This window comes from Lithobates pipiens, unplaced genomic scaffold (assembly GCF_037356315.1).
Source record: "Lithobates pipiens isolate NorthernLeopardFrog02 unplaced genomic scaffold, aLitPip1_a1.2 Scaffold_8, whole genome shotgun sequence".
In the NCBI taxonomy this organism is placed as follows: Eukaryota; Metazoa; Chordata; class Amphibia; order Anura; family Ranidae; genus Lithobates; species Lithobates pipiens.
The window spans coordinates 619,373,323-619,517,501 of NW_027507903.1; the positions used below are offsets into that span (position 1 = coordinate 619,373,323).

At 47.2% G+C, this 144,179-nt stretch overlaps 1 protein-coding gene and 1 pseudogene across 1 annotated transcript; one reads left to right on the plus strand and one right to left on the minus strand.

Moving 5' to 3' along the window:
* Positions 1–4,515: 4,515 nt before the first annotated feature.
* LOC143961444 (vitelline membrane outer layer protein 1 homolog) lies at positions 4,516–78,817 on the minus strand. Its single transcript, XM_077470738.1, has 3 exons — positions 78,622–78,817; positions 60,124–60,236; positions 4,516–4,926 (listed from the first exon to the last, which is right to left on the minus strand). The coding sequence occupies exons 1-3, from the start codon at positions 78,784–78,786 to the stop codon at positions 4,638–4,640; spliced, it is 567 nt and encodes a 188-aa protein (XP_077326864.1). The 5' UTR covers positions 78,787–78,817; the 3' UTR covers positions 4,516–4,637.
* A 52,049-nt stretch (positions 78,818–130,866) lies between these two features.
* Positions 130,867–131,513, plus strand: LOC143963862 (dnaJ homolog subfamily C member 24 pseudogene; annotated as a pseudogene).
* Positions 131,514–144,179: the final 12,666 nt, after the last annotated feature.

The window sequence follows — 144,179 nt, forward strand, 5'->3', positions numbered from 1 at the left end:
GTGGAGGGACAGCGGTGGATGAAAGGTGTACTAGTTTTATGTCTAGGTGTGAATAGAGAGAAATAAAGGGAAAGTTATTACGGTATAGGGACAGGTTTATTTTCTATCTGTGAGGTACACACATAAAGAGGGATTTGTTTTTGTTTGTGTAAATATATGCAATTTGATGGTTATGTGTATATGATGTTTTAGGCCTCATTTCCACAAGGCGGAACCGCTCAGCTCTGTCCTCCAGCTCAGCAGGAGATCTCTCCGTTCATCTCCGCTGAGCCGGCGGATGAAAGGTCCGCCTCACAGAGCTGGGAGGGGCCTGTCAGAGCGCCGCTGATTCTTATGGAGGGATCGGACCAAAACGGACAGCATGTCTGTTTTCATCAGATCTCATCCGATCCAATCCGCCAGGACGGATGCGAACGTATCACCATACGTCTGATTTTATCAAATCGGATGTCAGCAGACATGGTAAGCACTGATATCCAGCGCTCCATAGACCTGCATGGAGCGTCCGTTCAGATCCGCCTAAAAAACTGACAGGCGGACCTGAACAGTCCGTTCGTGTGAAAGGGGCCTTATATGAAGATTGTATTTTGTGATGGAAAGAATTTAGACATGAAGAAATGGCTTAAATGTCTTCAACTTTACAGAATACAGTAAGTTCAGTTGAACGTGACCAATAGTTACTAGACATACCATTTCCCTGACAAATAAGAACATTTACAGGCATATTATGGTAAGACTTTTTGTTTTGGGAGTTTTGTTTTAAACCTAAAATGGTTGTAAAGGCAGAAGTTTTTTTTTACCTTTATGTATTCTATGCATGAAGGTAAACAAAGAGGGACCAGAGAATAGGAGGATTCTATGCATGAAGGTAAACAACCTTCTGAGTGCAGCCCCCCCGCCCAGCCCACTCTTATACTCATCTCAGCCCAATCTCGATCCAGCGATGTGCACCAGAGCCAAAGCACTCTGGGCTCTCTCAGTTTTCATTGACAGCAGTGAGAGCTATTGGCTTACTGAGAAAAGATCAATGTGTGAACTGGGTTAAGGATCTCGCTATCAGTTGTTTTTGAAAATATGCGTCTTTTTTTTATACCCTAGATTGCTACATTTAGAATAAAATTGTATGTCGAACTACCCTGAAGAAGGCGTATGAAAAGACTCTGTAACATGTAGGAAATATCGAATGCATGTGTTTCAATGTTTTACATCCTTTTGAGTGCATACATTTCTGTGATTTTCCCGAAATACCACGTACCCAAAAGCCAATTGTACGGTCATTTTTTAATTGTATATGATGTATTGTACGCAATTTTAATTGTTTTCTTTTTGATAATTGTTAAATAAAAATGTTGAACACCATTCAAGGTGCAAGTGACCAATGTGGTTGTCCATAAATGGAAGGGTCTAAATCAGAAGCTGAATATCTACGTTTTTACGTATTTACGCCAATTCCTGGGGAGTTTTCCTATAGGGTAGCTGGGAGAGAGCATAAATACTCTGAGACTTGAAGCAGTCTGGTCTTTTTCCCTGAGGAGGAGATCAGAGCCTGGGGGGGGAGGGGTGTTTGCCCCCTAGGCCATTCTGTCTTGTGCGCAGGCATGTACTGGCCATTGGGACTACAGGGAGTTTCCCGGTGGGCTGATGGCTCAGTGGGCCACTCTGATGCAAGGGGGCTGGTGATGGGACACTCTGATGCAAGGGGCTAGTGATGGGACACTTTGATGTAAGGGCGCTGATGGGGCACTCTGATGTAAGGGCGCTGATGAGACACTCTGGTGTAAGTGGGTGCTGATGGGACACTCTGATGTAAGGGGGTGCTGATGGGACACTCTGATGTAAGGGGGCTGGTGATGGGACACTCTGATGCAAGGGGGCTAGTGATGGGACACTCTGATGTAAAGGGGTGGTGATGGGACACTCTGATGTAAGGGCGCTGAAGGGGCACTCTGATGTAAGTGGGTGCTGATGGGGCACTCTGATGTAAGGGCGCTGATGAGACACTCTGGTGTAAGTGGGTGCTGATGGGACACTCTGATGTAAGGGGGTGCTGATGGGACACTCTGATGTAAGGGGGTGCTGATGAGACACTCTGATGTAAGGGGGCTGGTGATGGGACACTCTGATGTAAGGGGGTGCTGATGAGACCCTCTGGTGTAAGGGGGTGCTTATGAGACCCTCTGATGTAAGGGGGCTGCTCATGGGACACTCTGATGTAATGGGGTGCTGATGGGACACTCAAAATGTAAGTGGGCCGGTCTGGATGAAGTCCAGGGCCAAATTTCTGTCCCAGTCCAGCCCTGCTTGTGCGTGTGGTTTATTGAAGCCTGAGTGGAGCTAGCTGAAGGCCTACTTTGCTAAGAGTTTGCTGAAACTGACTGAAGGAATGTTGTCTGAGGATCTAGTCTGGTGCCATGGGGTGAAATTGTCTGGAGAATATTAAAAAGGGGGAAAACAATTTTTCAAGGACATTAGTTAGTACAGACTGGTGAGAGAGATCCTAGAGACTGTCCAGTGACCAATGTGTGTGCTGGGGGTGGGATCCCATTGAGAAAAGACCAACGCATGTGTGGGGGGGGGGTGAGATCCTACTTTGGAAGGCCAATGTATGTGCAAAAGGTGGTATCTCTTACTGGGGAAAGACCAGTCTGAGTTCAAGGGGTGGTAATGGGATCTAACTTGGAGAAAGACAGATCTGTATGCTGGAGGTGGGATCCCACTGAGAAAAGACCATCACGTGTGTGGAGGGTGAGATCTTACTTTGGAAGACCAAGGTATGTGCAGAAGTTGGCATTTCTCACTGGGGAAAGACCAGTCTGTGTTCAAGGAGTGGTAATGGGATCTAAAGTGGAGAAAGACAGATCTGTGTGCTGTAGGTGGGATCCCACTGAGAAAAGAACAATGTGCTTGTGAGCTGGGGTAGGGATCTCACCAGGGAATGACCATTGTGTGTTGCCTAAAGTGGTTGTAAAGGCTGAAAGTTTTTTTTATATTATTGTTAACTATGCATTAATATAAAAAAACTTTCTGTGTGCAGCACCCCCCTCAGCCCCCCTAATACTTACCTGAGTCCTATCTCAATCCAGTGATGTTGCATGAGAGACTGTCTGGGACTCTGCCTCCTCATTGGCGGAGACAGCAGGGAAGCGCCATTGGCTCGCGCTGCTGTCAATTAAAGTCAGTGAGCCAATAAGGAGAGAGAGGGGGTGGGGCTGGACAGCGGCTCCATGTCTGAATGGACACAGGGAGCTGTGACTCAGCTCAGGTGCCCCCATAGCAAGCTGCTTGCTGTGGGGGCACTGAACAGGAGGGAGGGGCACCAAAGAGGGACCTGAAAAGAGGAGGATCAGGGCTGTTCTGTGCAAAACCACTACACAGAGCAGGTAAATATGACATGTTTGTTATTTAAAAGACAAACAACTGAGACTTTACTATCACTTTAACACCACTCAATATATTGTATAATTGAATAATGTGTGCTGGGGGGTGGGATCTCACTGGGGGAATGATCTATGTTCAAGGAGTGGGATCTCACTGGAGACTAGCACTCAATATGCAATTTTTTTGATGGATTGTGGTTACTGCAACCCATGTGCATAGTGGGAATGGGATCTCACTGGGGGAAAAGACTAATCTGAAGGAATCTCTCTCAGAAAATACAAATCTGTGTGTGGTTGGTTGGCTCTGAATGGGAAAAGACCAATCTTTGTACAGGGTTTGGAATCTCACCTGGGAAAAACCAATGTATATTCTGGGCACTGTTCGATATTAAATTCATGTGGTGGATTGAGGGTGCTGCATGCCATGGACATACTGGGGGAGGCATCTCACTGGGGAAAGACCAGTCTGTGTGCGGGGGATCTCACTGGTCAAATACCAATGTGTATGTGAAGGCGGATCTCACTGGTCAAATACCAATGTGTATGTGAACGGGGATCTCACTGGTCAAATACCAATGTGTATGTGAAGGGGGATCTCACTGGTCAAATACCAATGTGTATGTGAAGGGGGATCTCACTGGTCAAATACCAATGTGTATGTGAAGGGGATCTCACTGGTCAAATACCAATGTGTATGTGAAGGGGGATCTCACTGGTCAAATACCAATGTGTATGTGAAGGGGATCTCACTGGTCAAATACCAATGTGTATGTGAAGGGGGATCTCACTGGTCAAATACCAATGTGTATGTGAAGGGGATCTCACTGGTCAAATACCAATGTGTATGTGAAGGGGGATCTCATTGGGTGAAGGACCAACATGTGTGTTGGAGGTGTGATGTCACTACCGGGGAATGCTCTGCATTCACAACTAGAGGCAAAAGCCACCAGTGACACATGGCAACATAAAATTAGAACTTATGCATTATATCAGTAAGGATATTCCATTCCCAATGTTATATTTGTATTAAACTTTTACTCGTACCCTTGAAGTTCTCTTTATGCTATGTGATACATATTTATCGTAATGTATCACCACACACTTAATACACATATTTAAATACAACACATTCAGCATCTTATCTGATCCGAATCTTTATTAAAGTATTTATTTAAAATGATAGCATGAATCATTTTATTTCAAGCAGATCTTCATATTACTCTTCTGATTTAATTTCTTTTTATAATTCGAATCCTGATTTTAACAGCATCTAAAAACAACATCATTCAGGGCCGTGTCATCTCCTTTTCCTTGGGAAGGCTCCACTTTGGTTCTGATGCCACAGATTCCATATCGGCACATTTTACTCCAATCTCCAAATGTTCCCCAGCTTCCACCATTACCTGTCAGGATATTATTATCAGAGCATTGGAACATGATGTTGTTGGCTGCAGTATCATCACCATCACCAATGGACGGCTCAACTTGCAGAGCAAAACTGATGAGAAACCCTGAGGGACACCACCGAACACCAGTCCAACTTCCCCATCTGTAATAGAAAACCAATATTCTCATTGCTGGTCTATGGAGATCTGCTTATTTTGCACTGCAGCAATACTGGCAATTGGCTTTACATTTGAATTTTGACCATGTACTTAGATGTTCACAGCCACTGGTTATACGCAACTTCCCTTTTACTGTTTACTGCTTTTGTGAAAATGAGAACACCGATGTAAGCTTCAAGTCAATCTAAGGACTGTATTGCATGGGAAAATCACAAGTTCGCTTTTAAAGTGGTTGTAAACCTTTACAGACCACTTTTACTACAGGTAAGCCTATAATAAGGCTTACCTGTAGCTACCCCGGATATCCACCTAAACCTTACATCTCTGTATAAAATACATCACCTATGGGAAAGCAGCTTACTATTATAACATGTCTCATTGTAATCAGTGTAGCTGTGTTTGATAATTATTGTCTGTTCCTTGTTTTAGTGGCTTCAGGATTAACTGCTTCCCCCTAGTTGTCCATACATTTTTTGGAAATTAGTGGACAGGAAGGGTCTAAATCAAGCTGAATATTTACGTGACCTTGGCCAATTCCTGGGGAGTTTTCCTATAGGGTAGCTGGGAGAGAGCATAAATACTCTGAGACTTGAAGCAGTCTGGTCTTTTTCCCTGAGGAGGAGATCAGAACCTGGGGGGGGGGGGGGGGGTTGCCCCCTAGGCCATTCTGTCTTGTGCGTGTGGTTTATTGAAGCCTGAGTGGAGCTAGCTGAAGGCCTACTTTGCTAAGAGTTTGCTGAAGCTGACTGAGGGAATGTTGTCTGAGGATCTAGTCTGGTACCATGGGGTGAAATTGTCTGGAGGATATTGAAGGGGGGGCAAACAATTTTTCAAGGACATTAGTTAGTACATACTGGTGAGAGAGATCCTAGAGACTGTAAGTCTTATGCCAGAGTCAGCATGTTTAAAGTGGACATTGTGTTAAATTCTAAGTGAAAGAACTTTACTTGGATGCCTAAAAAGGAAAAGCAAGTTGCTACTACAAAGCTCAGTCCATCATCTACTTGTGCAAAAACTTGGCTCACAGTTCTACAGGAGAATGTTTGGTGTCCTTAACTAGCTAATGGTTCCTAATGGTTACTGGAGTATCCTACCATTACCTGCTACCTATCCAAGTTCTCATTAAAGTGGTTGTAAACCCTTATAGACCACTTTGTGCTATAGGTAAGCCTATAATTAGGGTTGCCACCTGCTCAGGATTCACCCGGACAGTTCGGGTTTTGAATCATGTGTCCGGATTTCAGTCCACTTGAAACCTGGACACAATATTCAAGCAGTAATGTATCTCAGAACAGTGAGGGTGAGGGGGCACTATGCAAGCCACATTACTATTCTCCTTGGAGCGCCCAAAGGTGTCCTAGGTCTTTTACAATCCTTTACAGAATGCAAAAAAATATATTTTTTGCTTTGTGCCACTAAAGTGTTCGGGTTTGGCTTGAAGAAAAAGTGGCAACCCTACCTATAATAAGGCTTACCTGTAGCTACCCAGGATATCTCCTAAACCTGCACGGTTTAGGAGATATCCCCTGTATTTGCATGTGCCGACTTCATCGGCACATGCGCACAGACACGAACTGAAGCAACAACACATATGTGCCGTTGCTTCAGTGAGTGTGCTATTACCGCGCACATGCGCGGGAGTGATGTCATCGCAGCTCCGGCCAATCACAGCGCCGGAGCCGTGATACCTGGAAGTATCCCCCAGGAGTGATGTCGCCCGCCAAGAGGGGTGTATGGGCACCACAGCAAGGGCTTTGTTCTCAGGTGAGTATTACATAATGAGCTAGTATGCTATGCATACTAGCTTATTATGCCTTTGTCTTGCAGGTGTTCATTTTTTTTTTTAAGTGGGTTTACAACCACTTTAACCACTTCAATACCAGGCACTTTCCCCCTTCCTGCTCAGGACAATTTCCAGATTTCAGTGCTGTCGCACTTCGAATGACAATTGTGCGGTCATGCATCACTGTACCAAAGCTACATTTTTACCATTTTCTTCCCACAAATAGAGCTTTCTTTTGGTGGTATTTAATCACCTCTGGGATTTTTATTGTTTGCTAAACAAACTAAAAAAGACAGAAATTTTGGGAAAAAAAAAGTTTGTCTTCGTTTGTTATAAATTTTTGCTTTCGCCTTCACTGATGGCCACTGATAAGGCTGCACTGATGGGCACTGATGAGGCGTCACAGATGGGCACTGATGAGGGGGCACTGATATGTAGAATTGATGGGCACTGAGAGGTGGCACTGATATGCAGCACTGATGGGCACCAATAGGCTACACTGATATGCAATACTGATGGGCACTGATAGGCGGCACTGATAGATGGCACTGGATAGACAGCACTGATTAGCATCTGAAGGGCAATGACAGGCATTACTGATGGGGCACTGATTGGCACATTTATGGGCACTGACGGGCATTACTGATGGGGCACAGACTAGCAGCTGGTGGGCACTGATTGGAAACGGATGGGCACATTGGTTCCCTTTCAGCGTGAACCGAGGAAAGCCATTTACTGGCACCTCCTGGTTTCCGCTGAGATCAGCTGCGATTGGTCACAGCTGATCACCTGGTAAGGAGCCTCCGTCAGAGGCTCCTTACCACGATCGGAGATGATGTGTTAGAGTGACACACAGCACCACCAATTGCCATGCTGCGTGCCCCTACAGGCACACATCAGCATGTTATCCTGAAAGACATCATATGACCTCCAGTCAGGATAACAGAACCACCTCCCAGATGTCATTCTGCTATAGGCCCGGTTGGAAGTGGTTAAAGCATCAGAAAAAGCATACCCCTAGATTGGTTAATGAGTTTGAAGAATGATCAGAATTGTGTGCTTGGTTGCAAGGAAAAACTGGGAAAAGGGATCCTGGAATCTACTTGGCCGCACCTACGGGGGTAGCGCTACACTGAGGGCTCATCTGGGATTTTCCCCAGAAATAGCAGTGATTGCTACTGGTAACTGACAGGAGAAAGTGGAAGAGACTGTCAGTGTGTGGATTGCAGGAAGGCAATCGGTATAGTGAAATGTTGTGTCACAGCAGAGAATGGCTGCTCTACAGTGAGGATTACTCCCAGTGCAGAAGCATTGCTGAGTGGTGGCAGTAAAAGTGTTAATATGAGGTGCGGGAGTGAGAGCAGCAGTGAAGTGATTACTGGAGCTACAGGTAATAGTTTTGATCATCCAGATGGGCTAATGGAGCTGCAAAGCAGGCTACTAATGGACAATGGAGGACGGTTGATGCTCCAGGGCTATTTGGCATTGTGCAACAAGGACAAGGTGGAATACATTGGACTGGTATGTGACAGATGCCAGATCACAATCAAGTTTTGAACCTGGGGTTGGTGTGGTCACTGTGGCAAGATGCTGCTGAAACTGCCCAGCGATTGACAGCCCCATGTCCTGCTAGTAAACTGATAGACAGGCTAAAGTACAGATTTGCTGGATCCTATCTACAAAGCCCTCAGAGGTAGTGTTGAGCAGCCATTGGGGGCAGGACCAGTGGTATTCACTCAGACAACTTTGAGGAGTGAAACACTCATCTCTACCTTCCAAGGGTCACCACCTGTAAGAGTTGGGTTGGAAGCTGCTACAGTTATCCAGGCAGAGGATGAGCTGACTGTAGTGGAGAAGCCTATGACCAGTGCAGCTATCTGGGCAGAGGACCAGTTGGCTGTGGTAATGACGCCTGTGATTAGCAGAACCCAGAGGCTGGACTCTACCAGGTCATTAGATGAGGGGGGCCCAGAGGGTTTGATCCGGGGTCACCCAAATTTGAGGATGTGTTTTGGTCAGTGGAAGAGAACATCAGGGACTGGTTATAGTTGTGAAGACTGAATGGGCCTGGAGACTCAGAAATGCCACTGATAATGGCTCCTAGGCCTCTGGGATTTTGCAGAAAGGGAACACATTTCCCAACTAATGCAATGTGCTGATGGTCTCCACCTTAGCAGGGAACATAAGAAGAGGAGGATTGATCTGTCCCTACCCTGTACTATTGCTAGAGTTTGGACACAAGATTAGGCCTACAGCCACCTTATAAAAAGGGCAAAAAGCCCCTTCATTCTTCCAGGGAAGGGGAATCCTGACTAGTTGCCAGCTGACATTTCCAACACATCGTACAGAGATGAGTGGCTCTTGAATACCGTTACAACCTCCCTTATGTGCCTAGGCAAGTTGTGGAAGATTTTAAAGTCCAAACAATCTGCCTGGTGTGAAGGGAAAGTTTGGAACTTCATGCATGTGCCTAAGTCCTATCATAACCAGACCTACCCTCACTTGTGGCAGAGGTTCCAGGCCATTAAAAGTTGGCATCTGGGAGGTCAATACACAAGGCCAAAGTCCTTGTGAGGAATCTTATCCGCAGAAGGTGGTCATTTAACATCTGAGGCCCAGAGGGGAGGATGGTACAAATTCCAAATCCCGAGTTTTACTGTTGAGGATCAAGGAAAAAATTGTACCTGTGCCTCTGTTTGTTCTGCTTTAAGGTGGGCTCTATTCTTAACACTAAATTGCAAAATTGGCCACCACCTTTCACCAAGTCAAATTCATGTGAGTTGCTGCTGGGGTGTTGGGAAGCAGTTCTTTACCACAGAATTTCATCCAGTTCGTCAAGTTCTTTTAAGTTCTAATGTGTTGATGAACTGAACTGTTGCTCCTACAAGAAAGGGGCACACACCCTATTCTAAATTCCTTCCCTCATATCCTTGCAACTGAGGGAAAGAGAATTTTGGCTCATATTTGGGTGTGAAGCTGAAGTTAAGTCTGAGTGAATCTTTGTTGTAGCAGTGGAAAATGTCTTTCCATAATAAGAAGCCTACCCAAGGGGAGGAAACTCTTGTGAAGTTTCTTGGTTCTCAAGTTGTTACGTGGACTGAACAATTGCCCAACATGGGGGAAGACTCTTACTATTCCCCCAGGAGAAGACTTCTGCTGCTCAACTACCTGAACTGTTGCCTTAATGGCAGGTAGGGATGTGCTGCTTGTTCGAGTCAAACATGAGTTTAACTCGAACAACGGCCTTTTCGAAGCGTTCGACGAAGATCGAACATTATGGGCCCTTCACACCAAACTCGAGCGGCACGTCACAGCCCATAATGCACTGTGTCATTGCAGTACATTTCTGGCTGATTGGCCAAGCATGCACTATGACCCGCATGCTTTGGCAAATCACAGCGCCGTCAGCAAAGAGAGCCATAATTGGCCAGAGGCAGGGTGCCTTTGGCCAATTATGGCTCAGGGAGTTAAGTCCATGCCCCACAATATATAAGGCCATGTGTAGTGTGTTGGTGGCATTGTTAAGAGAGAGACAGAGATAGACAGAGAGGCAGAGAGAGTGTCATTTCATTTAATTTAAGCAGGCAGTTGATTCAGTTAGCTGCAATGTATTTCATATATATATATATACATACACATATATACACACAGTCAGTCTAGTGTGTGCGTATATATATATATATATATATATATATATAGAAACAGTACAGCAGGAACAGTCTGCCGTGAGATCTAGCTAAACTGTATGCAGTATATATATATATATATATATATATATATATATATACTGCATACAGTTTAGCTAGATCTCACTGCAGACTGTTCCTGCTGTACTGTTTCTAATAGATTTTAGGCAAGCAGTTGATTCAGTTAGCTGCAGTGCATTTCGTATATATATATATATATATATATATATATATATATATATATATATATATATATATACACACAGTCAGTCTAGTGTGTGGGTGTATATATATATATATATATAGATATATATATACAGTGCCTTGCGAAAGTATTCTGCCCCTTTGAACTTTTCAACCTTTTGCCACATTTCAGGCTTCAAACATAAAGATATTAAATTTTTATTTTTTGTGAAGAATCACCAACAAGTAGGACACAATTGTGAAGTGGAACGAAATCTATTGGATTTTTGAAACTTTTTTAACTAATAAAAAAATGAAAAGTGGGGCGTGCAAAATTATTCGGCCCCCTTACGTTAATACTTTGTAGAGCCACCTTTTGCTGCGATTACAGCTGCAAGTCGCTTGGGGTATGTCTCTATCAGTTTTGCACATCGAGAGACTGAAATTCTTGCCCATTCTTCCTTGCAAAACAGCTCGAGCTCAGTGAGGTTGGATGGAGAGCGTTTGTGAACAGCAGTTTTCAGCTCTTTCCACAGATTCTCGATTGGATTCAGGTCTGGACTTTGACTTGGCCATTCTAACACCTGGATACGTTTATTTGTGAACCATTCCTTTTTAGATTTTGCTGTATGTTTGGGATCATTGTCTTGTTGGAAGATAAATCTCCGTCCCAGTTTCAGGTCTTTTGCAGACTCCAACAGGTTTTCATCCAGAATGGTCCTGTATTTGGCTGCATCCATCTTCCCCTCAATTTTAACCATCTTCCCTGTCCCTGCTGAAGAAAAGCAGGCCCAAACCATGATGCTGCCACCACCATGTTTGACAGTGGGAATGGTGTGTTGAGGGTGATGAGCTGTGTTGCTTTTACGCCAAACATATTGTTTTGCATTGTGGGCAAAAAGTTTGATTTTGGTTTCATCTGACCAGAGCACCTTCTTCCACATGTTTGGTGTGTCTCCCAGGTGGCTTGTGGCAAACTTTAGACAAGACTTTTTATGGATTTCTTTGAGAAATGGCTTTCTTCTTGCCACTTTTCCATAAAGGCCAGATTTGTGCAGTGTACAACTGATTGTTGTCCTATGGACAGACTCTACCACCTCAGCTGTAGTTCTCTGCAGTTCATCCAGAGTGATCATGGGCCTCTTGGCTGCATCTCTGATCAGTCTTCTCCTTGTCTGAGCTGAAAGTTTAGAGGGACAGCCAGGTCTTGGTAGATTTGCAGTGGTCTGATACTCCTTCCATTTCAAAATGATCGCTTGCACAGTGCTTCTTGGGGTGTTTAAAGCTTGGGAAATCTTTTTGTATCCAAATCCGGCTTTAAACTTCTCCACAACAGTATTACGGACCTGCCTGGTGTGTTCCTTGGTCTTCATGATGCTCTCTGCGCTTTCAACAGAACCCTGAGACTATCACAGAGCAGGTGCATTTATACAGAGACTTGATTACACACAGGTGGATTCTATTTATCACCATCAGTCATTTAGGACAACATTGGATCATTCAGAGATCCTCGCTGAACTTCTGGAGTGAGTTTGCTGCACTGAAAGTAAAGGGGCTGAATAATTTTGCACGCACCACTTTTCAGTTTTTTATTTGCTAAAAAAGTTTAAAATATCCAATAGATTTCGTTCCACTTCACAATTGTATCCCACTTGTTGGTGATTCTTTACAAAAAATTTAAATTTTATATCTTTATTTTTGAAGCCTGAAATGTGTGCAGTTTAGCTAGATCTCACTGCAGACCGTTCCTGGTGTACTGTTGCTAATATACTTCAGGCAGGCGATACAGTTAGCTGCAGTGTATTTAATATATATATATATATATATATATATATATATATATATACCGGTACATAAACACAGTTTAGCTTCATCTCACTGCAGACCGTTCCTGGTGTACTGTTTATAATATACTTCAGGCAGGCAGTTAGTTGATTCAGCTGGCTGAAGTGCATATATATATATATATATATATATATATATATATATATATATATATATATATATAGTCTAGCCAAGCCTATACCTGACTATAGGCCATTCCTGGAGTGTGTGTTCAAAGACACTTTCAGGCAGGCAGGCAGGTGCTCAGTGAGCTGCAGTTCATAGAATATATATCCACTGCATTTTAGTCCAGCCAAGCCTATCCCTGACTGTCGGCCATTCCTGGAGTTTGTGTTCAAAGAAACTTTCAGGCAGGTGACACAGTGAGCTGCAGTTCATCATATATATATTGTCTAGCCAAGCATATACCTGACTGTAGGCCATTCCTGGAGTGCGTGTTCAAAGGCACTTTCAGGCAGGCAGGCAGGCAGGTGACACAGTGAGCTGCAGTTCAATATATATATATATATATATATATAGGCTTGTATATATATATATATATATATATATATATATAGTCTAACCAAGCCTATACCTGACTGTAGGCCATTCCTTGTGTACTGTTTTTAGCAAACTTCAGGCGTTGTTTTGCTAATCTAATTGTACAATATGTCTGGAAGGCCAGCAAGGAGAGGCAGACGCCTGCAGGCCACTAAAAGAGGGCAAGTAGGCTCTGTGTCTACAGCCAACAGCGCTGGTCATGGACACGGTGTATCCTCAGCACATGGCCGTGGGGCACGATTGACCATTTTTTTGGCAGCTGGCCGTGTTGAGCCACAACATGCAGAAGAATTGGTAGAGTGGATGACCAAAGCATCCTCATCCTCCTCATCCTCTGTCACCCAGGCTCAGGGTACTTTGTCTGCCAATGCAGCTGCCAAAGCGGCCTCTTCCAGCCTCTTCCATCGGCTCAATGTCATCAGTCACCCCTTTCCTAGCCCCACCATCATGCCCTGAGGAGTCCCCCGAACTGTTCGACCACAGTGTAGGGTACATGATACAGGAGGATGTGCAGCATTTTGAAGGCTCTGATGGGGGTGCACAAGAAACTGGCAGTCATGTTCCCCCAGCTGCAGCATACTGCCAGGTTTTCTGCAGTTGGGAGGAGGGAGGAGATGATGAGGTCACTGACTCTACATGGGTGCCAGATAGAAGAGAGGAGGAGGAGGCACATCTCCAATGAGGCAGGATGCCCTCCAAGGGCCAGCTTAACGGCAGACAACCGACTGCATCACACCGCAGAGCTCCACATGTGCAGGGCACTGCATGCTTGACCAGACATATGTAGAGCTCCCATGCAGTCCGTTAGCAACAGTACTTAAAAGGCAGACCTCTCCTTGCTCCCTACACTAGTTGCTAAACCAGCAAAAGAAATTCAGTCCCAGCCATCCACATGCTCAGCAGCTGAATGCTAGTTTGTCTAAATTGCTAGCACTCCAGCTGCTGCCTTTTCAGCTGGTAGACTCTGCCCCCTTTCGAGAATTTGTGGAATGTGTGGTACCTCGGTGGCAGGTTTTTTTCACAGAAGGCCATTCTGGCTCGATACCGACACGTGGAAGGCAATGTATTGACCTCATTGGACAGGGCGGTGATCGGTAAGGTGCATATTACCGCTGACTCATGGTCTAGCAGTCATGGACAGAGATGCTACATTTCTTTCATGACGCACTGGCTAACCCTGCTGGCAGCTGGAAAGGATGCAGGACAGGGTGCAGTATTGTTGGTGCTTGTTCCCCCACCATGCCTCCAAAATGCTGGTAGTGGTGATTCTGCCCCACTTCTCTCCTCCACCCCCTCCTCTTCTTCTTCCTCTATGGCCTCTTCCTGTGCAGATTTGTCCTCTGAACCAGCGGTGCTCTGTAGGTGTTCTAGGGGCCACGCAAGCACTCAGGCAAAAATGTGTCATTCAGTGCTTGAGTTGGTCTGCTTAGGGGACAGGAGCAACACTGGGGCAGATATTCTGGCAACTCTGCAGGGGCAGGGGCAGGCTCAGACGTGATGCCACACCAGCTTCAGCCAGGAATGGTGGTTTGCCACAATGGCACCAACCTCCTCTCCGCCCTCCAACAGGGACATTTCACCCATGTTCCCTGTTTGGCTCACGTCCTTAATTTGGTGGTGCTGCGGTTCTTGTGCAGGTACCCATGCTTTCAGGATCTCCTGAGGCAGGTCAGGACAGTCTGGCGGCATTTCTGCCAGTCATATAATGTCAGTGCTCGACTGGCTGACCTCCAAAAGGAATACAACTTGCACAAGAACTGCCTCATCTGTGACATGCCCACCAGGTGGAACTCAACATTGGCAATGCTGCAGCGGCTGCACTTGCAGCAGAGGGCCATCAATGACTACCTGTGCGAGTATGGCACCAGGACAGGGTCATGGGAGCTTGGCTTTTTTTTGCCATGCCAGTGACTCATGATCAAGGATGCATGCACTGTCCTGTCACCATTTGAGGAGGCCACGAGGATGGTGAGCAGTGACAGTGCATGCATCAGCGATACTGTCCCTCTTGTCTACCTGTTGGAGCACACACTGTGTGGAATAATGGACAGGGCACTTGAGGCAGAACAGAGGGAGGAAGAGGGGGACTTCCTTACCTTTCAAGGCCCCTTTTATCCAGACAGTATTCCTGCAGGCCTGCCTATCACACATGAAGAGGAGGAGGAGGAGTATTGTGTCAGCATGGAGGTGGATCCTGGCACTCAGCATCAGCATCAGTCTTCAAGGGATTGTTTCACATCCCCAGAAACCCATGATTTTGTACGTGGCTGGCAGGAGGTGGCTGCGGATCAGGTCGTCCTGCCTCAGTAAACCTACGCTGCATGGCCTTCCTGATCCTGAAAAGCCTGCGAAAGGACCCTCGGATTCGTGGTATCAAGGAGAGGTATCAGTACTGGCTAGCAACCCTTCTTGATCCACGTTACAAGGGTAAGGTGGTGGAACTTATCCAGCCGTCGCATAGGGAGCAGAGGATGAAACATCTTTGAGAGGCCTTGCAGAAAGGTTTGTGCAATGTGTTTCCAGAGCCTGTGAGGTTACATTTTCCTGGTACTCCTGGACAACGTGTTGAGACTTCAGTCAGTCACATAAGGAGCGGTGGAGAAGGTGGCCGTCTGGCCGATGCATTCAGACAGTTTTTTAGTCCACAGCCCCAAGGTCTGATCGGTTCCAGCAACCATCGTCAGCGTCTGTTGCACATGGTGTAGGAATACCTAGGGGCAAGATCAGACCTTTCCAACCGAAAATCCACTAGGTTACTGGATGGATCACTGGCCAGAGCTTGCACAGTATGCAATTGAGCTACTGGCCTGTCCTGCATCCAGCGTTCTCTTCAGAATGCACATTCAGTGCTGCTGGAGGCTTTGTAACCGATCACAGTGTGTGCCTGTCCACCGACTCGGTTGATCGGCTCACTTTCATAAAAATGAATCAGCCTTGGATCACCAGCTAACAAGCACCTGATGCTGATGTAACCGATTAATTTTTTTATGAATGTGAGATCCCTTCAAGACTGCCTATCCTGATGCTGAGTGACTATCCTGTTATGCTGAGTGACTATCCTATTCCTCCTCATTGTTCATGTTGATAGCTTCTAAGAACATTTTTGGTTCTGGTCACCACCACCAGTGGCTAAGGCCCAATTGTTTATCAGGGGCGTGTAATTCCAATTGTTGTTGTAATATTTTCCAGCAGGGCTCGTTCCTGCGCTTAGCAAGAGTATCTGTGAGGGGTTGCAGTTTTGTGGCACCACCACTGCCTAAGGCCCAATTTTTCTGCCCCTGTTTAACAGGGGCATGTAATTCCAATTTTTGATCCAATATTTCACAGCAGTGCCCACTCAAAAAAAAGTACCTGTGAGGCTTTACAGTGTTGTGCCACCACCACCACCGCCTGAGGCCCAATTTTTCTGCCCTGTCTAACAGGGGCATGTAACTAGAGATGGCCTTGCAGTTCGCTCGGCGGTTGGTTCGCGGCAAATTTTGCTCATTCGCGATTCGCCAAACCGGCGGACTTCTGGCGCTGTTTGCAGCTGCCATATTTGTTTACATTGTGAAGAACTTTGACCCATGACACATACATCATGGGGTACAGGACAGCCAATTGAGACATTTCAGCACATGGACAATTGGACATTCCCCCTACCTTATAAATAGACCTGATCTGGCGGCCATTTTTTTTAATTCTGTCTTTTGTCAGACTTTGTCAGACTGTAGTGACACAAATCGCTAGCTATTAGGACCACAAAAGTCCTTTTAAGGACTGGTATAGGTGTACAGTATAAAGGGTTCTGGTGCACTGCTGCTGACTGCTGTGCTGCTGATTGCTGAGTGCACTGCTGACCGATTCTGCAGCTGTCTTTTATCAGTGTAGGGACTGAGGGACAGTTTGGTGTTCTGAGCAGGGACAGTCTGCAAATCACTAGCTACTAAGTCCACAAAGGTCCTTTTATAGGTGTACAGTATATAGGGTTGTACACATATAATATACTTTCTTTCAAATATAGACAGCATATTATACTTGACTGCTGTGCTGCTGGACTGATTGCTGCCTGATTCTGCAGCTGTCTTTTATCAGTGTAGGGACTGGGAGACAGTTTGGTGTTCTGAGCATGGACAGTCTGAAAATCACTAGCTACTAGGTCCACAAAGGTCCTTTTATAGGTGTACAGTATATAGGGTTGTACACGTATAATATACTTTCTTTCAAATGTAGAAAGCATATTATAGTGCACTGCATGCAGTGCTGCTGTCCGATTCTGCAGCTGTCGTTTCTCGGTGTAGGGAAGGACAGTTTGGTTTTTGGAGCCGGAACAGTCTGCAATTCACTAGCTACTAGCTAGCTACTATTAGGTCCACAAAGGTCATTTTAAGGACTTGTATAGGTGTACTATTTGGTGTGCAGTATATAGTGATGTAATACACGTATAAAATACTTGCACATATAGAAAGCATAGTATAGTGCATTTTCACTGTGCAGCATTGTTGTGACTGCTGAGCAGTTCAGCAGCGATATTACAAAGAGTGACAAACGCAATAAAAAAAAAAAGGGATTTTTATATACAGCTTACCTGTAAAATCATTTTCTTGAGAGTACATCACGGGACACAGGAGCTTCATTACATAGTGGGTTATATAGGCACCTCTGGTGATTGGACACTGGTTAACCCCAATTAAGTAGAATTCCTCCCCTATATAACCCCTCCCATATGGGAGGCACCTCAGTTTTGTAGCAAAGCAATAAGAAACCACGTAAAACCCAAGAGGGGCGGGAGCCCTGTGTCCCGTGATGTACTCTCAAGAAAAGGATTTTACAGGTAAGCTGTATATAAAAATCCAATTTTCTTGATCATACATCACGGGACACAGGAGCTTCATTACATAGTGGGATGTCCCAAAGCAATGCTCAGATTGAGGGGAGGGAGACACAGATCATATTATAGACCGCCAGGGACCTGAGGACCTAAACTGCAGCCTGCAGTACACTGCGCCCAAAGGCGATATCATCTTGCCCTCTGACATCCACCTAATAGAATCTGGTGAATGTGTGGACTGATGACCAAGTTGCAGCCTTACAGATCTGAGCCAGGGAGGCCTGGTGATGCACTGCCCAAGAAGCACTTACAGCCCTAGTAGAGCGTGCTTTCACTTGAAAAGGAGGAATCTTCCCCTTTACACTATAGGCCTGAGAAATAACCTGTCTAATCCACCTTGAGAGAGTGGATTTTGACGCCGCCTGGCCCTTCCTAGGGCCTTCCGGCAAAATAAACAAGCAATCAGTTTTCCTTATCTGAGCAGTTGCCCGAAGATATATACTGATTGCTCTAACCACATTCAAAGTGTGCAAAGATTCTACTCCTGCGGACTGTGGGTCCGCAAAAAAGGATGGTAGGATTACGTCTTGATTCAAATGGAATCCCGAAACCACCTTAGGTAGAAAGGACCTGTTGGGATGCATGACCACCCGGTCCTTATGAATAATTAGATACGGCTCTTTGCTGGAAAGAGCTGCTAGCTCTGATACTCTTCTAGCCGTAGATATGGCTACCAAGAAGACCAATTTTTTAGTCAGGAGAACTAATGAAGCCAGATGCAAAGGTTCAAATGGTTGCCCCTGCAAAGCCAAGAGAACCAAATTCAGATCCCATGGGCATACCGGAGTTTTGACTGGCGGTCTTATCCGCATGGCCCCCTGGATGAAAGCCCGCACCAGGGAATGCGATGCAAGTGGCTTCTGAGAAAATACTGACAGGGCCGAAATCTGCACCTTGATAGTGCTTATGGCCAAATTCATTTCTAGGCCTGACTGGAGAAAGGCCAAGATCCTGCTAATGACATACTTTCTAGGATGCCATTTACTGAGTTCACACCAGGAAACATATGCCCTCCAGATTTTGTAATAAATATGCCTGGAGGCCGGCTTTCTGGCATTGACCAGAGTAGAAAGGACTGGCCCCGAAAGGCCACGGTCTCTCAGAATGTGGGTCTCATCCGCCAAACCATCAAATTCAGACTGCGTAAAGCAGGATGGTAAATTGGACCCTGTGAGAGCAGATCTGGCCGGAGAGGGAGGATCCATGGCCTGCCTACTGCCAACTTCATGATCTCTGCGTACCACGGTCGCCTGGACCAAGCCAGGGCCACCAAAAGGACCGATTTTGTCTCCCTCTTGACTCTTCCCAGGAACCGCGACAGAAGCGGGCTCGGGGGGAAGGCATAGATCAGATTGTACTGATCCCAGGGAACTGTCAGAGCATCTGACCCCTGAGCAAGTGTATCTCTTGTCCTTGACACAAAATTGTCCAGTTTCCTGTTGAACCTGGATGCAAACAGATCTACGTCTGGAGTACCCCACCTGTGAAATATGTTCCGAAACACGTCAGGGTGCAGAGCCCATTCTCCTGGGCACAACTGCTGGTGGCTCAGAAAATCCGCCTGCCAATTTTCCACTCCTGGAATGAAGACTGCAGAAAGACACGGAACATGGTTTTCTGCCCAGACAAGTATGCGATTCACCTCTTTTTGGGCCACCAGACTCCTGGTACCGCCCTGGTGGTTGATATAGGCCACTGCTGTGGCATTGTCGGACTGAACCCGAACAGGGAGACCTCGTAGTCTGTAAGACCACTTTATGAGAGCCATATAAATTGCCCGGATCTGCAGGACATTTATGGGCAATAGCTTCTCGATCGCAGACCATTTCCCCTGCGAGCACATCTCCTCCAACACTGCTCCCCAGCCTGCCAGGCTGGCATCTGTCGTGATAATCTTCCATGGAAGAGGAAGAAAAGTTTTGCCCTTCAGCAAATTCTTGGTTTGTAACCACCAGATGAGACTCCTGCGTGTCCCTGGGGATAGACGCATAGGAAGATCCAAGGATTGGGGCTTCCTGTTCCAAGCAGCAAGGGTGCATCTTTGCAGAGGAGAGGAGTGGAACTGGGATGGGATGGCCTCGATGGAGGCGACCATTTTCCCTAACAGTCTCATGCACAATCGAATGGGGGAAGATCTCCTGCCCAGAATTAGGCGCATCAGATCCCCAATGGCCAAGGCCTTTGGCTTTGGAAGAAACACCTTGCCTTTAGCGGTGTCGATGATCATACCCAGGTATTCCAACCTGGTGGCAGGCTGTAGGGACGACTTTCTAGGTTTATGATCCAACCTAGGCGTTCCAGGTGTTCTAGCGTTCTGTTGACGCTGTGGTTCAGGAACGCTACTGTTTTCTCCATGAGAAGCAAATCGTCTAGATAAGCCATGATGGCTATACCCTGAGCTCTTAGGTTTGCCAAGAGAGGGTCCAGAATCTTTGTGAAGACTCGAGGGGACGTAGCAAGCCCGAACGGCAAGGCCACAAATTGAAAATGGCGCCGCTCTACTGCGAACCTTAGAAATTTTTGGTGTGCGGGAAAAATTGGCACATGGAGATATGCATCCTTAATATCTATTGATGCCATAAACTCTCCCCCTTGCAGGGAGGAGACCACAGTGCGGATTGACTGCATTCGGAAGGACCAGATGCGTAAAAAACGGTTCAGATCCTTCTGATCTAGGATAGGTCTGACACTTCCATTTGGCTTCGAAACAGTGAAGAGATTTGAGTAAAACCCTGAACCCTATTCTTTTGGGTCCACTTCTACTATCACCCCCTGGGATAGTAAGTGATCTAAGGCCAGAAATAGTGTTTTTTGCTTTACTGGATCCCTGGGGATCCTTGACACTAGAAAGCGAGGAGGTGGAATCTCCTGAAACTCTAGCCTGTAGCCCAGAGATACCGAAGAGATCACCCACTTGTCCCGGATCACTTCCCGCCAGGCTCCTGCAAACTGCAGGAGCCTTCCCCCCACTCGGCCGAGCGGGGGCGCCCCTGCACAAGGAAGCTTTTGGGCACTGCTTGGCAGGCTTTTGCCCCCAAGTCTTTTTCTGCCCCTGGGCCCGGCCCTGAGCCTTTCCTGTAGAGGAGGGCTGAGAAGGCCATCGCCACTGCTTAGAGCTTGATGCTCCCCGAGAGACGGAGCACGCCTGAATGAAGGACGCTTGCTCCTTTTGACTGGAACGAGAGTATATTTACCCCCTGAAATTTTTTGGACAAATTTGTCTAATTCTTCTCCAAACAAACGTTCCCCTTTAAACGGAAACCCAATCAAATGCTTCTTGCATGACAGCTCAGCTGCCCAATTCTTTAGCCATAGGGCTTTTCGCATGTGTACCAACATGAGGGACAAACGTGATGCTTGTTGGACAGAATCCAAAATCGCATCAATCATGAAACACAGAATATGAGTCATCTCTGCATACTTCTCTACTTCCTCGCTGGGAAGGAGCCCAAGCATCTGCTTAACCTGTTCCTTGAGGAACTGGCACAACTCCACGGCTGCGACTGTAGGTTGCACTACAGCGCTAGCCATGGAAAAGGAGGCTTTTAATAAGGTTTCCAGCTTCTTATCAGTTGGATCCTTAAATACCTGCGCATTATACAAGGGTTTTTATTCACGCAAGAAACAGCCGCATCAACAGATGGGACTCCCCACTTCTTGGTGAAACTTTCCTCCAGAGGATAATGCATAGAAAACCTTTCAGGAGGAGCAAACAGTTTATCGGGATGTCCCCAATCCTCATACAACAATTCATCCATCAAGGGATGAATTGGAAAGGAATAGGCAGTCTGTGGGGCTTTCCTGACTCCCAGGGAAGAAACAGAGGATGTAGCAACTTCAGCAGCAAGCATTCTGAATGTGGTACGCACCAATTCAGTATAATACTGCACCTGTTTTCTGAGTGCCTGGGAGGAGGGGACTCTCTCCTCTTCCTCTGAATCATGCGACTGCTCCTGATCCCTGTCCCAAGACAGGGATCTCTCCTCATTTTCAGAAGAATCATCTGAGAGAGGAATTTCAGCAGAGGGAGGGGATCTACCCCTTTTCCTGCTATCTTTCAGGGAAGCAGAAATAACATTCATTATTCTCCCTTCAAAACCCTTCAATGTAGCCCTAAGGGAGTCCTCAGTGACATAAACCGGGGCTGGGACATTAGGAGAGGCTGCAAAACCTGACAGGGGCACGGACTCGTCTTGAGAGGCTGGCTCCAGTCTTGCAGGGGGGGATGATAACATACAGGCACCTTTAGAACCCCTGGACCTAGGCGGTGATTTACCAGTGCCTTTGCTACCTCCCCCTGAGACCCTCTTACGGGGAGACATAGTCCTAAGCTACAAAGCAGAGGTACTAGTACAAGTGCAATCACTGTTGTGCTTAAAGTCTCACAATAAATATATATGTTTAAACTGCACAACCTGATGCTGAGTAGGTGTCTAAGGTTTGCCTGGATCCAATCCCCTCGGATGCTTACTGCCCACAGCTCCTGTGTCTCACACTTACAGCCCCCTGACGCTCTGGGCTTTTTAAAACTGCCGCCTGGCGCCTGCGCAGTACAGCGCCGTGCACACTGCCGGGAACGCGTGCATGCACGAGGACCGCACAGGATCCAGGGGGGGGAAAGGAGAATTCCACCGGAGCTGCTTGGGACCCCCAGACTACGTGGGACCCCTGTGTTACCTTGTCGTGGCAGGGACTGCAGTGGAGACGTGAGACAGCTGGAGAACCAGGTTTCACTGAGCATGTGTACTGAAAGGCATGTAAGTATGCATCAGGCTGCTCTTACTCCCTCTAGTGGTGGAAACCAGGTAAGACATACAACTACTCAAAATGAAGAAATCCATCATATAATTACATATATAGGATTAACTTCCCTTACCTGTCCTCGCCGCAGGAATTGCTGAAACAGACAAATTCCAGCCTTCACCCATCACGGCGGGCAGTGTTAGCCATCCTTCAGGTTTATCTGGGGCTCTTTCTCGGAAGAGCCTCCTACCTGGACCATGTAAAAGACTCTGCCAGAAACTTTTGTGCGCTCTTTATAAACAGTACACCAAGTCTGGTTTTCCCAGAGCCCAGTCTTCCAATAGGAGAGGACTTACAGGCCAAAACTCGCTTCTTCGGCTGACGAGGCCTGGGTACCATACCATCTTGGGAGTCAAATATTGGCCCGAGGTATGGATCCGGCTTGTTGCAGCCCTTAGGCCCCCGCAGGGACTTGCACAGAGCTAAAGTTTTACATGACTAACCACCATAGACACTGGCGAAAAAACTGAGGTGCCTCCCATATGGGAGGGGTTATATAGGGGAGGAATTCTCCTTAATTGGGGTTAACCAGTGTCCAATCACCAGAGGTGCCTATATAACCCACTATGTAATGAAGCTCCTGTGTCCCGTGAGGTATGATCAAGAAAAGTATTATAACTGGTGTGATAGGCCAGTGGCCCCCAAAAGCGACAGATTGAAGCAGGGTGTTATATACCTTCTTCCACATACATACTGCACTTCTATAGAGACTTTTGTCACAGGGTCATTTAAAAAATGACAGACAGAGGCAGGCCCTTCCGCAGGGGTGGTAGGGGTAGGGCAGGAGCAACAGACTTGAGCCAAAGTGGCAAACTGCAGAAGGTGCGTGCGATTACGTCAAAGGACACACCAGACTTGGTTGAGTGGCTCACTCAGCCTTACTCTTCTGCACCCTCCTCATCCTCTCGATCTGCACCCTCTTCTTCACTCTCTGCTGTGTGCACCCCCAAAGACACTACCACCAACACCACCACCACCACCACCATATACCCTCCGCTTGAGTCACAGGAATTACTTTCCGATCCATCACAAGACATTGCCGATGCGCAGCCCCTCTTGGCATTGGATCAGAAAGAGGAGGTAGCAACAACCGCCACTCAGCAGTCTGACGACAGTACCCAGTTCAGCCCAAGGTGGAGGTTGGTCCCCGGTGTTGCTGCCTACTCCGAGAACTCTAATTATAGCGGTGGGGAAGGTGACATCGATGATGAAGTGTCTAGTGATGTCACGTGGGTGCCCACAAGAGAGAAAGAGGAGGGAGTTCAGAGGGAGATATGGACCAGCAGATGGGGAGGAGAAGCAGGCAGAACTTAGATTGCACAGGAGGGACAAAAGCAGACTGCTAATGTATCAGGAGGGAAGCATCAACCATGTACGGTCACATTTGGCGCTCCCAGGACGCCACCACATGGCTCCGCAGTGTGGGCTTTTTTTAACGTGTCCGCTGCTGATAATAGTGTTGCCATCTACATGAGCTGCCATCACCGAGCCCAGTGGGAGCAACAGAACCCACAAAGCCACAATCCAGTCTCTCACTGTCCAGCCTCGTCTTCTACTTCTCCTTCTCCTCTCTCCTCACAATTGTCCTCCACTCCCCCTTCCATCATGCCATCCTCACGTTTTTCTGGAAAAAGGCAGGCTTCCGTGGGCCAAATGTTCAAGTGTAAAAAAATGATGACACCGGATAACCCTCTTGCCCAAAGGTTGACGGCTGGCTTGTCAGAACTGATAGCCCGCCCACTACTGCCATATAAACTGGTGGACTCGGAGGCCTTTCGAAAATTTGTGGCCATTGGAACACCACAATGGAAGGTCCCAGGAAGGAAGTATTTCTCACAGAAGGGCATCCCAGAGCTATCTGGCCATGTTCAGCGGCAAGTGAATGTATCTCTGGTACACAGTGTCGGTGCCAAGATACATCTGACCACAGACACGTGGTCTAGCAAACACGGGCAGGGAAGGTATATAACTTTTACTGCCCACTGGGTGAACCTTCTGACAGCCGTCAAGCATGTAACCCGTGGCACCCATGTAGATTTGGTTTTACCGCCACGGATTGCATGCAGGCCTGCCTATTCTTCTCCTCCTCCTACTCCATCCTCCTCCCTCTCCTCCTCAGCTGACTCCTCCTTTTCCGCTGCTAGCGTCTCTGCACTGCGCCGCCCAAGCTCCCCCGAACCTATTCGACATACCAGGTGAGACGTTGCCATGCTGTGCTGCGTCTGTTGTGCCTGGAAGCCAAGAGCCACACTGGCCCTGCACTCCTTTCAGCTTTGCATGCACAGGCAGATCAGTGGCTAACACAACTCAATTTGACAGTTGGTAAAGTGGTGTGTGACAACGGTGCCAATCTGCTTAGCGCAATGAAACGGGGCAAAATTACGCACGTGCCATGCATGGCACACGTCTTAAACTTGGTCGTGCAGCGATTCGTTGTCAAATACCCTGGGGTCCAGGACATCTTGCGGCAGGCATGAAAAATCTCGGCCCATTTCAGAAGATTTTACACGCCCATGGCTGGCCTTGCTGACATTCAGCGGTGACACAATCTGCCGGTCAGACGTCTTATTTGCGATTGGCCGACACGATGGAACTCAAACTTCTATATGCTTGATAGGCTGCTCCAGCAGAAACGTGCAGTTAACGACTACCTGTATGAACTCTGCGGCAGAACAGGTTCTGGGGAGCTTGTTTTTTTTTTCAACGCACCTATGGCTGCTCATGCGCGATGCATGCAGACTTCTGCGGCCATTTGATGAGATTACCAAACTGGTCAGTCGCAGCCATGGCGCCATCAGTTACATAGTACCTTATGCCTTCTTTATGGAGCGTGCATTGCATCGTGTCATTGATCAAGCCGTGGAGGAGCAGGAGCGGGAAGATGAGGAAGTCGCAATGCTGGATGAATTCCCAGGGGGGCTACTCTATCTGAGACAAGTCAACAACAGGAGTCTGAAGAGGAGTCAGAGGAGGATGGTGCCGGGGCGGATGAGGAGGAGCAAGAAGAGCATGTTTTAAACCTTTCTGGGATCCCTGTTGTTGTGCGTGGATGGAGAGAGGAAAACGAGGAGGGCGACATTATCCTGGATGATGAGCAGGAGCCAGGTCACCACGTCGCTTCCAGTTTAGTGCAAATGGGGGCCTTCATGCTCCAGTGTTATAACAGGGACCCCTGTATAAAAAGCATAAAGGTCAAGGACCAGTACTGGGTGGCAACATTACTTAGACACCCAGTTCAAGCACAAAATGGTGGAAATGTTACCACCATCACAGAGGGCTGTCAGAATGGAGCACTTACAGACCTTGCTTCGACAACTGCTGCATTCTGCTTTTGCGTGCGCTGGCAGAGGAGGAATTCCCACTCCCAGAGAAAGAGTTGCGGGTACCAATCCAACTCAGTGCTCCCTATCACAACGCTGGTGTGGTCTCAGTGCTCTATCACGGTGCTGGTGTGGTGTCAGTGCCCTCTATCTCGGTGCTGGTGTTGTCTCAGTGCTCTCTAACACGGTGCTGGTGTCAGTGCTCTCTATAATGGGGCTGGAGTGGTGTCAGTGCTCTCTATCACGCTGCTGGTGTCAGTGCTCTCTATCATGGTGCCGGTGTGATGTCAGTGCTCTCTATCTCGGTGCTGGTGTGGTGTCAGTGCTCTCTATCACGGTGCTGGCGTGGTGTCAGTGCTCTCTATCTAAGTGCTGGCGTGGTCTCAGTGCTCTCTATCTAAGTGCTGGCGTGGTCTCAGTGCTCTCTATCTCGGTTCTGGCGTGGTCTCAGTGCTCTCTATCATGGTGCTGGTGTGGTGTCAGTGCCCTCTATCTTGGTGCTGGTGCGGTCTCAGTGCTCTCTATCATGGTGCTGGTGTCAGTGCTCTCTATCACGGTGCTGGTGTGGTGTCAGTGCTCTTTATCTCGGTGCTGGTGTGGTCTCAGTGCTCTCTATCTAAGTGCTGGCGTGGTCTCAGTGCTCTCTATCTCGGTGCTGGTGTGGTCTCAGTGCTCTCTATCTCAGTGCTGGTGTGGTCTCAGTGCCCTCTATCTCGGTGCTGGTGTGGTCTCAGTGCTCTCTATCACGGTGCTGGTGTCAGTGCTCTCTACCACGGTGCTGGTGTGGTGTCAGTGCCCTCTATCTCGGTGCTTGTGTGGTCTCCATGCTCTCTATCACGCTGCTGGTGTCAGTGCTCTCTATCACGGTGCTGGTGTGGTGTCAGTGCTCTCTATCTCGGTGCTGGTGTGGTCTTAGTGCTCTCTATCTTGGTGCTGGTGTGGTGCCAATGCTCTCTATCTCGGTGCTGTTGTGGTGCCAATTCTCTCTATCTTGGTGCTTTTGTGGTCTCAGTGCTCTCTATCACGGTGCTGGTGTGGTGTCAGTGCCCTCTATCTTGGTCCTGGTGTGGTCTCCATGCTCTCTATCATGGTGCTGGTGTCAGTGCTCTCTATCACTGTGCTGGTGTGGTGTCAGTGCCCTCTGTCTCGGTGCTGGTGAGGTCTCAGTGCTCTCTATCACGCTGCTGGTGTCAGTGCTCCCTATCACGGTGCTGGTGTGGTGTCAGTGCTCTCTATCACGGTGCTGGTGTGGTGTCAGGGCCCTCTATCTCAGTGTTGGTGTGGTCTCAGTGCTCTCTATCACGGTGCTGGTGTGGTGTCAGTGCCCTCTATCTTGGTGCTGGTGTGGTCTCAGTGCTCTCTAACACTGTGCTGGTGTGGTGTCAGTGCCCTCTATCTCGGTGCTGGTGTGGTCTCAGCGCTCTCTATCACGGTGCTGGTGTCAGTGCTCTCTATAACAGGGCTGGTGTGGTGTCAGTGCTCTCTATCTCGGTGCTGGTGTGGTTTTAGTGCTTTCTATCACGGTGCTGGCGTGGTGTCAGTGCCCTCTATCTTGGTGCTGGTGTGGTCTCAGTGTTCCCTATCACAGCGCTGGTGTGGTCTCAGTGCTCTATCACGGTGCTGGTGTTGTCTCAGTGCTCTCTAACACGGTGCTGGTGTCAGTGCTCTCTATAACGGGGCTGGTGTGGTGTCAGTGCTCTCTATCACGCTGCTGGTGTTAGTGCTCTCTATCTCGGTGCTAGTGTGGTCTCAGTGCTCTCTATCACTGTGCTGGTGTGGTGTCAGTGCTCTTTATCTAAGTGCTGGTGTGGTGTCAGTGCCCTCTATCTCGGGGCTGGTGTGGTGTCAGTGCTCTCTAACATGGTGCTGGTGTCAGTGCTCTCTGTCACGGTGCTGGTGTGGTGTCAGTGCTCTCTATCTCGGTGCTGGTGCGGTGTCAGTGCTCTCTATCACGGTGCTGGTGTGGTGTCAGTGCCCTCTATCTCGGTGCTTGTGTGGTCTCCATGCTCTCTATCACGCTGCTGGTGTCAGTGCTCTCTATCACGGTGCTGGTGTGGTGTCAGTGCTCTCTATCTCGGTGCTGGTGTGGTCTTAGTGCTCTCTATCTTGGTGCTGGTGTGGTGTCAGTGCAATCTATCTCGGTGCTGGTGTGGTGCCAATGCTCTCTATCTCGGTGCTGTTGTGATGCCAATTCTCTCTATCTTGGTGCTTTTGTGGTCTCAGTGCTCTCTATCACGGTGCTGGTGTGGTGTCAGTGCCCTCTATCTTGGTCCTGGTGTGTTCTCCATGCTCTCTATCATGGTGCTGGTGTCAGTGCTCTCTATCACTGTGCTGGTGTGGTGTCAGTGCCCTCTGTCTCGGTGCTGGTGAGGTCTCAGTGCTCTCTATCACGCTGCTGGTGTCAGTGCTCCCTATCACGGTGCTGGTGTGGTGTCAGTGCTCTCTATCTCGGTGCTGGTGTGGTCTCAGTGCTCTCTATCTCGGTGCTGGTGTGGTCTCAGTGCTCTCTAACACGGTGCTGGTGTCAGTGCTCTCTATCACGGTGCTGGTGTGGTGTTAGTACTCTCTATCTCGGTGCTGGTGTGGTCTCAGTGCTCTCTATCTCGGTGCTGGTGTGGTCTCAGTGCTCTCTATCTCGGTGCTGGTGTGGTCTCAGTGCTCTCTATCTCGGTGCTGGTGTGGTCTCAGTGCTCTCTATCACGGTGCTGGTGTGGTGTCAGGGCCCTCTATCTTGGTGCTGGTGTGGTCTCAGTGCTCTCTAACACTGTGCTGGTGTGGTGTCAGTGCCCTCTATCTCGGTGCTGGTGTGGTCTCAGCGCTCTCTATCACGGTGCTGGTGTCAGTGCTCTCTATAACAGGGCTGGTGTGGTGTCAGTGCTCTCTATCTCGGTGCTGGTGTGGTTTTAGTGCTTTCTATCACGGTGCTGGCGTGGTGTCAGTGCCCTCTATCTTGGTGCTGGTGTGGTCTCAGTGTTCCCTATCACAGCGCTGGTGTGGTCTCAGTGCTCTATCACGGTGCTGGTGTTGTCTCAGTGCTCTCTAACACGGTGCTGGTGTCAGTGCTCTCTATAACGGGGCTGGTGTGGTGTCAGTGCTCTCTATCACGCTGCTGGTGTTAGTGCTCTCTATCTCGGTGCTAGTGTGGTCTCAGTGCTCTCTATCGCTGTGCTGGTGTGGTGTCAGTGCTCTCTATCTAAGTGCTGGTGTGGTGTCAGTGCCCTCTATCTCGGGGCTGGTGTGGTGTCAGTGCTCTCTAACATGGTGCTGGTGTCAGTGCTCTCTGTCACGGTGCTGGTGTGGTGTCAGTGCTCTCTATCTCGGTGCTGGTGCGGTGTCAGTGCTCTCTATCACGGTGCTGGTGTGGTGTCAGTGCTCTCTATCTAAGTGCTGGCGTGGTCTCAGTGCTCTCTAACACTGTGCTGGTGTGGTGTCAGTGCCCTCTATCTCGGTGCTGGTGTGGTCTCAGCGCTCTCTATCACGGTGCTGGTGTCAGTGCTCTCTATAACAGGGCTGGTGTGGTGTCAGTGCTCTCTATCTCGGTGCTGGTGTGGTTTTAGTGCTTTCTATCACCGTGCTGGCGTGGTGTCAGTGCCCTCTATCTCGGTGCTGGTGTGGTCTCAGTGTTCCCTATCACAGCGCTGGTGTGGTCTCAGTGCTCTATCACGGTGCTAGTGTTGTCTCAGTGCTCTCTAACACGGTGCTGGTGTCAGTGCTCTCTATAACGGGGCTGGTGTGGTGTCAGTGCTCTCTATCACGCTGCTGGTGTTAGTGCTCTCTATCACGGGGCTGGTGTGGTGTCAGTGCTCTCTATCTCGGTGCTAGTGTGGTCTCAGTGCTCTCTATCACTGTGCTGGTGTGGTGGCATGTGCTCTCTATCTAAGTGCTGGTGTGGTGTCAGTGCCCTCTATCTCGGGGCTGGTGTGGTGTCAGTGCTCTCTAACATGGTGCTGGTGTCAGTGCTCTCTGTCACGGTGCTGGTGTGGTGTCAGTGCTCTCTATCTCGGTGCTGGTGCGGTGTCAGTGCTCTCTATCACGGTGCTGGTGTGGTGTCAGTGCTCTGTATCTAAGTGCTGGCGTGGTGTCAGTGCTCTCTATCTAAGTGCTGGCGTGGTCTCAGTGCTCTCTATCTAAGTGCTGGCGTGGTCTCAGTGCTCTCTATCTAAGTGCTGGCGTGGTCTCAGTGCTCTCTATCTCGGTGCTGGCGTGGTCTCAGTGCTCTCTATCTCGGTGCTGGCGTGGTCTCAGTGCTCTCTATCTCGGTGCTGGCGTGGTCTCAGTGCTCTCTATCAAGGTGCTGGTGTGGTGTCAGTGCCCTCTATCTTGGTGCTGGTGCGGTCTCAGTGCTCTCTATCACGGTGCTGGTGTCAGTGCTCTCTATCACGGTGCTGGTGTGGTGTCAGTGCTCTCTATTTCGGTGCTGGTGTGGTCTCAGTGCTCTCTATCACGGTGTTGGTGTGGTGTCAGTGCTCTCTATCTAAGTGCTGGCATGGTCTCAGTGCTCTCTATCTCGGTGCTGGCGTGGTCTCAGTGCTCTCTATCACCGTGCTGGTGTGGTGTCAGTGCCCTCTATCTTGGTGCTGGTGCAGTCTCAGTGCTCTCTATCACGGTGCTGGTGTCAGTGCTCTCTATCACAGAGCTGGTGTGGTGTCAGTGCCCTCTATCTTGTTGCTGGTGTGGTCTCAGTGCTCCCTATCCCAGTGCTGGTGTGGTTTCAGTGCTCTCTATCACTGTGCTGGTGTGGTCTCAGTGCCCTCTATCCCAGTGCTGGTGTCAGTGCTCTCTATCTCGATGCTGGTGTGGTGTCAGTGCTCTCTACCTCGGTGCTGGTGTGGTCTCAGTGCTCTCTATCACGGTGCTGGTGTCAGTGTTCTCTATCACGGTGCTGGTGTGGTGTCAGTGCTCTCTATCTTGGTGCTGGTGTGGTCTCAGTGTCCTCTATCTCAGTGCTGGTGTGGTCTCAGTGCTCTCTAAGACGGTGCTGGTGTCAGTGCTCTCTATCACAGTGCTGGTGTGGTGTCAGTGCTCTCTATCTCGGTGCTGGTGTGGTTTCAGTGCTTTCTATCATGGTGCTGGTGTGGTGTCAGTGCCCTCTATCTCGGTGCTTGTGTGGCCTCAGTGCTCTCTATCTCGGTGCTGGTGTGGTCTCAGTGTTCTCTATCACAGTGCTGGTTTGGTATCAGTATCCTCTATCTCGGTGCTGGTGTGGCCTCAGAGCTCTCTGTCACGGTGCTGGTGTCAGTGCTGTCTATCACGGTGCTGGTGTGGTGTCAGTGCTCTCTATCACGGTGCTGGTTTGGTGTTGATGCTCTCTATCACGGTGCTGGTGTGGTGTCAGTGCTCTCTATCACGGTGCTGGTGTGGTGTCAGTGCTCTCTATCTCGGTGCTGGTGTGGTCTCAGTGCTCTTTATCTCTGTGTTGGTGTGGTCTCAGTGCTCTCTATCTCGGTGCTGATGTCAGTGCTCTCTATCACGGTGCTGGTGTGGTGTCAGTGCTCTCTATCTCGGTGCTGGTGTGGTCTCAGTACTCTCTATCACGGTGCTGGTGTGGTCTCAGTGCTCTCTATCACGGTGCTGGTGTGGTGTCAGTGCTCTCTATCTCGGTGCTGGTGTGGTCTCAGTGCTCTTTATCTCTGTGTTGGTGTGGTCTCAGTGCTCTCTATCTCGGTGCTGATGTCAGTGCTCTCTATCACGGTGCTGGTGTGGTGTCAGTGCCCTCTATCTTGGTGCTGGTGTGGTCTCAGTGCTAACACGGTGCTGGTGTCATTGCTCTCTATCACAGTGCTGGTGTGGTGTCAGTGCTAACACGGTGCTGGTGTCATTGCTCTCTATCACAGTGCTGGTGTGGTGTCAGTGCTCTCTATCTCGGTGCTGGTGTGGTCTCAGTGCTCTCTATCACGGTGCTGGTGTGGTCTCAGTGCTCTCTATCACGGTTCTGGTGTGGTGTCAATGCTCTCTATCACGGTGCTGGCGTGGTGTCAGTGCTCTCTATCACGGTACTGGTGTGGTGTCAGTGCTCTCTATCTCGGTGCTGGCGTGGTCTCAATGCTCTCTATCTCGGTGCTGGTGTGGTGTCAGTGCTCTCTATCATGGTGCTGGTGTAGTGTCAGTGCTCTCTATCACAGTGCTGGTGTGGTGTCAGTGCCCTCTATCTTGGTTCTGGTGTGGTCCCCGTGCTCTCTATCATGGTGCTGGTGTCAGTGCTCCCTATCACGGTGCTGGTGGGGTGTCAGTGCTCTCTATCTCGGTGCTGGTGTTGTCTCAGTGCTCTCTATCACGGTGCTGGTGTTGTGCCAGTGCCATCTATCTCGGTGCTGGTGTGGTCTCAGTGCTCTCTAACACTGTGCTGGTGTCAGTGCTCTCTATCACGGTGCTGGTGTGGTGTCAGTGCTCTCTATCACGGTGCTGGTGTGGTGTCAGTGCTCTCTATCTCGGTGCTGGCGTGGTCTCAATGCTCTCTATCTCGGTGCTGGTGTGGTGTCAGTGCTCTCTATCATGGTGCTGGTGTAGTGTCAGTGCTCTCTATCACGGTGCTGGTGTGGTGTCAGTGCCCTCTATCTTGGTTCTGGTGTGGTCTCCGTGCTCTCTATCATGGTGCTGGTGTCAGTGCTCCCTATCACGGTGCTGGTGGGGTGTCAGTGCTCTCTATCTCGGTGCTGGTGTTGTCTCAGTGCTCTCTATCACGGTGCTGGTGTTGTGCCAGTGCCATCTATCTCGGTGCTGGTGTGGTCTCAGTGCTCTCTAACACGGTGCTGGTGTCAGTGCTCTCTATCACGGTGCTGGTGTGGTGTCAGTGCTCTCTATCTCGGTGCTGGTGTGGTCTCAGTGCTCTCTATCTCGGTGCTGGTGTGGTCTCAGTGCTCTCTATCACGGTGCTGGTGTGGTGTCAGTGCCCTCTATCTTTGTGCTGGTGTGGTCTCAGTGCTCTCTATCATGGTGCTGGTGTGGTGTCAGTGCCCTCTATCTCGGTGCTTGTGTGGTCTCTGTGCTCTCTATCATGCTGCTGGTGTCAGCGCTCTCTATCTCGATGCTGGTGTGGTCTTAGTGCTCTCTATCTTGGTGCTGGTGTGGTGTCAGTGCCCTCTATCTCAGTGCTGGTGTGGTGTCAGTGCCCTCTATCTCAGTGCTGGTGTGGTGCCAGTGCTCTCTATCTCATGCTGGTGTGGTGCCAATGCTCTCTATCTTGGTGCTGGTGTGGTGCCAATGCTCTCTATCTCGATGCTGGCGTGGTCTCAGTGCTCTCTATCACGATGCTGGTGTCTGCGCTCTCTATCATGGTGCCGGTGTGGGGACAGTGCTCTCTATCTCGGTGCTGGTGTCAGTGCTCAGTCTCTATCACGGTGCTGGTGTGGTCTCAGTGTTCTCTATCACAATGCTGGTGTGGTGTCAGTGCTCTCTATCACGGTGCTGGTGTGGTGTCAGTGCTCTCTATCTCGGTGCTGGTGTGGTGTCAGTGCTCTCTAACACGGTGCTGGTGTCAGTGCTCTCTATCACGGTGCTGGTGTGGTTTCACTGCTCTCTATCACAGTGCTGGTGTGGTTTCACTGCTCTCTATCACAGTGCTGGTGTGGTCTCAGTGCTCTCTATCACAGTGCTGGTGTGGTCTCAGTGCTCTCTATCACAGTGCTGGTGTGGTCTCAGTGCTCTCTAACACGGTGATGGTGTCATTGCTCTCTATCACAGTGCTGGTGTGGTGTCAGTACTCTTTATCTCGGTGCTGGTGTGGTCTCAGAGCTCTCTATCACGCTGCTGGTGTCAGTGCTCTCTATCATGGTGCTGGTGTGGTGTCAGTGCTCTCTATCTCGGTGCTGGTGTGGTCTCAGTGCTCTCTACCTCGGTGCTGGTGTGGTCTCAGTGCTCTCTATCACGGTGCTGGCATTGTCTCAGTGCTCTCTATCATGGTGCTGGTGTGCTGTCAGTGCCCTCTATCTTGGTCCTTGTGTGGTCTCTGTGCTCTCTATCATGGTGCTGGTGTCAGTGCTCTCTATCACTGTGCTGGTGTGGTGTCAGTGCCCTCTGTCTCGGTGCTGGTGTGGTCTCAGTGCTCTCTATCTCGGTGCTGGAGTGGTCTCAGTGCTCTCTATCACGGTGCTAGTGTGGTGTCAGTGCCCTCTATCTTGGTGCTGGTGTGGTCTCAGTGCTCTCTATCATCGTGCTGGTGTCAGTGCTCTCTATCACGGTGCTGGTGTGGTGTCAGTGCCCTCTATCTCGGTGCTTGTGTGGTCTCCGTGCTCTCTATCACGCTGCTGGTGTCAGTGCTCTCTATCACGGTGCTGGTGTGGTGTCAGTGCTCTCTATCTCGGTGCTGGTGTGGTCTTGGTGCTCTCTATCATGGTGCTGGTGTCAGTGCTCTTTTTCACTGTGCTGATGTGGTGTCAGTGCTCTCTATCTCGGTGCTGGTGTGGTCTCAGTGCTCTCTAACACGGTGCTGGTGTGGTCTCAGTGCTCTTTATCACAGTGCCGGTGTGGTGTCAGTGCTCTCTATCTCTGTGCTGGTGTGGTCTCAGTGCTCTCTATCTCGGTGCCGGTGTGGTCTCAGTGCTCTCTATCACGGTGCTGGTGTGGTCTCAGTGCCCTCTATCTTGGTGCTGGTGTGGTCTCAGTGCTCTCTATCACGGTGCTGGTGTCAGTGCTCTCTATCACGGTGCTGGTGTGGTGTCAGTGCCCTCTATCTTTGTGCTGGTGTGGTCTCAGTGCTCTCTAACATGTTGCTGGTGTCATTGCTCTCTATCACAGTGCTGGTGTGGTGTCAGTGCTCTCTATCTCGGTGCTGGTGTGGTCTCAGTGCTCTCTATCACGGTGCTGGTGTGGTGTCATTGTCCTCTATCGCGGTGCTGGTGTGCTCTTAGAGCTCTCTGTCATGGTGCTGGTGTCAGTGCTCTCTATCATGATGCTGGAGTGGTGTCAGTGCTCTCTATCTCCGTGCTGGCGTGGTGTCAATGCTCTCTATCTCTGTGCTGTCGTGGTCTCAGTGCTCTCTATCTCGGTGCTGGGGTTGTCACAGTGCTCTCTATCATGGTGCTGGTGTGGTGTCAGTGCCCTCTATCTTGGTCCTTGTGTGGTCTCCGTGCTCTCTATTATGGTGCTGGTGTCAGTTCTCTCTATCACTGTGCTGGTGTGGTGCCAATGCCCTCTATCTCGGTGCTGGTGTGGTCTCAGTGCTCTCTAACACGGTGCTGGTGTCAGTGCTCTCTATCACGGTGCCGGTGTGGTGTCAGTGCTCTCTATCACGGTGCCGGTGTGGTGTCAGTGCTCTCTATCACGGTGCCGGTGTGGTGTCAGTGCTCTCTATCACGGTGCTGGTGTGGTGTCAGTGCCCTCTATCTCGGTGCTTGTGTGGTCTCCGTGCTCTCTATCACGCTGCTGGTGTCAGTGCTCTCTATCACGGTGCTGGTGTGGTGTCAGTGCTCTCTATCTCGGTGCTGGTGTGGTCTTGGTGCTCTCTATCATGGTGCTGGTGTCAGTGCTCTTTTTCACTGTGCTGATGTGGTGTCAGTGCTCTCTATCTCGGTGCTGGTGTGGTCTCAGTGCTCTCTAACACGGTGCTGGTGTGGTCTCAGTGCTCTTTATCACGGTGCCGGTGTGGTGTCAGTGCTCTCTATCTCTGTGCTGGTGTGGTCTCAGTGCTCTCTATCTCGGTGCCGGTGTGGTCTCAGTGCTCTCTATCACGGTGCTGGTGTGGTCTCAGTGCCCTCTATCTTGGTGCTGGTGTGGTCTCAGTGCTCTCTATCACGGTGCTGGTGTCAGTGCTCTCTATCACGGTGCTGGTGTGGTGTCAGTGCCCTCTATCTTTGTGCTGGTGTGGTCTCAGTGCTCTCTAACATGTTGCTGGTGTCATTGCTCTCTATCACAGTGCTGGTGTGGTGTCAGTGCTCTCTATCTCGGTGCTGGTGTGGTCTCAGTGCTCTCTATCACGGTGCTGGTGTGGTGTCATTGTCCTCTATCGCGGTGCTGGTGTGCTCTCAGAGCTCTCTGTCATGGTGCTGGTGTCAGTGCTCTCTATCATGATGCTGGAGTGGTGTCAGTGCTCTCTATCTCCGTGCTGGCGTGGTGTCAATGCTCTCTATCTCTGTGCTGTCGTGGTCTCAGTGCTCTCTATCTCGGTGCTGGGGTTGTCACAGTGCTCTCTATCATGGTGCTGGTGTGGTGTCAGTGCCCTCTATCTTGGTCCTTGTGTGGTCTCCGTGCTCTCTATTATGGTGCTGGTGTCAGTTCTCTCTATCACTGTGCTGGTGTGGTGCCAATGCCCTCTATCTCGGTGCTGGTGTGGTCTCAGTGCTCTCTAACACGGTGCTGGTGTCAGTGCTCTCTATCACGGTGCCGGTGTGGTGTCAGTGCTCTCTATCACGGTGCCGGTGTGGTGTCAGTGCTCTCTATCACGGTGCCGGTGTGGTGTCAGTGCTCTCTATCTCTGTGCTGGTGTGGTCTCAGTGCTCTCTATTATGGTGCTGGTGTGGTGTCAGTGCCCTCTATCTTGGTCCTTGTGTGGTGTCATTGCTCTCTATCATGGTGCATGTGTCAGTTCTCTCTATCACTGTGCTGGTGTGGTGTCAGTGCCCTCTGTCTCGGTGCTGGTGAGGTCTCAGTGCTCTCTATCATGGTGCTGGTGTGGTGTCAGTGCTCTCTATCTAGGTGCTGGTGTTGTCTCAGTGCTCTCTATCTCGGTGCCGGTGTGGTGTCAGTGCTCTCTATCACGGTGCCGGTGTGGTGTCAGTGCTCTCTATCACGGTGCCGGTGTGGTGTCAGTGCTCTCTATCTCGGTGCTGGTGTGGTCTCAGTGCTCTCTATCTCGGTGCTGGTGTGGTGTCAGTGCCCTCTGTCTCGGTGCTGGTGAGGTCTCAGTGCTCTCTATCATGGTGCTGGTGTGGTGTCAGTGCTCTCTATCTAGGTGCTGGTGTTGTCTCAGTGCTCTCTATCATGGTGCTGGTGTGGTGTCAGTGCCCTCTATCTTGGTGCTGGTGTGGTCTCAGTGCTCTCTATCATGGTGCTGGTGTCAGTGCTCTCTATCACGGTGCTGGTGTGGTGTCAGTGCCCTCTATCTCGGTGCTTGTGTGGTCTCCGTGCTCTCCATCGCGCTGCTGGTGTCAGTGCTCTCTATCACCGTGCTGGTGTGGTGTCAGTGCTCTCTATCTCGGTGCTGGTGTGGTGTTAGTGCCCTCTATCTCAGTGCTGGTGTGGTGTCAGTGCTCTCTATCTCGGTGCTGGTGTGGTGCCAATGCTCTCTATCTCAGCACATGTGTGGTCTCAGTGCTCTCTATCATGGGGCTGGTGTCTGCGCTCTCCATCATGGTGCCGGTGTGGGGTCAGTGCTCTCTATCTCGGTGCTGTTGTCAGTGCTCAGTCTCTATCGCTGTGCTGGTGTCAGTGTGGGAGATAGCAGTGGAGAAGTCAATCAGCAGGCAGTGCCAGCACCATGGCTGAGGATTAGCACTGGACTGGCACCTCTGGACCACCGCAGTGGAGCCCCGCATAGGTGGGGATAAGGGCCGGGCAGAGGGAGTGGTCAGGGGCTCAAGCACAGGTGGGCACACTGGGACACTGGCACAGGACTGCGCTGACCTGACTGTGGCATCTCCTGCACCCCCTTCATAGCCTGCCCTGACCTTGCCTCTCCTCCATGGCCTTCCTGCACTCCTGAATTGTCAAAATATCACAGATAAAAAAGAAGCTTGTGTGGTCTCTGTGCTCTCTATCATGCTGCTGGTGTCAGCGCTCTCTATCTCGATGCTGGTGTGGTCTTAGTGCTCTCTATCTTGGTGCTGGTGTGGTGTCAGTGCCCTCTATCTCAGTGCTGGTGTGGTGTCAGTGCCCTCTATCTCAGTGCTGGTGTGGTGCCAGTGCTCTCTATCTCATGCTGGTGTGGTGCCAATGCTCTCTATCTTGGTGCTGGTGTGGTGCCAATGCTCTCTATCTCGATGCTGGCGTGGTCTCAGTGCTCTCTATCACGATGCTGGTGTCTGCGCTCTCTATCATGGTGCCGGTGTGGGGACAGTGCTCTCTATCTCGGTGCTGGTGTCAGTGCTCAGTCTCTATCACGGTGCTGGTGTGGTCTCAGTGTTCTCTATCACAATGCTGGTGTGGTGTCAGTGCTCTCTATCACGGTGCTGGTGTGGTGTCAGTGCTCTCTATCTCGGTGCTGGTGTGGTGTCAGTGCTCTCTAACACGGTGCTGGTGTCAGTGCTCTCTATCACGGTGCTGGTGTGGTTTCACTGCTCTCTATCACAGTGCTGGTGTGGTTTCACTGCTCTCTATCACAGTGCTGGTGTGGTCTCAGTGCTCTCTATCACAGTGCTGGTGTGGTCTCAGTGCTCTCTATCACAGTGCTGGTGTGGTCTCAGTGCTCTCTAACACGGTGATGGTGTCATTGCTCTCTATCACAGTGCTGGTGTGGTGTCAGTACTCTTTATCTCGGTGCTGGTGTGGTCTCAGAGCTCTCTATCACGCTGCTGGTGTCAGTGCTCTCTATCATGGTGCTGGTGTGGTGTCAGTGCTCTCTATCTCGGTGCTGGTGTGGTCTCAGTGCTCTCTACCTCGGTGCTGGTGTGGTCTCAGTGCTCTCTATCACGGTGCTGGCATTGTCTCAGTGCTCTCTATCATGGTGCTGGTGTGCTGTCAGTGCCCTCTATCTTGGTCCTTGTGTGGTGTCAGTGCTCTCTATCACGGTGCCGGTGTGGTGTCAGTGCTCTCTATCTCTGTGCTGGTGTGGTCTCAGTGCTCTCTATTATGGTGCTGGTGTGGTGTCAGTGCCCTCTATCTTGGTCCTTGTGTGGTGTCATTGCTCTCTATCATGGTGCATGTGTCAGTTCTCTCTATCACTGTGCTGGTGTGGTGTCAGTGCCCTCTGTCTCGGTGCTGGTGAGGTCTCAGTGCTCTCTATCATGGTGCTGGTGTGGTGTCAGTGCTCTCTATCTAGGTGCTGGTGTTGTCTCAGTGCTCTCTATCTCGGTGCCGGTGTGGTGTCAGTGCTCTCTATCACGGTGCCGGTGTGGTGTCAGTGCTCTCTATCACGGTGCCGGTGTGGTGTCAGTGCTCTCTATCTCGGTGCTGGTGTGGTCTCAGTGCTCTCTATCTCGGTGCTGGTGTGGTGTCAGTGCCCTCTGTCTCGGTGCTGGTGAGGTCTCAGTGCTCTCTATCATGGTGCTGGTGTGGTGTCAGTGCTCTCTATCTAGGTGCTGGTGTTGTCTCAGTGCTCTCTATCATGGTGCTGGTGTGGTGTCAGTGCCCTCTATCTTGGTGCTGGTGTGGTCTCAGTGCTCTCTATCACGGTGCTGGTGTCAGTGCTCTCTATCACGGTGCTGGTGTGGTGTCAGTGCCCTCTATCTCGGTGCTTGTGTGGTCTCCGTGCTCTCCATCGCGCTGCTGGTGTCAGTGCTCTCTATCACCGTGCTGGTGTGGTGTCAGTGCTCTCTATCTCGGTGCTGGTGTGGTGTTAGTGCCCTCTATCTCAGTGCTGGTGTGGTGTCAGTGCTCTCTATCTCGGTGCTGGTGTGGTGCCAATGCTCTCTATCTCAGCACATGTGTGGTCTCAGTGCTCTCTATCATGGGGCTGGTGTCTGCGCTCTCCATCATGGTGCCGGTGTGGGGTCAGTGCTCTCTATCTCGGTGCTGTTGTCAGTGCTCAGTCTCTATCGCTGTGCTGGTGTCAGTGTGGGAGATAGCAGTGGAGAAGTCAATCAGCAGGCAGTGCCAGCACCATGGCTGAGGATTAGCACTGGACTGGCACCTCTGGACCACCGCAGTGGAGCCCCGCATAGGTGGGGATAAGGGCCGGGCAGAGGGAGTGGTCAGGGGCTCAAGCACAGGTGGGCACACTGGGACACTGGCACAGGACTGCGCTGACCTGACTGTGGCATCTCCTGCACCCCCTTCATAGCCTGCCCTGACCTTGCCTCTCCTCCATGGCCTTCCTGCACTCCTGAATTGTCAAAATATCACAGATAAAAAAGAATGCTTGTCGTTGTTGATCCCAGATTCACTTAATACTTTTGTTATGTCAGTGTCCATGTTGTGGGACTATGTCTGCACAGCTAGTAAGTATTTTGTGGCTGAAAATATGACCTGTAGGTTTTTAAAGTCAATGGGGTCCGCCGCGAACTTTGCAGTTTGCAAACTTTTGGCCACGTTCGCGGTTCTCGTTCATGAAACGCCCCTTTCCGCAGAATCTACGCTCCTTTCCGAAGGTCCCCGCTGCCTGCTGGGAAACACACGGATCCCAGCGACAGCGGGGACAATCCTTATTGCGCAGCACGACTCACGCATGCACAGTAGGGAACCGGGAAATGAAGCCGAAAGGCTCCACTTCCTGATTCCCATACTCAAGATGCCGGCGGCAGCACCCGAGAGACGATCAAGAGATCGGCTTCGGGTGCCGACATTGCGGGTGCGCTGGGCGGGTAAGTGTCATTATTTTAAAATAATGCTGCTGGCTTTAAAAAAAAAAAAAACGGCGGACTCCCGGCGGACTCCCGCTTTAATGTGCATAACGAAGCCAAGGAAAGATGGAAAGATCTCCAAATGGCATCAAATTACAGATTAGACATTCTTATAATATGTAAAAAAAAAAGTTAGATTTTATTTCCATCATTTACACTTTCAAAATTACAGAAAACAAAAAAATGGTGTCTGCAAAAGTTTGTGCACCCTGCAGAGTTAATATCTTGTACTGCCCCCTTTGGCAAGTATCACAGCTTTTAAACACTTTTTGTAGCCAGCCAAGAGTCTTTTAATTCTTGTTTGAGGTATCTTTGCCCATTCTTCCTTACAAAAGTGTTCCAGTTCTTTGAGATTTCTGGGCTGTCTGTCACGTACTGCTCTTTTAAGGTCTATCCATAGATTTTCAATAATGTTGAGATCAGGAGATTGTGAAGGCCATGGCAAAACCTTCAGTTTACGCCTCTTGATGTAATCCCCCATGGATTTTGAGGTGTGTTTAGGATCATTATCCATTTGTAGAAGCCATCTTCTTTTAACTTAAGCTTTTTCACAGATGGCATCAAGTTACCATCCAAAATTTGCTGAAATTTTATTGAATCCATTTTTCCTTCTACTCGGGAAATGTTCCCTGTGCCACTGGCTGCAATACAACCCCAAAGCATGATTGATCCACCCCCATGCTTAACAGTTGGACAGAGGTTCTTTTCATTAAATTCTGTGCCCTTTCTCCAAACATACCTTTGCTCATTCCAGCCAAAAAGTTATATTTTAACCTCATCGGTCCACAGAACTTGTTTCCAAAATGCCTCAGGCTTGTCTATATGTTCATTTGCAAAGTTCAAACGCTGATTTTTGTGGTGAGGACGTAGAAGAGGTTTTCTTCTGATGACTCTTCCATGAAGACCATATTCGTACAAGTATCTCTTTATAGTGGAATAGTGTACCACAACTCCAGTGTCTGCCAGATCTTTCTGAAGGGATCGTGCAGTCAAAGTGGGTTTTGAATTGCTTTTCTCACAATCATGCGAGCTGTTCTGTCTAATATTTTTCTTGGTCTTCCAGATCTTGCTTTAACTTCCACTGTTCCTGATGACTGCCATATTTTTCTTGGTCTTCCAGATCTTGCTTTAACTTCCACTGTTCCTGATGACTGCCATTTCTTAATTACATTCCGAACAGAGGATTTTGACATCTGAAAACGCTTTGCTATCTTCTTATAGCCTTCTCCAGCTTTGTGAGCGTCAACTATTTTCAGTTTCAGTTTTCTAGACAACTGCTTGGAAGAACCCATGGTGCTGATTGTTGGGGCAAGGTCAGATGAGTCTGGCCATTTAAAACCTTTGATATTGACATCAACTGGTCTTCCCAGATGATGATTGAGAACAATCCATGACACTGGCAGGTCTCAGCTTTGCAAAGGGGGCAGTGCATGCTATAAATTTTGCAGGGTGCCCAAACTTTTGCAGACACCATTTTTTTGTTTTCTGTAATGAAAGTGTAAATGATGGAAATAAAATCTTAATTTTTTTTGACATATTATAAGAATATCTAATCTGTAATTTGATGCCATTTGGAGATTTTTCCATCTTTCCTTGGCTTCGTTATGCACATTAATACACATTTTTACCTGGGGTGTCCAAACTTTCGATCCCCACAGTATGTATATCTATCTTTCTATCTATCTATCTACCTATCTGTATATCTATCTGTATATCTATCTGCATAACTATCTATCTGCTTATCTGTATCTCTCTGTCTGTCTGTAGGTCCTACCAGATGAGTGACGTGGGGGGGGGGGGGGGGGGGGGCTGGGGTTGGGGCTTTGTTTATGCCCCCCAAAAAAATGGAGCACCAGCCGCCACTGCTTATGACACATCACAGGAAGCACCTCCATAGTTAACAGAGGATAGAATTAAAATTAGACTTGGAAAACTTAACAATAATAAATCAACTAGGTAATTAGGGAACACAGTCAAGTAATTGCCAGAAGATTGTTGCAAATTTTTACTGACAGTCGACTGACTGGAATGGTACCAGGTGATTGGAGAAAAGCCAATGTAGCACCAATATTTAATAAAAGGGTCCAAAATGCATCCCTGGGAAACCAAACATCAATAGTATGCAAGCTTTTGGAAGGGATGATAAGGGACTATATACAAGATTTTAGTAACGAGAATCGTGGTGTATCTGGATTTTGCAAAAACATTTGACACAGTTCCCCATAAACATTTACTGTACAAAATAAGGTCCATAGAGTGAGTACATTTATTGAAAACGGGCTACAAGGGCAAGTTCAGAGGGCAGTACTCAGAATGGTCAGAAGTGGGTAGTGGGGTCCCCCAGGGTTCTGTGCTGGGACCAATCCTATTTATTTTGCTCATAAATGACCTGGAGGATGGGGTAAACAGTTCAATCTCTGTATTTGCGGATGATACTAAGCTAAGCAGATCAATAACTACTCCTCAGGATGTGGATACCTTGCAAAAAGAGCTGAACAAATGAATGGGTTGAGCAACTACATGGCAAATGAGGTTTAATGTAGAACAATGTAAAATATTCATTTGCATTTGGGTGGTAAAAATATGAATGCAATCTATACACTGGGGGGGACCTCTGGGGGAATCTAGGATGAAAAAAAAAGTACATGGGGGGTTCTATAAGATGATAGACTCAACAATAGCATGCAATGCAAAGCTACTGCTAACAAAGAAAACAGAATATTGCATGCATTAAAAGCTGGATCAACTCCAGAGATAAAATGATAATTCTCCCGCTCTACAAGACTCTGATCCGGCCGCACGTAGCGTATGCTGTCCAGTTCTGGTCACCAGTCCTCAGGAAGGATGTACTGGAAATGGAGCGAGTACTAAGAAGGGCAACTAAGCTAATAGTCTGGAGGATATCAGTTATGAGGAAAGGTTGCAAGCACTGAACTTATTATCTCTGGAGAAGAGACGCTTGAGAGAGGATATGATTTCAATTTATATACCGTGATACCAAATCCAGAGATGAAGTGACAAACAGTGCTGTGTTTATTTGTGTTATATACAAGTCCATATACAGGTGCTGTACAGTGTTCCAGAAAACAAAATAAAGGACAAAATAGTAAAACACAAATCCTAGCCATGTCACGGCTCTAACTGTACAATCTGCAGGCCCTCACTAGCAGGCTGAACAAGCCTAACGCTTGTCAGTCTCTACAAAAACTGTTTAACAGCTTTTACCAACCTTTCTCTCTTCATAGACCAACTGTCTGTATGTCCCAGGCAGAGAGCAAAGGCTGTCTGCTCAGGTGAGCTTAAATTAGCCTGGGGAAGAGGACCAAGATCCGAACTGGATCATGGATCACAGATTTCTGAACGTGTATGAGAGGAGCTTGGGAGAGGTATAAACCCTGAACAGGACTTTTCCTGGCTCTCTCTGGGACACTTTGCTACATATCCTCCCCCCTTGTTTCAACCCCAGGGTTGGAACACCTGTGGCCCAATAGGAGTGAACACGGGACAGGGCATCTACATTCCCCATCTTAACACCTGGCCTGTGTTTTATGGTGAAGGAGTAATCCTGTAGAGCCAAAAACCACCAGTTCACCCGTCTATTAGTCTCCTTCTTTTGGGCAATCCATTTCAGGGGAGCATGGTCAGTTACTAACTCAAACTGGCGCCCTAACAAATAGTATCTGAGTGCATCCACGGCCCACTTTGTGGCTAAACATTCCTTTTCAATGACTGCATACTTTTTCTCATGGTCATTGAGCTTTCTGCTTAGGTACACCACAGGGTGTTCTTCCCCATTGTGTACCTGCGATAGTACTGTCCCAATACCAACACCAACATCAGACGCATCCGTCTGAACCAAAAAATCTTTAGAGAAATCGGGGGAGTACAGAACTGGCTGTGCACAAAGAGCCTTCTTCAGGACTTGGAAAGACTCCTCTGCTATTGAGGACCATTTCACCATTACAGAGTCTTTACCTTTCGTCAGGTCTGTCAGAAGGGCAGCTATAGTTGCAAAATTTGGAATAAATCTTCTATAATACCCCGCAATGCCAAGAAAGGCTCTGACCTGCTTCTTGTTTGCAGGACGTGGCCACTCCTGGATGGCTTCTATTTTACTCACTAGAGGTTTTATGACACCACGGCCAATAGTGTAGCCCAAATACTTGGCTTCCTCTAGACCAATGGCACATTTTTTTGGATTTGCCGTAAAACCGTCTTTGAAAAGGGAATCAAGGACAGCCTGGACACGAGGCAAGTGAGACTCCCAGTCAGCGCTATATACCACTATGTCATCTAAATAGGCTGCTGCATATCGTCGGTGGGGTCTTAGGGTCCTGTCCATGGCCCTCTGAAATGTCGCAGGGGCATTTTGCAACCCAAAAGGCATTTTTTTATATTGAAATGAACCCTTCGGGGTCACAAATGCAGTCTTCTCTTTGGCGCTATCAGTCAGGGGTATTTGCCAATACCCTTTTGTCAAGTCCAAAGTGGTAATATAGCAAGCTTTGCCAAGTTGGTCTATAAGTTCGTCTACTCTGGGCATTGGGTATGTGTCAAACTTTGTCACTGCATTAAGCTTCCTGAAGTCATTACAGAACCTCCAAGTGCCATCCGGTTTTGGGACTAACACGATGGGGCTAGACCAGTCACTATTGGATTCCTCAATAACATCCAGCTCCAACATTCTTTTAACTTCTTTGCTGATATCTTTTCTCCTCGCCTCAGGAATTCTGTATGGTTTGAGCTTGACACGTACCCCAGGTTCAGTAACAATATCATGCTGAACTGCTGAAGTCATGCCAGGTAACTGAAAATTTCTCTCTATTCCTTATCAGGAACTCTCTAGCTTCCTGTTTTTGGGAATGTGACAAGGTATCAGAAATTGTGACCTCAGGGATCAGAGGGGACTCAGTACCCCTAGGCGTTACTGGGAGGGATCTCGCAGTTAATGCCAGTCTATCTTTCCAGGGCTTTAACAGGTTTACATGGTAAACCTACTCGGGCTTCCTTTTTCCTGGTTGATACATCTTGTAGTTGACTTCCCCAACTCTTTCAATTACTTCAAAGGAACCCTGCCACTTAGCCAGGAACTTGCTCTCAACAGTAGGAACCAACACCAGGACCCTGTCACCAGGTGAGAAAACCCGGAGTTGGGCCCCCCTGTTGTATATTCTCCGTTGGGCTGCCTGGGCCTGCAGTAAGTGTTCTTTTACCATCGGCATGATTGCTGCAATCCTCTCCTGCATTTGAGCGATGTGCTAAATGACACTTTTATAGGGTGTCTGCTCCCCCTCCCAAGTTTCTTTGGCTATATCTAAAAGTCCCTGAGGGGGTCTCCCATAAAGCAACTCAAATGGAGAGTACCCCGTAGAGGACTGGGGAACCTCCCTGATGGCAAACATCAAGTATGGTATCAGGAAGTCCCAGTTTTTCCCATCCTTGTCAACAACCTTTTTTAACATGCTCTTTAACGTCTTATTGAAGCGTTCCACCAAGCCATCCGTTTGAGGATGGTACACTGAATTTCGCAACTGTGTCACCTTAAACAACTTGCACAGCTCCCTAGTTATTCATGACATAAATGGGGTGCCCTGGTCTGTAAGGACTTCTTTAGGGATGCCCACCCGACTGAATACCATAAATAGCTCCTTGGCGATGTTTTTAGCAGAAGCGGTGCGTAAGGGAACCGATTCAGGGTAACGGGTAGCATAATCCATGATTACTAGGATATGCCGATGACCCCAGGCAGACTTGGGGAGTGGACCCACAAGGTCCATGGCAATCCTCTCAAAGGGCACTTCAATAATAGGCAATGGCACTAAAGGACTTCGGAAGTGGGGTAGTGGGGCTAACATCTGACACACAGGACAGGATTGACAATAATTCTCAATATCTTTCTGTACCCCAGGCCAGTAAAACCTGCGCAACAACCTTTCAGTCGTTTTTTCAACCCCTAAATGGCCTCCTAGCAAGTGCCCATGGGCAAGTTCCAACACCACCCGTCTGTATGGCTTAGGGACCACCAATTGTTCAACCACTTCATCATTCATTTTACATACATGATATAGTAAATCCTCACTGCTGCTGAAATAAGGAAAACAGGGCCTGTCCCCTGGTTCGACAGGTACCTCATTAATCACTGTTACATTTTCCCAGGCCCGGGCAAGGGTCTGGTCTTTTCTTTGCTCAGTACCAAAATTTTCTTTGTGTACATTAAGGTCAGCAAACTCCAACGTAGGCTCGGATTCAGCAGATGGCTGTCCAGCTCTACTGGTGGTGGGGACTTCCTCAGACTCCTCCAGTTCTCCTGCCATAACTGATAAAGGAAAACACGAGGAGTCCTGAGAGGAATCCCCTGTACCCACCTTGTCAGTAGTGGCCAGGTGTTCTGGCTCTGCCACTGAGTCAGGCACTGCGACCGGGTCAGGACGATCCCACAGTTCCCAAAACTTAGGGAAGTCCCTACCAATGTGCGCCCTGTGCACCAAGTTGGGGACAAGTCCAACCTGATGGGTCACCAGTTTTAAACCGAACAGTGGTTATAGGGTACTCCCTGGTATCCCCATGAATACAGGTCACAGCAATTTTTTTAGCATGACAATTCACAGGTTCCATAATTTCAGCTGTAACCAAAGTCACTAGACTTCCAGAGTCCAGCAAGGCTGTAATATGCTTATCATTAACAGTCATTTGGCACATTGGTTTTCTCACCCACTTCTGCAGGGCAACTGGTAGTGGCCTCAGGAACCGGTCCATGACCACACGCTCCACTATTTGTGGCCCAGACAGGGACTCTGGCTGTAGCCATTTCCTCACCAGGTGAATTAGGTCGAACATCTGCGATCTTGGGGGCTTCTTCCCTTGAAAGAACCAGCTGTGGACCCGCTGTGCTTGAACTGCCAAAGTGACACCAAGTCGTGCCAGGATTTCCCGTTTGACCTTTTCAAAGTCTCCCACTTCTGCTGATTCCAAATCATAGTAGGCCTTCTGCGATTCTCCAGAAAGCAAGGGAGCAACCAGTCCTGCCCACTGGGTTTTAGGCCAACCTTCCTTCTCAGCGGTCCGTTCAAACGTTAGCAGAAAGGCCTCTGGATCATCATCTGTAGTCATCTTAGAAAGAAAGGGACCCACATGGATGGCTGAGGGCTTGTCTCCAATATCAACTTTAGCAGGTGACCGCTGTGCTAGCGTCTCCACAACCTCAGCCAAGGTTTTCCTAACCGCTTTGGCATCAGTGGCTAGCTGTTCAAACAGCCTCTGCGATTGCTCCTGTGCGATAGCATTAGCTTGCTGTAGTGCAGCATTAATTGCAGCATTTGTTTGCTCCTGTACAGCACTAATCTGTTGGAACAGCGCCTTGGTTTGCTCCTGTGTGATAGCAATAGCTTGCTGTAGTGCAGCATTTGTTTCCTGCTGTGCAGCGATTGCTTGTTTTTGTGCAGCGTTGAGTACAGCGTTTGTTTTCTGCTGTGCAGCGCTTGCTTGTTTTTGTGCAGCGTTGAGTACAGCGTTTGTTTTCTGCTGTGCAGCGCTTGCTTGTTGTTGTGCAGCGTTGAATACAGCGTTTGTTTTCTGCTGTGCAGCGTTGGCTTGCCGTAGTTCAGCATTTGTTTGCTGTTGTGTAGCGTTGGATATTATCAATTGTTTTAGGATTTTCTCCATGTTTTAGTCACTCTAGGTACTGGCCTTTTAAGTAGTAACTTACTACAGCTGGTCGCAGCCTCCACCATATGTAACCTGGGGGACAAGTAGCAGGTATAAAGATCCCTAGGATGAGCAATTACTCAGGCACAGATACCAAATCCAGAGATGAAGTGACAAACAGTGCTGTGTTTATTTGTGTTATATACAAGTCCATATACAGGTGCTGTACAGTGTTCCAGAAAACAAAATAAAGGACAAAATAGCAAAACACAAATCCTAGCCGTGTCACGGCTCTAACTGTACAATCTGCAGGACCTCACTACCAGGCTGAACAAGCCTAACGCTTGTCAGTCTCTACAAAAACTGTTTAACAGCTTTTACCAACCTTTCTCTCTTCAAAGACCAACTGTGTGTGTATGTCCCAGGCAGAGAGCAAAGGCTGTCTGCTCAGGTGAGCTTAAATTAGCCTGGGGAAGAGGACCAAGATCCAAACTGGATCATGGATCACAGATTTCTGAATGTGTACGAGAGGAGCCTGGGAGAGGTATAAACCCCGAACAGGACTTTTCCTGGCTCTCTCTGGGACGCTCTGCTACAATATATATATATATATATATATATATATATATATATATATATATATATATATATTTTTTTTTTTTTTTTTTTTAATACCGTACTGGTGACATACTTGGTGGCTATGTTTTGACTACGTTTGTTCTATTTACTTTTATGATTAGACAAGTGTGATTTAACTGTTCTTCTGTCTCTGTCTGATTCATGGTTTCTGACAATAGCTGAGCATACAAGACTAGCCGACAATAGCTTGTATGAGAACTGGAACTGTTTATTGAAAACTCACACAGAATTTATAGTACACGAGGTCAGATGAGCCTAATCACAATATCATATGCAAAGGAAACTGTATACAGGAATATAATTAACATAACTAACAGCAAACAAACTATGCTAATCCACCTTTAGCAACTAATAGCTGACAGTGATATAATTAATATGAGCTTATTAACTAGTCACTTAAATCAGCCTAGGTGGAGTGCACACAATACTAGCAGACAGACAGAAACAATAGGTGTCCCAATTAACCATGGGAGATACACAACATTGTGTATTCTGTCCACTAGATATGTCATCAGAACACATACAATATCCCAGAAGTCTGATAGCGTGAAATTAATTTATCTTCATAGATCTTCTGAGGATTATGGTTGATAAATATTTCTGTCCCAAGTTAAGGAGCCTCTCCAACCCAGTCTGCCAGAGGGCCACCATATTTCCTCTGAACATTAGCATGTACAAGATTAATGTTACATCTTTCCATCTACTTCAGAAGGAAAACTGTATTCCTTATTCAGTAGACATGTGCATTCGTTTTCGTCCGAATGCATTTTCGTCCAAATTGCTGGCATTTTCGAAAGTGGAGAATCCGAAAACCGAAAGATCTGACATAAACAAATGCTTTATTTTCGTTTTTGTTGTGACAACAGTTCAATATAGATAGGAGATTCCACATGATGCTGACAATAGCAATCTGTGTCCATCGAACCTGTGGTCAAATGTGCATAACCATAGCTCTATTAGTCCAAGATTATTCGACATAGAGAGAAAAGATTCGACATAGAGAGAAAAGATTCGACATTATAGAGTCAATAGCAAAAAAGGTCAAATGTGCCTAACCTAACTATTAGTCCAAGATTATACCCATAGGTTATAGAAGAATTCTAATATTGGTTGACTGATTAATAAATATAATTATTACTAGTGTCACACAACATTAGAATTCTACTATAGCTTGTAGGCGGAACATTCAACCGGAAATATATACGATTGCAGCATCGTAACATTCAACCGGAAATATATACAATTGCAGCGTCGTTCAATTTAGTTGCTCCATCAAATCTTCCTCCTACAAGCTATTCCGTCGAATCTTAGAACATTCGACAGACACCATAAGCCTTCAATGGCAGATTTGACCTTAATTATTTGGGATTTTCAGACGAATGCATTTTTTAACAAAACAAAATAAATACAAACGAATTTCGGGAGTAACTAAATAAATACATTTTTCGGACTAAAACGAAATTCCAAAACAAAATATTTCAGTGTGAACATGTCTATTATTCAGAGAAGTAATCCAAGCCTCGCTCTAAGCATCCATTATGTGGCTATCCATTATTAGAGAGTGATCTGCTCTGCGGTGGTGGTGCCACAACACTGCAACCCCTCACAGATACTCTTGTTGAGCGCAGAACCGAGCCTTGCTGTTAAATATTTGATCAAAAATTGTTATTACACGCCCCTGTTAAACAGGGGCAGAAAAATTGGGCCTTAGCCACTTGTGGTGGTCCCCACAACCAAAACTGTTCTTAGAAGCTATCAACATGAATATTGAGGAGGAATAGGATACATAACCGGATAGTTACTCCGCATCAGCATAGGCAGTCTTGAAGGGATCTCACATTCATAGGTTACATCAGCATCAGGTGCTTGGTAGCTGGTGATCCAAGACTGATTCATTTTTATGAAGGTGAGCCGATCAACCGAGTTGGTGGAGAGGCACACTCTGTGATCAGTTACAAAGGCTCCAGCAGCACTGAATGTGCGTTCCGAAATAACGCTGGATGCAGGAAAGACCAGTAGCTCAATTGCATACTGTGCAAGCCAGTGATCCATCCTGAAGACCCAGTAACCCAGTGGATTTTCGGTTGGAAAGGTCTCCAAGTCTGATCTTGCCCGTAGGTATTCCTGCACTATGTACAACAGACACTGGTGATGATTGCTGGAAACGATCAGACCTTGGGGCTGTGGACTAAAAAATTGTCTGAACGCATCAGTCAGACAGCGACCTTCTCCACCGCTCCTTCTGTGACTTACCAAAGTCTCAACAACACGTTCTCCAGGAGTACCAGGAAATTGTAACCGCACAGGCTCTGAAAACGCATTGCACAAACCTTTCTGCAAGGCCTCTCGAAGATGTTTCATCCTCTGCTCCCTCTGCCACGACTGGATAAGTTCCACCACCTTACTCTTGTAACGTGGATAAAGAAGGGTTGCCAGCCAGTACTGATCCCTCTTCTTGATGCCACGAATCCGAGGGTCCTTTCGCAGGCTTTGCAGGATCAGGGAGACCATGTAGCATTGGTTTGCTGAGGCATTCGGTCCGGAGTCCTCTGGGTCACTAAGGATGACCTGATCCGCAGCCACCTCTTGCCAGCCATGTACAAGTCCATGGGTTTCTGGGGATTGGAAACGATTCCTTGAAGACTGCTGCTGATGCTGAGTGCCAGGCTCCCCCTCCATGCTGACACAATCCTCCTCTTCCTGTGTGATAGGCAGGCCTGCAGGAATACTGTCTGGATAAAGGGGGCCTTGAGAGGTAAGGAAGTCCTCCTCTTCCTCCCTCTGTTCTGCCTCAAGTGCCCTGTCCATTATTACACACAGCGTGTGCTCCAATAGATAGACAAGAGGGACAGTATCACTGATGCATGCACTATCACTGCTCACCATCCTCGTGGCCTCCTCAAATGGTGACAGGACAGTGCATGCATCCTTGATGATGAGCCACTGGAATGGTGAAAAAAAGCCAAGCTCCTCTGACCCTGTCCTGGTGCCATACTCACACAGCTAGTCATCGATGGCCCTCTGCTACATTTGCAGCCAATGCAGCATTGCCAATGTTGAGCTCCACCTGGTGGTCATGTCACAGATGAGAAGGATCTTGGGCAGGTTGCATTCCTTTTGGAGGTCAGCCAGCCGAGCACTGCCATTATATGACTGGTGGAAATTACCCCAGACTTTCCTGGCCTACCTTAGGAGATAATGTAAGCCAGATGCCTGCACAAGAACCACTGCACCACCAAATTAAGCATGTTAGCCAAACAGGGAACATGGGTGAAGTGTCCCTGTCGGAGGGCAGAGAGGAGGTTGGTGCCATTGTCGCAAACCACCATTCCTGGCTGAAGCTGGCGTGGTGTCAACCACCTCTGAGCCTGCCTCTACAGAGCTGCCAGAATCTCTGCCCCAGTGTGTCTCCTGTCCCCTAAGAAGACCAACTCAAGCACCACATGGCATCTTTTTGCCTGAGTGCTTATGTAGCCCCTAGAATGCCTACGGAGAGGCATAGAGGAAGAAGAAGAGGGGGGTGGAGGAGAGAGGCATTTTGGAGGCGTGGTGGTGGAACAAGCTCCAACAATACTGCACCCTGTCCTGCATCCTTCCCAACTGCCAGCAGGGTTACCCAGGGCGCCGTGAAAGAAAGGTAACATCCCTGTCCATACCTGCTGGACCATGAGTCAGCGGTTATATGCACCTTATCGTTGACCGCCCCATCCAATGAGATATTGCCTTCCACATGGCGGTAGAGAGCCGGAATGGCCTTCTGAGAAAAAAAATGGCATTTAGGAACCTGCCACTAAGGTACTGCACATTCCACAAATTCTCGAAAGGGGGCAGAGTCTACCAGATGAAAAGGCAGCAGTTGGAGTGCTAGCAATTTAGCCAAACTAGCATTCAGCTGCTGAGCATGTGGATGGCTGGAACAAAATTTATTTCGCCGGTTTAGCAACTGGGGTAGGGAAATTTACCTGCTACAAATGGATGTTGGTGTACCGCTAGCAGATTGCCTGCAAGTTCTTTGGACACCTAATTCTAGACCTTCATTTCTCTCAGTGCAGGTCCGAGAGAGGTCCGTCTTGTTCTTTGGTGTGGGTCTTTTAAGTACTGTTGCCAATGGACTGCATGGGAACTCAACATATGCCTGGTCAAGCATGTGGTGCCCAAGCGGCTGCTGTTTTGGCCATGCTTGATGCACTTCAGACATATGTTGCAAACAGCAATGGTGCGATCTGCTGCAAATATCTCAAAAAAGGTCCACACCAAAGAACTTTTGGAAAAATGTGCGGAGTCAGCAGTGCCCTGCACATGCGGAGCTCTGCGGTGTGATGCAGTCGGTTGCCTGCCCTTAAGCTGGCCCCTGGAGGGCATCCTGCCTCATTGGAGATGTGCCTCCTCCTCCTCTCTGTTATCTGGCACCCACGTAGAGTCAGTGACCTCATCATGCCCTCCCTCCTTGCCACTGGAGCAAACCTGGCAGTATGCTGCAGCTGGGGGAACATGACTGCCAGTTTCTTGGGCACCCCCTCTCTCTGGGCTCACATTACTGCCTGGGTACCATCATCAGAGCCTTCAAAATGCTGTGCATCCTCCTGCAGCATTTACCCTACACTGTGGCCGAACAGTTCGGGGGACTCCTCAGGCCATGATGGCGGGGTTAGGGAAGGAGTGACTGATGACAATTAGCCGATAGAAGAGGCCGCTTTAGCAGCTGCTTTTGCAGACAAAGTACCCTGAGCCTGGGTGACAGAGGATGAGGAGGATGAGGATGCTTTGGTCATCCACTCTACCAAATCTTCTGCATTTTGTGGCTTAGCACGGCCAGCTGACGAAAAAAAAGGACAATCGTGCCCCACGGCCACATGCTGAGGATGCACCGTGTCCACGACCAGCGCTGTTGACTGTAGACACAGCCTGCTTGCCCTCTTTTGGTGGCCTTTGAGCATCTGCCTCTCCTTGGTGGCCTTTCAGACATACTGTACAATTAGATCTGCAGTGAGATGAAGCTAAACTGTATACAGTGTGTGCTGTATATATATATATATATATATATATATATATATATATATATACTAGACTGACTGCATGTGTGTATATATATATATATATATATATATATATATATATATATATATATATATATACATATACAATTTTTTCAGGCTTCAAACATAAAGATATAAAATTTTATTTTTTTGTGAAGAATCACCAACAAGTGGGACACAATTGTGAAGTGGAACGAAATCTATTGGATATTTTAAACTTTTTTAGCAAATAAAAAACTGAAAAGTGGTGCGTGCAAAATTATTCGGCCCCTTTACTTTCAGTGCAGCAAACTCACTCCAGAAGTTCAGCGAGGATCTCTGAATGATCCAATGTTGTCCTAAATGACTGATGGTGATAAATAGAATCCACCTGTGTGTAATCAAGTCTCTGTATAAATGCACCTGCTCTGTGATAGTCTCAGGGTTCTGTTGAAAGCGCAGAGAGCATCATGAAGACCAAGGAACACACCAGGCAGGTCCGTAATACTGTTGTGAAGAAGTTTAAAGCTGGATTTGGATACAAAAAGATTTCCCAAGCTTTAAACATCCCAAGGAGCACTGTGCAAGCGATCATTTTGAAATGGAAGGAGTATCAGACCACTGCAAATCTACCAAGACCTGGCCGTCCTTCTAAACTTTCAGCTCAGACAAGGAGAAGACTGATCAGAGATGCAGCCAAGAGGCCCATGATCACTCTGGATGAACGGCAGAGAACTACAGCTGAGGTGGGAGAGTCTGTCCATAGGACAACAATCAGTCGTACACTGCACAAATCCTTTATGGAAGAGTGGCAAGAAGAAAGCCATTTCTCAAAGATATCCATAAAAAGTCTCATCTAAAGTTTGCCACAAGCCACCTGGGAGACACACCAAACATGTGGAAGAAGGTGCTCTGGTCAGATGAAACCAAAATCAAACTTTTTGCCCACAATGCAAAACGATATGTTTGGCGTAAAAGCAACACAGCTCATCACCCTCAACACACCATCCCCACTGTCAAACATGGTGGGGGCAGCATCATGGTTTGGACCTGCTTTTCTTTAGCAGGGACAGGGAAGATGGTTAAAATTGAGGGGAAGATGGATGCAGCCAAATACAGGACCATTCTGGATGAAAACCTGTTGGAGTCTGCAAAAGACCTAAAACTGGGATGGAGATTTATCTTCCAACAAGACAATGATCCCAAACATACAACAAAATCTACAAAGGAATGGTTCACAAATAAACGTATCCAGGTGTTAGAATGGCCAAGTCAAAGTCCAGACCTGAATCCAATCAAGAATCTGTGGAAAGAGCTGAAAACTGCTGTTCACAAACGCTCTCCATCCAACCTCACTGAGCTCGAGCTGTTTTGCAAGGAAGAATGGGCAAGAATTTCAGTCTCTCAATGTGGAAAACTGATAGAGACATACCCCAAGCGACTTGCAGCTGTAATCGCAGCAAAAGGTGGCTCTACAAAGTATTAACGCAAGGGGCCCCACTTTTCATTTTTTTATTAGTTAAAAAAGTTAAAAAAATCCAATAGATTTCGTTCCACTTCACAATTGTGTCCCACTTGTTGGTGATTCTTCACAAAAAATAAAAATTTTATATCTTTATGTTTAAAGCCTGAAATGTGGCAAAAGGTTGAAAAGTTCAACGGGGCCGAATACTTTCGCAAGGCACTGTATGTACAGTTAGGGCCATAAATATTTGGACAGTGACACAAGTTTTGTTATTTTAGCTGTTTACAAAAACATGTTCAGAAATACAATTATATATATATATGGGCTGAAAGTGCACACTCCCAGCTGCAATATGAGAGTTTCCACATCCAAATCGGAGAAAGGGTTTAGGAATCATAGCTCTGTAATGCATAGCCTCCTCTTTTTCAAGGGACCAAAAGTAATTGGACAATGGACTCTAAGGGCTGCAATTAACTCTGAAGGCGTCTCCCTCGTTAACCTGTAATCAATGAAGTAGTTAAAAGGTCTGGGGTTGATTCCAGGTGTGTGGTTTTGCATTTGGAAGCTGTTGCTGTGACCAGACAACATGCGGTCAAAGGAACTCTCAATTGAGGTGAAGCAGAACATCCTGAGGCTGAAAAAAAAGAAAAAATCCATCAGAGAGATAGCAGACATGCTTGGAGTAGCAAAATCAACAGTCGGGTACATTCTGAGAAAAAAGGAATTGACTGGTGAGCTTGGGAACTCAAAAAGGGCTGGGCGTCCACGGAAGACAACAGTGGTGGATGATCGCCACATACTTTCTTTGGTGAAGAAGAACCCGTTCACAACATCAACTGCGGTCCAGAACACTCTCAGGGAAGTAGGTGTATCTGTCTCTAAGTCAACAGTAAAGAGAAGACTCCATGAAAGTAAATACAAAGGGTTCACATGTAGATGCAAACCATTCATCAATTCCAAAAATAGACAGGCCAGAGTTAAATTTGCCCAAAAACACCTCAAGAAGCAGGCTCAGTTCTGGAAAAGTATTCTATGGACAGATGAGACAAAGATCAACCTGTACCAGAATGATGGGAAGAAAAAAGTTTGGAGAAGAAAGGGAATGGCACATGATCCAAGGCACACCACATCCTCTGTAAAACATGGTGGAGGCAACGTGATGGCATGGGCATGCATGGCTTTCAATGGCACTGGGTCACTTGTGTTTATTGATGACATAACAGCAGACAAGAGTAGCCGGATGAATTCTGAAGTGTACCGGGATATACTTTCAGCCCAGATTCAGCCAAATGGTGCAAAGTTGATCGGACGGCGCTTCATAGTACAGATGGACAATGACCCCAAGCATACAGCCAAAGCTACCCAGGAGTTCATGAGTGCAAAAAAGTGGAACATTCTGCAATGGCCAAGTCAATCACCAGATCTTAACCCAATTGAGCATGCATTTAACTTGCTCAAATCCAGACTTAAGACGGAAAGACCCACAAACAAGCAAGACCTGAAGGCTGCGGCTGGAAAGGCCTGACAAAGCATTAAGAAGGAGGAAACCCAGCGTTTGGTGATGTCCATGGGTTCCAGACTTAAGGCAGTGATTGCCTCCAAAGGATTTGCAACAAAATATTGAATAAATAAATATTTTGTTTGGGTTATGTTTATTTGTCCAATTACTTTTGAGCTCCTAAAATGTGGAGTGTTTGTAAAGAAATGTGTACAATTCCTACATTTTCTATCAGGTATTTTTGTTCAACCCTTCAAATTAAACGTTACAATCTGCACTTGAATTCTGTTGTAGAGGTTTCATTTCAAATCCAATGCGGTGGCATGCAGAGCCCAACTTGCGAAAATTGTGTCACTGTCCAAATATTTATGGCCCTAACTGTATGTGTGTGTGTGTATATATATATATATATATATATCTGCTTCGCGCCCGCCCTATAGCCGAAAGACAGCTTCAGAGCGGACGCCATCCGCTGGGAGGCCGTCCCTGGACGCCCTCCTGTTTACTTCTGCAATGCGCACTCCCAGGAGCGCTCATCGGGGAAGTTCTGTGCTGGCCGTGTCCTTCTGACACAGCCATTCACAGATCACTGTAAACGGCCAATCACAGTGGCCAATTACAGCGCGTTTGGCCTAGCCAATGAGAGATTATCTCATATGTAAACATATGAGATCATCTCTCAGCGCCGCTCTCCCTTCTCACACAGACAGTGTGTGAGAAGGGAGAGATGAACGGCTGCAGTGGCCGTAAATGAAAAAAAAAGTGCCATCCGCCCCAGTGCCATCCTCCCCCAGTGCCATCCACCCCAGTGCCATCCTCGCCCAGTGCCATCCTCCCCAGTGCCATCCTCCCCAGTGCTACCTGCCCCCAGTGCCACCTGTTAGTGCTATCTGTCCCCAGTGCCACCTGTTAGTGCTATCTGTCCCCAGTACTACCTGTTGTCAGTGCCATTTGTCCCCAGTGCCATCTGTCATCAGTGCCACATATAAATGCCATCTGTCATCAGTGCCATGTGTCTTCAGTGCCACATAGTGCCATCAGTCATCAGTGCCACATATTAGTGCCATCTGTCATCAGTGCCACGTATCAGTGCCATTTGTCATCAGTGCCACCTGTCAGTGTCACGTGCCATCTGTTGTCAGTGTCACATGTCATCAATGCCACTTATCAGTGCCATCTGTCATCAGTGTCGCGCGTCATCGGTGCCACGTATTAGTGCCATCTGTCATCGGTGCCACATATTAGTGCCACGTATTAGTGCCATCTGTCATCAGTGGCACGTATTAGTGCAATCTGTCATCAGTGCCACATATTAGTGCGACGTGTCATCAGTGCCACGTATAAGTGCCATTTGTCATCAGTGCCACATATTAGTGCCATCTGTCATCAGTGCCACGTGTCATCAGTGCCACATATAAGTGTCATCATTGCCACATATCAGTGCCATCTGTCATCAGTGTCACTTGTCATTGTCCTGGTGCTTCAGGGCCTTCAAAAGTGTAATAAGTAGTCAACAAGTTAGATGTGTAATTTATGCTCCTAGAACACGTGATGGCGCTCCCTGCATGTTGGGCCTCTCTATGTGGCCAGGCTGTGAAAAAGTCCCACACATGTGGTATTGTAATACTCAGGAGGAGTAGCAGAATTTTTTGGGGGTGTCATTTGTGGTATACACATGCCATGCGTGAAAAATAACCTATTACAATGACAATTTTGTGGGGAAAAAAAGAAAAAATCTTAATTTTGCAAAGAATTGTGGGAAAAAAATGACAACATCAAAAAGCTCACCATGCATCTTACTAAATACCTTGGAATGTCTACTTTCCAAAAAGGGGTCATTTGAGGGGTATTTGTACTTTCCTGACTTGTTTGGGTCACAAGAATTGAGATCGACCACCAGTACATCAGATGTGATCAATTTTGTATGATTCGCACCACAGTTGTAGACTCTCTAACTTTCACAAAGACCAAATAATATCCACTAATTTGGGTTATTTTTACCAGAGATATGTAGCAGTATAAATTGTGGCCAAAATTTATGATGAAAATTTTATAATTTGCATAATTTTGTCACAGAAACAAAGAAATATGCGTTTTTTTTTTTAAATTTTCGGTCTTTTTTCATTTATAGCGCAAAAAATAAAACCCCCAGAGGTGATCAAATACCACCAAAAGAAAGCTCTATTTGTGGGAAAAAAAGGACAAAAAATGAATTTGGGTACAGTAATTGTCATTCAAAGTGAGTGTGAGAGCACTGAAAGCTGAAAATTGGTCTGGACAGGAAGGGTGTTTAAGTGCCCAGTAAGCAAGTGGATATATATATATATATATATATATATATATATATATATATATATATATATATATATATATATGAAATACACTGCAGCTTACTGAATCAACTGCCTGCTCAAACTAAATGAAATGGCACTCTGCCTCTCTCTTTGCCTCTCTCAGTCTCTCTCTTAAAGTGGTTGTATAGTCTTCATTTTTACTTTTACCTACAGGTAAGCCTATAATAAGGCTTACCTGTATGTAAAAAAATATATCTCCTAAACCTGTGAGGTTTAGGAGATATTCCCCTCGCAATGCGCATGTGCACAAGGGATTCTCGGCTGGAAACCCAGCAGAGGGAACATGTCAGCTCCCTCGGTGTGTATCGGGTGAGATGTCGGGGGCTCGTTCTAAGGTAAGTATTTCATAATTAGCTAGTATGCGGTGCATACAAGCTCATTATGCATTTTTCCTTGCAGGTCTGAAAAAAAAACCCACGTCAGCGGGTTTACTTCCACTTTAACAACGCCACCAACACACTACACACGGCCGACGTGCAAGCGGCCTTACATAGTGTGGGGCATGGACTTAACCCCCTGAGCCATAATTTCCCAAAGGCATCAATCATCAGCTAGCAATGCACTGCGAAGATGAAGTGCATTATGGGCTGTGATGCGCTGCTCAAATTTGGCGCAAACGGCCGACAATGTTCGATCTTCATTGAACGATCTAACAGCCGATGTTCGACTCGAACAGACAGCCCACCCCTACTTATAAGACAAAAAACTGTGTACGTAACAAGTGTAAAGTGTGCTGCTTTTACTTTCTGGCCTGGCTGTTTTTTCTCCCTGCTTTCCAGGGAGAAGAAACTTTGCAATTGCACACAGCCTATCCGTTGATTTCAGCCAAAATAATTGGCTGAAAATTGCTGCAAAACTCATACTGTGTTCAATCACAGCATGGGTTGGGAGGGGGTGCACGCATATAGGTACATTGTTTGGCCTGCCTGTGCTGCCCATCAAGCAAGCCCTTTATTATTTGTATAATTCGATCTAGTACTATATATCAGTCTGAGAACTGTGGGAAGTATGTGAGTCTCAGATTGCTCCACTGAGAAAATGTCAGTTTCAGATGGACTTGTTTTATTGTTGGGGTGTGCATAAGGTAATATAAATATATGGACATACCCTCCCTCCTTTGACATTATTTTTGCTTGAATGGTTCTGTCTCCAGGTTTTGTACATAACAGTCTGATCGCATTTAGCGCCGTGTCATCTCCATCTCCTTGAGGTGACTCCACCTTAAACAGACACAAAAGTTTTATGAAAATATATTTTTGTTTAGTTCTTGGAGAATTATTTTTAATGATATAGACTTTGCAATGAAAATAAAAATATGGTGTGTTTACAGCGTGACTTTAGAAATATTATTAAATATAAGGAGAGGGATCAGTACTGGTGGGCCCCCACGATTGCTCCACACAGAACTGAGGTCTGTCAATGTAAATAGACAGATCTCCATTATGTCAGGGGTGAGGAGACTGATCAGTTGTTCCTAATGCTTAGGAACAACGATCAGTCTCCTCCCCCAGGCAGTCCCCTCCCCCCACAGTTAGAATCACTCCCTACACATTTAACCCCTTGATCGCCCCACAGTGTTAACCCCTTCCCTGCCAATGACATTTATACAGTAATCGGTGGCTATTTTTAGCACTAATTACTGCATAAATGTCAATAGTCCAGAAAAAGTGTCAAAAGTGCCCGATCTGTCCGCCACAATGTTGCAGTCCTGATAAAAAATGCAGATCACTGCCATTACTAGTAAAACAAAGAATAATAAAAATGCCATAACTCTATCCCCTATTTTGTAGATGCTATAACTTTTGCGCAAACCAATCAATATACGCTTATTGCAATTTTTTTTACCAAAAAATATATAGAAGAATACATATCGGCCTAAACTGCGGAAGAAATTTGTTTTTTTAAAACATTTTTGGGGATATTTATTACAGAAAAAAGTAAAAAATAGTTTTTTTTCAAAATTGTTACTCTTTTTTTGTTTATAGCGCAAAAAATAAAAATCGCGGAGGTGATCAAATACCACCAAAAGAAATCTCTATTTGTGGAAAAAAAAGACTTCAATTTTGTTTTTGTACATCGGCGCATGACCTTGCAATTGTCAGTTAAAGCGACGCAGTGCCGTATCGCAAAAAATAGCCTGGTCATTAAGGGGCCAAATCTTCCGGGGCTGAAGTGGTTAAAGCATTTTGAATGCCAATCGAATCTCCTGTCACTAAATAAAATGGTTGCCTTACAGTCCTGTTCACACGTTGTGTTTGCTTAAGTTCACTTCAATAATTATACCTCCTTTCTTGGTAGCTTTAAAGCATCTTCAATGCCTTCAGAGACATCTATTACAGCATCTGCAGCTTTTGCGAGACTTTTATTGAGCATTAGATTCACTTTGTTTTGGAGGTATTGCAGGTATAAGATATCCCAGGATGCACTGGGAAATCAACAAGCAAACTGGAAAGACATCATCAGCAGTCTGGACTGTAGTGGAGTAAATAGCAGACTGCACACAAAGTATGCAACATGGGAATGCTATAGTGAAAGGTGGGCTTGGACCGAAGAGAGAGGACAGAGAGTCCCGGAGCTGAAGGACAAAAAGGGATTGGTGCAGGGACAGCATGACTTGTGTGGACTACATAGTCACACTGTGAGGAAGAGGGGTTTTCTCCTTTAATGAAAGGGAAGGGGCAGGAGCAGAGTGGTCACTGCGAAGGTTGGGTTACCATCTCACAGTCTGGGGGCTTGCGACTAGAGGCCTAAAAAGTTAAAACTAAGGTTTGTCGCAGTGACCAGTGGTGTGTGCTCCCCTCCATGACCCCTGGAAAGTACTAAAGGTTATTTAAAAGTTATTTTAAAATGTTATATATTTAATTTATGTTCATTTTATGTTCATTTGTTAATAAAAAGGCTGTCAAGGCCATTTACTCCAGAACCTTGTCACGTCATTTGTTGGGGGTTGTTGGAGGGATTAGATATGGGGTTTATGGGTGGCTTGGCAGACTGGGGGTATAAGTCCTCCATAGGTCATGATCAGCATTCAGCATCGTGGGAGGTGATCGAGGACCAGAGAGAGAGGTGGATCAGCAAACCAGAGGATCAGCAGAGCTGAGGGTTACTACAGAGTGGGGTATTAGCAGAGCTGGGGATTACTACTGAGTGGGGCATTAGCAGAGCTGGGGGTACTTCTGAGCAGGGGTTCTGCTGAACTGAAGTAGTATTAAGCTGGGGATATGCTGAACAAGGGTACTAATGAGCTGGGGATCTGCTGAACAGGGGTACTAATGATCTGGGGATCTGCTGAACAGGGGTACTAATGATCTGGGGATCTGCTGAACAGGGGTACTAATGAGCTGGGGATCTGCTGAATGGAGGTATTACTGAACTTGGTTTCCACAGGGCCTGTTTAAAACAAATCAAAAATCAACACACACACAGGGCGTTTGTCAAGATGTAAAAAAGCATCATCAAACCATCAAAAACACATCAAAAAAGCAGGTTGAAACGGTAGGCGCTTTAATGTGTGTTAAAGTCAAAGCAAGGGTAAATGAGCCCTTAGGGCTTTTGATGTGTTTGAGGCTTTGGCGATGCTTCTGAGATGCTTCAATGATGCTTCGGTGGTGCTTCAATGATGCTTTGGTGATGTTTTTTTGAGTCTTTAAAGCGGAGGTTCACACAAAAATTGAACCTCTGCTTTTCGGAACCTAAGACAGTTATTTGCACCCACTTCCGGGCATAGACTCCCACGGGAGTCTATGCCTCTCCCTGTCCCACCACGCTTTCTGCTGAGACACACACGGGTCCCAGAGACAGCAGGGACCATTCGGATTGCTCTGTGCGACTCGTGCATGTGCAGTAGGGAATCGGAAAGTGAATCGGCAAGGCTTTGTTTCCCGATTTCCTTACCGAAGATGGCGGCGGCAGCATCCGAGGACCAAGGGACGGTTCTGTCTTGGGTGCCGACGTTGCTGGACCCTGGGACAGGTGAGTGTCCTTGTTTTAAAAGTCAGCAGCTGCAGCATTTGTAGCTGCTGACTTTTAAAATAAATAATTTTGTGGGACTCCCGATTTAATGAAGCCTGGCACATGCCCTGTGTGTGTGTGTTGAGTTTTTTTGTTTTAAAGGGGCCCAGTAGAACACCTACTCATCAGATCCCCAGCGCATTATTTCTCTGTTCAGCAGATCCCCAGCTCATTGGTACCCTCATACAGCAGATCCCCAGCTTATTAGTATCCTTGTTCAGCAGACCACCTGCTCAGTAGTAACCAGAGCTCTGCTGATGCCCCACTCAGTAGTAACCCCAGCTTTACTTATCCTTCGCTCAGTAGTAACCCCCAGCTCTGATAATGCCCTGCTTAACAGTAACCCCCAGCTCTGTTAATCCCCCACTCAGTAGTAACCCCCTGCTCTGCTCATCCTCTGGTTTGCTGATCCTCCTCTCTCTCTCTGTTCCCCAATCACCTCCCGCTATATTGCTCCTACGCTGATCACCACATGTGACATCTACTAGTTTCTCCTGCTTCAGTCCCCCAGATTTGCTGATCTTTTGCCACTCAGTCCTCTCTCTTCGGTCCCCACTCACCTTCCGATACAGCATTTCCACATTGCACACCTGTGCTCCAGTCCAGACTAAACTGGTAGTCACTGCTGTTGACATCTTTCTGGTTTACTTGTTGGTTTACCAGTGCATCTGGGTACATCTCATACCTGCTACCCACAATACCTTCAAAACAAAGCAAAGCTAAAGCTGAATAAAAAGCCTCTCAAAAACTGCGGGTGCTGTAAGTGAGCTTTGTCATAGACTTCTATGGAGGCTTTGAAGATGCTTTGAAGCATCAAGAACGCGACATGGGGAATACTTTTTGATGCAAAGCAAACACAAAGTGTAAACAGTACTGTAAGGTAACCATTTTATTTAGCTACAGGCACTTTGATTGGCATTTGGAGTGCTTTAAAAAATTGTGTCCAATGACATATCTTGAAGCAAGTGTAAATAAACCCTAAGTGTCAAGATAATAAGGTCTGAGGCCCCAAACTCATGATAGGGTGTCATAAATTTATATTCAGGATTCAAATCATAAGATTCAATGCACTTTAGCTTTAAACATAAGCAGGTTATATTAAATTCCATTAAACTTTTAGTTTGGGTTCGTTTTGGCTTAAACTTTCTTAGTTTGGGGCGTGCTTTGACCGTACATGTGAGAAGATATGCCTCACATTGGCTCCGGTATGCTGACACCAATCCTCCTGTTGTGAGCGTGATTACCTGCAGAAATTGACCGGACACTTGGCTCCTGGTGTGAAGCCACCCCTACAGCAACCTCCGGTCATAATCCTCCTAAGGCAGAGATGACTAAAAGGCAGGAGGAGAGCTTTCATGCCAAGCGGCAGATCCAACATAGCGCACAGTGAAGGACCGACAACACTCGGTGGCATCCATGCTGGAGAAGTTTGCACACCATGCGGGTGGACAGAAATCTGCGCAGCAGCCACATACCTCCTATGCAGCCAAAGCGGCAAAGAACATCCCCTCTGTGAAATAGCACATGGAGCAGCATGTAGCAGAGAAAATGGCGGCCGTAGCTAATGGGATAACAGTGAGTAATCCCTCAACCCCCCCCACCTGGAATAGCAGACCCCTCTGACTCTGAGCATAGAGAACACTCTCTGCAAGAAATCCTCACTGCAGTACATACCTATGGCTCCTCGCTCACTGAATTGTCAGCAGAAGTTAAAAATATGAAGGAAGGTATACTGCATATTAGACATCACATGCAAAAAATCTGAAAAAAGGGCTACTGCTTTGGAGAGTAGGATGAGCTCAATAAAGGATGAACTGCTTCCACTTCTGCAAGATGTTCAAATGACAGTAGCTAAAACTACAAAAACAGTGGCTAGAGTTGAAGATATGGAGAACAGGATGCAGCGTAGTAATATACGTATTGTTAGCATGCATGAAAAATACGAAGGAAAGAACCTTGTTGACTTTATTTAAACTTGGCTAGCTGACATGTTTGGAAGAAATAACCTTAGTCCATTTTTTTCTGTGGAAAGAGCTCATAGGGTGCCTTCTACTTCTACTAACAAACCATTCTTGTTGAAGCTCTTACACTATAAAGATAGAGATATTTTCCATTGTCTGGCTAGGAAAAAGGCCAACATGGAAGTATAAGACACCAAAGTATCCATATATCCGGATTGCTCAGCTGCAGTCCAAAAGCAGAGGGCAAAATTCACAGAGGTGAAAAAACGTCTGCGTGCAATATCAGTAATTTACTCAGCCAACATACTTTACCCAGCCAAACTATGTGTAGTAGCAGATGGTTCTGTGCACTTATTTAAAAGCTGGCTATGGTTACCAACTGGCTTGATCGCCATGAAGCGACAACCGTGAGCTACTGCTCGTAGTATTGATCCGAGTTAGAAAATTGCATTAACCTCCCTACATATATTTCTGTTGCTCACCTTGCTAACAATAGAGCCCAAAGAGGAACACACCTGGATTTGCTGTTTTACGCCATCTCTTACCAGCAACCCTTGTGCTTGACTTTGAGAACATGAGGTCCTAGCCCTTGCTAATCCCCCCTTACATAGCCTGCGGGGCACATTTGGAAGGCTTTCTAATGGGAACTTCTTTCATTTTTTGTTTTCAGGCCCAGGTTGCTTGGGTAATACCTCTGCAAGACACATTATTGTTCTATTCTACCACAAGATACTGTTCTCCAGACTGAGATGATTCATGGCAGGTAAATGTATGTTTAAATGAGTAACCATACAGATTCGGTCCTCTCCTGGAATGTGAGAGGCTTGGATGATCGTTAAAAGAGGACTACCATTTTTACTTTTCTCTCACACCAAGCTACTGCTATTATTTGCTTGCAGGAGACTCATCTCGCTATTGACACTACAAATTTACTATGTCTCTAGAACTACCTCATTTACTAAATGTGATGCCCAGATAGACTCTGAGGGGAGGTTTATTTTTCTGATGGGTATGTGGGAATCTCATGCTTGTGTAATTGCTAGAGTTTATGTGCCTCCACCTTTTACTTTGGTAGTACTACAATGTTTGTCTAGGTTTCTTGCTAGATATCCTCAGATCCCAGTGTATGCCTTGGGAGATTTTAACAGTGTTCTTGATGTATCACCTGATGTACACAAGAAATACGGCCTTTAGGGCCCCATAACACATTCTGATTTTGCCAAACATATAGCAGAACTTGGATTACTAGACTTCTGAAGATGTAAGGATCTGAAAAAAAGAATTGTTGCTCTACATAAAGATAGCCTAGGCTATAAAAAGATTGCTAAGACTCTGAAACTGAGCTGCAACATGGTGGCCAAGACCATACGATGGTTTAACAGGACAGGTTTCACTCAGAATAGGCCTCGCCATGGTTGACCAAAGAAGTTGAGTGCACGTGCTCAGTGTCATATCCAGAGGTTGTCTTTGGGAAATAGACATATGATTGCTTCCAGCATTGCTGCAGAGGTTAAAGGGGTGGAGGTCAGCCTGTTAGTGCTCAGACCATATGCCGCACACAGCATCAAATTGGTCTGCATTGCTGTTGTCCCAGAAGTAAGCCTCTTCTAAAGATGACATACAACACATACAACGAGCCAAGAAAAATGGAGTTCAATAGCCAGTGCGGCTCTTCTGCTTGATTCCGAGCATGCGTGGAACTTTGTGCATCGGAATTGTGTACACACGCTCGGAATTTACGACAACGGATTTTGTTGTTGGAAAATTTGAAATCCAGCTCTCAAATTTTGTTGTCGGAAATTCCAACAGAAAATGTCCGATGGAGCCTACACATAGTCAGAATTTCTGACAACAAGCTCACATCAAACATTTGTTGTCAGAAATTCTGACCGCTTGTACGCGGCATTAGAAGTAGATCGTAAAATGCCAACAGTATAATAAATTCTTTTGAAACAGCAAAGCAAGGCAGAGGGTCATTGAAATGTCATGGTTTTTCTGATATAAAATTATAAATGAGATAAATATCAATGAAATCCTGAGGTGAATCTTACATAAACTCAGAATCACAGATGTAGCGAGTCTTAAAACTAAAAGACCCTGAGAGATTGCTTTGTAAAAGAAGCTTGTGTACTCTCCAAGCAACCAAGGACACTCAAAACTGAGGAACAATGTATAGATGGCATATTCAAGTAGAAATCAACCAGTTTATGGCTGAGAAAGCATAGAGGGGTTGATTTACTAAATCTAGAGTGCAAAATCTGGTGAAGCTCTGCAAGAAGCTAATCAGCTCCCAGGTTTTTTTGTTGAAGTTAATTGAACATGCAGAAGTTAGAAACCGATTGGCTACCAAGCGGAGCTTCACCAGATTTTTCTCTCTCCAGTTTTACTAAATCAACCCCAAAGTATGTTTCTCCAGCTAGCAGAGACAACACTTTTTACATAGTGTCAGCTATTGTCCAAGCATCAAGCACAAACTACATTTTACACCAATAATTATTAACAAGTGTGAAACTCTCTAGGATTTATTGGCAAATGGAAAAAAAGAAGTCAAATCAAGGGGAACTTAATTTATCCTATCAATCTGATTGACTGCGGACAAATTGTGAACACAATAAAACAATTTTATTGTGCAATCCCGGGACTTCAGTACACTCAGCAATCCCCAATTATGATCATGAAACTGGTTGAAATGTCTGGCCAAGTTGGTATTTTAATTGTTGCTTATGTTAGAAAATGGCCTATCACAAAAAGGCATCTAGTAGTCCTCTGTACATATTGAAAATTGCATATGGTGCATGTTACATATTTTGGTTGGCAGTTGACTAGTTGTGTGATAGTGATTGAAAAGCCATTAGAACATGAGGTGATAGCATGGGAATCACCCAGATGTTTACAGCATGAGTACCTGGTGGCTCCACAACTGCATGTAGCCCCCTCTAGTTTGTGCTAGAAGAAGGTGATAGTGTAGGAAAACTTTGTCTCGGCTGAGAGCAAGCCCTGGTTAGAATCTGTGTCAGCGTTGAGTGACTCAGCGAGGCTTGGAGACTCAGCAAGAAGCATCTTTGGTACCTTCTATGCTTTCTGGAACCTTGGAGAAGCTTCCAAAAGTAGTGGATGGAAGCTAGGGGGAGTTGCTTGAAGTATTGATGAGGTCCCCAGCCAATCTCCAGCATATGGGCTGGCAGGGGGCGGGCCACCTCAAAAATACTCATGGGTCATGCTAGCAGGGGCAGCTGGGTGGAATGTGGAGATGGAGTGCTGAGGAGGCTGTCGGTGGCCCTAGTCTGGTGGGGGGGGTGACCTTGGGCCTGGGGCTTGGGTGCTGAAGGGACCCTCTACAGCACATGGAGGAATCCTTTCCTGGAGGTACAGGAGCAGGTCAGCATGTCCGGGAGATCTCCTGAGGAGTCAGCCGGGTGGGTTGGTGAGTAATCAGTCTGGGAGGACTGTGGAGAGAGTGTCAATTTGGTAGGAATGCCAGGAGGGCTAGTGAAAGTGGCAGCTGCAGCCAGGCGGGTTACCAGTGCCTGAAGAGGTGGTGCTGGGATCGATAGCCACAGGGATGTAAGCTGGACACTGACATTTTGCTACACACCTAAAGGGGCATTGGGTTCTTTCCTATAATAGGCTTTTGCTCTAAATATGACTGAATGCTGTGTCAGATTAACCCTCAGTGTACCAGTGGAGTTCTGCAAGCAAGTGTGCTGGAGAAAATGGAGGAGTGTATATAGACTGTATATAGAAGATGTCCCTGGAATTGTTTGACGTTAAGTGGGCATCTCATATATTCCCAATCCCTATCCAAGTTCTAATCCCTCAATAAAATAACCAAGACAAAGCACTGCACTGTTCTCTGACTTGGAGTGCCTGTGAAAATTCTGTGTGCCTGGCAGTGCAGGGTGAGGGATCCCAGTTCAACTGCAGCCCTTAATGAAGTGCACTTCATGTACATTCCAGTAGCCATGTATGCATGGATGGATAAGAAACATATAGACTGGGAGAGACCATATTACCTATGGTACATGGAAAAAAAGCAAAGTTTCATCAGCGCTCAATTGTGATCATGTGGAGTGGGATCACAGGTATTATAATAATAAATCCAAGGCAGCTAGACAATAACCATACTAGAGGATATGAGTGACAGTAAAACAAAACCAAGGGTGTCAGCGCTCAATGGATTTAGAAAAAAAGGTCTCTGGGAAGCAGCATAAACAATGAAAAGTTTAATAAGACATGCACATAGGAAAGCCAAAATCCAGAGTCAATACAATAATGATATGGATGATGGAAAATCAAATGTATTAAAAGCATCTTACGGTATCAGTGGGGTTCCCATAGCAACTGGGAGCTGATGGCATCCACAGATGGAGTGAGCCTGGCAGTGGGGGAGGGGCCAATCTCCCCGAAGTCCACAGGAGCACTCTGCCATCCTGGGCGGCCGTCATATGATGTCCTTTGCTATTCATCGCTCCTGTGGGGCCCCAGTGCGGCAATCGGGGATGAGGCATATCCCTCGGACACATCCCATCCCAGATCTGTGTCCAATCACAGCCGGTCACATGCACTGTCCTCATGCACGGCGCTCGCGCGTGCCCCTAGGGGCGTGCAGAGTGGCGATCGGGTTTGAGGCTTGTCATCTGACACAACCCATCCCTGATCACGGTAAAGAGCCAACAGAATTAGCTCTTACCACGTGACTGGCTGTGTTCAATCACAACCGTGCACAAAATGTCAACAAGCCGCAGTAACGAGCTGTTACTGGGTTCTCCTCCACCCACCGATCGTGTGTGAGGAGGAGATTGCGGTAACAGCTCCTTACTGCTTACAGTGTACACCCAATCTCACCAATTGCCTCCCCTAACAAAGAGGACCTGTCACTAGCCCATCAAAGTACCTGTCACCAGCCCATCAAAGTACCTGAGTACCTGTCTCCAGCCCATCAGAGTACCTGAATACTTGTCACCAGCCAGAGTAACCAAGTACCTGTCACCAGTCCATCATATTAACCAAATACCTATCTGCAGCCCATGCCTCATAGAATATACCTTGGGGTCTTTGCTTTCCAAAATTGAGTAATTTTATGGGTAATTCCCCTGTCCTGGTGCTCCAGGACCTTCAAAAGTTTGATAGGAAGGAATGAAATTGTGTGTAATTCATGCTGCTAGTATGTCGGAAGGTACTAGTTCAATTTGAGAGGGAAGATCGCCAAAAAGTTAGAGGGGTTTTTAAACAAAATGACGGGGGGGGGGGGGGAGGGTCCAGAGGCAGAGTTTAGCAATGAACATATTCCAGAGGGTAGTATTGGGGGCATTAGTGGTAGGTTGACTAAAGCACATAAACCTGAGTTATAGTAACAAGTCCTATTTGCAATCTCGGAACACCCAATAAGAGGATAGTATGTAACCGGTCTAAACTACGTGGCATGTTCACCAATGCCAGGAGCCTGGATGACAAGATGGGTGAACTAGAGATACTGTTGTACGAGGAGAATTTGGATTTTGTGAGAATTTCAGAGACCTGGTTAAACAACTCTCATGGTTGGCTGACAACCATTCAAGGGTATTCCCTTTATTGCAGGATAGAGAGGGTAAAAAAAGGGGAGGGATATGCCTATATATCAAGAATAATGTACAAGTGAATGTGAGAGATGACATCACTAAGGGAGCTAGGGAGGAGGTGGAATCCTTATGGGTAGAGCTCCAAAGGGATGAAGCTAAGGGGAAAATACTGGTAGTATGCTATAGGCCCCCTAACCAGAGGGAGGAGGGGGAGGCGGACCTCCTATCACAATTTGGATTAGCAGCAATGATGGGAAGTGTTATCATAATGGGGTATTTTAATTATCCAGACATAGACCGAGCAGAGGGAATCACGCATTCGTCTAAGGCTCTCCAGTTCCTATATGTCTTGCAGGACAATTTCATTGGTCAGATGGTAGAACCAACTAGAAATAAAACGTTACTGGATTTACTGATTACCAACAATACAGATCTGATCACAGATGTGGAAATATGGGGGAAATTTAAGAAACAGCGATCACAGGTCAATTGGCTTCAGTATAAATAACACAAATAGGAAACATAAGGGGAACACAAAGACTGAATTTCAAAAGAGCCAACTTCCCTAAACTACAAACCTTGTTAGAAGATATACATTGGGATAAAATCTTAGAAACAAAGAACACAGAGGAGAGATGGGTTTGCCTTAAGAGAATATTAATCGCTTGAGATCCAAGTTATAGCCGAATGACGGCTACAGCGCGGACCTGCTTTGCCGGGACTATGTCTATTGACGTCGTCCCGTGCACGAGTGGCCTGCGCGGCGCGCTCTGTGATCAGCGAGTCTATGAGACTCGCCTGATCATAGATCGGAGCAAGGGGTCGATCCCGACCCCTTACCACGTGATCAGCTGTCAGCCAATGACAGCAGATCATGTGATCACAACAGAGCCAGTAATCGGCTATTTTTCCTCCTCGCGCTGACAGCGCAAGGAGAAAAAAAAAAGCCAGATCACCGGCGGCCGTGAGAGGGACTTCAGTCCCGATCACAGCCAACTCATCAGTGCCCACCTGCCCCCTGCCAGTGCAACCTAATTAAAGTAAAAGTGCCACCCATCAGTACCACCCCTTAGTGCCCATAGTGCCACCCATTAGTGCCCATAGTGCCACCTATCAGTGCCCATAGTGCCACCTATCAGTGCCCACAGTGCCACCTATCAGTGCCCACAATCTGCCTCAACTACAGTGCTTCACCTCATATGCCACATATCCGTGCCCATCAGTGTCATCTACCAGTGTCCATCAGTGCCCATCAGTGCCGCCCACCAGTGCCCAGCAGTGCCACCTATCAGAGCCACCTATCAGTGCCAACTATCAGTGCCCATCAGTCCCATCTATCAGTGGTACCTATCTGTGCCACCCATCCGTGCCACCCATCCGTGCCACCCATCCGTGCCATCTTATCTGTGCCCATCTTTGCCCATCAGTGCCGCCTTATCTGTGCCCATAAGTGCTGCCTTAACTGTGCCCATCAGTACCAACTTATCTGTGCCTATCAGTACCTCCTTATCTGTGCCTATCGGTGCCACCTTAACCGTGCCTATCAGTGCCCACCAGTGCAGCCTATCAGCGCCCACCAGTGCAGCCTATCAGTGCCCACCAGTTCTGCCTCATCAGCGCATATCAATGAAGGAGAAAAATGACCTGTTTGCAACATTTTATAACATACTATTAACCTCCTCAGCGGTAATCCCGAGTCTGGCTCGGGTTGGGAATTTCATTACAATAGCGGTAACCCCGAGCCAGACTCGGGCTTGCACCGCTCGATGCAGGGGAGGACACAGGTAACGTTACTTACCTTGTCCCTGGATCCAGCGATGTCCGCCGCGCTGTGTGATCGAGCCGTCCTGCGCTCGATTCACAGTGCCGAATGCCGCCGAGCTCCGTTCCCTGCGACGTTACGACGCACTGGAGCGGAGAACGGCGGCAAATTCAAAAATGTAAAAAGACACAAAAGACACACAGCACTGTAATCTTACAGATTACAGTGCTGTAGTAAAAAATACACACCCCCTTTGTCCCTAGTGGTTTGTGCAATGCCCTGCATGCACTTTTATATTATAAATACTGTTTTTTACTGCTTGTAATTTGGAGATTGTCCATAGCAACCAAAACATGTCCCTTTTTCATTTTTTTTTGGATTTGATTACATTATTGAATAATTTTTATTATTCTTTATTATATTATAAACTTTATCATACCCGGGATGTCCGCTAGACTCTGGTTTGAAGAGATTTCAGAGCGTTATTCCTAAGAATTACAGGACTACAAAATAAAAGCCAGATTTCCATGCAAAATAATTGTACCGCTTTCAGCACCTTATTCCAGACTGAATCATACCGCCAGGGAGGTTAAACATGATTTTTTATTTATTTTTTTATTTTGCATTTTTTTTGTTTGTTTAGCAAAAAATAAAACTCCCAGCTGTAATTAAATACCTCCAAAAGAAAGCTCTATTTGTGGGAAAAAAATGATAAAAATGTAATTTGGGTACGGTGTTGTATGACCGCGCAATTGTCATTCAAAGTGCATCAGTGCTGAAAGCTGAAAATTGGTCTGGGCAGGAGGAGGGTTTAAGTGCCCAGTAAGCAAGTGGTTAAATAAGGGCATTAGCCAATGCATTCTATTGGGTAATAAATTTAAAAGAGCGAACAAAAGTGCATATGAAAGCAAAGGAGAAAGGCCTTAAAAAAATAGGTTGAGGCATCATCATCAGCATTGAGACTTCACAAAGAATGCAACAAGATATGTAAGGGTGCAATTAGGGCGGCTAAGATAGAACACAAAAGACACAAAGCGGAGGAGAGCATATAATATAATATAACGGTAAGGATGAGCCGAACAACCCCCCCCCCCCCCACCACCCCCGGTTCAGTTCCCACCAGAACTTGCGAACAGGCAAAGAATTTGGACGAATACCATTAGTCTATGGGACACGAACATGAAAAATCAAAAGTGCTGATTTTAAAGGCTTATATGCAAGTTATTATCATAAAAAGTGTTTGGTGACCTGAGTCCTGCCCCAGGGGACATGTATCAATGCAAAAAAAAGTTTTAGAAATGGTAATTTTTTGGGAGCAGTGATTTTAATAGTTCTTAAAGTGAAATAATAAAAATGAAATATTCCTTTAAATATCGTGCCTGGGGGGTGTCTATAGTACGCCTGTAACGTGGTGCATTTTTCCCATGTTTAGAACATTACGACAGCAAAATGAAGTTTCTAAAGGAAAAAAAGTAATTTAAATCTGATCGTAGCTGCAATGAATTGTCAGGTCTCGGCAATATAGATAAAACTACATAAAACTGATAAAATTTGAAAAAACAGCATGGGTTCCCCTCAGTCCATTACCAGGCTCCTTGGGTCTGGTATGAATGTATTTTGGGGTGTAATTTTTGCTATGTACATGCTGTGTGTTAGAAATATCATATAAATTGACAGCTTTGTGTACAAAAAAAAAAGTTTTCATTTTCTTTCCACGTTTTCCAAAGACTTGTGCAAAAAAATGTGACCATTCAAAAGACTCATATTGACTAGAATATACTTTGGGGTGTTTGCTTTCCAAAATGGGGTAATTTTGAGGGTAATTCAATTGTCCTGGTTCTCCAGGGCCTTCAAAAGTATAATAGGTCATTAGGAAATTTTATGTGCAATGTATTCTTCTAGAACGCCTGATGGTGCTCCCTGCATGTTGGGCCTCTCTATGTGGCCGGGCTGTGAAAAAGTCTCACACATGGCATCACCTTACTCGTGAGGAGTAGCAAAAGGTTTTTCCTGACATTTCAGGGCCTTGAGAGATGAGGCCGTCAGTGCATCAGGTTTGATCAATTCTCAATGATTTGCACCATAGCTTGTAGACTCTATGACTTTCACACAGACCAAATAATGTACACTTATTTGGGTTATTTTTACCAAACATATGTGGCAGTATACATTTTGGCCCAAATTTATGAACAAAAATGACTTATTTGCAAATTGTCATAGAAACGAAAAAAAAGTGTTATAAGTGAAAAAAGATGATTTTGAAAATGAAGTCTTAAAAAATAAAAAACCCAGTGGTGATTAACCACTTAAGCCCCGGACCATTTTGCAGGCCAAAGACCAGAGCACTTTTAGCGATTCTGCACTGCGTCGCTTTAACTGACAATTGTGCAGTCGTGCGACAATACACCCAAACAAAATTGAAATAGAGCTTTCTTTTGGTCAGCTCTGCGGTTTTTATTCTTGAGTGTAAGGCCCCTTTCACACTGAGGCACTTTGCAGGTGCTAGAGTGCTAAAAATAACGCCTGCAAAGCACCTTCAAACAGCCGCTTCTGTATCTCCAGTGTCAAAGCCCGAGGGCTTTCACACTGGAGCGGTGCGCTTGCAGGACGCTGAAAAATGTCCTGCATCTTTGGAGCGCTGTAGAAGCGGCGTATTTACCGCTCCTAAACCGCCCCTTCCCATTGAAAACAATGGGGCAGTGCTCCAAAACACAGCAGCGCTTTGCGGGCGGTTTTAACCCTTTTTCGGCTGCTAGCGGGGGTTAAAACTGCCCTGCTAGCGGCCGAAAAGCGCTGCTAAAACGATGGTAAATCGCCGCTAAATATAGCGCCGCTTTACCGTCAGCATGCCCAGCGCCTGTCACGTACCTGGTATAGGAGCCCAGAATGCAGGGAGCGGCCTCTCGTAAGCCTCTGGCTCGAGAACCCCTGGAAGTGGAGACAGGGACTCAAGAGTTCAGGGGGCACAAGTGCCAAGCTCGTGCAGGACTGGTCCGGACCTTTGGGGAAGCGGAGGAACCACAGGAGCGCTGGGTAAGCAGGCACTCGGGAGTCAGGCTGGAACAGCAGGTGGCAGCAGGCACACAGCAGTCAGGCTGGAACAGCAGGTGGCAGCAGGCACTCAGCGGTCAGGCCGGAACAGCAGGTGGCAGAAGGCACTCAGCGGTCCGGCTGGAACAGCAGGTGGCAGAAGGCACTCAGCTGTCAGGCTGGAACAGCAGGTGGCAGAAGGCACACAGCGGTCAGGCTGGAACAGCAGGTGGCAGCAGACACTCCGTGGTCAGGCTGGAACAGCAGGTGGCAGAAGACACTCAGCGGTCAGGCTGGAACAGCAGGTGGCAGCAGAAGGGGGGTCAAAGGCACGAGCCGGGTCGGTAACAGGCGGGCAGCAACGATACCAAGGAAGAGGCAAAAGCGTAGTCAGACAAGCCGAGGGTCGGTGGCAGGCAGCAAACAGACGTCGTCAGGAACAGGCCGGATAAACAGGAATCAAGGACAACCAGATAGCAGGAACACCGGACACGCTGTAGACTGGACAGCAAGGAGGCACAGTGACAGATTCCTTTAAGTAGCCCCTTGGGCGCCAAAAATGGTCGCACAGCATGTCTGCGCGCACCCGCGTGCGCCCGTTCGTGACCTCGCACACCCGCGCGCGCCCGTTCGTATCATCGTGCACCCGCATGCGCCCGTTCGTACCAACGTGCACCCGCGTGCGTCCGTTCGCACCAACGCGCGCCCATGGATACCGGTTAGCTCTCAACATGGGGATTCTGCGGGAAGGTCTCCCATATGCCACTGGATTACCGGGACGACCATGACATTGCCCCCCCCCCCAAGGGGCAGCCTCCGGATGCCCAACTGTGCCATCTTACCTGGATGGGACCTCTCAAAGGCAAGAATCAATCTCCTGACTCTGGCTCCCAGGAATTTTCCTCAGGCCCGTACCCCTTCCACTTCACCAGAAATTGGATTTGGTTGCATTTTCTCCTGCAGTCCAAGATGGATTCTACCTCATATTCAATTTCTCCATCGACAATCACAGGTTCGGGGGGACCGACCTTCCGATTGGCAAAGGAATCTGGAATTGCGGGTTTGAGTAAGGCCATGTGAAAAACCGGATGAATCAGAAATGATTCTGGTAACTTCAGCTCATATGCCACAATATTCAACTTCCTTACAACCGGAAAGGGGCCCACAAATCTTGCACCCAATTTCTTGGATGGGCAAGCCAGTTTCAAGTTCAAGGTGGATAACCAAACCTGATCTCCGACCTTGAGATCAAGTTCCCCCCTTCTTTTCCTGTCGAAACACCTCCTTATTGTAGTTCTGAGTTCTTGTCATGGTCTCCTGCAAAAGCCTATTGTTTGACTTGAAGAAGTTGAGGTTTTCTTGGAAAGCTGGTACCGGACATTATGGGAGATTGTTGGACAGGAACAGAGGATGGAAACCGTAATTCGCAAAAAATGGGGATTGTTTTGTGGCAGAGTGAACAGAATTGTTGTAAGCAAATTCGGCAAGGGGTAGAAGAGGAGCCCAATCATCTTGGGAAAACGAGGAAAAGCAGCGCAAATACTGTTCCAGCGTCTGATTCGTTCTCTCAGTTTGGCCATTGGTTTGGGGGTGATAGGCAGAGGAGAAGCAGAGGTCAATCGACAATTTGGGCGCCAAAAACGGTCGCACGGCATGTCTGCATGCACCCGCGTGTAACCGCGTGCCCGTTCGTGACCTCGCACACCCGTGTGCGTCCGTTTGTATCATTGCGCACCCGCATGCACCCGTTCGTACCAACGCGCACCCGAGTGCGTCCGTTCGCGCCAACGCTCGCCCATGAATGCCGGTTAGCTCTTAGCATGGGGATTCTGCGGGCAGGTCTCCCATATGCCACTGGATTACTGGGACAACCATGACAGCGCCTCAGTGTGAAAGTAGCCTGAGAGTGACAATTTTGGGAAAAAAAACCACAATATTTTTTACTTTTTGCTATAATAAATATCCAAAACAAAAAAAAAAGTAAAAAAAAGACTTTCTTCATCAGTTTAGACCAATATATATATTCTTCTATATATTTTTGGTAAAAAAATTGCAATAAGCTTATATAGATTGGTTTGCGCAAAGGTTATAGCGTCTACAAAATAGGGGATATATTTATAGCATTTTTATTATTATTACTTTTCTTTACTACTAATTTTAGCAGGGCTGCGACATTGCGGCAGACAGATCGGACACTTTTGACACTTTTTTGGGACCAGTGACATTTATACAGCGATCAGTGCTATAAATAGCCACTGATTACTGTATAAATGATCATGGGGTTAAGTGTTCCCTAGGGAGGGGTTTCTAACTATGGGGGGAGGGGACTGACAGGGAGTAGAGAGAGAGATCACTAGGACCAGACGATCTCTCTACTTCCCTGACAGAACGGGGATCTGTGTGGTTACATTGACAGATCCCCATTCTGTCTCTGTGAGGAGTGATCGAGGGTGGCTGGTGGACTTCGCGACCACCGGCCACGCACATTGGCTCTGGCGTCACGCCCCTAGAGTATTAAAGCACCCGACTTACACCTTTGGCGATTTGCCTAGGGGAGCCAACCTGCCACTGGTTGAGAACTGGTTAAAATGACAACTTTGTGAAGAAAACATTTTTTTTATTTAATTTCTTCACTTTCCGAAAAACTATGACAAAGAATTACAAATTAAAAAAAAACTCGCCATGTCTGTTACTAAATACCTTGGACTGTCTACTTTCCAAAAAAAGGCTCTTTTGGGCATATTTGTACTGTCCTGGCATTTTAGGGTCTCAAGAAATTAGGCCGTCAGTACATCAGGACTGGAAGGGGGTCCAGACTTGACGTTGTTAAAGTTTTAGTAAAGGCAAAACTTTTTTTTTCATTTTGGAGAGAGTAGAGAGGGGTTAGAACTCCTGTCAGGTTTTTACTGCTCTCTGTGCCTCCGTTTAGGAGGTTCTCCTTCTCTGTTTGTCCAATTTACTATTAGCATTGATAATACAATCCCACATTTTAGGTTGTCACCAGAACAGGGATACAGGAGAAATCTTCCAATGGGGACACTAGTTCTGGTGACTACTCACATGGGGGGATTTCCTCTCACTTCCTCTTGTGGTTGTATGATAGGAAGTGAAGGGAATTCTCCTCAATGGGACACCAGGTGGCAAAAAAAAAAACCCTGACATGGATTATAACCCTCCCTTACTCTATCCAAAATGAAAATAAATGTTCTACTTTCAGGCTGGACCTTCAGATTCTGGCGTAGGGTTCTCTTTCAGTCAAATCTAAAATTTTGGGAACGCTTACCTTCAATTCAAAGCCCGATGCTACTGTGTTAGATGGGCACACATCCATCCATTCCCACACACCCCATGGACCACCGTTTGTTACATAAATGTCTTCGCCATGGATCAGCGTGGTGTGGAGGAGGGTCAAGGTGACAATCCAGTTCAACAGCATCTTCCTCCCCATGGTTCTTCAGAGTAGACCAGATATTCTGGGACTCGTCTACCTGGCTCCCATATTTATAGCACTCATACCATGTCACCCAAAGGGCATTGGGTGGGGCACTCACTGAATCTGTTAAAGGTTTACTAAAATGTTTAATTTCCAAGAGCCAATACAAACACGAGGATTACCGTTATCTGTAAAAAAATTCTATGAGGACTGTCAGCTGAAGCTTTACTGTCTGGGATTTAAAGTATACGTACGGGTAAATTAAAAAAAATATACATATCTGCAATACCTTTCCCTAAGTCTTTTCCATTGTTCTTTTCCATTGTTCCCTGCAGAGTAAAAGCATAATGGGCTAGTATGCATTGCTAGCCCATTATGTGGCACTTACATGCAATTGAAGCCCGTGCTGTCACCCACGCTGTCACCACTAGGGGAAGCATCCATCTTCTGCCCTCTTCCTCCCCGGGGCCTCGGACTCCGGCTCTGTGACTGGCCAGAACCGCGTGACGCGGGAGCCATCAGTCAGAGCACATACGAGTGGAGAAACGGCATAGAGGTCCGTTTCTTCACAGCACATGCGCCAATGACATCATCGGAGCACTACAAGGTAAATATCTCCAAAATGGTGCACCTTTAGGAGATAGTTCCCCTATAGGTAAGCTTATAGGTAAGCCTTATTCTAGGCTTACCTATAGGTAAAAGTGACACCGGAGGGTTCACAACCACTTTAAAGTATAATTAAAGGTAAAACATTTATTTATTTATTTTTTTACATTTTGGATAGAGTGGAGAGGGATTGAGCTAGTGCGGGAACCTTAGGTAGATCTTGCGTGGAACTGATCTTATCAAAACTCTACTGGTAATATCCCAATGGTGGCAATATGGACAATGTGTGGGCTGCTTCCATACACCGTACATGGAAACCTCACGATGTGAAGGCAATAGTTTGAATGCCACAACAAAATGTTGAAATCCCCCCCCCCCCCCAAAAAAGAGGTTTTATAACAAATTTAAAGAACCAATGTGTTTCGGGGGTTCACACTTTGACCCCCTCCATCAGGGCTGCAATATGATATACAATTATAAAGACATTGAAATAAAAGGATGAATGCATGGTGCAAATCTAAAACATCTGTCATCAGGATATCATTTGAAAATATGCAGAAAAGTGTTGACTATACTATGTCATTTGATATGACTTAAAGCGGTTGTATACCCCCCCAAAAAAAAAAATTTCTACACCTGTAAGGCAAAAGGCATAATGAGCTAGTATGCATACTAGCTCATTATGAAATACTTACCTTAGGACGAGGCATCGGTAACTCACCTGGTCCACGTCGAGGTAGTTGACATGTTGCCTCGGTGTGTCTTCAGAGTATCGCAGCTCCACAGCTCATGCATGTGGAGGACTTCTTTCCGGCAAAGTCTGGCATCTGCCGGGGCTTTCAGCCGAGAATCCCCGATGCGCATGCGCCGCTGAAGTCAGAGGCTCATTGCGAGGGTATGGTTTAGGAGATATTCTTTTTTCCTACAGGTAAGCCTTATTATAGGCTTACCTGTAGGTTAAAGTAAAAAAAAAATAGGGTATACCACCTCTTTAAAGTCACGATAGTCCAAAGTTTTAGATCTAGAAAAAGCCAATTTAAAATAATACAAACTAACAGCAATGAAATAACAAGGGAATGGGAAAATTGTATCAAAAAATGACCACAATTTTCCAGGTGCCAATCCATGGCAGCAGGGATTTTCTTCAGCAGAAATGCAGTTCTGTCACCTCCAGGACTGAATGTATGTAATCGCAAGGGGTACTAGAGTGTGCTGGAGGGTCTTTTGATTCTGGCTGTTGAGGGAATCTATGGTCACTGGGACCTATTGTTGTTGGGGGGGGGGTCTAATGTTGCTGGAGAGGGTTAATTATTGATGGGAGGGATCTACTGTTGAGGGAGGGGTCTTATGTTGCTATTGTATTGTTGCTGGAGTGTTTTTTTTGTGATGCTTCTATTGTTCCTGGGCAGATCTATTGCTGCTGAGGGTCCATTATCGATGGGCCATTGAAGTCTACGTTCAGATAAGGGTATGGTACGGATTTTGTAGGGGACCCAACACCATTTATTTTTAAAATTTTGACGTGGGGTTCCCCTCAAGATTTATACCAGACCAGCAGGGCAAGACTTCAGTGGGGTTCACCATTCAGGTTAGAATTTTTCCCCCGTTTGAGAGTTGCAATTATCTGGAGTATGTAATGTATACGGATGAGCCCACAGTACGAGTCGAACGCAAGTCCATAACAGACCCTTTGGGTCTGATATGGATATTAAGGGGGACCCTGCACAATTATTTTTTTTAATGGTGTGGGCCCCCCCCAAAAAACCCTTCAGGTCTGGTATAAATATTAAGGGGAACCCCGCTCCAAAAAACAAAAAAACTGGCATGCGGGTCCCCCCAAAATCTGTACCAGACCCTTATCCGAGCGCGCAACCTGGCAAGACGCAGGAAAGGGGGGCGAGAGAGCACCCCCCTCTTGAACTATACCTGCCCTCAACATGGGGTGGTGCTTTGGGGTCCCCCCAATGCACCTTGTCACCTGTTAATGGGGACAAAGGCTTCATCCCCACAACCCTTGCCTGGTGGTTGCGGGGGACTGCGGGTGGGGGGGCTTATCAGAATCTAGAAGCCCCCTTTAAGGGGGTCCCCCAGATCCCAGCCCCCCCCCCCCATGTGAATGGATATCGAATACATTGTGCCCCTATTTATTCACCAAAAAGTGTCAAAAAGGTAAAAATGACAAGAAACCGTTTTTGACAATTCCATCCATCTTCAGACACAGTGCCAATGGTCCGGAGAAAAAAAAGAAACTGAAAAATTCTGCCTCTATGTCAGGCGTCCCGCCGACTGTAGCCTTTTCACGTTGACAGCTGTTATATAGCACACGGCCGGGCCACCCGGTGATGTAAATGGGTGATACCGCCCCCTCTGACATCACGTGATATCACATGATGTCAGAAGGGGCAGGGTCACCCGGTTACATCACTGTGTGGCCCCGCCCTTGGCTATGCTAGAGCTGTAAAGGCTGCAGTCGGTGGGGTGCCTCCCATGAAGGCTGTGTATTTCAGTTTTTTTGTTTTGTTTTTTAGACTGCCGGCGCTGTGATTGAAGATGTATGGACATCGCAGGATACTTTTAAAGAAAAAAAATAATTAACAAACGATTTGTCAAAAACTGTCTCCTGTCATTTTTTATTTTTTGACACTTTTTTGAGTGGGGGTACAATGTACCCGATACCCATTCACATGGGGGGTTGTGATCTGGGGGCCCCCTTGTTAAAGGGGTCTTCCAGATTCTGATAAGCCCCCTGCCCACAGACCCACACAACCACCTGGCAAGGATTGTGGGCATGAGGCCCTTGTCTCCATCAACATGGGGACAAGGTGCTTTGGGGGTGACCCCAAAGCACCCTCCCCATGTTGAAGTCATGTGGCCTAATACGGTTCAGGAGGGAGGGCGCTCTCTGGTCCCCCCTTTTCCTGCGGCCTGCCAGGTTGCATGCTCGGATAAGGGGCTGGTATAGATTTTGAACAAAAATATTACAGCGCACACATGCAAAACTAACATTTACCTCCAGCAAGGCTTTTTAAAAACACCTAGTCATTTTCAAAAAACATTATCCAAAAATATGGGGATTTGGTCACACCATATTGCTATATGGTGCTTAAGCCGACTTACTGCGACAAAGTACCCCATGATTAGTGTGTCCTACACTATCCATAGATTGGGAGATCCTGCTTCTCTGAACCATGGGAGCTATACTCCTCTATATGGGAGAACATGAGGTCTTCACCATGACACAAGTGGTCACTAATGAGAGGTACTTACTGAGGGAGTGGGGTTCTCCACCCAACAGGATTTGGTCAGAATCTATACAATAGACAAACAAGATATTTGGGGGCACACCCTAAAAAATGCATAAAGATGGTACTTTCATAAGACCATACAACAGAACAAAAATATTACAGCGCACACATGCAAAACTAACATACAGCCAGAAGCAATTTTAAATGACATTTTTTCCTTTAGTAATGTTATTTTGCTAAGGTACTGTTATGAACACTTTGGAAAGATGCACTACTTTACAGGCAGGCTAAGGTGACCACCCCCCCCTCCCCCCGGCACAATATTTAAAGGAATATTTCATTTTTATTGGTTCAATTTAAGCATTATTAAAATTAGGGATGAGCTCAATGTTCGCGTCGAACATAGGACATAGGTTCAACACGAACATCTGGTGTTTGCCCGTTTGCAGAAGAATGAACATTATGGGGCGTTTAAGGGAAATTCGAGCGCACGCAGAACAAAGCATGAACCTGACCTGCATGCTTTGGCCAATCCCAGCACCTTCTGCTAAGGATGCCTTTGGCCATTCAGGGCACAGGGGGACTAAGTTCACACCCCACACTATATAAGGCTGCCTACCACACAGCCCTGTGTAGTGTTGTTGGCGTGAACAGAGAGATAGTGTGATTTAGATTAAGCACGCAGATTATTCAGTTAGTGGCAGTGTATTTGATATGTATATAGTCAGTCTAATATATATATATATATATATATATATATATATATACTCTGCCTCCAGTGTAGCCTATATCTACAGTTGATTTCATTGTGTACTATTTCTAATATACTTCAGGCAGTGTATTAATGTGTATATACATATATATATATATATATATATATATATATATTGTGAGGGGTTAGCTCGGCAGTGGGTGTGTGTGACCCCCTGGATGGGTTCACAACACAAAGTCAGGCACAGCAGACAGCGGTGTAGGTTCAAAAAACAAAAGATCCGATTTATTTAGGCTACATGCAGTGATACATATAACAGCCAAACAAAATAAAACAAGAAAATAAATCCTGGTCAGCTTGACCTCTAACTACACACGTAGACTCCCTGTCTAACAACTGGGTGCAGCCTTGTGCTGCCCCAGTCCCTGTCCCTATTGTAGGGGTTTGCCACACAGGCGTTAACTCACCGCACAGAACAGATCTCAGACTCCCCAGTCTATACACACAAAACTGGTTCCAGGATGGAGCATCTCCCTAAGCATGCTGGGGTTTTTTGTAGAGGTCTTAATGAGCCCACTTACTTCAGCTGGGCTCATTAACTCTTCCCCTCTAATTGTAAAAGTCTGCATAAAGCCTGAATCTAGGACACACATATTTACCATCCTGGATACAACCAGGTGACTTTACCTGCCTGCTGCCACATACCCCCCCCTCTTGTTTCAACCTTGGGGTTGTAACACCAGCAGTCAGACACGCATGTATCCGAGACAAAGCATCCACATTCCCCATTTTAACACCAGGGCGATGCTTAACTGTAAAGTTAAATTCATGTAGGGCCAGGAACCACCTATTTACCCTTCTATTGGTCTCCTTGTTCTGAGCCATCCACTTTAAAGGAGCGTGATCAGTCACCAGGTCAAAGTGCCTACCTAGCAGATAGTACCGAAGGGAATCTAGAGCCCACTTCACTGCTAAACATTCCTTCTCAATCGTGGAGTAATTTACCTCATGGGACTTTAACTTCCTGCTGAGGTAAATGACTGGGTGCTATTCCCCGTTCCAGACCTGGGATAACACTGCTCCTAACCCAATGTCTGATGCATCAGTTTGTACAACAAAGTCCTTAGAGAAGTCTGGTGAGTACAACACTGGCTGGCTACATAAGGCTGTTTTTAAGGACTGAAATGCTTCTTCAGCCTCTGGGGACCATTTAACCATAACCGACTCTTTCCCTTTTGTCAGGTTGGTGAGGGGCACAGCCTGAGAAGCAAAATGGGGAATGAATCGTCGATAATAGCCAGCGATTCCCAGAAAGGCTCGTACCTGTTTCCTGCTGTTGGGACGTGGCCAACTCTGTATGGCCTCGACTTTGTTGACTTGGGGTTTTATCACCCCCCTCCCAATAGTGTACCCAAGATATTTGGCCTCCTCCTGTCCAATGGTACACTTCTTTGGATTGGCCGTAAACCCAGCTTCCCGGATAGAGTCTAGGACTGCTTGTACTTTTGGCAAATGTGAGACCCAGTCTGTGCTATGGATAATCACATCATCCAGGTAAGCTGCAGCATATTTCTGATGGGGCCTCAGAATCTTATCCATTTTCCGCTGGAATGTTGCCGGTGCATTCTGTAACCCAAACGGCATTCTCTTATATTGGAATGCCCCATCTGGGGTTACAAACGCAGTTTTCTCCTTGGCCGACTCGGCCAGGGGAATTTGCCAATACCCTTTGGTGAGATCAAGAGTTGTCATATATCGGGCTGTTCCCAGCCGGTCAATCAACTCATCTATACGCGGCATGGGGTAGGTGTCAAATTTTGTAACTTTATTTAATTGTCGAAAATCGTTACAAAACCGCCAGCTCCCATCAGGTTTGGGCACTAGTACGATAGGACTGGACCAGTCACTCTGGGACTCCTCTATCACACCCAAATCCAACATCCTTTGAACCTCCCCACGTATTGCCTCCCGTCGGGCCTCTGGTATTCTATAAGGTTTTAGTTTTACCCTTTCTCCTGGCGGGGTGATAATGTCATGCTCTACGCCAGATGTTTGTCCCGGAAGCTCAGAGAAAATCTCTTTGTTACGAAGTACAAACTCTTTAACCTCCTGTTGTTGGGCTTTCGATAAGGTGTCTGCTATTCCAACCTCAGGAACTAAGCAATCAGGCTGTACTTGTGACAAAGTCTCTGCGACTAGGGATTCCCTATCCCTCCAGGCTTTCAGCAGATTGACGTGATAGATCTGCTCCGGCTTTCGCCTTCCTGGCTGTCTAACCCTGTAGTTCACCTCACTAATTTTTTCAATTACTTCATATGGACCTTGCCATTTGGCCAGAAATTTGCTTTCAACCGTAGGGACTAGCACCAAGACCCTATCCCCCGGGGAAAAAGTACGTGTCTTGGCCCCACGGTTGCCCTCACTCTGTGCTAACTGCGCTTGGGTTAAATGTTCCTTTACAATTGGCATTACCTGTGCAATTCTATCTTGCATCAGGGCAACATGCTCAATCACACTCCTGTGAGGAGAACTCTCATTTTCCCAAGTTTCCTTGGCGATATCCAGCAGCCCTCTTGGGTGTCTCCCATAGAGCAACTCGAAGGGTGAGAAACCCGTAGAGGATTGGGGTACCTCCCTAATGGCAAACATCAGATAGGGTATTAGACAATCCCAATTCTTTCCATCTCTATCCACCACCTTCTTTAACATTTGTTTTAGGGTTTTGTTGAATCTTTCAACCAACCCATCTGTTTGGGGGTGATACACAGATGTACGCAATTGCTTCACTTTGTACAACTTGCATAATTCTTTCATAACCCGGGACATAAAGGGTGTACCTTGGTCCGTAAGCCGTTCCTTACAAATACCCACGCGGCTAAAAACAAGAGATAGCTCTTTGGCTATGGTTTTGGCCGAGGTATTTCGAAGAGGAATTGCTTCCGGATAACGGGTGGCATAGTCCAATATAACCAAAATGTACTGATGCCCCCTAGCGGACTTCATTATCGGACCTACCAAATCCATTGCGATCCTTTCAAAGGGGACCTCAATGATAGGAAGAGGTACCAGCGGGTTACGGAAATGTGGCATAGGTGCCAACTTCTGACACACAGGGCAGGAGGAACAATAATTTTCTGTTTCCTTCATGACCCCAGGCCAATAGAATCTCTGCAGTACCCTCTCTCTGTTTTTTTCGGTCCCCAGATGACCTCCCAGAATGTGCCCATGGGCCAATTCTAACACCAACTTCCTGTAAGGTTTGGGCACCACAAGTTGCTCAATGGTTTCTTCTGCCCTTTGAGCCACTCGATACAGCAGGTCCCTTTCCATAGTGAAGTAAGGATAAGTGCAAGTCTTATCTGGGTTCACTAACTCGCCATCTATTTTCACCACATTTTCCCGTGCCTTTATTAGGGTGGGGTCTTTTAACTGTTCTGTGGCAAAATTTTCCCTGTGAACCTCAAGGTCCGAAAACTCCACAGACGGCATGTTTTCAACTGAGGATGTTGGCTCCTCCCCAGTTTCTCGAGTTTCCCCCGCCAATACCGACAAGGGAAATTCAGGAGAGTCCTCACCACTCCCAGAGGAATTCTGGTCATCTTCCTGGTCTATAGGGGCACCAGTGGGGGGCTCAGGACAATCCCAGAGTTCCCAGAATTTTGGAAAATCCCTTCCCACAATAGCATCATGTGGTAAGTGAGACACTAACCCCACCTGATGAGAAAGGTTACCTTTGGGGGGTCTCAAAAAACACTGAAGTTACAGGATACTCTCGGGTGTCCCCATGCACACAAATAACAGCCACCCTGTTCTTCCCAGAGACCTCTGTAGTAACTAATTCAGCTTTTATCAATGTTACCAGGCTACCTGAATCCAGCAACACATCAACATTTCTACCATTAATACACATTTTACATAAATGTTTCTCAGGTCCCCGAATGGCAGTGCATGCAACTGTCGCAAACAGCGACTGACGTCTCTCCCTTATAAAGTCACATTGCATAGGCTCATCCACAACTGGGCAATTGGCTGCAATATGTCCCTCTTGCCGGCAGCGGTAGCAAATAATCTTTTTCGCTGCCTCTTGCAGCATGGGCTTCCTGGGCTGCTCCCGCCAGACCTTAGGTAGAACTCCCACCCTCTCACTCTCTCCACCCTCACCCCTTGGAGTCATCTTACCCATCACTGGGGATGATCTGGTCTTAGGGGGGAAAGTCCGTGAGTCCCTGGAAGAGGTGGTCTGGTTCTCTGTAGCCAAGTACCTCTCAACCAGATCCACAAGTTTATCTGCATTTTCTGGGTCTCCATGGCTTACCCATTTTTGGATGGCAGTAGGAAGAGCTCTCAGGAAACGATCCATAACAACACGTTCCACAATGTTTGGTGCAGTCAAAGTCTCTGGCTGCAGCCACTTCCTGCTCAGGTGAATGAGATCATACATTTGAGACCTGGGAGGTTTTCCAACCTGAAAAGTCCAGTTATGCACACGCTGAGCCCGGACGGCCAGGGTGACACCCAGCCGTGCCAATATTTCTGCTTTTAGCACCACATAGTCTTTTGCTTGGTCAGGCTCTAGGTCATAATAAGCTTTCTGCGATTCCCCAGTTAACAGAGGGGCCACCAGTCCAGCCCATTGCTCCTTAGGCCACTTTTCCCTTTCAGCAGTTCTTTCAAATGTGGTCAAAAACACCTCCGGATCATCCTCTCCAGTCATTTTTGTCAGTAAACGGCTCACACCAAAGGATGCAGTATTATTGTAACCACTTGCTTCATTGGTCTGCGGACGTTGCTGTATTAATGTCTCTATTTTCTGTTGAAAATTCTGCTCTTGCTTCTGCAACAGGTCTATGAAGCGGGCTTCAGATCGCTGCTGGGCTTGTTGCTGAGCTTCCAAACTCTGCTGGTGAGCCTTCTGCTGATTTTCCAAACTCTGCTGCAAACTTGCATTTATCTGCTGCTGGGCTGCAAGGCTCTTTTGTAAACCTGCATTTGTTTGCTGCTGATTTGCATTTGCTTGTTGCTGGTTTGCATTTGCTAGAGCCAGCTGTCTCAGTATCTCCTCCATGCTGGCCTTAACAAAAAAAAAAGTGCCAAAATTCTCCACCAACTGTGAGGGGTTAGCTCGGCAGCGGGTGTGTGTGACCCCCTGGATGGGTTCACAACACAAAGTCAGGCACAGCAGACAGCGGTGTAGGTTCAAAAAACAAAAGATCCGGTTTATTTAGGCTACATGCAGTGATACATATAACAGCCAAACAAAATAAAACAAGAAAATAAATCCTGGTCAGCTTGACCTCTAACTACACACGTAGACTCCCTGTCTAACAACTGGGTGCAGCCTTGTGCTGCCCCAGTCCCTGTCTCTATTGTAGGGGTTTGCCACACAGGCGTTAACTCACCGCACAGAACAGATCTCAGACTCCCCAGTCTATACACACAAAACTGGTTCCAGGATGGAGCATCTCCCTAAGCATGCTGGGGTTTTTTGTAGAGGTCTTAATGAGCCCACTTACTTCAGCTGGGCTCATTAACTCTTCCCCTCTAATTGTAAAAGTCTGCATAAAGCCTGAATCTAGGACACACATATTTACCATCCTGGATACAACCAGGTGACTTTACCTGCCTGCTGCCACAATATATATACATACACTGCTTGTATAGCTTGTGTAAATTTGCTGTCCTTTCAAAATAATTCAACACACAGCCATTAATGTCTAAACTGCTGACAACAAGCGTGAGTACACCCCTAAGTGAAAATGTCCAAATTGGGCCCAAAGTGTCAATATTTTGTGTGGCCACCATTATTTTCCAGCACTGCCTTAACCCTCTTGGGCATGAAGTTCACCAGAGCTTCACAGGTTGCCACTGGAGTCCTCTTCCACTCCTCCATGACAACATCACAGGGCTGGTGGATGTTAGAGACCTTGCACTCCTCCACCTTCCGTTTGAGGATGCCCCACAGATGCTCAATAGGGTTTAGGTCTGGAGACATGCTTGGCCTGTCCATCACTTTTACCCTCAGCTTCTTTAGCAAGGCAGTGGTCATCTTGGAGTTGTATATGGGGTCGTTATTATGTTGGAATACTGCCCTGCGGCCCAGTCCCTGAAGGGAGGGGACCATGCTCTGCTTCACTATGTCACAGTACATTTTGGCATTCATGGTTCCCTCAATGACTGTAGCTCCCCAAGGTCGGCAGCACTCATGCAGCCCCAGACCATGACACTCCCACCACCATGCTTGACTGTAGGCAAGACCCACGTGTCTTTGTACTCTTCACCTGGTTGCCACCACACACGTTTGACACCATCTGAACCAAATAAGTTTATCTTGGTCTCATCAGACCACAAGACACGGTTCCAGTAATCCATGTCCTTAGTCTGCTTGTCTTCAGCAAACTGTTTGCGGGCATTCTTGTTCCTCACTTTAGAAGAAGCTTCCTTCTGGGATGACAGCCATGCAGACCAATTTGACGAAGCGTGCAGCGTATGGTCTGAGCACTGACAGGCTGACCCCCCACCCCTTCAACCTCTGCAGCAATGTTGGCAGCACTCATATGTCTATTTCCCAAAGACAACCTCTGAATATGATGCTGAGAACGTGCACACAACTTCTTTGGTCGACCATGGCGAAGCCTGTTCTGAGTGGAACCTGTACTGTTAAACCGCTGTATGGTCTTGGCCACCATGCTGCAGCTCAGTTTCAGGGTCTTGGCAATCTTCTTATAACCTAGGCCATCTTTATGTAGAGCAACAATTCTTTTTTTCAGATCCTCAGAGAGTTCTTTGCCATGAGGTGCCATGTTGAACTTCCAGTGATCAGTATGAGAGAGTGAGAACAAGAATACCAAATTTAACACACCTGCTCCCCATTCACACCTGAGACCTTGTAACACTAATGAGTGACATGACACTGGGGAGGGAAAATAGCTAATTTGGCCCAATTTGGACATTTTCACTTAGGGGTGTACTCACTTTTGTTGCCGGCGGTTTAGACATTAATGGCTGTATGTTGAGTTATTTTGAGGGGACACCAAATTTACACTGTTATACAAGCTGTACACTCACTACTTTACATTGTAGCAAAGTGTAATTTCTTGTGTCAGTGTTGTCACATGAAAAGATAGAATCAAATATTTACAAAAATGTGAGGGGTGTACTTACTTTTGTGAGATACTGTACAACCTTTCTTTGGCTGAAGCTGGCATGGTGTCAAGTCAACCACCTCTGAGGCTGCCCCTGCAGAGCTGACAGAATCTCTGCCCCAGTGTGGCTCCTGTAGTGCTGCCACGGATCGTGTAAGGCTGCTTTCACACTGGGGCGGGAGCAGCGTCGGCGGTAAAGCGCCACTATTTTTAGCGGCGCTTTACCGTCGTTTTAGCGGCGGTGTGCGGGCGCTAGCGGGGTGGTTTTAATCCCCGCTAGCGGCCGAAAAGGGGTTAAACCCGCCCGCTTTGCCGGCGGTATTGCCGCGGTGTCCCATTGATTTCAATGGGTACGAGCGGTATAGGAGCGGTGAATACACCGCTCCTTCACCGCTGCAAAGATGCGGCTAGCAGGACTTTTTTCACCGTCCTGCCAGCGCATCGCTCCAGTGTGAAAGCCCTCCGGCTTTCACACTGGAGTTAAAGGGGCCGGTTTTTTTCAGGCGTTACACAGGCGCTATTTTTAGCGCTCTAACGCCTGAATACCGCCCCAGTGTGAAAGCAGCCTTATTGAAGTGTAGTAGCAACTACACTACAGCTGCACTGTATTGTTTACTGTGTACACCACCAGAAAAGTAGTTCCAACTGCACTACGGCTGCACTGTATTGTAATTACAATTTTTAATCAAATATTTCACAACAGGGCCCGTTCCTGCGCCCACCAAGAGTAACTGTGAGGGCTTACAGTGTTATGGCACCACCACCACCGCCACCACCAAAGGCCCAATTTTTCTGCCCCTGTTCTACAGGGGCATTTAATTACAATTTTTGATATATTTAACAGCAGGGCCCGTTCCTGCGCCCACCAAGAGTAACTGTGAGGGCTTACAGTGTTGTGGCACCACCACCAAAGGCCCAATTTTTCTGCCCCTGTTTAACAGGGGCATGTAATTACAATTTTTGATATAACATTTAACAGCAGGGCCCATTCCCGTGCCCACCAAGAGTAACTATGAGGGCTTACAGTGTTGTGGCACCACCACCACCAAAGTCCCAATTTTTCTGCCCCTGTTTAACAGGGGCATGTAATTTCAATTCTTGATATAGTATTTAACAGCAGGGCCTGTTCCTGTGCCCAAAAAGAGTAACTGTGAGGGCTTACAGGGTTGTGGCACAACCACCCCCACCACCACCACCAAAAGCCCAATTTGTCTGCCCCTGTTTAACAGGTGCATGTAATTACAATATTTGAAATAATATTTATCAGCAAGGCTTGTTCCTGCGCACAAGCACGACACTACCTGCCAGGAGTTTGCATGTTCTCCCTGTGCCTGTGTGGGTTTCCTCCGGGTACTCCGGTTTCCTCCCACAATCCAAAGACATGCAGGTAGGTTAATTGGCTTCTGTCCAAAATTGGCCCTGGTATATGAATGGGGACCTTGGACTGTGGGCTCCTTGAGGGTAGGGACCGATGTGAGTGTGTAATGTACAGGGATAGGGACAATTATAGACACTCACTCAGGTTGAACTGGATGGACTGGTGTCTTTATTCAACCTTACTAACTATGTAACTATGTAACTATGTAACAAGGGTAGCTGTGAGGGGTTACAGTGTTCTGGCCAACACCTAAGGCCCAATTTTCTGCAGAGTATATAGGGCAGGCCGTATAGTATATATACTTCTGTTAAGAGTATATAGTGCCTGTGGGCCTCCCCCACACCATTGTTTTTTTAAATTTGGGTTCCCCTAAAGCCCCGTACACACGAGAGGACTTATGTCCGACAGACTTCCGAAGGAGTTCCGCCGGAGTTCTGCCGGAGTTCCGACAGAGTTCTGACGGACTTTTCAGCTGAGCGGACTTGGCCACACACAATCACACTAAACTCCGACGGATTCGAATGTGATGACGTACGACTGGACTCGAATAAGGAAGTTCATAGCCAGTAGCCAATAGCTGCCCTAGCGTCGGTTTTAGTCCGTCGGAATAGCATACACACGAGCGAATTTTTCGAAGGGACCGGGTCCGGCGGAGTTCCGTCGGAAAAACCATACCCAAAGAGCCTGGTAATGGGCTGGGGGGGCAAATGTTCATATGAAAATTCTCGGTACGCTCAATGACTTGACAAATATCATTTGAAAGTACTTTTGCTTGCTTTTAACAATTTATTTTGGAATGAATGTAATTTGTGAAAGAGATTAGGGTTTGGTTCGCGCAAAGGAAAAAGAAATAAAAGGGAATATGTATATGTACAAGTATCTATTAGACTGAACTGCAGCCCCTGCAGGTATATTATCACCTAGGTGAAGTGTACTACCATGAAAAAGAAAAGTGAATTGTAGGTTTGGCGCTGTTCCAAGTCTAGTTTTTGGATGGTAATGTGTTATACCCTCCGCAGGTTTTACCACTTTAAAAATTATAATTAAGGGTCTAATAAATGTAATATTTGTATGCAGTATTTAGTGTGTGGGTGTATACTGGTGGGTTTTATATGTGGAATATGTGAACGTGTTTTAGTTTACCCTTCTGACAGATAATAATATCATTAAATTTATGTGTAATCTTTGATACTGTGTTACACCCTCTGGCCGATTTAAAATTAAATAACAAAAATAGTGAAAAATAAAATGATAAAATATGGTGGAATTATGTGTTCGTGAAGGTAACAAGTGACCTTGTAAATTCAATAAGCCCTAATGGTAATGCCACATCCACTAATTAATAGTGACTAAAAATAAATAATAATAATCTCCAAAAAAATATGCTGATGAGAGACAAACAAATACAGCCATTCTCTTCATAAAAGAAAAAACATAAAAAATGCCACATAAATTTAAATATAACATAGTGCATAACAAAAACAACTTTGTTGCAATTTCATAAAATATATAAAGTGACTTTTAAATATATAAAGAGTACTCAATATAGTAAAGTGTCCAGTGCTCAAAATTGTTTGTCAAAATCAAATAAATGGTGTTGCGCTACCTTAAAAATAATAGACTAACCTAAAGTGCCTAGTGTATACAATAAGTTAAATAATGACCCCTAAAAGGTTATTTCCAAAGTGAACAAATTACATACAAATAGAAAATAGTGTAATCCAACTATTGCGGCCACAAATTATATAAGGCAACTAATACAAAAAGTGAATAAAGTGTCAGGTGCTTAAATTACACCAAAAAAACACACAAAAGGTAATAAAGTGTCCAGTGCTTAGAGATTCATACATCCAAAGTCGCATATGCGAAGCTCAAACCAGTGCGATAATAGAGTGCAATCAGACTCCTCACACAACAAAATCAAATACAATAAATAAACACATATATCAATAATGACATGACTAGCGTAGTCTAAAGATCCCTCTTCTTTTACCTGTTACCCATTCCACTCCAACCCCCACCCCTTTTACCACAACCATGAAGGATGAGACCACACCTTGCTTTGGAGTAAAATGGCCATAACAGCCTTTATTACCATTACTCAAACACTCCAATCAAAATATATATATATATCAATATATAAATAGCCAATATATATATATATATAACCATAACAAACATCAGGTATAACGAATAGCATATAAATAACATGCCCGGTCTGGTGATCTCTGACGGTGACCCATAACTTTACCAAACAACCAATTCACTGCGGTACCCACTTCCACTTAACCAGGCTTCCAGCTGTGACCGCTCGGAGACAACTTCCGACAATGATAACCATAACGGTATTCCATCCAACGTTCAGGAATACACCGGAGGGACCCATAATAGCAATGGGCCCCCCACCCCTTATCAGATGACCTCTGATTTACCGCCAACCGTCAAAGACCACCAGACAAACACCGCCAACATCCAGTTCCATCCGCACCGCTGTCATGACATCCGATCCTAGCCACCTGAAAAAGAACAGAAACAACAACCGAAATACCCTAGCAACCTAACAATAGGGAGGGAGGGTGGGAAAACTGCCTCCTCTCTCTGTCCCTTCCTTCGCACTGCCCGTTGCTCCGCCCCTTCCTCCTTTTATAGCGCTCCTCCCCTTCCATTACATTTTCCACTTGCTCCTCCCCCACAGCCTCTCTCTCTGCACCTTAACCCCTTAGACCTTATACAACCCTGTCATGCCCGGCCCTTCCTTACTTCCCTTTCAGTCCATCCACTGCGGGCCTCCCTTACGCGTGAATCACACAGTGCAAATACAGCAAATAAAAAACTGAGTCTCTATATAGAAAGGTAAAGTGACACGTGGTTCATAAGGTGCTTCTCCGGATAGAAAGTGCCAGAGAACAGTGTATGTAGACTCTTGTGCCTCTTCAGTGTTCAACACACATCAGGTGGAGTGGCCCCTTACCTTACTGCTGTAAGGTAAACAGCAGACCAAAAAGATGGAAAACAATCCAGGGCGGTGTATCCCTACTCCTGGAAGATTGGTATTGTCCCCACACCAGTTGTTGGTAAATCAGTATCAATGTCTCATACGGAAAAGGAAAGGTAGGCTCCAATGGTGAAGTACATATCAATTTTTATTAATTAAAAAACTATAGTGAAGCGGTACTCACAAACATAAGACAGACAGTATGCATATCGAAAACAGGCGAGCGTTCCACTCGTATCACGGACGTCACTTTCGGTATCCTAATTCCTCCTAATACTATTCCTCCTGGAATAGGAGGAATTAGGACACCGGCTGCAACCTGCCCCCAGTGTTAATTTAGGTTTTATATGATAGCGCGGGGATACTCGCGAGGTGCTCAAAATTATTTCCCAAAAAATGTCTTCTCATATAGATGATAATTGGTGCTGTGATTCTTAGCCGTGCTCTTATTGTGAATGCACTCACCAAAGAGCCTTACCCCTCCAGGGGTGCTGCGCGTTCACAGTATGTGCCACTGTGTAGCAATCTATGGATCCTGGACCCTTTTATGCTGGCGATATTATACAGGTGTATAATTTATTCACCACATAGGAAGGAAAGGGAATGCCCATAGTGTGAACCCGTATTAAAATTTATTGTAACAGGAAATGTACTCACAGACAATTCAAGCGAAATGGATATAAAAAAAGCTGTGCCGTCAGACCGGAAGTGACGCAATAACGTTCTACACGTTTCGTCATCAGACATCGACTGGAATGTCCATATTGCTACACTCCCTGGGCTAAAATAGTGTGTGGTGACTCCACTGAGCTTGTGTAGTGAAGTTTACGGCGGCCGTTTTGTTGGTGATTCCGAGGACCGAAGCCCATGGTCAGACATGGGCTTTCGGCTACAATTCACTTTTCTTTTTCATGAATGTCATTTGCCAAACAAAAACAACATACACTATTTTTCCATTCTGCATGTTTGAATTCTTTCGTCACTGCAGAAAATCGAATGAACGTTCTCAAAGTGGCACAGCACAAATAATAGGAACAACCACAAAAACTGAAGCGCTATTAGCAGGGCCAACTTTATAATTGATTGGACCCTGGAAAAACATTTGCTTGCCCCTTGTCCCAGTCCCTCTCTGTGGATAGGTGTGTGTGATGCCTAGTACCTACCTCCCACCTGTCATCCTCTTGGCCCCTGGTCAGCCTGTCCTCCTGTTGATGTCAGAGCTAGAAGCTGAGAGGAGATTGAAGAAGTCCAGGCTCTGGGAGGTGCTGGAGATGCTGCAACCTCTGCTGCTCACTTCTTCGGGGTCAGGGAGGCGGTAGAGGTCTTTTCCCTCCGGAACTCTTTGCCCTAGCCTCCCCCGCGCTGCTCGCCTTTCCTGTGGCCCCTGGCTTCTGACTTCGGGGCCGCCCACTTGCTACATGGAGATGATATGTGAGGTGTGGTCATATCAGCCTGCCTGCAACCCGAGGATGCTGCACTGGATTTATCTCTGCTGCCCTGCTTCCCGTCTCCACTGGACCGGTTCTCTCAATCATAAGGGGCTCAAGGGGCAGCTGCTTTAATGAATGGTTCTGGGGCAGCTGCCACTTTTGCTCCACGTAAAAGGTGGCCCTGGCTATTAGGTTATAACACAAAAAAGATCTTGAGCTTAAAAGAATTCAGAATTTGAAAATAAATAAATAAGCTTCCTAGGTCGATCCAATGCTGCATCTATCCCTCACCAGCTCTACACTGAGTACTGAGCAATCAAACACTGCTGATCGCTCAGTTCTCCCCCTCTACTCTGAGCAGAGAGCTGTAACTCAGTGAGCAGCCCTCTGCTCTACCCTCCAGGACTCGCTGGAGCTCTGGGCTTTGAAGGGTCTGGCTCAGGCTCTTGGCGTATAGCTGAGAGGCTGTTCCAGGTGAAGGTCCAGGCATCTGGGGGCGGTTCCCAACCACATGGTCAGGATCTTCTCTGAGCCTAGATCGGCTGAGTGACGTAGGCCGACAGCAAGCTTTAGAACTCATGTGATCCATAGGAGCATATCTCCCAACTTTTTGAGATGGGATTGAGGGACACCTATTAGCAAAAGTATGTAGGCATAGGCCACACCCCTTGTCACGCCCCCTTAAACGAGAATTATATGAACGAAGATCGGTAAATCCATAATGCCTTTTTTTGTTTTTGTTTTTTTAACCACTATTATTCCTTTATATTGGCTTTTGACATTTACAAATGCAGCAACCTAGAATTTGGATGAAAGGTTTAGCACTGGGAAACACTTTTTGAAAGATAAAAAGTGCATTTTATATACAACTATGTAGATCAGACCAAAATGAGGGACAAATTAGAAGGAATGAGGGACAGAGGGACATTGCTCCAAAACAGGGACAGTCCCTCAAACTCAGGGAGAGTTGGGAGCTATGCATAGGAGCAGCATGGCCCAAAAAACTTTGGCCATACTTCTCCTTTAATTGGAGAGTGACTGTAATCAACATGGATTACCAAACAGGAATATATGTATATTTCGCAATGTGATGGTAATTTTTAACATTTAGGCTTAACAATTCCAGGTCATTGTGACAGCAATCAAATGTGTCAGCACTCATACTCCTAAGTAGGAATCATTAGACGGTTCCATATTGTTTACATAAGAAGCTCCTGACAAAGATAAAGCCAATGTTCAGTTCATTTAAAAAAAAAAACAACGCTTTGTTCAGAAGCAGCCCTTTTAGTAATGCTTAAAGTGAAACATTAAGAACAAACAATTCCTTTAAATAACATGGCTGAGAGATGACTTCAATCCACTTGACGTGGCCCTCTCTTCTAGATTGTAAGCTCTAGCGGGCAGGGCACTCTGATCCCTTCTGTATTGATTTGTATTGTAAGTGTATTGTCTGCCCTCATGTTGTAAAGCGCTGCGCAAACTGTTGGTGCTATATAAATCCTGTATAATAATAATAATAATAATATATATTTTCATGTAACAACACTGAAGAAATGACACTTGTCTACAATGTAAAGTAGTGAGTGTACAGCTTGTATAACAGTGTAAATTTGCTGTCCCTTCAAAATAACTCAACACACAGCCATTAATGTCTAAACTGCCGGCAACAAAAGTGAGTACACCCCTAAGTGAAAATGTGAAAGTCCCTAATGACCGTGTGTTGAGTTATTTTGAGGGGACAGCAAATTTACATTGTTATACAAGCTGCACACTCACTACTTTAGATTGTAGCAAAGTGTCATTTCTTCAGTGTTGTCACATGAAAAGATCTAATAAAATATTGGGGGGCATGGCTTGGCGCTGAGAGAAGATGGACGCCTGACTTAGAGCTCCTGGCCCAAGAGGTCCAGCGATCTAACGCTAGGCAGCTATCCCTATACAAACAATGGGGAGCACACCGCCGATTACCTCAGCGACCTGTTCCAGGTGACTGCTGGGCCCGGATCCTCCGCTTAGCCAACACATACCGGACATATTCCGGTCACGGACCCGAGGAGCGCCTCAGGAAGTGCAGGCCGCAGCTCACGAGGCGTTCTCACAGAGCAGATCTGCACCGAGATCCAGAAGCTGCAGCCCACAAACCCCTGCACTAGCCTCGGAAACACATCAAGCCCTGGGCCTGGCTGATCTCCGCGCTGTGGCCGCTGACATAAAGTCTTTTCAAAGCATGGCCATTAGAGTGGAGGAGGTGGAGGAGACACAGGCCCGCCATGATGCGGCCCTGTGTCAGGTCCAACACATTTCGGAATCGCACGCCATACATCTGAGAGACATTAATCGGCACATGGAGGACCTCGATAACCGAGGCAGAAGGCGCAACTTGCAACTTGGGCCTCCCCGAATCGATTGACTCCCCACACCTCTCCCGAGAAATTTAATGGGCTGCTTGAGAGACCCCATGATACTCCAATCCCCATGGAATGCGTTTACAGGGCTTTGCGCCCCAGGGGAAGAGAGACTGATCCACCTAGAGATGTAATTTGCTGCCTCACTGATTTTATACTGAAAGAGGAAATAATGAGAAAAGCTAGGAGTAATGGGAGACTGTTACAAAATGGCACAGAGATTAGGATCTTTCAAGACCTGTCTATTATCACTCCACAGAGGAGGAGAGAGCTCAAGCCATTACTGGATGTTTTGAGAGCCAGAGCAATTCCGTATCGATGGAAGTTTCCATTTTGTTTATCAGCATCAGCAAACAGCCATACCGGCAATCTTAAAGTCCCAGAGGACCTGGAGCATTTTTGCAATACCCTTCACATTCCGCTGGTAGATGTTCCAGACTGGTACAGCGACTTCCGCCTTCCCCCACTGCGCAGGGCAGAATCAATGGATGACATTGCCGAAGCGGGAAACTGCAGCTTGAGCCGCCATTGGAGACAACAACACCCGCCTTCTCCGCCACGATCAGCGGGAGCCCCGAGGAACACGAGCCCCACTGCATCTCCAGACCACAGAAGACAAAGAAGAGTGTAGAGCACAGCCTGGTGCATACCTGCTAATTCTTTGGAACAGCTAAGTGACTCCCTAGATGACATGACTTTCCTATTGCCGCCATTCAGTGACCGTTTCAGACCACTTATTAGTTCCTTTCTCCCTCAGCTATAGTTTTAAGGCTTGACACCTCTGACTTAGGATTGCTTGCTTACGCTGCGAACCATACCTGACACTCACATTTGGAACTCCATCAATTGGATTGATTCTGACAGACATACCATTCCACCAGCTGTTCCTCTCTGGGTTGGCAAAGCTCGGACATGATTAGACAATGTGCCGCTTGCGCCCCACAGACCGTGACAGCCTTTGGACCGACCCATATTTTTCTGTTCTAGTTGGTCATAGTTATTATTTGCTGTAGCAGAATGATAATAACGGCCCAACACAGGTAAACTGAGGATATCATTTCCGTCACTGGTCCCTAACAACTGAGCTAATCGCTCATCTTGTATAGGGGCTGGGTGAGTTTATGGCATGTACGCTTTTGACACACACAGTTCTAGTAGATAACTGCCCTCTCTTTCAAATACCTGAGACTGATTCTTACTATATTTTGATTTCGCCAGACATAGACTCAACTTATGCCTTGTTTATCTGGACTTTTACCTCTACTTATATTTGGTAACTAGCCAATGTAAACCTATGGTTTGGGGATATTACTTTGAGGTGGTCGGTTGTGAAATGCCCGGCATCAAGACTCCCCCTTCCATCATAGCCAACATGTATCTGCAATGGTTAAGTCCCTTATAAGAGACTGCTGTGTTCCTAACCACAACATTGCACTTATACTGTATGTGATGGAACCCCCTCACACAGCAGAAATTGGCCCTCTAATCTGAGGCCGGGCACGAGGAGCTGATCACCTTTTCGGAAATGGACGCTTAGATGTATAAATCGATCAATGGGGTGTTTCAGCTGCGCATGCCACCTTGCGAGAGGAGGGTGTGCCACTGAACTGCCTGGGTTCTTGCAACTCATGCTAAGTTTCCGTTATACAATTGTTTGATGGTTTAATTGCAACTTTTAGTCATTGTCTTAGCAGTTATAAGAATGGTTATGCTAACCGGTGATATTACATGGGAAATAATCCCATCCACACTTTAGGGACACTAACAACATACATAATGTCACTGTCGTCTGCACACAGTTAGTTATATTCTTATCACATTTCTAAACTAAGGGCCAAGGGTTCCCTTGTTTGTTGAACCCAATAATCCTCCTTCCTTGTATCCATAGGAGCATCATCCTGCTCCCTACAGAACAGTCTGGAGACACATCTCCACTGTCTCCCCCTCCCCAATTAAAACATATAGGCCGATAGTCTGTTTTGATCCTTAGCACCATAGACCTCACAGGACTTTGGGTTCACGTACATCTTTGCTTGTCAGCCAAACACTCCCACGCACAGGGGACTCACCTGACCCCCACTGGGCCTAATCGTCGGAATAACCTGATCTTGATTATCGACCCCAGTAGTTCTCATATCCTTCCCAGGGTGTATCCCCTACATCCCTGACGAGATATTCATTGGGTGGGAATATACCTATCCCAAATCCCCCCCACCACCTTTTACTCTCTGAACCACTCTTCACTCCCCCCCCACCCCCTTCACCTACCCCCACCTCCCCTCCCCATTTACCTCAGATATACCCAGCAGACACCTGCTATAGATATCTTGTTGTCTTGCTCTCCTAAATAACACTACATTTATTTAACATGGCTTCCTCGAAAACGAAGGCCACACCCAGTTCTTTGAAACTAATCTCTTTGAATGCAAAAGGTTTGAACCTCCCTGAGAAACGGACGCGTATACTGGCCAGTCTAAAAAGCATGGGGGCTGACGTGGTTTTCCTACAGGAGACTCACTTCAGCTCTCAGGCGATATCGAAACTCTCCAATAGACATTACCCGAACAGCTTCCACGCTGCTACACCAAACTCAAAAACGAAAGGAGTGTCCATCTTATTGTCCAAACATGCGCCTATCCAGATCTCGGACACGTTGAGAGATACCCAAGGTAGATATATTTTCCTAAAGGGAACGTGGCATGATAGACCTATAACGTTGGCTAACATTTATAGTCCAAATTCAGCTCAAGTAACCTTCTTCCGGGAAGTCACTGTCCAGCTCACAACGTTCCAGTCTGGATTGTTACTTATTGGCGGTGATTTTAATGTCCCTTTAGAGCCACTAATCGACACCTCGGCGGGTACTACACATCTGCCATATAGAGCTCTCCGCCAAATAAAGTTATCCCTACAAAAACTCCTGTTACATGATACCTGGCGTACCCTACATCCCAAAGATAAGGATTTCACATTTTTTTCAGCCCCCACAATCGATACTCTCGGCTTGACTATATATTTATTACACAGTCTGACCTCCCCCTCCTCACCGCAACTTACATAGAACCTATGACTATATCAGATCATCATCCAGTATCAATTACATTGACATTCCCCGAAGTACAAGAACGCACACATGTCTGAAAATTGAACCCACATATCCTGACCGACTCACTCCATACCACTGAAATAAAACAATGCCTGACAGAATACTTTACAGACAACGATACACCCGACACATCATCTATGACACAGTGGGCTGCCCACAAATGTGTTGTGAGGGGTAAACTGATTTCCATTGCAGTCAAAATTGCGAAAGACAAAAAAGCACACCTCACTATGGACATGAGTGATGATTTATGGCTAAGCACCTAGAAGGGACCACCTGTATTACCTATACCATCTGATTGCTGGAAGTAATATCTGCTGTTTACCTTACAGCAGTGAGGTAAGGTAGCCATTGCACCTAGTGTGTGGACACCGACTGTTTGAGGATTCACGAGATCACCGGTGGAATTGTATTTTCTGTTCACGGAGTCATTATATTTTTAAGACACAGAGTGGATTCACATATTGCATGTCTAAATACAGACCAATGTTTATAGAAAGAGACACTGCCACTGTTATTGGATATCAATTATACTTTTGCACTTTATTGGACATTAATTATTCATTGTTTTGCCAAATATTTGCTAATATATTTTTCAATTTTTTATATATTTTTTCTATATATTGTTTTTCACTATATGCACTTTATGGATTGAGTCATACTTTGGATCTCATTGCAAACATTTTAGTTTGGTCATCTTTATTGTCACTGGATGCACTTTATTGTTTTAAGAGGATCCAACCGTCATATTGCATGTGATTGGATACTGCTCAGTTGGCACTTATTCACTGTTAAAGGCGGATATATGAAATAGTTAGTTTAATCAGTTACATGTAGCTATTTTATATCACTCTGTGTGCTATTATTTATTGACATATACATTTATTTATTTATTCTTATTAATTGTGGAGCGCAACACCACTCAACATACAAAGATCCAGGACTGCTCAAGGCAACCAACACCTTTTCAATCTCTGTGTACCTCCTCGACACCCCAAACCCATCTTATCTCTCAAACGCATTCACTTCTATTCCTTAAAGCGGGAGTCTGCCGGGACTCCGCGTTTTTTTTTTTTTTTTAAAGCCAGCAGCTACAAATACTGCAGCTGCTGACTTTTAAAATAGTGACACTTACCTGTCCAGCGCGCCCGCGATGTCGGCACCCGAAGCCGATCTGTAGATCGTTTCTCGGGTGCTGCCGCCGCCATCTTGGGTATGGGAATCAGGAAATGGAGCCTTTCGGCTTCATTTCCCGGTTCCCTACTGCGCATGCGCGAGCCGCGCTGCGCAATAAGGACGGTCTCCGCTGCCTCTGGGATCTGTGTGTTTTCCCAGCAGGCAGCGGGGCACTTGCGGAAAGGGGCGGGCACTTGCGGAAAGGGGCGTAATATACGCCCCTTTCCGCAGAGAGCTATCTCGGAAGTGGGTGCAGATACCTGTACTGTACAGGTATCTGCACCCCCCTCCCCCCTGAAAGGTGCCAATTGTGGCGCCGGAGGGGGGGAGGGTTCCGATGAGCGGAAGGTCCACTTTAGGGTGGACCTCCGCTTTAACCAAAATCAAGTACTTCCAAAGCTTGTGCCGCCTGGGAAAAGGAGTTAGGCGTAATACTGACACTTGAAGAATGGGGGAATGTCTTTCTTCACATACATAAAGGTTCCCTCAATGTCTCCACCCAAGAAAATGGGTATAAACTCCAATCACGCTGGTACAGGACACCAGTTCTTTTTCACAAATGGAATCCATGCACCCCTGATTCGTGCTGGAGATGCCTGCATACACGGGGCACTCTGTTACATATCTGGTGGGAATGTCCCAACATTCAAACCTACTGGAGAGACGTTCACAGACTGATACAGAGGATCACGTCTTATGATTTACCTTTTACTCCAGCCCAATTCCTATTGCATCATACCACTGTACACACAGCCTCATACCGAAAATCCCTGATCATTCACCTCATCAACGCAGCAAAACAATGTGTTCCGATCCATTGGAAATCCCAAAACAGTCCTTCCATTAAAGAATGGATTTATAGGGTTCAAAAGATAGCTGAGATGGAAGAATTGATATACATTTCCAAAGACACTCCACAAAAATTTAGCCAGAAATGGGCATGTTGGAAAAACTTTGAGTCCACTTCAGACTTTAATAACATCCTTTAACCACTTGCTTACTGGGCACTTAAACCCCCCTCCTGCCCAGACCAATTTTCAGCTTTCAGCGCTGATGCACTTTGAATGACAATTGCGCAGGCATACAACACTGTACCCAAATGAAATTTTTATCATTTTTTTCCCACAAATAGAGCTTTATTTTGGTGGTATTTAATTACAGCTGGGAGTTTTATTTTTTGCTAAACAAACAAAAAAAGATGCAAAAAAAAAAAATCATGTTTAATAGTTTGTTATAAAATTTTGCAAACAGGTCATTTTTCTCCTTCATTGAAGTGCACTGATGAGGCGGCACTGGTGGGCACTGATAGGCTGCACTGGTGGGCACTGATAGGCTGCACTGGTGGGCACTGATAGGCATAGTTAAGGCGGTACTAATAGGCACAGATAAAGTGGCACTGATAGGCACAGATAAGGCAGTACTGATGGGCACAGATAAGGCGGCACTGATGGGCAAAGATGGGCACAGATAAGATGGCACAGATGGGTGGCACGGATGGGTGGCACTAATAGGTACCACTGATAGGTGGCACTGATAGGTGGCTCTAATAGGTGGCACTGCTGGGCACTGATGGGCACTGGTAGATGACACTGATGGGCACGGATATGTGGCACTGGGGTGCAGCACCGTTGTTGAGGCAGATTGTGGGCACTGATGGGTGGCACTGTGGGCACTGAAGTGTGGCACTGTGGGCACTGATGTGTGGCACTGTGGGCACTGCTGAGTGGCACTGATGGGGGCACTTTTTTATTACAGAGGTGGCACTGGCAGGGGGCAAGTGGGCACTGGTAAGCTGGCCGTGATCGAGACTGATGTCCCGATAACGGCCGCCAGTGATTGGCTCTTTTTTTTTCTCCTCGCGCTATCAGCGCGAGGATGAAAAATAGCCGATTACCGGCTCCGTTGTATCACATGGTCAGCTGTCATTGGCTGACAGCTGATCATGTGGTAAGGGGTCGGGATCGACCCCTTTCCTGGGATCCGTGATCAGGCGAGTCTTGTAGACTCGCCGATCACAGAGCACGCCGCACGCCCCTCAGGGGGTGCGCAGGCCGCTCGTGCATGGGACGACGTCAATAGACGTAGTCCCGGCAAAGGAGGTCCACTCTGTAGCCGTCATTTGGCAATAGCGCGGGTCTCTACTGGTTAAAGACCTGACTGAAAGCTCACCTGTGCCACCCTTTCAAATTAGAGATGTTGACAAGTCATCAATTGCTCATTCAGATCCCCATCCAGTACACATTAGACATGGCCACACGATTAAATGCCCAAGACCGTTGTCTTAACACAAATCGTCTACACCCGATCCTGATATATATCCCTGATGCGGACACCCCACACAATTCCCTAAAATTCACAAAGGAGAGCCATGAATGAATGAAAGTGTGAACAATACCCACGTCCCTTTCTCCTTCCTGTTTCTGCCTACCCCTACTCTCCCCTCTCTTTCTCCCCCATTCTGGTACCCCCACCCCCACCCCCCCTCCCTGATCAATACTTGAGGGTAATTTCAATCTGAAATAATACTACACAACGCTACCTTTGCATTTATTTCTTTTTAGTCCTATCACCGAATTGACCTCCTCTCCGGGACTAAGATGATCTAGCCTTTACAGCCAACGTCCCGCTTAGGTAACGTAATAATGGGTTTATGGGCTGGTGCTTGTTAGATTGCTCAGGTGAAGATCTCACACAATGCTCCAGATTAACGGGGATCCTGAGCCACAGAGATAGTTTTTATATTATAAATGTACATCACCCTGACATATAGCGGGACTATTACTGAAAAACACCTATACGTCATCTGGACAGCAGGAGAATAGTCAATACCGATATCACTCCGGACATCAGGTCATTATAGTTTACAGATTACACCGTTTCATCTGTTTAAGTTAATGTTTACCGTAACACATCATAACCTTCCTATTGTAGATTGTTAAATCTCTGTATCGTGGAACACGATGTTGGTTTATGTTAACGGATTGACATGTATATTAACATGTATGTTACCCTGATTTTCTCAATAAAATCTTTTGAAAAAAAGATTAAAAAAAATAAATAAAATATTTACAAAAATGTGAGGGGTGTACTCACTTTTGTGAGATACTGTATAAATGAAATGCATTACCAATTAAGACTACATGTGAATGTTGCAATGTGGTTTTAATTTTCAACATTTGAGTCACGGTAACATCAATCAAACATGTCAAGCAATTGTACCCCAAAGCAAGAATCATTAGACATTTGCAAAGTATTGTATACATAATAAGCCAATGACATACAGCGCCTTGAAAACGTATTCACACCCCTTGAAATTTTCCATATTTTGTCATGTTGCAACCAAAAACGTAAATGTATTTTATTGGCATTTTATGTGATAGACCAACACAAAGTGGCACATAATTGTGAAGTAGAAGGAAAATGATAAATAGCGTTCAAATTTTTTTTACAAATAAATAATTGAAAAGTGTGGCGTGGATTTGTATTCAGCTCCCTTTACTCTGATGCCCCTAACTAAAATCTAGTGGAACCAATTGCCTTCAAAAGTCACCCAATTAGTAAATAGAGTCCATGTGTGTGTGTGTGATTTAATCTCAGTATAAATACTACTGTTCTGTGAAGCCCGTGGAGGTTTGTTAGAGAACCTTAGTGACCAAACGGGATCATGAAGGCCAAGGAACACACCAGACAGGCCAGGGATAACATTCTGGAGAAGTATAAAGTAGGGCTGGGTGAACGGTTCAGCCTGAGCATAAGTTCGGACTAACCTTTCATTGTTCAGTAGTTCGGCAAACAGCCGAACAAATGGGTTGTTCGACCGTTTGTTTGCCCCCCTGAACAGGCCAGAATGCATTGCGGCACTGTGAAAGCTTCAGCCAATCAGGGCTCAGAGTACTGTTAGCCCTTGTACACACGGTCGGAGAATCCGTCGGAATGTGTCCTATCGGACCGTGTCGTAGGATAATCCGACTGTGTTTGGTATGCATCGGACTGATTCCGTCCGAATATCCGTCGGACCCAATTTTCCAACATGTTGGAAATATTTTCCGACCAACTGGTTTAATCGGACATATTTCGATCATGTGTAGCGAATTTTGATCGGACCAAGTGCCACGCATGCTCAGATAAAATTCCTACATCAAAGCTATTGGCTACTAGCCTGAATGTAGTCCCATCGTAACGAAATTACGTCATCACGTTCTGAAAGATCGGATTTTTTGACAACTTAGTCTGACCGTGTGTATGCAACAGTTTCGGACACAATCCATCGGACTAAATCCGACGGACAAAATCCGACGGATTTGGTTGGCAGAATCTCCGACCGTGTGTACAGGGACTTAGAGTCATGATTGAGCACTGACATCATGACTTTATCCAATCATGGCTAATTCCCACTCCACAGTATAAAATTTCTCTTTCAATGGCAGACATTTTCAGTGTGATTTTGGTGTGGAGAAGATAGAACAGGGCTCTGTTCAGTGCTATCAGTTAGTTAGTGTGCTATACTGTGCTATTTTGCTTCAATTGTCAGTGTACAATATTAGTTTAGTGTCAGTCTAGGTAGGGATAGTGTGAGGCCGCGTACACACGCGCGGACTGTTCGCCCAACTTTGTCCGCTGAACAGTGTTTGGGCGGACAGTCCGCTCGTGTGTGGGCTTTCAGCGGACAGTTTCAGCGGACAGTTTGACGAACAAGGTTTTTCGGAAATTCCGTAAAACTGTCCGCTGAAACCTTGTTTGAGCGAACAGTCCGCCCGTGTGTAGGCTTGTTCGTCAAACTAAGTTCCGCGCATGCTCAGAAAGGATTTACACGCCGAAAGTTATAATGCAGTGTATAGGACGTCGTATTTTTCGTCCCGTCGTACGTGCCGTTCACGTCATCGCGCACGGTTTCAGCAAACTGTTCGTTCATCGTGTGTGGCCATGTCCGTCCATGCTAATTTTGAGCGGACTGTTTGCCGAAACTGTTTAACGGACAAAGTTGGGCGAACAGTCCCCGCGTGTGTACGCGGCCTCAGTGTAGTGAGGAGGACCATCATTCAGCTTTGCATAGTGTGCAGCTAGAGTAGGAACAGCTTAGATAGTTTCAGTGTAGTGTAGTGAGATCGTGTCAGTAATCTTTACATTTGTGTATAGCTAGAGTAGGGACAGTTCAGATAGCGTCAGTGTAGTGACAGTTGAACACTGTCTATTCGATTGCGTTACTGCTAGTTTAACGTCATTTACTTCTGTGTGCATTACTGCCAGTTTAACGCTATATAGTTTTGCATGCGTTACTGACAGTTTAACACCATATAGTTTTGCATGCGTTACTGTCAGTTTAATGCCATATAGTTCTGTGTGCGGTTTTGCCAGTTTAATGCCATTTACTTCTGTGTGCATTACTGGCAGTTTAACGCCATATAGTTCTGTATGTCACTGTACATTTGGCGCATTATATTGTAGTATATTATAGTGTATCCGTGGAGTGTGTCTGTGTAGTGTGAGTACTCAAGTTAAAGTCCACCAAACACCTCTTTACATTGATTAAAGTGCATCTACGTACAGATTTCAACTTCTTCTTTACATTTGCTTATAAGCACTACCCCCTCCCTCCCAATAATGTTTGGGAGGACAAGGAAAGGCAGACATTCCCTTGGCACTCTAAGGGGGCCAGCAACAAATGTGTCCACAGGCAAAGATGGACAAGGTGGTCAGTCCTCAGGCAGGGCATCATTTCCTCTGTTTAGTGAGTTTGCCCATGTTATCCAGCCACAGCATGCAGAGGAGGTAGTGGACTGGCTTGCTAAATCTTCCTCATCCTCTGTCATGCAAGCAGAGACAAATGTACAATCCCCTGCAGTTGCCAGAGTGGATAAACCTGCCTCCTTGTCCACATCTATTCCTGGCATAGCCCCACCATCAGCCAATGGGGAGTCAGCTGAGTTATTTGACCACAGCGTCAGCCACTTGCCCCTTGATGATGCCCAGCCATTACTGGATTCAGATGTTGGTTCAGAGGTTGAGGATGACAGGAACATGAGCAGGGAGAGAGGGAGGAACACTGGTAGACAAATTGGCATTCTTGTTCCCCAAGCTGCAGCGTATTGCCAAATTGTTTCCAGTGGTAATTATGAAGATGGAGGAGATGGAAATGATGATGATGATGAGGTCACTGATGCCACTTAGGTGCCAGATAGAGCAGAGGAGGCAACTGAAGGTGAGGCGGCACAACCCCAAGGAGGCCAACATCAAGAAAGAGTAGAGAGCAGCCACCCTATTCCATCACATTCTGCAGCTGTTATCTCTCGCTCCCCAAAGCTCAGCTGTCTGGGCCTTTTTCAGCACATCTGCAGAAGATCGCACTGTTGCTATCTGCAAACTGTGTCTCAGGCACATCAAACGTGGCAAAAACACCAACCATTTGGGTACCACAAGCCTAACAAGGCATTTAACGTCTACCCACTTAGCATGTTGGCAAGAGCCCCTAAAAGCCGCACAAATGGGGCACAAATCTGTCCCTCCTCCTTACCCACTTCGGTCTGCCCCTGCAATACCAAGTAATTACCTTTCATCAGCCTAACCTGACAGGGATGATCGTATAGCACAGGGTATCCCAGGTCCTAGTAGCACATCTGCTAGCAGCACACCACCAGCTGTAGACTATAGCCCCATCTGCTGCAGTGGAAAAAAAATACAGTCCCTGTCACCCACATGTCCAGTGTCTGAATGCAAGCTTGTCAGAGCTGTTGGCTCTCCAACTTCTGCCTTTCAGCCTGGTTGATTCTGCCCCCTTTTGTGAATTCGCACAATGTGCTGTACCACAAAGGTAGGTTCCCTGTCGCTACTACTTTTCACATAAGGCCGTTCCATCTCTCTACTATCACATAGAAGGGAATGTTCTGGAATCACTGGGCAAGGCAGTCAGACATAAAATCCACCTTACTGCTGACACGTGGTCCAGCAAACATGGGCAGGGACGATATATTTAGTACACAGCACACTGGTTAAGGCTGCTTGCAACTCGAAAGGATGCAGGATATGGGTCGGTGCTGCATCTTGTTGTGCCCCCACATCTCCATACAGCTGGTGGTAATGAGGACAGACCTGTAAGCCCTACCCCCTCCTCCTCCTCCGCCACCTCCATGCCCTGCTCTGCAGAATTGTCCTATGAACATCAGGTACTCCCTAAGCATTCAAAGGGCTATTCCCGGAGTCAGGCTAAAAGGTGCCATGCAGTGCTTCAGCTGGTGCTTTTAGGGGACAGGAACAACACCGGAGCAGAGATTCTTGTAGCTCTGCAGGGACAGGCCCAGAGGTGGTTCACGCCATGCCAGCTGGAGCCAGGAATTGTGGTGTCTGATAATGGCTCAAACCTCCTGTCCGCCCTTAGACATTGTTTCCTAAGTATGTACCCAGGGTTACAAGATGTACAAAAGCAGGCCAGAAGAGTCTGTAGCAATTTCAGGCGGTCATACACAGCCAGTGATCGGTTGGCTAAAATGCAGCGGGAATTCCACCTGCCCGTAAACCGCCTGATTTGTGACATGCCCACCAGGTGGAACTCAACTTTGGAAATGCTTCAGTGGCTATGCATGCAGCAGAGGGCTGTCAACGAGTACCTGTACCAGTACGGCATGATGACAGGCTCAGGCCATCTTGGAATTTTTTGCCCCACGCCAATGACAGATCATTAAGGATGCATGCACTGTATTGTCACCATTTGAGGTGGCCACAAGGATGGTGAGCAGTGACAGTGCATGCATCAATGACATAATCCCTGTTGTGTTCCTGCTGGAGAAGACTCTGCGTGCCATTATGGACAGGGCAGAGGAGGCAGAACAGCAGGAGGAAGAGGAGGACTTCCTTTCCTCGCAAGGCCCACTTTATCCAGACACCATCATTCCTTTGTCACAGAACACATAGGCGAAGGATGCGGAGGAGGATTCTGGCACTTTCATAAGCTTTGAAGAAGAGGAAGACATGTGTCTGTAAGCAATGCCTTTCTAACCCCCGTACCCTTGGGAGTAGTACGTGGCTGGGAGGAGGATGTTCCAGATACTGTCATCCTAAGTGACCCAGAGGAGTCTGCTTCTCAAGCCTCAGCAAATTTGAGGCGCATGGGCAACCTCAGGCTTCAAAGCCTGCGAAAGGACCCACGAATACGTGGCATAATGGAGAAGAATGATTACTGGATGGCAATCCTCCTTGACCACTGTTAAAAAGGGAAGGTCTCAGAGCTCATCCCGTCCCCACAGGGAGTGCAGAAGACAAAATCTCTTGAGCACACATTAAAGAGGATTTTATTGAACATTTTTCCTGACTCCAGTAGGTTATAGTGTGATGGAAAACTTGTTTTGAGTCTTCTGCTGGTCAATAGAGAAGCATTGGAGAAGGTATCCGCCTAAGTGAGGAATTTGGAATTTTTTTTAGCCCTCGCCGCCCAGGGCTGTCAGCTTCCACATCCCATTGGCAGCATCTACATCACATGGTGGACAATTACCTTGGGGCTAAAACATAGATGGAGAGCTGACGATCCACTGACTTACTGGGTCATGAGAATAGACCACTGGCCAGAACTTGCCCAGTATGCTATTGAGTTGTTGGGCTTCCCTGCATCCAGTCTGCTTTCAGAACAGGCATTCAGTGCTGCAGGAGGTTTCGTCACTGATCATAGAAGGCGTCTGTCCACAGACTCCATGGACCGTTTGAATTTTATAAAAATGAATCAGTCCTGGATTACCAGCTATAAAGCACCTGATGCCAATGTCCCTGATTAAGTCTTTTTGGGATGTGGAATCTCTGCAGGACTTCGAGACTGCCTAGCTTTGAGGGTGTTCAATCATTTCACCTGGAAGAATGTTTTTGGTATAGGTTTCATGGGCTCAATTAACACCCAAAGACCAATTTTTCAGCACCTGTTTTACAGGTGCATATCATTGCAAATTTTTACAGCAAGGCCAATTCTTGCTTTCATCAAGAGTATCTCCATAGGGTTACGGTGGTAAGGCACCCCTGAATCTGCAGCAGATTCTAGACATGGTACAGATCTTACAGGTAGACTAAGGGGACTCCACAGGCACTATATTGGAAGTATTTTTTCATTTTTATGCTTTCACTTTAAAAATCAAAAAAATCTTTTTTTTTATTGATACATGCCCCCCAGGGCAGGACTCGGGTGGCTATAACCATTGTATGCCCAATTACTTGCATCTAAGCCTTCAAAATGGGCACTTTGGATTTTTGATCCGTTGACTTTAATGGGGTTTGTTATTCCGGTCCGAACTTTTGCTGTGTTCAAAAGTTCGAATGCGAACCAAACAGGGGTCTGTTCAGCCCATCCCTAGTTTAAAGCACAGTTACGTTATACAAAAATATACCAAGCTTTGAACATCTCACGGAACACTGTTCAATCCATCATCTAAAAATGGAAAGTGTATGGCACAACTGCAAACCTACCAAGACATGGCCGTCCACCTAAACTGACAGGTCAGACAAGGAGAGAATTCATCAGAGAAGCAGCCAAAAGGCCCATGGTAACTCTGAAGGAGCTGCAGAGATTCACAGCTCAAGTGGGAGAATCTGTCCACACTATTAGTTGTGCACTCCACAAATCTGGCCTTTATGGAAGAGTGGCAAGAAGAAAGCCATAAGAAGTCCCGTTTGCAGTTTGCAAGATGCCATGTAGGGGACACAGCAAACATGTGGAAGAAGGTGCTTTGGTCAGATGAGACAAAAATTGAATTTTTTGGCCTAAAAGCAAAACGCAATGTGTGGCTGAAAATGAACACTGCAGATTACCCTGAACACACCATCCCCACTGTGAAACATGGTGGTGGTGGCAGCATCATATTGTGGGAATTCTTTTCATCAGAGTTGATGGGAAGATGGGTGAAGCCAAATACAGGGCAATCTTATGCCGTGTACACACGTAGCAGACTATCCGGCGGACTTAGTCTGGCGGACTGTCCGCCGGACTTTCCGAACTAGCTACCTGCCCACACACGGTACTTTTGCGGCAGACTAAGTACGGCGTACTAAGTCCGCCGTACTTTTGAAATGAACGGACTCGCCCACACACACGGAGGAAAGTTCGCTCATTTTGAGCGCGGCTCCAGGTGGCCGGGACCAGCGAAGTAAGCAAGGGCACGCGGCCTGGTACGGCTCAGGAGGGAGGGGGCGCTCGCTCGTCCCCACCCCCTTTCCTGGCCAGCCGGGTAGCGTGCTCGGATAAGGGTCTGATATGGACCTAGTGGGGGACCCCCACGCCGATTATTCGGCGTAGGGATTCCCCTTTAAGTCCATACCAGGTGTCTGTTCCTGGAGCAGCGCTCAAAATGAGTGGACTTTTCTCCGGGTGGGAAAAGTCAGTTCATTTCAAAAGTACGGCGGACTGGCACATACACGGCCGTACTGTCCGCCAAAATGCGAGTCCGGCGGACAGATTGGTGTGCAAAACTACTTTCTTAGTCCGCCGGACTTTTGGGTAAAAAAAGTCCACCGGAGCCTACACAGGGGCGGATTTTCTGGCGGACTCAAGTCCGCCGGACTTTTCCACCGGATTGTTTGATCGTGGGTATGCGGCATTAGAAGAAAACCTGTTAGACTCTGCAAAAGACTTGAGACTGGAGCGGAGGTTCCCCTTCCAGCATGACAACAACCATAAACCTACAGCCAGTGCTACAATGGAATGGTTTAGATCAAAGCATATTCATGTGTTAGAATGGCCCAGTCAAAGTCCAGACCTAAATCCAATTAAGAATCTGTTGGAAGACTTGAAAATTGCTGTTCACAGACGCTCTCCATGCAATCTGACAGAGATTGTGCTATTTTGAAAAGAAGAATGAGCAAAAATGTCACTCTCCAGTTATGGAAAGCTGGCAGAGACATCCCCAAAAAGACTTGCAGCTGTAATTGCAGAGAAAGGTGGTTCTACAAAGTATTGACCCAGGGGGGCTGAATACAAATGTACCCCACACTTTAAACATGCTCCATGTAAAGGGTGGCCCTGGGTATTAGGTTATAACACAAAAAAAGATCTTGAGCTTAAAAGAGAAGTTCAGAATTTGAAAAAAATATATTTATACTTATCTAGGTGGATGTAGCACCGATCCCATGCTGCATCTATCCCCCACTGGCTCTACACTGAGAACTGAACAATCAAACACTGCTGATCGCTCAGTTCTCCCCTTCCACTCTGAGCAGAGAGCTATAACTGTAATGCCGCGTACACACGACCAGACTTTTCGAGGGACTAAGTCTGACAGACTTTCGACGGAGTTCTGACGGAGTTCTGACAGAGTTCTGATGGACTTTCCGAATGAACGGACTTGGCCACACACAATCACACCAAAGTCCGACGGATTCGAACGTGATGACATACGACTGGACTAGAATAAGGAAGTTCATAGCCAGTAGCCAATAGCTGCACTAGCGTCGGTTTTTGTCCATCGGACTAGCACACACACGAGCAGATTTCTCAGTAGGAAATGGGTCCGGCGGAGTTCTGTCGGAAAAATTTGAAACATGTTCCATTTCTAAAGTCTGTCAGACTTTTGCAAATCAAAAGTCCGCTGCAGCCCACACACGTTCGAATGGTCTGCCGGAATCATTCCGTCAGACTTTTGATGTTGAAAAGTCTGGTCGTGTGTACGGGGCATAAGTCAGCAGTCCTCTGCTCTCCCTTCCAGGACTCGCTGGTAGTGATGGACGAACTTCCGACGGGACGTTTCGCAAACGCGGACCGCGAACGTGGCCGATAGTTCGCGAACCGGAACGTTCGCGACGGGCCCTATTGACTTCAATGGGAGGTGAACTTTGCAAACCTACAGGTCAAATTTGCAGCCACAAAATAATTAATAGCTGTGCAAACATAGTCCCACCACATGGCCAATGACATAACACATGTATGAGATGAATCTGGGATCGACAACTACAAGCATTCTTTTTTTATATGGGAAATTGTTGTGACAATTCAGGACTGTGGAGCGCATGAAGACAATGGAGGAGAGGGAAGGTCAGGTACCAGGGTAGGCAAAGAAGAGGGTGCAGGAGATGATCACCAGCAGCGTGACATACAGCAATGACACCTGCACCGTGATAGAGTCATCTGACAGCAGCATCGTGATAGAGAGCACTGACATCAGCAGCATGACATACAGCAATGACACCTGCACCGTGATAGAGTCATCTGACAACAGCAGCATGATAGAGAGCACTGACATCAGCAGAGTGACATAAAGCGCTCACACCAGCACCATGATATACAGCACTGACAGGAGCACCGTGATAGAGAGCACTGACATCAGCAGCGTGACATTAAGCACTCACACCAGCACCGTCATATACAGCACTGACAGCAGCACAGTGATAGAGAGCACTGACATCAGCAGCGTGACATAAAGCACTCACACCAGCACCATGATATACAGCACTGACAGCAGCACCGTGATAGAGAGCACTGACATCAGCAGCGTGACATAAAGCACTCACACCAGCACCGTGATATACAGCACTGACAGCAGCACCGTGATAGAGAGCACTGACATCAGCAGCGTGACATAAAGCACTGACACCAGCACCGTGATATACAGCACTGACAGCAGCACCGTGACAGAGAGCACTGACATCAGCACCGTGATATACAGCACTGACACCTGCACTGTAAGCAGCCCCAGGAGGAAGTCAGCATAGCACAGGGATGGTGGGAGCCCCTCATAATGAGCATAGCACAGGGATGGTGGGAGCCCCTCATAATAAGCAGCCCCAGGAGGATGTCAGCATAGCTCAGGGATGGTGGGAACCCCTCATAATAAGCAGCCCCAGGAGGATGTCAGCATAGCACAGGGATGGTGGGAGCCCCTCATAATAAGCAGCCCCAGGAGGATGTCAGCATAGCACAGGGATGGTGGGAGCCCCTCATAATAAGCAGCCCCAGGAGTAAGTCAGCACAGCACAGGGATGGTGGGAGCCCCTCATAATGAGCATAGCACAGGGATGGTGGGAGCACCTCAAAATATGCACAGCAGAGGTACAGCCCCAGGAGGAAGTCAGCACAGCACAGGGATGGTGGGATCCCCTCATAATATGCACAGCAGAGGTACAGCCCCAGGAGGATGTCAGCACAGCACAGGGATGGTGGCAGCCCCTCATAATAAGCAGCCCCAGTAGAAATATGACACCGCTCAACCTCTTCAAAGAGGAGGGTACGGGCATATAGTATGGTGTGCTTTTTTTGGACAAGGAAGTGAGCCAAATGAAGAAAGAAGGTCTCTGTGCTCGATTAAAAAATTGTTTATAGACATATACATGGTCTACTGGTCACATGTGTTGAATTCCTCCGAGATCCATGCCTCATTCATTTTTAGAAATGTGAGGTAGTTAACACTGTCATGAGCTAGGCGAGTACGCTTATCGGTCACGATCCCCCCTGCTGCGCTGAACGTCCTTTCGGACAGGACACTGGATGAGGGGCAAGCCAACAGTTCCATTGCAAATTGGGCAAGCTCTGGCCAGAGGTCAAGCCTGCCCACCCAGTAGTCCAGTGGTTCATCACTCCTCAGAGCGTCCACATCGGCCGTTAACCCGATGTAGTCGGACACCTGATGCTGGATCTGGATGACACCTGTCGATGGGTCGGCTGAAAGAATGACCTCATATCCGAAGTCACCAACACATCTTCAAACCGGCCTCTTCTTGCAGGCGCTGTTGGATTGGTACCTGCAACTCCTTCTCTGGGAGTGGGAATTGCTCCTCTGCCAGCGCACGCAAAAGCAGAATGCAGCATTTCTCGAAGCAAGGCCTGGAAGTGCTGCATTCTGACAGCCCTCTGTGACGGCGGTAACATTTCTGCCATTTTGTGTTTGTATCGGGGGTCTAAGTACGTTGCCACCCAGTACTGGTCCTTGACACTTATGCTTTTTATACGGGGGTCCCTATTAAAACACTGGAGCATGAAGGCCCCCATTTGCACTAAAGTGGAAGCGGTGTGGTGGCCTGGCTCCTGCTCATCATCCAGGATAATGTCGTCCTCTTCATTCTCCTCTCCCCATCCACGCACAACAGGGATCCCAGAAAGGTTTAAAGCATGCTCTTCTTGCTCCTCCTCATCCGCCCCGGCACCATCCTCCTCTGACTCCTCTTCAGACTCCTGTTGTTGACTTGTCTCAGATAGAGTAGCCCCCCCTGGGAATTCATCCAGCATTGCGACTTCCTCATCTTCCCGCTCCTGCTCCTCCACAGCTTGATCAATGACACGACGCAATGCACGCTCCATAAAGAAGGCATAAGGTACCATGTCACTGATGGCACCATGGCTGCGACTGACTAGTTTCTCCTCAAATGGGCGCAGAAGTCTGCATGCGTCGCGCATGAGCAGCCACTGGCACGGTGAAAAAAAACCCAGCTCCCCAGAACTGGTTCTGCCGCAGAGTTCATACAGGTAGACGTTAACTGCACGTTTCTGCTGGAGCAGCCTATCAAGCATATAGAAGGTTGAGTTCCATCGCGTCGGGCAATCGCAAATAAGACGTCTGACCGGCAGATTGTGTCGCCGCTGAATGTCAGCAAGGCAAGCCATGACCGTGTAAGATCTTCTGAAATGGGCCGAGATTTTCCTTGCCTGCCGCAAGATGTCCTGGACCCCAGGGTATTTGACAATGAATCGCTGCACGACCAAGTTTAAGACGTGTGCCATGCATGGCATGTGCGTGATTTTGCCCTGTTTCAATGCGCTAAGCAGATTGTCACCGTTGTCACACACCACTTTACCAACTGTCAAATTGAGCGGTGTTAGCCACTGATCTGCCTGTGAACGCAAAGCTGAAAGGAGTGCCGGGCCAGTGTGGCTCTTGGCTTCCAGGCACAACAGACGCAGCACGGCATGGCAACGTCTCACCTGGCATGACGAATAGGTTCTGGGGAGCTTGGGCGGCGCAGCGGAAGAGACGCTAGCAGCGGAAAAGGAGGAGTCAGCTGAGGAGGAGAGGGAGGAGGATGGAGTAGGAGGAGGAGGAGGAGAAGAAGAGTCAGGCCTGCATGCAATCCGTAGCGGTAAAACCAAATCTACACGGGTGCCACGGGTTACATGCTTGACGGCTGTCAGAAGGTTCACACAGTGGGCAGTAAAAGTGATATACCTTCCCTGCCCGTGTTTGCTAGACCACGTGTCTGTGGTCTAATGTATCTTGACACCGTCACTGTGTGCCAGAGATACACTCACTTGCCGCTGAACATGGCCATATAGCTCTGGGATGCCCTTCTCTGAGAAATACTTCCTTCCTGGGACCTTCCATTGTGGTGTTCCAATGGCCACAAATTTGCGAAAGGCCTCCAAGTCCACCAGTTTTTATGGCAGTAGTTGGCGGGCTATCAGTTCGTATAAGCCATCAACCGTTGAGCAAGAGGGTTATCCGGCGTCATAATTTTTTTACGCTCGAACATTAGGCCCATGGAAGCCTGCCTTTTTGCAGAAAAACGTGAGCTTGGCGTGATGGAAGGTGGAGTGGAGGACAATTGTGAGGAGAGAGGAGAAGGAGAAGTAGAAAACGAGGCTGGACGGTGAGAGCCTGCAGTGTGGCTTTGTGTGTTCCGTTGCTCCCACTTGGCTCGGTGATGGCTGCTCATGTGCCTTCTTAAGGCGGTCGTCCCTAGGTGAGTGTTGGGCTTACTGCGACTAATGCGTTGACTGCAAAGATTGCAGATGGCAACGCTATTGTCAGCAGCGGACACGTTAAAAAAAGCCCACACTGCGGAGCCATGTGCCGGTGTCCTGGGAGTGCCAGATGTGACCGTACATGGTCGATGACTCGCTTCTGATACATTTGCAGTCTGCTTTGTCCCTCCTGTGCAATGTAAGTTATTCCTGCTTCTCCTCCCTATCTGCTGGTCCATATCTCCCTCTGAACTCCCCTCCTCTTCCTCTCTTGTGGGCACCCACGTGACATCACTAGACACGTCATCATCAACGTCACCTTCCCCACCGCTATAAGTAGAGATCTCGGAGTAGGCAGCAACACCGGGGACCAACCTCCTCCTTGGGCTGATCTGGGTACTGTCGTCAGACTGCTGAGTAGCAGTTGTTGCTGCTTCCTCTTCCTGATCCAATACCAAGAGTGGCTGCACATCAGAAATGTCTTGATATGGATCGGATAATTCCTGTGACTCAAGTGGAAGGTATGTGGTGGTGGTGGTGTTGTTGGTGGTAGTGTCTTTGGGGGTGCACATAGCAGAGAGTGAAGAAGAGGGTGCAGATCGAGAGGATGAGGAGGGTGCAGAAGGGTAAGGCTGAGCGAGCCACTCAACCAAGTCTGGTGCGTCCTTTAAAGTAATTGAACGCACCTTCTGCAACTTCCCACTTTGGCTCAAGCCTGTTGCTCCTGCCCTACCCCTACCACCCCTGCGGAAGGGCCTGCCTCTTCCTCTGCCTGTCATTTTTTAAATGACCCTGTGACAAAACTCTCAGTCCCTATACCGATGAAGGACTGCTGTCCTTATGGAATAGCAGACTGCACCTCACTCAACCCTATGTACTGTAGCACCCTAGACAGACCAAGTTACCAGTCCTTATAAGGACTTTTGTGGACTAAGTAGGTTGTGTGTGAGTGATTAGCAGACTGTACGTCAGTCCCTATAGCGATGAAGGACTGCTGCAGTATAGGGCAGCGGTCAGCAGTAGTGCACCTCAACCCTATGTATTGTGGACCGATACCAGTCCTTATAGAATAGCAGACTGTACCTCACTCAACCCTATGTACTGTAGCACCCTAGACAGACCAAGTTACCAGTCCTTATAAGGACTTTTGTGGACCAAGTAGGTTGTGTGTGAGTGATTAGCAGACTGTACGTCAGTCCCTATACCGATGAAGGACTGCTGCAGTATAGGGCAGCGGTCAGCAGTAGTGCACCTCAACCCTATGTATTGTGGACCGATACCAGTCCTTATAGAATGGCATACTGTACCTCACTCAACCCTATGTACTGTAGTACCCTATACCTTACCAGTCCTTATAAGGACCTTTGTGGACCAAGCAGGTTGTGTGTGAGTGATTAGCAGACTGTACGTCAGTCCCTATACCGATGAAGGACTGCTGCAGTATAGGGCAGCGGTCAGCAGTAGTGCACCTCAACCCTACGTATTGTGGACCGATACCAGTCCTTATAGAATGGCAGACTGCACCTCACTCAACCCTATGTACTGTAGCACCCTAGACAGACCAAGTTACCAGTCCTTATAAGAACTTTTGTGGACCAAGTAGGTTGTGTGTGAGTGATTAGCAGACTGTAAGTCAGTCCCTATACCGATGAAGGACTGCTTCAGTATAGGGCAGCGGTCAGCAATAGTGCACCTCAACCCTATGTATTGTGGACCGATACCAGTCCTTATAGAATAGCAGACTGTACCTCACTCAACCCTATGTACTGTAGTACCCTAGACAGACTAAGTTACCAGTCCTTATAAGGACTTTTGTGGACCCAGTAGGTTGTGTGTGAGTGATTAGTAGACTGTACGTCAGTCCCTATACCGATGAAGGACTGCTGCAGTATAGGGCAGCGGTCAGCAGTAGTGCACCTCAACCCTATGTATTGTGGACTGATACCAGTCCTTATAGAATGGCAGACTGTACCTCACTCAACCCTATGTACTGTAGTACCCTATACCTTTCCAGTCCTTATAAGGACCTTTGTGGACCAAGTAGGTTGTGTGTGAGTGATTAGCAGACTGTACGTCAGTCCCTATACCGATGAAGGACTGCTTCAGTATAGGGCAGCGGTCAGCAGTAGTGCACCTCAACCCTATGTATTGTGGACCGATACCAGTCCTTATAGAATAGCAGAATGTACCTCACTCAACCCTATGTACTGTAGCACCCTAGACAGACCACGTTACCAGTCCTTATAAGGAGCTTTGTGGAACAAGTGGGTTGTGAATGATTAGCAGACTGCAGCTGAAGGGCAGCAGTCAAGTATAATATTCTTTCTATATTTGGAAGAAAGAATATTATACGTGTACAAGCCTATTACCATACAACTGATACCAGTCCTGAAAAGAACCTTTGTGGAACTAATAGTAACAGCTACTGATTAAACTGACCCTCACTGCCTCACACACTGCTTCCTGCCTGTCCCTATATAAACTGACAAAACAGAGGCTACTGGAACAATAACTGTAATAGCACTTTTGTGGACCTGATAGTAACAGCTAATGATGATGACTAAACTGACTGTCCCTACAGCAGACACAGCGTCCTGTCCCTTTCTCTAAACTGACAAAAGACACTCAGGCTGCTGCAACAATCAGTAGCACAGCAAACCTATATACACCTAACACCTATACCAGTCCTGAAAATAACTTTTGTGTACCAAATAGCTAGCGATTTGGGTCACTGTAATCTCTCCCTTCTCCACACAGCAACCTCTCCCTATAGTGACAGAAGAAAGAATGTAAAATGGTCGCCGGATCGGGTGTATTTATAAGTTAGGGGGAATGTCCAAGTGTTCATGTGCTGTAATGTCTCAATTGGCTGTCCTGTACCCCATGATGGATGTGTCATCATAGGTCAAAGTTCTTTTACAGAGAAAACGCGGAAGTTCGCCGGGCGAACGGCGCCAATAGTCCGCCGAACTGGCAGACCGCGAACAGCCGAAATTAGCAGCGAAACGACCGCCGGGCGAACCGTTCGGCCATCACTACTTGCTGGAGCTCTGGGCTTTGAAGGGTCTGGCTCAGGCTCTTGGCGTATAGCTGAGAGGCTGTTCCAGGTGAAGGTCCAGGCATCTGGGCGGTTCCCAACCATATGGTCGAGATCTTTTCTGAGCCTAGATTGGCTGAGTGACATAGGCCGACAGTAAGCTTTAGAACTCCGGGGAACTCGGTAGCACCAAAACGCAGGGCTCTCATCAGGAAGAAAAATGCTGGATGGTTTAATAGCTCCCTCTCCGTACTAAAGCAAGAACGCAGAAGAGCGGAAAGAACATGGAGAAGAAATCCCACCGAGGAAAACCTATTTAACTACAAAGGTCTGACAGAGAATTATCGGAAAGCAATCTTCAAAGCCAAAAAGGACCACTTCTCATATACAATCTCAACGGCCGCAAACCAACCACGGGAACTGTTTAAACTGGTTAATCAATCAATGAATCCGGTGTGCCTAGAACCCCCAGAAAGCGAATCCCAGGATTACTGTGACAAACTGTCGGATTTTTTCATCGATAAAGTCAAAACCATCAGGGAAACAATTTGTCAGAAGAAAACATCCAACCTCAGCCAGCAAATACATAAAGAGGATGTCCGCACCAACATACCGCAACCGCCAAAATTTTCACTATCCCCAATTACCGTAGACACCGCAAAAAACATCATTAATAAACTGCGTGACAGTACCTCACCTATTGACATCATCCCCACAAAACTACTGAAAGAATGCTCCAACATCGGGGCTCCACCTCATAAACCGATCATTCCACGAAGGGATTGTTCCCAGCATCCTCAAACAAGGCATTGTCAAACCTCTACTCAAGAAACCAAACCTGGACCCTCAGGATCCAAACAACCGTAGGCCGATTACAAGCCTCAACACCATTTCTAAGATCATGGAGAAAGCTGTAGTACATCAGCTACAACTTCACCTGGATACTCACAAACTCCTGGACCCGCTGCAATCAGGCTTCCGCCCGGGTCATGGAACAGAAACAGCTCTCCTCAAGATTTGGGATGACGCCCTCGAAGCAGCAGATGACGGAGAGCCGTGTCCCCTCGTACTGCTAGACCTAAGTGCAGCGTTTGATACAGTAGATCACAATACTCTACTCGTCCGCCTCACAGAAGTAGCCGGAGTCCAAGACATAGATCTCCATTGGTTTGCGTCCTTCCTAAGAAATCGGTCACAGACAGTGAAACTAGGAAAATTCCTCTCCGAAACTCGGGCAGTCACCTGCGGAGTCCCTCAAGGCTCTCCGTTGTCACCCGTTCTCTTCAACATTTACATTCGCCCACTCCTTCAAATCATCAGATGTTCAGATCTCTGCTTCCACTCTTACGCTGACGACACGCAACTTTATTTCCGGATCAATGGAAAAAAAGATCACCAACAACAACTTGAAAACTGCCTCAAATCAATAGAGGACTGGATGACCACCAACTCCCTCCAGCTGAGCCAATCAAAGACAGAGCTTCTTATCTTACACCCAAATCGTAAGCCCGCAACCAAAACCTCCTGGTCTCCACCAACCGTCTTTGGGCAGACTATCTCCCCAAAGACCAAAGCGAAGAGTCTCGGGGTTATTTTAGACGCACAAATGTCAATGGATGCGCAAATAGGATCTGTAGTCAGTCGATCTCACCATCTGCTGCGCATGCTTCGCAGACTCATCCCTTTTATCCCAAAGAATGACAAAGCAGTGGTAGTTGGAACAATCATTAATTCACGACTGGACTACGCAAACTCGCTTTACATAGGATTACCACAATATCAACTTGCGCAATTACAACTGATCCAAAACACGGCGGCAAGGCTGATAACAGGAAAAAAACCCTGGGAATCCATTTCTCCTTCACTGAGGAGCTTACATTGGCTAACCGTAAAAAATCGGATCACGTTCAAGTCCCTTTGCCTCACCCACAAATGCGTGCATAGAGAAGCTCCGCAATACCTAATGGAGAAAATAAATCATTACACACCAAACCGCAGTCTTCGATCAGCCAACAAAAACCTCCTCCTCGTGCCCAAAGCCCGGTATAAATCCAAGGGTGATTGGAGATTCGCTGTCCAAGGGCCTCGGCTATGGAATGCTCTACCAATCAACATCCGCCTGGAAGAAAATCACCTGGCTTTTAGGAAAAAACTCAAGACCTTCCTCTTTTAGCAGATGATCGGGGCTCGCCACAGCGCCTAGAGGCGATTCAGTTCGCATTGTGCGCTATACAAGTATTTCATTCATTCATTCATTCATCCATAGGAGCAGCATGGCCCAAAAAACTTTGGCCATACTTCTCCTTTAATTGAAGAGTGACTGTAATCAACATGGATTACCAAACAAGAATATATGTATATTTCACAATGTGATGGTAATTTTTAACATTTAGGCTTAACAATTCTAGGTCATTGTGACATCAATCAAATGTGTCAGCACTCGTACTCCGAAGTAGGAATCATTAGACTGTTCCATATTGTTTACATAAGAAGCTCCTGACAAAAATAAAGCCAATGTTCAGTTCATTTTTTTTTTAAATAACTCTTTGTTCAGAAGCAGCTCTTTTAGTAATGCTTAAAGTGAAACAATAAGAACACACAATTCCTTTAACCACTACAATACAGGGCACTTTCGCCCCCTTCCTTCCCAGCCCAATTTTCAGCTTTCAGCGCTCTAGCGCTTTCAGTGACAATTACGCGGTCATCCTACACTGTACCCAAATGAAATTGTTATCATTTTGTTCGCACAAATAGAGCTTTATTTTGGTGTTATTTATTCATGACTCCGTTTTTTATTTTTTGCGATATAAGCGCAAATAAAGTGAAAATTTGGGAAAAAAACAATATTTTCTTTTTTCTATTTTAAAAGAAATCCAATAAAATCAAATTTTGTCATAAATTTAAGCCAAAATGTATTCTGCTACATGTTTTTGGTAAAAAAAAAATCCGTTAAGTGTATAATAATTGGTTTGTGTGATCACGGACATATGTACGCAAATGATCATGTACATATGTGTGCAGGTGATCACGTACATATGTGTGCAGATAATCATTGGGACATGTGATTTTAGTGGGACATATGTGGGGGACATGTTTTTATTATTAGGGACATGTGTTTTTATTATTTGGGGACATGTATGTTTTGGGGACATGTGTGTTTTGGGGACATGTGTGGGGACATTGTGTTTACACTGTGTTGTGTGTGTGTTTACACTAGACTGATGATCAGTGAGTAAAAAGCTGTAAAAAACAGCTCATACTCACTGATGATCAGCCGGCTACAGCGATCTGCTCTCCTCTCCTCAGCGATGACTTCCGTGTGAGGAGAGGAGAGCCGATTGCCTAGCAACCGGCTGTTTGTTTACATCACATGACGGCCGTGATTGGACACGGCCGTCATGTGATCAGGAGGGCCAATCACAGAGCCCTCCTGCTGATCTGAGATGTGCCGTGTCCGGGTGACACGAGCACATCGGGATCGCGCCGCTGCGCGGGCACACGCGCGCACGATCCCGCTACTTCTGAAGGATGTTCCTGAACATCCTATCAGAAGTAGACGGCTCCCACCCGGCCGTACATATGCATTGGCCGGGTGGGAAGTGGTTAAATAACATGCCTGAGAGATGCCTTCAATCCACCTGTGAAGTGGCGCACCTGTAGGATGTACACGTCACGTATCAGGTAAGACCAGAACTGCGTGGACTGCAAAAGAGGAAACCTAAACGGGCATAAATGAAATATAAGAATTTATTAAGATAAGTGAATCAACACAACCACCTCCAATATATTACAATGTGCAACCAACCAACCACAAACTCACAAATAATAATAGTAACAGATAAATATATACATATAATGGGGAATACCGGAATCATAAACAGAGCCAGGCCAGAGTCGTCAACGGGAAGTCAACAGCTGGGGATAGGGAACAAACAGGACAAGGAGAGGATGGATGGATCAGGCCAAAGGACAAAGGAAAGGGTAACAGGATCACAGGAGGGTTGGATACAGACAGGTACAAGGCTCGGGGGTCAGGTAAACAGACAGGAACAGAATCAGGATCAGGAACAGGAACAGGAACAGGATCAGATACAGGTACAGAGCTCTCAGGTTCAGGGTCAGGGCACAAGGAAAGATACCAAGGCAAGGATGTGTGAGCTTGCTGGGTATTTATGCCATTTCCTGCAATCAGGCTCAGGTGATGCCTGACTGCAGTAGGTGATAACGGCTCCATACTGCCAGGATCCACCCGCTGGCTGGCGCCAGTACTGCGGCCCAAAGATCACATAACACCAGCAGGGGAAAGCTCTCCTGACAGTTCTAAACTGCCAGGAGACACCTGCTGGTGGACGCTAGTACTGCACACCAAATGTCAGATAGTATTACCAGCGGGTGGAGCCTTTCCTGACAACACACAAAAAGTGACGCAAAGGTAAAGCATTTTGTAAATTGTTTTATAAATGAATAGATAAAATTGTAATGAACGGACAATTTTTTGTGTTGGGTAGTGTCAGTGTGTTTTAGGTAGGATTAAAAAAAAAGTGCACTATTGTTTCTGGGCCCTACTATGGGTACAACAACAACATAACGCATACAGTATCTCACATAAGTGAGTACACCCCTCGCATTTTTATAAATATTTTATTACACGACCAGTGGCAGCACTACAGGAGCCACACTGGGGCAGAGATTCTGTCAGCTCTGCAGGGGCAGGCACAGAGGTGGTTGACACCATGCCAGCTTAAGCCAGGAATGGTTGTGCAGTGTCTCACAAATGTAAGTACACCCCTCATATTTTTGTAAATATTTTATTCTATCTTTTCATGTGACAACACTGAAGAAATGACACTTTGCTACAGTGTAAAGTAGAGAGTGCAGGGGGCGTGCCCGAGATGGCAATGGGAGGAGACGTGTTTGTCTGAGCTCCCAAAGACCAGCCTTGGGATCCGCATATTTTGGGGTGCAGGAACCTTGCGTTATATCCCCACTCATCCCTCCTGACAGAGGGGCCACTCCGGACGTTCTGGGGGAAGAATCGGTCGCCTGGGGATCCCCGAAGCGGACGCCGGTGCCGGGCCTCGCGGACTAGGCTGAAGCTGCGGGCTCGCCTAGAAATCCATGCCCGCGGCCTCACAGGGCCAGCGCGGAGCCCACCCGAAAGTCCACCACACGCTGCAGGTGACTTCACCCTGCCACTATTAACTCCTGCTGCCCTTCTGACTGCTTGGGGGGAATGATCTGCCTGAGACCCTGAGTGAAGGCAACGGTGCAGGATCAGGTGGACTGGACCAAGGCTGTGGACTTGCCTGGGATTTCTGCCCGCACCCCTGACACACACTGTGGATGGCCTCCTCCTGCTCCTATTATATCCTCCTGGGCTTCGAAGTGCCAGGGGGAATAAGCCGGTTGGGACCCTGAGGAGGGGCGGCGGTGCCGGGCCTGAGATCCCTGCCCGCGGCCTCACAGGGCCAAAGCGGAGTCCACCCGAGCCCCCCCTGGAAGCTATAGCGGAAGACTTCTTCCTGCCCCCTTTCTGCTCCTGCTACCCTTGATGGTGCCTGGAGGGGGAATAAACCATCTGAGATCCCGAGAAGGACTGAGCCAGGGCCACAAGCTTGCCTGAAACAGCTGCCTGTGATTTTACGGGGCAGCCTGAGAAACCCAGAGACGCCTGACAAGGTACAGTTAGCGGGTGTCCCCTGCCCCTCTCTGCTCCTGATACCTTTCCTGGGGTATGCAAAAAAGGAAGAGCCAACCTTGATCCCAGAAAAAGGCTGTGAAGCCCGACAATTTTGACAGGGCCGTACCCACGGCCTCGCCTAGGACTCCTGACCGGATGGAGAACCAGGCCGAAGACCCCGCCAAACTGCCTGCTACGGCAGCCGATTTTAAGGCAGTTCTGCAGGCCATAACCACCCTGACTGGTAAGGTGGACATATGCAAGCCAATGTGGAGTTTATTAGGAAGGACTTTGATACCTTTCGTGGCAGAATGACTGAGGTGGATCAGAGGGTCTTTCAGGCGGAGGATACAGTACTTGACCATGGGGCTGACATACACGCACTTAAGGCCAGGGTAAAGACGCTTGAATCCCGTGCAGAAGATGCAGAAAACCACAACAGAAGGAATAATTTGCGTGTCCTGGGACTCCCGGAGTTTACTGCAACAGCTACTCCCTTTGGCTAGCTTATCTCCATTTTTCACTGTGGAAAGGACCCATCGCATACCCACCACCAGGGGACCCCAAGGAGCGACACCCCGCACCTTCATCTTTAAACTCCTTCATTTTCGGGACATAGATATAGTGGTGAGGGAGGCCAGGGCACAAGGTGACCTTCACTTTGAAAATGCAAAACTCCTAATTTTCCTGGATTATTTGTTGGAAACCCAGAACAACGGAAAACCTTTGATGCCGTAAAAGCAAGGCTTCGCTCCCATCATATTAAATACAGCATGCTCTTCCCGGCCAGGCTGAGGGTGGAGGACGGGGAGCCTAGATCATCCATTGTATACCGCTACATCTCTATCCTTAATGCCACCTTATTTTCTCCCCCTTGGTAGTGACTGGAATAATCGAATTTACTTTGAGGAGCTGGATCGGTCGATATCTCTGACCACGTCCTGGGACGCATTTAAGGCCTTCACTAGGGGTAGCTTGCAGTCCCATATATGCAGGATCCGTAGAGATCTAGGGGAGGAGACCTGAAAGGCAGAGGAAAGGGTGGCAGCACTGGAGGAGGAATGCTCCAAGTCGGGGGCTCCAGAGGCGTACTCTAATTTCCAGGCGGCGCTGAGGGATGTTATGCTACTGCGAACATCTGCCACCAAGGCTAAATTCCTACATCAATCCCAAAGAATCTTTGAGCATGGTGAAAAAACTGGTAGTATGCTGGCATTGCTGGTGAGGGAGAGCTCTTCCCCGGTGACTATCTTGGGTATATGCGATTCGGATGGTGTGATTCTGACAGACCCCTCCTCCATTAATGACAGATTTGCGTGTTTTACCGTGACCTATATGGTTCTCGAATGGGATGCACAGACGAAGAGCTGGTGGCATACCTCGACAGGGTGGAGTTCCCCAGCCTAACATCCACATTTAGAGAAGCTTTAGCCCTTTAGCCCTATATGACTGGAGAAATTGCAGAAGGCAGTGGCCTCCCTACAAAGTAGCAAAACGCCAGGCCTGGACGGAAAACCTGCTGAATTTTTTAAGACTTATATAGAGGAAATACTACCATCATTTAAATTAGTGCTGCAAAAAGCTATGGAAGGGGTGCTGCTGCCCCTGACAATGGCCAAGGCAGTTATAGTGGTTATCCTTAAACCCGGAAAACCCCCTGAGCAGTGTTCCTCGTACTGCCCAACTTCCCTCCTTAATGTAGACGCCAAGCTGTTGGCCGGCCGATTGGACACAGTGATTACGGCGTTGGTTCATGCGGATCAGTCCGGATTTATGCCGGGCAGAGGGATCGACATAAACATTCAGCGTCTTCTTATACATCTCTCCAGAGCGGGCGGAGGCGATACGGAGGTAGTTGCCTCTCTAGACACTGAAAAGGCTTTTGACTCGGTTGAGTAGCGCTACATCTGGGCTATCCTTCGTAAATTCTGGTTTGGCCCTCGTTTTATCAGCTGGGTCCAGATGTTATACCGCAACCCCACAGCCCGTATACGAACAAATAATATACTGTCTATGCCATTCCCCCTGTCCAGGGGCACGAGACAGGGATGCCCACTATCCCCTGGACTATTTGCGCTAGACATGGAACCCATGGCAGCCCGCATTAGATCCGCCCCCTCAGTAAAGGGAATCCAAGTTGGCATGGTACTGGATAAAATATCCTTATATGCCAATGATATCCTCCTTTTTTTTCAAGACATCTCCTCCCTCCCACCAGCCTTCCAAATAATAGACGAATTCGGCTTATTCTCAGGCATCAAAGTTAACTGGGGGAAATCGATCCTCTTCTCACTAAATGCATTGGGTCAGCATCCGCCAACAGGTACTCCCTTAAACTGGGCATCTGAGTTTAAATACCTAGGGATGAGGATTGGGACTCCGCTATCCTCATACTATGAACTGAATCTTCAGCCATTACTAAAAAGTTTTTCACAGAAATGTGGGGCCTGGAGGACCCTCCCCCTGTCACTAGTGGGTAGGGTAAACTTGGTTAAGATGGTCTATCTCCCCAAATTCCTATACCTCTTTCGTAATGCCCCTCTGAGTATATCTTCCTTTGTTTGGAATGGAAAACCCCTGAGACTGGCCATTACTACCCTTCAGATGCCCGTCAACCAGGGAGGCCTGTCCCTGCCACATTTTCAGACCTACTTCTGGGCGGCTGTTTTGGTGACGATAAGATGATGGTTCTCGCAGCCACGGGACAATCCGGCGGTGAGCTTAGAGGCATCTATAAAGGGCTCATACTCCTCCCTCAGCAGCGTGGTATTCAGGGGGGTGAGATCTCACCCTGGCATCACGGAGCTGATGCGCACAACCATTAATGTATGGAATAAGGCCAGGGTGCACGTTAGCTCCCCGGGGACGTTCTCTCCCCACATCCCTCTCTGGGGCAACCCCAACCTACCACACATAAATACAGTTCCAGATCCCCAGGTATGGGCGAAGAAGGGTATAACCAAGCTAAAACATGTAATCTCGGGGGCAAGCTGAGAACCTTTTCTGATCACAAAAGCGCCTATTGGGGATGAGCCGAACACCCCCTGGTTCGGTTCGCACCAGAACTTTCGAACGGACCCCAAATTCGTACGAACTTTAGAACCCCTTTGAAGTCTATGGGACTCGAACGTTCGAAATTAAAAGTGCTCATTTTAACGGCTAATATGCAAGATACTGTCCTAAAAAGGGTTTGGGGACCTGGCTCCTGCCTCAGGGGACATGGGTCAATGCCTAAAATGTTTTTAAAAATGGCCGTTGGACATGTGCCTCCTCCTCCTCCTCCTCCTCCTCTTTCCTACCAGGCACCTACGTGGAGTCAGTGCCCTCATCATCCCCTCCCTCTTCATCGCTGTAGCAAACCTGGCAATATGCTGCAGCTTGTGGAACATGATTGCCAGATTGCTGTCCTTCTTGAGCATCCCCTCTCTCTGCATTCATGCTACTGCCTTCCTCTAGCTGAGTGTCATCATCAGAGCCTACAAAACACTGGGCATCCTCCTGGAGCATGTACCCAACACTGTGCTCAAAGAGTTCAGGAGACGCGCACGAGTTGCGGATGGAGGCGCTGTGCTGGGTGGTGTGAGCTGGCGGCTTTCGAAGATGTAAGATGAACATTTGGTCATGGCTTCAAATTCAGCGACACAGAAGGACTGGTACTGCATTCTGGGGGCACATCCATCTGATAGCCAAGCAGAGCTGAAACAGAAGTACCAAAAGCTAGCTCTATTATACCACCCAGACAAGCAGCACAAGGAAGAGGACATTGAGCTGACTACAGAGGGATCACACAAGTTTATTGAAATCAGTCAAGCTTGGAAAATTCTGAGGAATGAAGAGACAAAGCGGGAGTACGACCTGCAACGCCGTGAAACAGAGATGACTCGAATGTGCCATGTGGACAATCAGGTTCCCTTGGAGGAAATGGAATGGGAAGATGATATGGAATTTTACTGCTACACCTGTCGCTGTGGAGGAAAATATATACTAACTGAAGATGATTTGGAACAATCCCTGCTGGTGAACTGCGATTCATGTTCTTTGATTATAGAGGTCTACAGGAACAGCAGGCACTTGGCGCAATAAAATTAGCCATAGTCCAAACCAATTCTTAGACCGCACAAGGAGAATATTTGCATAGCCAATTTACCACAATTTTTGTACATCCAATTTTATTAATAAAATGGTAAAACTTAAAAAAAAAAAAAAAAAAGAGTTCAGGAGACTCCTCAAGACGACGTGATGGGTCTAGGGAAGGAGTCACTGATGATGACATTGAGACGAGGGAAGACGATGCATTGGCAGCTGCTTTGCTAGTACCCTGAGACTGGGTGAGAGAGGATGAGGAGGATGAAGAGGGCTTGGTCATCCACTCTACCAAGTTGTTGGCATGTTGCGGTTCAACATGTCCAGCTGCCGAAAAGAAGGACAAGTGTGTCCCATGGCCACGTGCTGATGACAATGCACCGCGTCCACGACCAGCACTGTTGTCTCTAGACACAGAGCCTGCTTGCCCTCTTTTATCGGCTCGCGCCTGTCTGCCTCTCCTTGCTGGCCTTCCAGACATGGTAATGGCCTGAAGGGAGTTGGGTAAAACAGCAGTTGGGTAGTGTATATTGTGCTGGAGGCACACAACACCCACTAACTCCTGCAGATGCCTTTATTATAGAACACCAGAGATAAAGGGGTATATACAGATGTATACTGTGCTGTGCTGGAGGCACACACAACTTCCAATAACTCCTGCAGATGGCAAGTGGGCTCAAATAGAGAAGAGCTATGTAGGTGGATATAGCGGTGTGTACTGGGTACAGAGCACGCAGACAGCACGCACAAGCTCCTAACACTATTGACTGCAAGCTCTATTATAAAAGATAGATCACTAGCTATATAGGTGAGGTGAATTTAGCGGTGTATACTGCGGTCAGGGCACGCAGACAACAACCACTACAGAAGAGCAAGATCGAAAATCGGCCGATAACGATCGGTGTGTACTGTGTTGAAGGTACACAGAACACCCACTAACTGCTTCAGACACCAACACACTACACAAGGCCGCCGTCCTGCCTGTGGCCAATCATGGCTCTCCTCGCTGCTGGCGCTGTGATTGGCCAAGCATGCGGGGTCACAGTGCATGCTTGGCCAATCATGAGCCAGCAATGCACTGCGATGATGCAGTGCATTGTGGGCCGTGAGCGCCACACGAATTTGGTGCGAACGGCCCATAATGTTCGGAATTCACCGAACGGGCGAACAGCCGATGTTCGAGTCGAACGTATGTTCGACTCAAACACGAAGCTCATCCCTAGCGCCTATGTACTACCGGGGTGGATGCTGTTTCGCTACTACCAGCTTCGCCATACATATAGGAAACAGTTCCTGGCACAGCTTGTGCTGGAGTCAGACTCTGTGGAGGAGCTACTTACTACAAGATCATAGATAAACCCCTCTCCTCCCTATACTTCCAATTATCTATAGCCCCACTGAAGAAACGTGAAAAAACCCTGGTAAAGTGGAAGCTAGATATGCCAGACCTGACAGAGGAGGAGAGGGAGACTTGTGTATCTTCCTTTGCCACTAACATGATCTCAGCCAGAGACCGATTTATGCAGGTTAAGTTTCTCCACAGGGCCTATTACACCCCTAGGCGGTTAACAATTATGAACCCTAGCAACCCAGTGGTCTGCCCTAGATGTGACAGTAGCTCCGCCTCATTCTTTCACATGAGATGGTCATGTCCCCATCTTGGAGAGTATTGGTCGGAGATAGCTGATACCCTGGGTCGTGTTACCTCCCTGGAGCTGGGAACAGACCCCAAAATGATGCTGCTTAATGTCTTTGATTCCAGAGTCAGGGGCAAATATACTAGATTATTTCTAAGTTATGCTACTATAGCGATACCCTCACTTAAGAGGGCCGCAAGTTTGGTTTGGGTCCTGAGCACAGCTCCGCCAACCCCCCGGCAATCTGCACTACCCACATTGGCACAGTTAGTATCTAGCAATACACATTAAATCGCTTATACTCTAAATATGTGTGTGTGCGTGGGTGGATAACTCAAGCTCATAGACAATCCTTGAAAGTATATAACTGACTTTACTTATTGTTTTTATAAAAGGAATAACATGAATCAAACATTTGGATTGCAACACATAATCAGGTCCCTGCAGTAACCAGTAATAAAGATAAAAAGAGTAATCAGCATAATAAAGTATTGCTATGCAACTCTAACGCTGCCCTTTTTCAGCTACTTCCCTGCATGGGTAAACTAACACCCAACACTATCTACCTATGCAGTCAGGCCTGACTGATCTAGATGGAAGTCCAGTGAAACAATATTCGCTAGCAATCTTTCAGTGGTGCACTTGAAGAACAACTTTGTAATCCAAACGAATAATAAAGATAAAGCATCTGTCTTTAAACAGCTCTCACCACCCGGACAAGTCCAAGTCTGGTTTCTCTGCCTTTTCGTCTAGGAACAGGAATCCACCGACCTCCGAGTCTTCAATCCTTCTGGTGTACTGCAGCAAAGATGAGAAAATGTCTCTCAGGTGCAGCTAAGCTGGCAGAGGGCTCTTTGGAAAAGAGCACAAGGCCCAGGCTTTAGGCCTTGTGCCTCCAGCAGTTCAGCACAGACCTCCTCTTGCTAGGAGAGAGGGGGGTGTCCCAAAGAGGAAGAACTAGGCCTCCCCCCTCCTTATATATCCTCCCCCATGAGTCTCTGAGGCATAACTCCAAACATCCTGGGAACCCGCGGGGTTCTGGGAACAGTAGTTTTATAGTCCTTAAAGAGACCCCGCTACACACTCCCCCCACTTAAACTCTTTGGTCCCCAAAGATAAACTTTTAACACATATCCTGTACCAATTTTGAAAGTGCTGGGTATGATGTTGGTACAGGGAATTTCCACCAGAACTCAGAGGTGGGATTCCCTGTCCCACAGGTCACACTGGCATGAGTGGCCTGCCTAACTGTGCCAGAGAGTGAGCTGGGGTTGCCCTCCACCAAATGGTCAGTGGAGGGATTAGAGTGTTCAGCACTTCTTCTAGCAGTCACAACAGAGTCCTCAGAGCTCTCCCCCATTTGAGAGTAGGTTAGCTTCTTGGGGGGTCTCACAACTCGGCGAGCTCTCTGTTCTCTTGGGACTTCAGGCTCTGGTGCCACAGGCTCTACTTCAGGAACACATTCTGACAGCATCACTGGTTCTGGAACATCGGTCCTTTCCTCTTCTGAGTAAATGCTAGGGATATCTTCCCAGCCTTCAGGCACACCACTAGATGGAATGAACTCTGTAGCTTCTGGGTTCAGTGTCCCATCCTGTGTATCCTCAGTAGGTGGGAGATCTATGGCAGAATTTCCTGGAGTTGATGAAGGCCACAGCCACTCAAGCTCTCCTCCTCCACCTTCACCTCGTTGGGAATCTTGTCCATCTCTAACCCGGGAGGTCTGAGACCGAGTGCTAGGTCCCGGGGTATCCAGAATGGAAACAGATTCAGGTGGTTTTCTCACTGGAGGTATTCTGACTGCTTCAGTAAGCGGGAGCAAATGATTCCTGTGCCAAGTCTTCAAGGGCCCCACTTTCCCCTCTGGTTTTAGCTTATACACAGGCAATCCAGGTAGCTTTCTGCAAATGACATAGGGCTCCGGTCTCCATCTATCAGCAAGCTTGTGCTTCCCAGGGATCCCCAGATTGCGTAGCAGTACACGGTCCCCAGGCTGCAGGTCTTGCACTCGAACCTTCAGATCGAAGTTCCTCTTGTTGCGGGCTCCCCTTTGGTCCGAGGCCGCCTGAGCTCGTTCATAGGCCACTTTCAAATTGTGTCTAAGTCGGTCCACATATCCCTTGTGGGAGGTAGCAGAGGCATGGTCTAGGGAAATGCCAAAGGCTAGATCCTCCGGCAATCTTGCTTCTCTCCCAAACATGAGCCGGTAGAGGGAGTAACCGTCACATCACTTGTGGTGCAGTTGTAAGCGTGCACCAAAGCTGATATGTGTTGGCTCCAGTGTTGCTTCTTCTCTGTCTCTAGAGTTTCAAGCATGTTTAGTAAGGTCCGATTAAACCTCTCAGGTTGGGCATCTCCTTGTGGATGATAAGGTGTAGTCCTGGTCTTCTCTACTCCCAATGAGTCCAGTAGGTTCCGGATCAGACGACTCTCAAAGTCCCTTCCTTGGTCTGAGTGGATTCTCTGTGGTAATCCATAGTGGACAAAGTACTTTTCCATGAGCACCCTGGCCACAGTGGAGGCATTTTGGTCTTTGGTGGGGAAAGCCTGGGCATAACAGGTGAAATGATCGGTTACCACCAGAACATTTCCCAATCCACTCAAATTGGGTTTGAGGCAGAGAAAGTCAATGCACACCAGATCCATTGGACCCTGACTCTGTAGGTGGCCCATTGGGGCGGCTTGATGGGGTAGAGTCTTCCTCTGGATGCATCGTGCACAAGAACGGAAATATTCCTCCACTTCTGCCCTCATACAGGGCCAATAGAACCGGCTTCTGACAAGCTGAAAAGTTCTCTCCGCCCCTAGATGGCCATGCTGGTCATGTAAGGCAATTAGTACCGTCTCTCGGTGCTTCTCTGGGAGAAACAACTGCCACTTATCTTCTGAGTTATCAGAGGGGCCCCTTCGGTAGACCACTCCCTGATGTACCTGTAGCTTATCCAACTCTTTCCTCAGCAGGCGAGCCTCCTTGGAAGGGTGATGTCGAAGTCCCTCTGGATTCTCGTTCTCCAAAGCTTCAAGGACCAATCTCCCCATGGGGTCTTCCAATTGGTCATAGCTCAGCTCCTTTCTGGACAGCTTTGGCAGGAGTTCCTCTGCTAGTTGAGTTACCCCACAGTAGGGTCGAGGGACTCCCACTGCGGTGACTCCTATCTCCTCTGCTCTGGGGCCCCCTCTTGCTTGAAACTCAGCACCCTGACAGAGTGCTCGCACTCCTTCCGGTGCTACCTGGGTCCAGTCTTCCCAGTCATTGACCATGACATGAGATCTTCGGGACAGGGCATCTGCATCCCTATTTCCAGCCCCTGGTCTGTACTTTAGACTGAAGTTGAATCCGGATAATGCAGCCAACCATCTGTGTCCGGTTGTATCTAACTTTGCAGTAGTGAAGAGGTAGGTCAGAGGATTATCTGTCTTTACGGTAAACTCCGCCCCATAGAGATAGTCCTTCAGTTTGTCTACTACTGCCCATTTGAGGGCCAAGAATTCCAATTTATGAGTGGGGTAGTTCTTCTCCGAGGGAGTCAGGCTCCGGCTCACATAGGCCACTGGTCGCAGCTGCTCTTCATACTCTTGATAGAGCACTCCGCCTAGGCCCTCATGACTGGCATCGACATGTAGCTCATATGGTCTGGTGGGGTCGGCATAGGCCAGGACTGGGGCCGTGGTAAGGCTCCTCTTCAAGGTTCGGAAAGCCTCTTCACACCTTGGGCTCCACTGATCTTGAACCGACTCACCGGCCCTCCTGGGTCCCAAGCCATCCTCTTCTCCTTCAGTCTTGAGCAATTCGTTTAGTGGCTTGGCAATCCGGGCAAACCCATCCACAAATCTTCTATAATAGGAGCAGAACCCCAGGAAAGATCTGAGCTCTGTGACTGTTGTCGGTCTTGGCCAAGAGGTAACTGCCTCCAACTTCTCAGGGTCTGTAGCCACTCCCTTTTCAGACACTATGTGTCCTAGATAGTTCACAGAGGATTGGTAAAACCGGCACTTCTCGGGAGAAAGCTTGAGTCCCTCTTCGCTGAGTCTTCTCAACACCTTCTCCAACCTGGCCTCATGTTCTTCCAAAGTCTTCCCAAAGACAATGACATCGTCCAAGTACACAAGGACTTCTATGAGGTTCATGTCTCCAACGGTCTTCTCCATGAGGCGTTGAAAGGTAGCAGGGGCTCCAGACAGGCCCTGAGGCATTCTGTTGAATTCGAAGAATCCCACTGGGGTTATGAAAGCTGTCTTCTCTCGGTCTTCCTGGTGCATGGGGATTTGGTAGTACCCACTCTTGAGGTCCATTACACTGAACCACTTGGCACCAGCCAAACTCTGTAGGGCATCCTCTATTCTCGGTGTGGTATACTGGTCAGGGATGGTCCTCCTGTTGAGAGTCCTGTAGTCAATACAAAGCCTCAACGACCCATTCTTTTTCCTGACCACCACTATGGGGGAGGCATAGGGACTTCTAGACTCCCGAATCACACCAGTCTTCTTCAACTTCGCAAGCTGCTCCCTCAGATCCTCCAGGTCAGCTAGAGGGACCCGCCTAACCCTTTCCCTGAAGGGTTTGTCTTCTTGGAGGCGGATTCGGTGGGTGGCACTCCTGGCACATCCCACATCAAACTCATCCTTTGAGAAAATCCTCTCCCATCTAGTCAGCTGGGCCCTGGCTCTCTCCTTCCAGGCTCCAGGTAGGTCCGGGTTCTCCATGGAAAGTTTCTCCCAAACATCTCCTCCTTCACCCGTTCCTTTTACTTCTGACCAGCTGACTGGGGCCGCAGGACTCACCTGCCCCAACAGCATCCTGGCAGGGATCTCTATGGGTCTCTCCGTAGGGTTTCTCACACTCACTGGGACTCTTCCTCGAGCCTTCTTCAGGGCCTTGATTGAAATCACTTCCGGTATCACTTCCAGACCTGAGTGGTCCTCCCTTGGATCGGATTCCAGCATGACAAAGGGGCCAGGCTGCTCCCAGGTAAGCTTCACCGTGGCCCTGAGGCAGGCTACCTCTCAGGGCTGCAGCACCACTCCCTCTCTCCCAAGTCTCCACACCTTCCCTATCCCCTCTCCTGGGGTCTTCTGCTCTAGGACCAACCGTTGGTAGGCTGTCTTCAGCATGGGATGGATATTGGGATCTTGATGGTTTCTCGTCTCCACTAGAGGGGTCAGAAGTCTTCGCACCAGATCCGTATTGGTCCCTATGATGAGGGACATCTTGCTGGCCCCGGGCGGCCTAGGACACACAACTGCCAGGGTGTCAAACACCTCTGTTTTCCCCGCCACAGAGGGATCAAAGGTCAGCTTTATGGGCAGGTAACCATCGTAGGGGAAACTCTGAGCTCCCAGGCCCCATATCTCCAGCTCTTCTATCTTCTGTATAGGCAAATGGCTCAAGTGCCTATCATAGAAGTCTCTGTACAACAAAGTCACTTGAGCTCCAGTGTCCAGGAGGGCCTTCGTGTAGACTCCTTCCACCTGGATGGAGACAGTGGGGGACGGACCGACCAATTCTTCTGGGTAGGGCCGGGTTGAGGCCACCCTCTTCTGGGGACCCGTCTTCATCCAGTTGGTTTTAGACTTTATTCTTTTTCGAACCTGGTATGCATTGACCCTCCCCACAGTAATGGGAGTACAAACCCGCTGAGGGATGTTATTGTCTCTTATTTGTGGACATTCCTTCTGAGGGATCTGGTTTTCTCTCTCTCTCTTCCTTCTATTCAGTTTGGAGTTCACTGAAAGGCATGGGCACCCGGTTGACTCCCTCACCGGGGCCCTCTGAAGTTTCCCGCCAGCTGGCGGTTATCTATCTTCTTCTTCTTGGGACTGGAACATCTACTGGCGAAGTGGCCACTGCCCCCGCAGTTGTAGCATAGCATCTCTTCTCGGTCTCGAGTGGGGCTTGGTGTTGGTGTATCTGGAAACAACTCCTTCCTAGGACTTGGTTTCTCGGCTCCCCCTTGACCTTTCGCCATCATAGCAGTCAACATCTCTATCACCTGGGACATCTGTAACTTCAAAGTGTCCACCTCCTTATCTCTAGCGGGAGTCATGGCCGGTGTAACTATTGCTACCGGTTGTTTGACGGGCTCGGTGAGATGTTCTTCCCTTTTCTCTTCCAGTAGGGCCTCTTCCTCTCTGATCATTCGGATGAGCTCAGTGTACTCCAGATTCTTCCCATCCAGTCGGGCACGCAGTGTCCATGCAATAGGATCCATGGGTTGAGCTCCCCTCAGTACCTGTTGAGCACGGGCCTCATCTACTTTTCCTGGGCTGATCCCCTTCTTTAGGATCATCCTATGCAGGATTTTATCTAAACGTCCCATGTAGTCTGATCGTTTTTCACCTTTCTTCTGGTAGCAATGCTCTAACTGATAAGCAAGCTCAGAGATTTTCTCTGTCCCACCAAACACAATCTGTAGTACATCTAGGTACTCCTGCGCATTACAGTTTGTCCTGCTCATCTTCAGGTTGCGTACGGCCTCTAGAGCAGGCCCCTTTAGACTTTCCACAATCCTCTGCTTCTTTCTGCGCTCTGGAACTTCCCATTCCTCTAGTGCCTGAGTTGCGCTATCTAACCACTCTTCAAATCCCTCTTCTTCCGAAGGTACAGGTTTCCTCCCTGAAAACATCCGGAGTTTTCTGTACCCCGACATCGGGTAATCTGTTGGATCCTTCTTGCACTGGGCCACAATCTCCCCCAGGACAGCACACAGTTCTGCGCTAAGGGTGGCCGGTGCTGATCTGAGACTCTCGGGTGAGGTACGGGCCGCAGCCTGCGGTGATCCCGTTGGCGATGGCTCCTCCTTTGTTGCGTGCACCAACCTATAGGATCTGTTGTCTTGTGTCCGTACACGGTTGCGCTTGCAAGCCTCCGGCATCCCATCCCAGTATTCCACTAGCGCATACTGATATGAGATGTCTGGGTCTGATTTTATCTCCATCACCCATGGTTCATGGTCTGGGGACACTGACTTCATTAACTCCTCTACGGTCTCAGTCGACCATTTCTCCCCTGGGAGGCTAATGACCACTGACTGACTTGGGTCGGCCTTAGCCGCTTCACACCACGCTCTGACTCCCTGTGGGTCCATGCCGGTACCTCTGGCGTGTTCACCGCTGTCTCAGAAATCCCGGATTTACGAGCCCCCACGTATAGCGATACCCTCACTTAAGAGGGCCGCAAGTTTGGTTTGGGTCCTGAGCACAGCTCCGCCAACCCCCCGGCAATCTGCACTACCCACATTGGCACAGTTAGTATCTAGCAATACACATTAAATCGCTTATACTCTAAATATGTGTGTGTGCGTGGGTGGATAACTCAAGCTCATAGACAATCCTTGAAAGTATATAACTGACTTTACTTATTGTTTTTATAAAAGGAATAACATGAATCAAACATTTGGATTGCAACACATAATCAGGTCCCTGCAGTAACCAGTAATAAAGATAAACAGAGTAATCAGCATAATAAAGTATTGCTATGCAACTCTAATGCTGCCCTTTTTCAGCTACTTCCCTGCATGGGTAAAATAACACCCAACACTATCTACCTATGCAGTCAGGCCTGACTGATCTAGATGGAAGTCCAGTGAAACAATATTCGCTAGCAATCTTTCGGTGGTGCACTTGAAGAACAACTTTGTAATCCAAACGAATAATAAAGATAAAGCATCTGTCTTTAAACAGCTCTCACCACCCGGACAAGTCCAAGTCTGGTTTCTCTGCCTTTTAGTCTAGGAACAGGAATCCACCAACCTCCGAGTCTTCAATCCTTCTGGTGTACTGCAGCAAAGATGAGAAAATGTCTCTCAGGTGCAGCTAAGCTGGCAGAGGGCTCTTTGGAAAAGAGCACAAGGCCCAGGCTTTAGGCCTTGTGCCTCCAGCAGTTCAGCACAGACCTCCTCTTGCTAGGAGAGAGGGGGGTGTCCCAAAGAGGAAGAACTAGGCCTCCCCCCTCCTTATATATCCTCCCCCATGAGTCTCTGAGGCATAACTCCAAACATCCTGGGAACCAGCGGGGTTCTGGGAACAGTAGTTTTATAGTCCTTAAAGAGACTCCGCTACACTACGTTTTATGCCCGCAGAGAGATATTCCTACATTGGAAAGATGCTGTGCCTCCCAGGGTGTCCTCATAGCGCCTAGCACTAAAGTGTTGCCACTGTATAAGCTTACCTATGCCAATCGTAATTGCCCTGGCAAGTTTGACAAAATAGGGTTGGGATTTGGGATGGATAGATGCCTGGGGCGCAGAACTGGTAGATAACCACTAAAACATTACTGCTGGAACTGCAACAGGGTACCAGGGACATGATCTATTGAGTATATAATCACTGTTTGTACTATGCATCCTTCTCCCCCCCCTTTTCTCCCTACGTCCCACCCCCCCCCCCTTCTCCTCTTCTCCTGTATCCTGCCCTCCTCAAACCCCCCCCCCATCCCATAGACATGCCTCCGAACCATATCTTAATGTATTGCAACATAAAAGCCACCACAGCTTTCTCCTATTTGAATGTACAGACCACCTACCCTGTGACAATTCATGTAACAATCTTCTGTGAACAACTGTGTATATGCATCGCTTGTACTGTAAAAATGTAATAAACAATTTCTTTTTGTGAAAAAAAGTAGTGAGTGTACAGCTTGTATAACAGAGTAAATTTGCTGTCCCCTCAAAATAACTCAACACATAGCCATTATTGTCTAAACCGCTGGCAACAAAAGTGAGTACACCCCTAAGTGAAAATGTGCAAATTGGGCCCAAAGTGTCAATATTTTGTGTGGTCACCATTATTTTCCAGCACTGCCTTAACCCTCTTGGGCATGGAGTTCACCAGAGCTTCACAGGTTGTAGATAGAACTTGGGTGTTCACCGATGCGAATCAGCAAAAAATCTTCGAAATAAAAAGATTTATTAATTGCTCTATGACTAAATTGATTTGCATGATAGAATGTCCCTGTAAAAAGATTTACATAGGGAAAACCAAGCGCCAACTGAGGGTCCACATCGGTGAACAACTGAGAGATATCAAAAAACCTCCAAGTAAGGATATAAAGGAAGAGTATAAGGAAAGAGAGAATCCACTAGCACAACATTTTAAAGATTATCATGCAGGAAAAACTGACAGCCTGAAATTAAAGGGAATGTTTGAACTAGATCTTCCTCCTAGACGAGGTGACTTTGATTAAAATCTTATTACAGCACTCATGCATCTGTAGCCCTGGCTCCTGATGAGCAGGCGCTACGTTTTTTCTAAAGTTAATATTGCCTGAACCACAGTTGGGTTTTGGGGCTAATTTTCTAAATTTCTGGTTTCAGTACCAGTCCAGCTGGGTTGCACTGGGTTCTCCGTGACCGCAGGTGTCGCTGTCAACGCCGGCAAGAGTAAGAACGCAGTTTAGCTGGGTGTATTGAATGCCACTGTTCTCTTGGAACCAGCCCAGTGAGAATGTTCTCCTGCTGTGCTTCGAGGTTCCGGAGATTGTTTTCTGTCTGTTCGGTTCTGGGGGTCCTCCTGACCCAGCTCCATGGCCCTCCTGGCCTGGGGTGCGGAACCATGCATTTCGAATGTCGGGGCTGGCTGGGGGAGAATCTGTCCACAGGACAACTATTAGTCATGCACTCCACAAATCTGGCCTTTATGGAAGATTGGCAAGAAGAAAACCATAAGAAGTCCTGTTTGCAGTTTGCGAATAGACATGTGGGGACACAGCAAACATGTGGAAGAAGAAGCTCCGGTCAGATGAGACCAAAATTTAACTTTTTTGCCTAAAAGCAAAACGCTATGTGTGGCTGAAAACTAACACTGCACATCAACCTGAACACACCATCCCCACCATGAACATTGTATAACAGATGCGTCCTACTAACTCACTACTGCCACACCAATACCTCCAACTGCTATGTACCCCTTAACTTAACCCCAGAAAATGAGACCACAACCAATCTGGAGTAAAAATTGGCCGTAGCAGCCAATTATCTTTATTATTAAACATTTAAATAAAATTAACATAAAATTAACATAACTGTATAAACATAAACAAGCCACCTCCTCCATTAAATTCCACCTGTTGGTCTTTGCAGGGAAAAAAAAACAATTTTAACACCAGATCCGTTCCGGTGTTGTAAAATTTCATGCGACCCGTGAATTTCGCTCACCCCATCACTTCCGGTGCGGCTCCGTCACTCTAACAGCTGACGGTGGGCCTTTACTGCGCATGCGCCAAGTCCGTGATCTGAACGGCGCATGCGCAAGATCGTAAGTTCAGCGGTGGTTAAAAATTATAGACAGAGAAATTCTGGTGGGCGGGCGGAGCTGAACAGATGCTCAGGACGTCAGCAGCAGCCCCGCCCACCCTAGTAACATGGCCCTGAATCTTAAGTGGTGGTGAAAAATCATACTCATGTGGGCGGAGACTTGCGGGTGGGCAGGCGGAGCTAACGATGGCTTTATTATATCATCGGCAGCACCAATATGTATATATTTGTATATATTTATTAAAGCTGAACAATAAGCAGTGTATTTATTAAAGCTGAACAATAAGCAGTGTATTTATTAAATCTGAACAATTAGCAGTGTATTTATTAAAGCTGAACAATAAGCAGTGTATTTATTAAATCTGAACAATTAGCAGTGTATTTATTAAAGCTGAACAATTAGCAGTGTATTTATTAGGCTGCTTTCACACTGGGGCTGTGAGGGCGTCGGCGGTAAAGCGCCGCTATTTTTAGCGGCGCTTTACCGTCGTTTTAGCGGCGGTCTGCGGGCGCTAGCGGGGTGGTTTTAACCCCCGCTAGCGGGCGAAAAAAGGGTTAAAACCACCCGCAAAGCGCCGCTGCAGCGGCGCTTTGCCGGCGGTATTGCCGCGCTGTCCCATTGATTTCAATGGGTAGGAGCGGTTTAGGAGCGGTGAATACACCGCTCCTTCACCGCTCCAAAGATGTGGCTAGCAGGACTTTTTTCACTGTCCTGCCAGCGCACCGTTTCAGTGTGAAAGCCCTCCGGCTTTCACACTGGAGTGACAGGGGCCGTTTTTTTTCAGGCGCTACACAGGCGCTATTTTTTTTGATACTTTTTTTATTTGCACTAACATACAATTTTTCAGGACAAGCTTTCGGGTATGTCCCCTTCTTCAAGGTCCAAGCAGTACTG

What these genes read in the sequence shown, in the direction of transcription:
- LOC143961444 (XM_077470738.1), bottom strand. Translation starts at nt 78,786, where the DNA reads ATGGGGAGGAAGATGCTGTTGAACTGGATTGTCACCTTGACCCTCCTC. An exon ending in CATCGGGCTTTGAATTGAAG is followed by an intron (nt 60,237 to 78,621) that starts GTAAGCGTTCCC and finishes TGTCTGTTTAAG; the next exon opens with GTGGAGTCACCTCAAGGAGA. An exon ending in ATAATGTCAAAGGAGGGAGG is followed by an intron (nt 4,927 to 60,123) that starts GTATGTCCATAT and finishes TTTCTATTACAG; the next exon opens with ATGGGGAAGTTGGACTGGTG.